This window comes from Acomys minous (assembly GCF_964271855.1).
Source record: "Acomys minous genome assembly, chromosome: 12".
NCBI classification, from domain to species: Eukaryota; Metazoa; Chordata; class Mammalia; order Rodentia; family Muridae; genus Acomys; species Acomys minous.
In genome coordinates, this window is record NC_140493.1 from 26040765 (window position 1) to 26147875 (window position 107111).

Here is a 107111-nt window from a genome sequence, read left to right on the forward strand (position 1 = left end):
AAAACACTTATACAAATAGAATAAAGATAAATAAGTGAATATCATCATCATCATCATCACCATTGGCTTTTCAAGACAGGGTTTCTCTTCGTAACCTTGGCTGTTCTGGACTCACTTTGTAGACCAGGCTGGCCTCAAATTCACAGTCATCTTCCTGCCTCTGCCTCCCAAGTGCTGGGATTAAAGGTGCGCGCCACCATGCTGGGCTATGAAAAAAATTTTTTTAAAAGAATGCAGCATTCCTCCTGGCCAGCAGCTTCAAGGTTGGCGGGTCCGTTGCGTATATTCTACTGTTGACTGAAAATATTAAGTGGAAAATCCCAGAAATAATTTTTTTTTAAAAACCCATAGATTTTTTTTTTAAAGTTGCACAGTATTCTGAACGACAGGTTGAAGTCTCACACCATCATAGCCCGTCCTGCCTAGGTCATAAATTATCCACAAATATCCTCACCCACTGTGAGACTCAGGTCTCACTTTGTGCACTGGAGATGCAAAGAAGTGAAACTGAGGCAGCCAGTTTGCTTTATAAGCTTGCGAAGCCAGGCATCAGCCTAGAACAGCAGGTTTGTTGAATGCCTCAGAGCCCTGAGCACACGACCCTTCCTCTTTTTCTTTCTTTCTTTCTTTTTTCTTTTTTTTTTTTTGGGGGGGGATAGTCAGGAGGGTTTAGCCTTACATTGCCACCTGTCTGGTATCTTCCCCATTGCTATGTTCGCCTTTTTTCTCAACAAAACCCATGCGTGGATTTATCTCTGTGTGTTTTAATTTTATGTGTATGAGCATTCTGCCTGCGTGTATGTCTGTGCACCACTTGTGTGCCTGGTGCCCATAGAGGCCAGAAGAGGGTGCTGCATCCTCTGTGACTGGAGTTGCAGGCAATTATAAGCCACCAACGGGGTGCTAGGAATCAAACCCGGGCCCTTTTCAAGAGAAGCCAGTGCGTTTAACCTCTAATTCATCCCTGTAGGCCCCTCCATTTTCTTAAAAAAAAAAAAATTTCTGTGTGTGTGTGTGTGTGTGTGTGTGTGTGTGTGTGTGTGCGTGCTTATAGGTGTGTACAGATGACAGCAGGTGGATGCAGAGGCCAGATGGGTTGGTTCCCCTGGATCTAGAGTTATAAATAGTTGTGAGTTTCCTCGTGTGGAAGAGCTCAGGTCCTCTGCAAGAGCAGTATGTGCCTTTAACCGCTGAGCCATCTCCCCGGCCCATCATCTCTGTGTTCCACACGCTATTTATTTTAAAGCTTATCAGACTCACGACCTGGCAGGAAGTCTTGGTTGTACTAAACTTTTAGTTTGGGTGTTAGGGGGTGACTTAGCAGAGAGAGCGAGGCAGAGAGGCAATGTGTTGGTGGACGTGTGTGGGCGTGTGTGGAAGTTGACTTTGCTCTGTCTTTCTCAATTGCTATTTACCTTGGTTTTTGAAACAGGCCCTCCCACACTTTCACCACAAAACCCTTGTAGCATTTCCTTTTTAAATGATCTGAGCCTGAAGTCTTTAGGGAGGGAAATGCTTTATTGATTGTTTTAAACCCTCTGGTTCTTTTTTTTTTTTTTTTTTTAAATTTGGGGTTTTGCTTTTTGTATTTTGTTTTGTTTTGTTTTGTTTTTGTTTTGTTTTGTTTTTGTTTTTTTGTTTTTTTTTTTTTTTTGGTTTTGTGAGACAGGGTTTCTCTGTGTAGCCTTGGCTGTCCTGGACTCTCTTTGTAGACCAGGCTGGCCTCGAACTCACAGCGATCCGCCTGCCTCTGCCTCCCGAGTGCGGGGATTAAAGGCGTGCGCCACCACGCCCGGCTTTGTTTTGTTTTTTTTAAGTCTCAAGGAATGTGTCCATTGAATCTTGATGCTTGAGTGTCTTATGTAACAACATCTTACCCACACTTGCTCCCCAATTTTATTGTTTTTTAGTTTTGATTTACACATTTTCTCTCTAATTTTTAAAATGTATTTATATTATTATGTGCATTGGTGTTTGGTCTGTATGTGTGTCTGTGTGAGATACAGATCCCCTGGAACTGGAGTTTTAGACAGTTGTAAGCTGCCATATAGGCACTGGGAGTTGAACCCGGGTCCTCTGGAAAAGCAGCCAGTACTCTTAACCGTTGAACCATCTCTCCAGCCCCTCGAATTTTAATAATTCTTCTTGCTAACCATTTTTTTCTGATTAATCTCTAAAGAATTAGCTTTTGGTTTAGTCATTCACTTTGGTTCTGAGGCCATGTTTCTCTGGTTTCCTCTTCCTGTTTCATGTCTCCTCTTCCCCACCACCAAGACAGGCTCTCTCTGTGTAGCCTTGGCTGTCCTAGACTTGCCTTGTAGACCGGGCTGTCCTCGAACTCACGGAGATCGGCCTGCCTCTGCCTCCCGAGTGCTAGGATTAAAGGTGTGCGCCACACCACCTGGCTCTGAGTGCTGGCATTTAAGGCATCTCTGATGGCGTCTAGTGTGTGATATGCCGAGTGGGATCTGGGCTGGGCTGATGCTACAAACAACCCCCGAGTGTAGCTTAACTAGAAGAAAATCCGTTCCTCTGTCATGAAGCCTCCTAAGCAGGTGTGCAGGGAAGTGGGGCTCCCCTGGGGGTGCTTCAGAAGCCCAGCCTCTGTCCTGTTACTCCTTCCCTCACTGAATGGCTGTCCCCCTGCCTCAGTCAAAGCATTGGCCACTGCTGGGCCAGTGTCTTAACTCAAAGACCGGTCGTCAGTGATGAGGAGGAGTCTGAGGGCAGTGGGTGGCAAGCAGCTCTGACTCACACCCAGGTTACCATGGGAAGTGTGTGCCCACACACGGGCTGGCATCCCTGCTAATGAGGGCACAAAGGAGACGTGAATGCAGTTGCAGCCATTGTTCGATGGGTGTCCTTGTTAGAGATTAGTAATATTAACTAATATAACTCAGCTGTTGCTTTTCTGCCGAGGTCAGTCAGTGGTATTGACACACCTGTATGTGTGTATGGGGGTGGGATGTGTGTGTGTGTGTGTGTGTGTGTGTGTGTGTGTGTGTGTGTGTGTACGTGATTTTCAATACGTGGAACTGTGCTGTGTAGAGCAAGCTGGTCTCAAACTCGCAGACATCTGCCTGAGTGCTGGGATTAAACGTGTGCCCCATCCGTCCTAGCTGGTGTTGACCAGTTGTGGCTGGATTGTCCTTGTGGCCTGGCACATGCATCCGCAGAGGCAGCAGACTGTGTGCTGTGTCTGTGGCGTGTCGCCTTGGTCCATCAGCATCTGGGAGACCGTAGCTCAGGCCATCAGTGTGGTTCTGCTCTTACATCCTGAGTCGTGTGCCGTTTGCTTTTCCTTGGGGAGTGGGACGGAGAGCGCGGGGCTGAGTGCTGTGCTTACGGCAGCAGGTTGACACCTCTCCTTTCCTATAAGAAACCCTGTTTGTAGATCATCAAGTCGCAGTAAGACTAGGCACATCTTCTGCTATTGAGGCTGGACAAGGCAGCCCAGTCAGGGGAGAGGGATCCAGAGGCAGGCAGTGTAGCCAGAGACAGCCCCTGCTCCTGCTTTAGGAGTTCCACATGAAGATCCAGCTGTACAACGGTTACGCATGTGCAAAGGGCCTAGGTCTGTCCCATGCGTGCTCTGGTTGACAGTTTAGTCTCTGTGAGCACCCATGGGCCTGGGTTAGTTGATTCTGTAGATTTTCTTGTGGCATCCTTGAGCCATCTGGCTCCTATAATCCTTCCTCCCCCTCTTCCTCAGGATCCCTCAAGCTCCACCTAATGTTTGGCTGTGGGTCTGTGCGTCAGTTTCCACCAGTTGCTGGGAGAAGCCTCTCTGATGCCTGTTATGCTGGGCTCCTGTCTGCAGGTGTATCAGAATATTATTAATAGATACGCATGGAAGATCTCCCCTTTTCTGAGGAGAAGGGGAGAAGGGGTGTGTGGGGAGGGGAGGGGAGGGGAGGGGAGGGGAGGGGAGGGACTGGGAGAAGAGGAAGGAGGGGAAGCTGTGACAGGGATGTAAAGTAAAACTGACGACGATGATGATCAGGGACCCCTGTTTGTAATTTTGTACCAACTACAGAACAGATTCCCTGACAAAATGAGGCTGGTTGGGAGGGCAGTCCCCGCACAGCCAGGAGGAGCACCGTGATAGACGGCCGAACATAGGCGGAGGCTGAGCAAGGAGAAACTTTTAAAGCCAGAAAGGAGATGTTTGTGCACAGCTTTGAAACAAAGCTCCTCAGTTCACCGCAGGACCCCGTGGCCACTCATCAGTGATGCCGCCTGTTGCTGGGAGCTGTCTCCAGGGAGCCTCCCGGCTGGAATTTCTTATGTTTTCAGTCTGTGTAGTAGTTCTCAGCAGAGCACAGACACATCAGGACCAGGGAGTCTGTGACAGCCTTTCTCGTCAGCAGTCAAAAGTTATGAGCCTCTCTTCTTGGTCTCCTCGATTCATTCATTCTGTCTCTGTCTGTCTGTCTTACGTGTGTGGAGATGTGTGCATGTCTGCGGGTGAGCAGACCTGTACGTATACTAGTGAAAACTGGAGGTCAACTTCGGGTGTCGTTGGATAGCTGTTGTCTGTTTCTCTCTCTGGCTGCCCAGCAAGCCTGCTCCCCCTTTTGAGGATCACCTTATCCATGCCTCCCAGAGCTGGGATTACAGGTACATACTGACCTTCGCTATGGGTGCTGGGGTCCAAAACTCACGCTTACACTGTAGGCAGTTTGTTGGCTGAGCCATCTCACCATCTCTCCATTCCTATTATTTTAGTTTACCTTTTTTTTTTTTTTTGAGTCAGGGTCTCACTGTATAGTTCTGGCTAATCTAGAACTCGTTATATAGTCCAGGCTAGCCCAGAACTCATGGAGATCCATCTGCCTCTGCCTCTGCCTCTTGAGTGCTGTGATTAAATGCCCAAGCCACCACACCAAGTAAGCCCTATTATTTTAAAATTTGATTCCAACAACTCTCTAACCTAGTTGATCAGAATTAACTAGACAGGCACAGTGGGAGGCAGAGGCAGATCTCTGTGAGTTTGAGGCCAGCCTGGTCTACAAAGCAAGTGTAGGACAGCCAGGGCTAACACAGAGAAACCCTGTCTCTAAAAACCAAACAATAAAACAGAAGGGGGCTGGAGAGATGGCCGAGTGCTTAGGAGCACCTGTTGCTCTTTGTTCCCAGCACCCCCATGGTGGTTCACAAGTATTCATAATTCCGCAGACCCTCATATAAGGTCCTCTTCTGACCTCATGGGCACCAAGCATGCACATGGTACACATTGTGAGTAAAACACTCATACATACAACATAATTAAATCTTGAAATCACATTTTAAAATAAGAAGTAAGGTTATTTTCTTTCTGTCTCTGTATCCTTTTTTTTATTTAAACGTGTTCTTGGGGCTGGAGATGTGGCTCAGTTGATAGAGTGGTTCTCACTGTGCACAGGCCCTGAGCTTGATCCCTAGTGCCACAGAAACCCAGCACAGGGCTATGGAGATGGTACGGGGGTAAAGCTCTTGCCACACACACCTGAGGACCTGAGGTCACATCCCCTAGCACCAACACAAAGCAGACCGCAGTGGCATCTCTCTGTGACCCTGGTGGTCCTCCAGCAGGAGGGGAAGTAGTGACTGATGACGGGTTTGGTGCCAGCTAGCTTTGTGTATGCGTCGTCAAAACAGCCAAGTGCCACGGACCACCTCAGCCGGGTGTGAGGGTCCCTGGGATGAGGGTCCCGAAGGGTTAGGTGGGTAAGGATTCGGCGATGAAAAACAGAAACAAACACAGAGGCAGGCTGAATCTGAGTGTATTTTGTAGCTCTTTTTTTGTTTGTTTGTTTTGCTTTTGTTTTTGAGACAGGGTTTCTCTGTGTAGCCTTGGCTGTCCTGGACTTGCTTTGTAGACCAGATTGGCCTCGAACTCACAGTGATCCACCTGCCTCTGCCTCCCGCGTGCTGGGATTAAAGGCGTGTGCCACCGCGCCCGGCTATTTTGTAGCCCTTAAACAAGTATTACAACTCTTAGAAGATGTGTTTAGTGAAGCGATCATGAATAGAACATAGAGGATGTGTGCAGCAAAGCAATCATAAATAGAACAAAAAAATATCATTATTATTTTGCACAGGAAGGTACAGTACAAAATTATCCAAGGCAACTGGCATAATTTCAAGAGCAGGTTAAAAATTCTTATGGCCAATAATATCTAACCTATATTACTATGAATCTTTAATGATTTTAAACTATTTTAAGTCTTTTTAAGGTTCCCTTAACCATATACCAAAGCTCACTTCCGTTACACACGTACAGCCATATGAAATTTTATTGTTGGGAAAACTTTCAATCATAACACTATTTTGTAAACAATTTGTAAAGTGCTGATTCTCACAGAAATAAGGTCATGGCTATTGACTCCATCTCAAGGGATGGTTTTATTTTTATCCAATTTCTCAGCCTAGGTTATCAGGAGCATCTTGTAACTAGGAAGAGGGAACAGAGTTAATGAATTGCCATGGGAATTACGGCTCAATATCTTTTTCTCCATCAAAGAGTTCCGCAACCGGTTCCAGGAGACTTTTCTTCCTTTGAAGTTACCGCCTCGGTCTGTGGAACTCATGGTGTGGCAGCCAAGGACGCCACATCAGCTAAGGTAGAAGGTGAGGACAGACACTTGAGGCTCTCCTCTGACCTTCACATGTGTGCTGTTTGCTTCATGTACCTACCTGCATGTCTGCACACACACACACACACACACACACACACACACACACACACACGCACGCACACGCGTAAATAAACCATCACTTGGGAAGGAAGGAGAATAAAAATAAGGTCATCCTTGAAGCCAGCCTCAGCTACAAGTGACGGTGTTTCAAAAGAAATAATAAACAAACAAACAAATAAATAGAAGTAGGTAACATGTTGGTGAATCTTATTGAAAGTCATTTTCTGGGCTGGAGGGATGGCTTGCGGGTTAAGAGCGCTGGTTTCTTTTCCAAGGACCCAGGTTCAATTCCTAGCACCCACATGGTAGCACACAACTGCCCGTAACTCCACTTCTAGGGGACCCAACACCCCCCCACACAGACATATATCCAGTCAAAATTCCAATGCACATACAATAAAAATAAATACTTTTTTAACAAGTCATTTTCTGCAAGATGGTGGTGGCGCACGCCTTTAATTCTAGTACTCGGGAGGCAGAGGCAGGTGGATTTCTGAGTTCAAGGCCAGCCTGGTCTACAGAGCGCATTCCAGGACAGCCCAGGCTACACAGAGAGACCCTGTCTCTAACCTCTTCTCTGCCCCAAAAGAGCCACTGTCCTTGCATGAGCTTCATCCACTGCACCTGTGTGTCTGTGCTGGCACTCGACTCTACAGCCTGGCTGTGCGATTTTACTCCTCCCCGCGTTGCTTTCCTGTGGGTTTGTCAGATTTTGCTCTTTCTGACTGAGCAATGCATAGCCTTCTGGTTGTAGCTTGGCTGCCTCTAAGGTTCATGCGCCTGCTTATTTATCCATCTTCACATTTCGCCTGTGTCAACAAGAGGAAGACGGCCACCAAACCCAAGGCTTCCAAGGCCAGTCTGTGTGAACAGTCGTCTCTGCCTTTCCATTTCTTTTTCTTTTACTGTCTTTTTTTTTTTTTTTGTCTCTTTTCCCTCCAGTCCTATGGGGCACCACCCCCAGAATCTCTCATGTCTGCCTTTTTCGCCTCTTGTCACCTCCACAATGCTCTCACCCTGTGAAGTCTTGGCGTCCGAGGGTATTGTCAGTGTGCTGACCTTGCATTGACTGATGTCTGAATGGCTGTGTATAGACGGCTAAGGCTGGACTTCTTTCCTGTCAGTGCCCCAGAACAACGCTCTATTGTCTCTCCCGCTCTGCACTGCCGCTGTGAAACCCTGCACGGCGCCCGCCCCAGCTTTCTTCCTTTGCCATCAGTGCCCATACAATTCCCCTCTTGTCTCCAGTGCTTTTCAGCTTCACCGTGGGCCCGGGGTACAGCGCCATCTTCCCTGAGCCTCTGGAGCCTCTTGTCCTGTGAGCTCTCATTCCTCTGGTTCTGGGAAACAGGTCCCGTTCCCCTCTGCACGCCATGGGGCAGTGAATCCTTGGCTCGGCGATTCCTCTCACCTGGACACTGATTGGCTTCCTCCTCTTCCTCCTCCTCTTCTTCCTCCTCTTCCCCTTCCTCTCCTCCTCTTCCTCCTCCTCCTCCTCCTCCTTCTTCTTCTTTTTGTTGTTTTCGAGACAGGGTTTCTCTGTGTAGCCTTGGCTGTCCTGAACTAACTTTGTAGACCAGGCTGGCCTCAACCTCACAGCAATCCGCCTACCTCTACCTCCCAGGTGCTGGGATTAAAGATGTGCGCCACCATGCCTAGTTCTGGTCTTCTTTTTTTAAAACTTGTATTTATTTGTTTGTCTTTAATTTTGTGCTATTGTTATTGCTTGTGTGTGTGTGGGGGGGGGGTGCATGTGGGTACATGAGTCCTACAGCACAAATTGGCTTCAGGAATGGAACTTATGTCGTCAGACTTGCAGGAAAAATGGTTTTACCTGTTCTTTATGTTGTCTCCTGTACCTGGCCCGGTCCCCAGGCTCACTAGGTCCCTGCAGCCCTCACGCTCTGCCTCTGTACATCTCATGCACCAATCCTTTCTCTTTTATTGCATTCTTTGAAGCTCTCCATTTTCTCTAAGCACGCTTATTCCATTACTGTGTGTGTCAGCGTCTTGGCTTTCGCTTTGTGTCACTCACAGTAGTAAGTTCATCTCTCTCTGTGGTGCCTCTCCACCCCGTGTCTGGCGGAGCATGGAACACTGCCAGCCGTGCCTGAGGGTGCCTGAGTCAAAGAGGTGAGCACAAATTTCCAGGGCTCCTAGCTCCCCTTACGGATATACTCAAGCACAAATGAAGGGCCGCCCTGGAATTTAGAGTAGGGGCTGAGGGTGGGTCAGTCAGCCCACACCTGTTGTTACAGTTGGGCACCCCCGTGAGTGTTTCTAGGCTCGTGATCTTCCTCAAAGTCACCACAGACTATGGCAGCAGCCATATCCCAAGGGGAGATCAAGGACAGTCGTCAGGCCAGGCAAGAGGGCATCAAGCATGGAGCAGCTTTGGGGCTGTCTATCTCCTTAACCACTTACTTCCCCGATACTGCTTGCCTGGATCTCATTAGGTAGTCACTGGCTCCACGGGCCCCTCTGGCTAGCTGGTAGAGCCTTGGTGGGGTGGTCATGCCAGCTCAGGTGTGTGATGGAGGATGGAGCGCTCAGGATGAGTACTCTGGGGGACCACCTGATGCCAGACCTGGAAGCACGGACAGCTTTCTCCGGCTTCAGCTTCGCAAAGCAGACGCCCTGGGTTACAAAGCGGAGGGAGGAGAAAGCCCATCAGGCAACGGGAACTCCCTGTAGGCTCTGGGGCACAGCCACCTTAGCTGAGGGATCTCAGTGGGAGACTCCATCCACAGGGCTCTCTGGCTGCAGGCTGAATGATAGAAACCTGTACAATAGCAGTGACCACCGGGAGAGGGGGCGTTGTCAGGGACATCGGTACCCACCGGTCCCTGTGGTCAGCAGCCACCGCAGCCAAAACAGGTGAGCATCCCCCGGGGGCCTGAGTGGATTTTCCCAAGAGCTGAGGATTTTTTAGGGACGGCGTCAGACACAGGCCAGGCTCTGTGTTGAGGGATGAGCGCTGAGGAGGAAGTGCCATGCACACCCTCTGCTGTTTTCTTTGTTCATCTTGCCACCCTCTGGAGAGTCCCACCCAAACTCAGGTGACAGCTGCTCTCCTCGGGCTGAGCACATGGTGTGGCCACCTGTCAGGGACTAGAGCTGGTGGTGCAGTCAAGCCCGGAGATAGGAGGTCAACCCAAAGCGAGGAGGTTTCACACAGCGGAAACGTGTTCTCACACCGCCCCCCCCCCCCGGGCCACATCTAGATGGATGTCAGGCATGGCTGGCCCTGGTGAGGCTGAGGGGAATCTGTCACCAGCTTCTCTGGCTTCCGGTGGTGCTGTGGTCCTGAGCGGCTCTTAGCTTCAGATATATCACCCACTCTGCTCACTGTCGCGTGATGTCTTCACCTCTGTGTCACCACCTGCACACACCAGTCATGTTGGATTAGGGACATATCCTTCATGAGTGTGACCTCATGTCAACTAGTGACAACCACCAAGTTTTCTACATGGCATCTAATGACTGTTTCCACCTGCATCACTTAGGCATTGACCTGACCGCAGCGATGGAGGGTGAAAGAGCCCTTTGGCCCTGTGGCAGCTGCCTAGAGTTTGGCTGCAAAGCTGCGCCATGGTTTCTAAAGAGTCCGAACAGAGTTCTTATAGGTTGCTTTTGCTCTGTCTTTCCTAGCCAGGCTACCCTGAATAAGTCACACAGGACCTTTGCTAACAATGTAGCGGTCTGTGGTCGTCTAGTGTCTGTCACCCTCCCCCCACCCCCACCCCGCCAGTTCCATCTGAATGCTGCCTGCTGAAACCACTCTGAGTTTTCATCTGCCCTGTGGGGTCTCCCCGCCTCATGCAGCTGGAAGGAAGCCTCTCTTCTTCCTGTCTGGTGTGTAGACAAGCAAGCAGTCCTCAGGAGCTTTCTTTTGATGGATAGGACTGAAGCTAAACTAAGAATGGCAGATGAGAAACACAGACAGGGGAAATGCATAAGTGCGCGCGCATACACACACACACACACACACACACACACACACACGCAGACGCGCACGCACACACAACCTGCGTGCATGTGCTTACTCTAAAGATAGAGAATAAACCTTGTATGGGGCCCTTCAGTCATGCAAGGGGAGTGTCTTCAGAGGTATCACTGCTCAGTAAGCTCTCCCAGGCTGGGGCCTCTGAGCAGAGTCCAGGATGCCAGCTCCTATAATGTTCCAGTATCCTACAAAAAGGGGTAGAGCCCTGATCACCTGTCAGATAGGAGGCCTCGCACACCTTTCTCCTGCCCTTGGACCTTGGTAGACACCTAGATCAGACATCTGCAAAGCTGGGTCTGGCCTCTCAAGCCACCTGTCATAAACTGCTGGGTTTATAAAGCTGGGTGGGGCCAGGCAACGGAACTCCGGTATATAGAGAAATCAGCACCACAGGCGCCAGCAGGTCCCAGGGAGCTTGCCCATTTTCCTGAGTGGCGGCCACTTCCTTGACCACCTGCTTATGCTATCTTTTCTGGACCTCACCTGGAGCCTCGGGGCATTAGACACACCACCAAGTGGTGGAGATGACAATTCAAGGTGTGTCAGCTCAACATGTCACACACACACACGCATCCCCCAGCTGGAAGGATACTGTCCCCATTGTCCCCACAGAGGCCACCAAGGCACACTCACCCAACCAGCAGCATTTGAAGCTGTGTGTCTGAGCGGCAGCCTGTGCTCAGGAAGATGGTTAGGGCACAGAGAGGATGGCACAAGTACGCAGGGGTTGGGAGAGCAAGAGGCTTGTACTAATGAACACATCAGTGGATACAGGTGTGAGGAAGACCCCCTGGGGGACATCTTTCCACAGCGAGCTGTCACCGAGGGGTTGCTTATGAGATCAGGAAAGTGATAGCTGTGGTGGCAAGGATCCAGGCCCTGCTGGATCTGGCACAGGGACCCTAAGCGCAGGAACCTGTCATAAAGTCTGGCTGAGCCCACTTCTGAGTGCCCTGGCAGAAACTGAAAATCGGCCCGAGACAGCAGCCTGCCAAGGCCCAAGCAGCGCCCTCTCAAGCCATGTAGGAAGGAGGCCCCGTAGAGAGGCTTTAGGCCCAAGAACCGCCTGTCTGCTGTAGTGACTTTGTGAAGGCTCAGGAGCCTGTGGTGGTTTCATCAGCCCTCACTGTGTGACCTGTATCTGCAGTAGAGTTGGGGCTGGGGTAGATCTACATCCAGGCCTATGAAATCCTCATACTGTAAACCCTAGTACAGAGTTCCAAGTCCCTAGGCTCATGGTGGTAGAAGCAGGCAGCGAGACTCAGAGCTTGGCCTTGCTGCTTCAGGCACTTTAACCTTAGTCCTCACGCCATGCAAGTCTCCTCAGATTCACCTGGAAATGGAGCAGGTGTGGAAGAGCGTCGGGCTCCCTCCCGGGCCTGGGCTCTGGCCCTCAGAGGGCAGCTATGGGAACAGAGCAAAAGGCAAGAGAAAATCCTTGGCCCTGTGGGCAGCTCAGATCTCCTCATTGCTTGCTGGTCTGGGAAGGACACGGGAATGGCAGTGTAAGCGTGTCCCCTGCTCTCTGGGTGTTTGCTTCCTGGAGTAAGCTGATGGTCACTGCTCACAAGGTCAAGCTCATCATGAGATTGGCTTTTCTTCTGATTTTTCTGAACTCTCAGTGTTGGCCCTAGGCGAGGGTTTGGAGATGTGGAGCCTGGTGCACATTGGAGCTTTGTCGTCCCAGGGTAGATACTCCCTGCCTTTGAGTTCCTCACCTTGGGGAAGAGGCTTACTGGGTAATGTGGGAAGGTGGGGGGTGCTGCAGCAACTCCATGTTTACTGGGCAGCCTCAGAGAGGCAGAAGCCACAGCTTAGCAGACAGGAAACCGAAGCTTTGACGGGCACCTGCCCAGAGCCTAGATCTTGGTGGTATGTTTGTTTGTTTAAAGATAGTGTCCTGCCGGCAGCGCAAGCCTTTCATCCCAGCACCTGGGAGGCAGAGGCAGTCGAATTGCTGTGAGTTTGAGGCCAGCCTGGTCTACAAAGCGAGTCCAGGACAGTCAAGACTACACAGAGAAACCCTGTTTTGAAAAACAAAAACAAAAAAAAGATGGTGTCCCAAAAAAACACTGTCTTGGGAACTAGCCTGAAACTTGCTTTGTCACACAGACTAGCTTTAACCTGGTTATCTTCCTGCCTTAGCGTCCCAGTCAGTGGGGTTACAAGCACACACCCCGAGTGAAGGCTGTGGGAAGATCTGGACCGGAGCTGGAATCTCAGTGAAAGCTCCTAGGAAGTGAAACCAGAAAAGCAGTGTCAGGGTGGGGGCAAGGGCAGGCAGGGCTGGGAAGGCTAGGAAGGGCAAACCTGAAGCACCTGTTGGTTGAATCAGCCGCGGTCCAGGGCTGGGCAGGGCTGGTAAAGCTCTCACTAATTAGCTCTTCACCGACCGCCCCAGGGGACTTTCTTTTCTTCTAATTAATTAAATAATTTTTTATTTTTAATTACTATCTTTACTATTTTCGTGTGTGTCAGAGTTTTCCCCCTGCCTGTATGTCTGTGTACCACGTCCATGGCTGGTGCCCACAGAGACTGGAAGATGCATCAGATCTTCTGGAACTGGTGTTGTAGATGCCTGTGAGGCACCATGTGGGTGCTAGGGCCTCGGAAAGAGCGCCCAGTGCTTTCAGCCACTGAGCCATCTCTCCAATTGAAAAAAAGGTTGTTGGGTTTTTGTTTTGTTTTGTTTTGTTTTTGTTGTTTTTAAAACAGGGTCTCACTACATAGCCCTATATAGACAGGCTGCCTGCAAACTCATAGAAATCCCCCTGCCTCTGCCTCCTAGAGTGCTCACATTAAAGGCACATGCCACCACGTCTGTCCTTTTTTTCTGTTTAATTTTTAAAAAGCATTTGTGTGTGTGCAGTGTTTGTACATTTGTGTGGGTGATGTATGTGCACATGCCTGCGAAGGCCAGAGGTTGACATCAAGTGTCCCTTCTGATTCATGTCCACCTTAGTTTTTTAGACAAGGCTTCTTACAAAACCTGAGGCTCCTCAACCCCCTTGATTGGCTAGCCAGGGGGAGACCTGGGGATGCTCTTGGCTCAGCCTCCCCAGTGTTGAGATTGAACCCAAGGCCTGTAGTTGTTAGGAAAACCTTCTGCCATTACTCTGTATCCCCCTGGGGACTTAAGCTTACACACACACACTTTTTTATATTTCCAGGGCCCCGGGCTGCAGCGCTGTCCTGCAATATTTGCAGGAGTTGATGCAGGACTCTCAGATCTGCCTACTCTTCTCAGTTGGTCCATTTGATTGATTCTTCAGAACCGTGGCTACGGTGATTTCTAGAAAAATAAAATCAACTTGTAAGTAGGGGTGGGGGAACGGGTGGATGTGGGCTTTAGAGACAATGTTACAGCCACAGAGCTACAGGGGGTCCAGGCATTGCTACCACACTCGCCTTCCAACTCTCCTTACAGTTGGAAGCTTGTGTGCTGGTCCTGAAGTCCTGACTGGAGCCTTGAACCCTGGCCTGTCCCTGAGTATACTGTCTTTACTTGGCCTTCTCTGGGGGGCCCCTCCCCCCTCCCTGCAGACCAGCTGTATCAGTGGCAGAGGAGGCACACCAGCTCCAAAGATGGCCTAGCATGGACTAAGCCAACGGGATGTCACCCACCTGGTCATCATGACTGGCTCACAACTAGGCAAGCAGGTTGTCTTGAGGCCATCGTAACAAAGGACCACTCAAAGCAAACAGAAATGCTCTTTTCCCTCAGTCCTGGGGTCAGCAGCGTCTGATCCCTCTGAACTTTACTCTACCTCTGGTGGTCACTTCCAAACCTAAGGCACCTTGCTGGAGGTTCCAGGCTTCCCGATCCTTCCTCCTCCTCCCCCTCCTCCCCCTGGAGTCATCGCTCACCAGTATGCCTCATCTTTACACAGCATTTTTCTCACACGGTCACATTCATGTTGGATGACAGCCCATTCTAATGACCTCAACTTGATGACACATGCAAAAACTCTATTTCCAAATAAGGCCTCACTCTCAGGTTTGGATTTAGGAGGTGAACATAGCTTTTGGGACAGAGTTCAACAGCACAACAGCAGGTAGCCCAGCCAAAGCCGCTGAGATGCTGCAAGATTTTTCCAGAACTTTTGAGTAAAAGGTTGATGGGTGGCCTGTATCTTGATCAGCCTGGTCCTGTGGGTCACTCCGTTTTTCGATCAGCGGAGTGGAGGCTGGCCCAAGGCCCCTGGGTACTCATGTCTCCCTTCCCCTTAGGGCTGAACATTCCAAACTTTTCCTTCTTTTCTTTCTTTCTTTCTTTCTTTCTTTCTTTCCTTCCTTCCTTCCTTCCTTCCTTCCTTTCTTTTTTGTCTTTTAGCCTTGTTTTTTTCCATGACCAATCAAAATCCATGTTCTGTGTACTCTTCCTGGGACCACAGAACTTCAGACTCATCACATGGCCAGTCATTTGTCCCCAACTTGAAGAGCCTCTACCGGGACTCAGCTCCCCGACACAGTCCAGGCTTTCCTATCACAAAACATGTGCGCTGCTAATTATACAAACTTTGCTCTTTGTCTTCGTCACTGTCCAGTCGCTGTCAAGAGACACCGTGGCCGCAGCAACTCCTATGAAGGAAAGCACTTAATTAGGGCTGTCTTACGGGTCCAGAGGTTTAGTCCACCACCACCACCACCATCATCATCATCATGGTGGGGAGCATGGCGGCTCTTATTGTGCCGGAACAGTAGCTAAGAGCTACATGCTGCCAGACAGTGGCGCACGCCTTTAATCCCAGTACTTGGGAGGCAGAGGCAGGCGGATCTTTGTCATTTCAAGGCCAGCCTGGTCTACAGAGTGAGTTCCAGGACAGCCAAGGCTACAAATCCTGTCTCGAAAAAACAAAACAAACAAACAAACAAACAAAAACCAACCACAGACAACAACAAAAAGAATTACATGCTGACCCACAGGCCAAGCCTGGCGTGGGTTTTTGAAACCTCAAAGCCCACCCTCAGTGACACACTTCCTTCAACAAGGCCACTCCTCCTAATCCTTCTAATTCTTTCAAACAATTCCACTCCCTGGTGACCAAGCATTCGAATATATGAGCCTAATGGGGTCTTCTCACTCAAACCTCCACATTCCTTTTGCATGCTTCCTTTCCTAGAAAGCTTTGTATCTTGCAAAGAAAAAAACCATTCCAGCCGAGACTTCTGAGTTAGCTCTGCTAGGGACCCCCTCCCCCCGCCCCATGCTGTTTCCTTCCTCCAGGGGCTCAGACACCCTGACAGCCCCTACACCATCCACCCCTGGACCACAATCCTAGGCAACTCCCCTGGCTACCTCAGTCTTCTTGCCTAGCAGAGATCCCAGGCCCATAATTGTTTCCTGGATCCATGGTCCCATAAATGTGACCGCTGGCCACTATTAGAGGGATCGTGAGTGTCCACTCATGGGAATTCCTCTGACCGGGACCGGTTTGGGCTGTGTTGCAGACCTGCTGCAGCCTGTGTTCCTCTGTGAAATTTGGAGCTATCTGAACTTTACCCCAGGTTCAGCAAGCCGGGAAGTCCTATGTGTGTCCCCGTGCTTCCTGCGTGTGGCTACTTGCCCTAATGACAGGGCTGTGGCCCCCCGGAGGGCTGGAACCAGCAGGGCAAGGGGCACTATTCAGGGGCCCCCTGGGTGAGGTACCGTGACGTCAGTGTGAATGTACAAGGAAGGGGCCTGTATGAGGGCCTGGGGCAGTGCCAAGGAAAGGCTTCAAGTCACAAGGCTGGGGACTCTTGTGAGCCAGCTGTCCAAGCTTGGATGGCTAGGAGTGTGATCCGAACTGCTCCTTCCTGGTCACCCACTTAACACACCTACCATAATTCAGGAATGTCATATACAAAGGAGGTCATGTGGCCACTAAACTGCCAGGGTCTGTGGAGTATGTCTATTAGAGCCTTTGAATCAGGGTAGGGGTGACAAGGCTGGAGGAATCCTGCTGGGGAGGCTGTCCACTCTTGTCCAAAAAGTGCAAGCTCAACATAGGACGGTGACCTGGGGCAGGTGAGAAAGCTGGAGGCTCCACCGAATAAACCTTAGCGCCTTCCCAGACTTGGGCCTCCACTAGCCCAGCCACGGGCAGCTACAGAAGGGCTGGTACGTGGGGCTGGAGAGATGGCTCAGTGGTTAAGAGCACTGTCTATCCTTCCAAAGGACCCCAGTTCAATTCCCAGAACCCACATGGCAGCTCACAAACTGTAACTACAGTTCCAGGGGATCCGATACCTTCACACTAATGCACACAAAATAACACTAAAGAAATTATTATTATTATTATTATTATTATATTATTATTATTATTATTATTATTATTATTATTATTATTATTATTATTATTATTATTATTATTATTATTATTATTATTTAAAAGGCTCGTACAGAAATTTGACCTGGTTCTGCTTTGGGCATCAAAACAAACCAGAGGTGAGGTATCAGCTGCAGGGGCCCCTTGTCCCTCTTAGCTACAGAGGCCCAAGGATGAGTGCAGAGAAAGGGAGATAGGCATATCAGAAAACACCCTATTTGAGATAAGACCTAAAGACCACGTGGGGTGGCTGCTCCTAGGAACTTCATGGTCCCTTATAGCAGCAGGGGAGGAAGGACGTGTGCATGCCAGGTGTGGGCAGGATTTGCTGGGACACACCTTTCCAGCCCACTAAAGCTTACCCCAGGAATGCAGATGCTTGGTGCTTGGCCTGGGGTGGGAGCTGAAAAAAGAGAGCAGGCAGGACAGGGTGGGCCGTCCTAGGGTGTGAGCCCTCCTGGGGTGTGAGCCCTCCTGGGAGAGGCGTCCACCAGCATCCACCCACAGTGCGTCTGTGGCCTGCCCTGGCCTGTCAGCCTGCCCATCTCACCCAGCATTTTCCACGGAAAGTTCCCAAGGTAACAGCAACACAAACTCATGACAAAAGTGAACCCAGGAAGGGGCAGGCCTCAGGGTGGGGTGGGGGTGGGGGTGGGGGTGGTCACAAGGTAGGTGGATGGGGGCAGGGCTAGCTTTAGGCCCCAGGGACTCCCAAGTCACCTCTGTCAGCAGTGAAGGAGGGCCTGAGACCAGTATGGCCATAGGCAGGGGAGGATTTCCGGCTTGTCTGTTGAGCGTGAATTTCACTCCTTGGTGGAGAATCAGTGATGGTTGGGTAGAGAGTGAGTGGATGGATTCCTAGCTGAGTCCATGGTCCATGAAGTAACAACCATGCCCCTGGGGGCCCCCCACCCCAAGCATCCACATCTCCCTGCCCTAGAGGAGAGTCTAGGTTAGAGGAAGGGCTAGCTTATTCCAGGCTCAAGTGGGGGACTGTGTGGCAAGTGTGAGGTTCCTAAAACCAGAGCAGATCAGTCTGAGGTGCCGGGAGGTCTTGGGTTGGGGGGGTTGTCTGAGTCCTGTGAACTGGGAGAGGGTGTAGCCCAGGACTCCCTGCGGGGGCTACATGGCTATGGGAAAGTCCCTTCCTGAAGTGTGTGTTGATGACCCCCATTTTCTATCATTCCTAGTCATTGAGGTGCAGACCTGGCACCCTTTATAGCAGCCCCCCCACTTCTTTGGCCTCCAAACCCAAAGGAGCCTATGGCTATGTGAGTGGCCTCTTTGGGGCTTGGGTGGGAGGTGAGCTTCCTGAACCCCTCTCGCCCCAGGCTCAGGAACTGAGGGGGAGGGGCCATAAACTCCAGCTAGAAGCCCCTTCCCCTTTGCAGCCCTTCCCCCACCCACATGACTGAGGATGGGCACTGGGTTTCCCTGGTAACTGTAGGAAGAAAAGTGCTGGGGCCAGACTGTCTGGGGCTGGTGGAGCAGTGGCTTGAGGGAAGGTAAGGTGCGGGGAGCTAAGCAGAGGTGAGGGTTGTTCTCTCTAGTCTCTTAAGCCAGGGCAGTCTACCCAGTCCCAGGAGGTGTCCCCAGAACCAGCCTGTGCCAGGGTGGGGGCAGGTGGCCCTGTCAATCCCCTGGTCCTGACTTGGGTCCTCCTGTCCTTGTAGGGCTGTCCTTGCTGTCCTGGAAACCCTGCCACCTGCTCGGCATCTGCCATGGGAAACCCCGCGTCAAGGCTTGGCTGCCTGGGGGAGAGGAGGAGCCGCTCACGCACCAGCCCCAGGACCCGAGGGGATCTCTCGCCATCCACAGTTCCTCAGGGCCCACTTCCACCAGGGATCCCCCGGGCCTGGTGGGGCTCCCGTGCTGTCCAGGTGACAGAAGTCACAGAGACGGTGGTGACAGAGACAGTAGTGACAGAGGCCGTGGAGATGGGGCCCTGCGGGCAAAGAGGGCAGCCATTCCAGGTGAGGCAGGACAACCCCGGAGTGTGGAAAGTCCAAGTGGAGGCCAGATGTGGTGAGTACGTCTGTCTTTCAGATACCCCTAGCGCCCCTGGACACACTGTGCAGCTGGCTGGATGGCATGGAGGAACTGCAGGCCTCACAAGGACCCCTGGCTGCAGATGCCACTTTGGCTGCTTCCCAGCTTCGGGAACAGGAGGTACAGGGACAGAGGACAGGGACAGGTCTGAACACTTTGTTCTCTGAGCCCCCGGCCAAGCCACTAGCAAATAAAAGTGGCCATCATGTGATTGAACCCACCCTGGTCACCCAGAGTGGGCTGAATGAAAACACCTGTTAGTGTTCCCATAGCCAGTGGTTCCCCATCATTAAAAAAGAGGACCAGTGGTGGGAGGATAAGCAGGGACCCCCCCAGAACCCTGCATAAGCCCCCCTCCCCAACCTCATGTGCGGCAGCTGCTCCTGCGGCTGCTGAGGGAGCGTGCACCACACATGGAACCGAGATTGCAGGAGCCCTGGAGCCCTTCAGAGCTGTGCACACAGTGGCACCGCCTGGTACAACAGGCAGAAACCAGGTGAAGATGCAGTGGGGGGCGGGGGCGGCGGTGGCTAGGAGGGTTCTAGCACAGGAAGGGTACCACTAACAGCTTCTCCATCTTTACCCCCAAGGTGGAGGCTCCTGGGGCAGCTTGTCCCAGCAGCACAGAGCTTTGAAACAGCCTGCAAGGCTCTGCTGGTGAAGCTGAGCCCCAGTGAACAGCTACTGGCTGAGCTGCAGCTGGGACCCAAGTGCCTTGAGGAATCTTCTCAGTGCCTCCAGGTACGGCCCAGGCTTGGGATGGGAGCCTGGCCTGCCAACAGGCTCAGTGTGTCTTGTGTTTGTTGACAGGAGGTGTGTGATGGGGTTGTGGCACGTGCCAAAGACCTGGAAAGGGTTTTGGAGACTGGCAGGAGGCTAGCAGAGCTTCTCAGTAGTAAGTGGACCTCAGCCCTCAGCCACTCAGTTGGCCTGTCACTCAAGCCAAGATGTGCTCAGGGCTCATGTTCTGGAGTCCACTGAAAAGCCTACCCTTAGCCCAGGCCAGACATCTGGGTCATTTTCCAGGTACAGGGCCCAGACCCTGAGTCCGTTAATGTCTCTGTTCTCGTTGATTCGCAAGGACCCTTCTAATGTCTCATCCCTGCTCCTGGTTTCCGAGTTCTCTTTCAACGTCAGTGCTTCCTCCCTGGCCTCTTGCCTCTGGCTGCAGGTGACCAAGCTCAGCTGGTGCGACAGCAACTGGATGGACTCCAGGAGCGTGTAAGGCAGACTGAGTCACGGATTGCCTGTGCCCAACAGAAGCTGCTGCGTGCTCAAAGGACAGCATCCTCCAAGCCCTCACCAGCAGCAGCCCTGGAGGCCCAGCCGGAACTAGAGGGGTCTGCCTCAGCACAGCCAGAGCTCCAGGATCCAAAGCAGGTGTTTGTACGCTTTTGACGCCACGTAGAAGAAAGACCTCCAGTCTACCTCATGACCCCTGAGGAGACTGCAGCCCACTGTAACCAGGGAGCTAGGGTTGCTGGGAGTACATACTTTCTGTTCCTGGCTAGGGCTGTCTAGAACAATGCTGGTTCCCTGCTGGTTCCCTCCCATAGCTGAGTGTCCAGCTGGCCCAGCTAGCAGAGCGGCTTGAACAGCTGGCACAGTGGGCAGAGACTTCTAGCCAGGCGGCAGCACCCACAGTGACCATCTGGAAACAGAGCCTGTCATCAGGTACACCAGGGTTCTAAGGGGGTACCTGGGAACATTTGGGAGGTCACTGCCAGCCTTGGGGGTAGGATCAGGCTCAGGTGCTCAAGAAGCCAAGGTGGGGTGAGTGTGAAGGTCTTGCCAAGGCCAGGCTCTCAGGAGGGGGCCATATCTCTCCCTAGCCATGCTTCGGACAGATACGTACCCCCCGGAGGGGCACTGGTTAGAGGCTCGAGAGCAAGATCCGGGGCTGAAGGCCATATGGGAGCCAGCGGTGCAGATCTTGTGTGGCCTGGCAGAGCAGGCTGCCATGAAGGAGCTGAGGCCTGCCCGTGACTGGAACCCAGCCTTGCAGGTGCCTTGAAAAACTAAGGGGAAGAAAGTTTTGTAGATGAGGTTGACCTCGAAGTCACAGAGTGCGGGGATTACAGGCGTGCGCCACCACAACCGCCTAGCTAGAGGGATTTCTAGCGATGACTTCATGGCTCAGTTCCCAGCTTTGCACAGCCTTAAATCTCCACTTAAGGCCACAGATCTCTCAGTGGGGTCAGGGCTTGAGATCAGCCCGCCCCTGACTGCTAGATAAGGATTTTTTTTTTGGACAGTACTGTCGAGCCCCCAGGCTGTATGGATAAGGAGAGAGACTGATGTATCTACATGCCTTTTCTAGTAAATAGAGAGGCCTTAATGAAGGCCAAAACATTGCTATGAATGAGTCACATTTATGCAACAGCTTGAGAAAATATGTTAGGAGCAAGCAAGAAAGAAATTTAGTTACTTCTGGTGCATAGTCTGGGACTGCCCAGCACTTATTGCAGTAATGAGACAAGAGTGAGTTCTTCCTCCACTGGGCCCCCTTTCCTTTTCTCTGTGTGTAAGGTTGTCCTGGAACTCTCTTTGTAGACCAGGCTGGCCTCGAACTCACAGATATCCACCTGTCTCTGCCTCCTGAGTACTGGGAATGAAAGGTGTGTGCCAGCTTTGGCTCCCCTTTTCTATAACACAGGAGTGGATGGGGTACATGAGGTTTGCTGTCTGCCCGGAAGTTCCGGGTTCCTTCACTGGTTCTCAGATTCCTTTCTCATTCTTGGGACTCTGGTAGTATCCCAGGCCACTGGAACCAGCTGTCACCAACAGGAAAGTTGGAACTGGTTACACCCTAACTCGAAGTTGTGAGGGATGAAAGTTTGAAATAGACGGAGCTGGCTCCCGAGGTCTGTAAGGAAGGGTTTGACCTGCCTCGTTCCTTGCCATATTGTACATAGTTCCTGGCTTCAATTCATTCTGTGCTTTTTTGGGTGCAAATTCCACTCCCTTTTGTATATGTAGGTATTTATGTGTGTGCTGTGTGGAGGCCAGACGTTGACATCTAGAGTCTTCCTCAAGCACTCTCTACCTTATCATTTTTTGAAGATTTATTTTGTTTTTAAGTGTGTGTGTGTGTGTGTGTGTGTGTGTGTGTGTGTGTGTGTTACCGATGGAGACCAGCAGGAGGCGCCAGATCGACTGGAGCTGCAGTTATAGGCAGCCGTGAGTTGCCTGACCTAAGTACTGGAAACTGAAGTAGGTCCTCTGTAAGAGGAGCAAGTGCTTTTAACTGCTGAGCCATCTCTCTGGTCCTCTGCCTTGTTTTATGAGTCACAGTCTCTCTCTTCCTGAACCTGAAGTCCTTATTTGTCTAGACTGGGCCGGCCACCCAGTCCCAGAAATCTCACCTGTGCCTCTCTAGTGCTGGGATTACCAGTGTGCCGCCATACTGATCTGTTATGTTTGTTTTTCACGTAGATGGTCGGGACCACACTTCATGCTTTTCAGTAAATGCTTCACTGGCTGAGCTATTGTCCCAGTCCCCAGCCATTGTCCCCACTCCTGTTTTTAAGGGCAGCAATCACATTGGTGCCCACATTCTACTGTGATTTCACCCTACAGTTATTTATACATGCAATTGCTTCTTCCTTCCTTTCTTTCTTTTTTTGGTGTGTGTGTGTGTGTGTGTGTGTGTGTGTGTGTGTGTGTGTGTGTGTGTGTTTCGAGACAGGTTTTCTCCGTATAGCCTTGGCCGTCTCTTCTGGACGTGCTTTGTAGACCAGGCTGATCTCCAACTCACAGGGATCCACCTGCCTCTGCCTCCCGAGTGCTGGGATTAAAGGTGTGCGCCTCCACGCCCTGCTCAGCTCTTCTCAGTAGAGGCTGCACTTCAGCATGGGGATGGGTGGGTGGTGGTGGTGACTCCAGTTCACCCACAGGGAGCATCTTGCTGGCTCTCGTCACCTTACCCTGAGCATCAGCACAATGCTGGATGCAGCTCCCCTCCCTGCACTGAAGGGGCCCAGGGGTAGGAGGGCTGGGCCGGTATGTGCAGTCGGTCCTCTTGCTAATGTGGTGGACGATATGAGGCATAGGGTGGATGGAGTGGGGAAGAGGGCTCAAAATGTGAAGTGCATGGAGGAAAAAAGATTTCGCCCCTCAGCTTTTCCCGCCCAGAGAGCCAACACGAGGTACTCTGATGGCAGGAGTTCCTGTGGGGACAGCAAACCCTGGCCGTGTCATGGTTAAGGAGGAAAGGAGACACTGCCTATGGGAGCACCTGCCACTTGGGCCCACTGATGGACCTGCTGGGCTACCAGGCTGTCATGTCTAGCCCCTCCTGTGAGAGGTGAGCCTGCTTGCCATCTGTCCCCCACCCCACTCATCCTGGCCCTCTATCCTGCTCATGTCTGCTTATCTCTTCTCCAGGGTACACACTCTGGAAAAGATGCTGCTGCTCATGAGCCACCTAATAGAGAAGTTGGTCCTGTGCCCCCATAGGCCGAGCCAGGCTGAACTTTTGGGGACCAAGGTGGGACTAGTGGCCAGAGGCTCTGGCCTGTGCTGTAACTGTGGATCAACCCAGTGTTAGCCTAATGACACTGGCTGTGGTGCCCTGGACCCTCTGTCCTGGAGCCACCCCCTCTGTAAGATGGACCATGTAACCTCTATGAGGTGCTGGAAAGCCTAAAGTGCTGCTGAGGGACTCTGGAGGATGGGGGTGCTGGCTTAGGAGAAGTGGTGGACAGTTTGGGGCATGGGGTACCCCAGTTCCCTAACATTGCTCCCTAATACGTAGGTCGTACCAGCCCAAAGCGGGGTGCTAAAGAGGCTTCCTGCGGCCCTGAGCCTAAAGCACTGGACTCAAGCCTCAAGGGAGATAACCACTCTGAGGAGTCTTAACCAGAGGCCGCCTGGGGATCTGGGGAATAGAGCTAAGGCTTGCCTCCTGGAGAAGATTCCGGAAGAACTGAACTGGAGGCTGTGGTGGGCAAAGGCCATCCGGGATAACTGGAGTCATAGGAAACCAGAGCGTAGCAAGAGGAACCAGGAGGAAAGGGACCAGTGGGTACAACTGGAACAGGGCCACCAGGTACAGGTAAGGGTAGACGGATACATAATCTGTTCACTCCTGAGTGCATGAAAGGGACTTGGCTTCACCTCACAGCAAGGGGACAATATACACCTGGGTCTTGCGGGGACACTACCTATATTGCCTTGGTCACAGAATAAAGTGGTCTGGGCTGTGTGTCACACATACCCCAAGCCACAGGCAGCACTGAAACATTTCCCAGTAGGACCTTGTGGACAGCTTCCTGGCAGCTGGGGAGCAGGACGGAGGTGGACAAGGCTGGCCTCGCTATCCCTGGGGGAAATGTGGGCCTCACTACAAGCTCTCCACTATGACGGTGCCAGGGCTCCCCAGTGGCCAGAAACAGCCACACGGCGTGGTCAAAGCAAGAAACATGGAAGGGACAAATATACCAGTGGCCAGAGGCAGGCCCAAGGTCCAGGGAGCCTTGGTGAGCAGATGTGAATGTGTACCTGTGACCGCAGGAAGGAGAGAGCCTCGGGAACTGCCCTGAACCCTTACACAGAAGGCTTGACACCCCACCCCCACCCCATGCTCTGCAGGCAGCACGAGGAGCCCTGATGGTTCGTGTTGGAGGTGGTTGGGCAGCTCTGGATGAGTTTCTGGTAAAAAATGACCCAGTCAGAGGTGAGAGCTCGGATAGGGAAAGGACATGCAAGTCTCCAAGGCCTGGTGGTGGGTGGGTGGCAGAGGTTTGGTATCCACTTTGGCCCAGCAACCTGGGATCTCTGAGCAGCAAAGGGGAGGACGAGCCAGAAGATCCATGAAAGGTTCCTGTGCTGGACTCCTAGTGTGACAGCCCCTCAGGTCATCAGCCTGAGGCTCTGGGCCTCCATCCGACTGGGCTCTAGCAGACCCACGTCTCAGAAGGTGAGAGCTGGGCTGGGCTTCAGAGCCAGGGGCCAGGTCCTCCAGCTAGACGAGGACCTTATTTGAGCTCCCGGAGTGGAGACGCAGAATGGTAAGATGAAGGCTGACCACCCCTTACAGACAGGGCTGCCAGCTGGCAAAGGACAGAGAGACCCTAGCTCCGACCAGGTCAAAAACCCAGAGCAGCCCACTGAGGAGAAACTGTGAAGACTCCAAGAAGAGAGACAGGCTACAGCGGCAGAGCATGCTCAGGCACTGAGCAGGAGCTGGCACACAGAGTGGGTTGTGGCTCTCAACTCTCAGCAATAAAGAGGAGTTTGGGGAACCGAAACTCTGTCTGGTGGGTCTTCATTTCCCTTGCAAACTCCATTCAAAAGCCACAGGGCCGAAGCCGATTGCTCTCCACCCCCACCCAGTACCTGTCCCGCATTCTTTCTCAGTGACTCGTGGAAGGGAGGGCGGGAGGGAGGAAGGGAGGGACTCTGCAACTCTGCAGCCTCTCCCAGCTCGAGTTGCTCAGAGATAGCCCTGCCCCGTGCCACGGTTTGCGCTCACCTGCCCACCCCACCTGTCTAGTGCGAGCGGGGACCTAGTTTCAGCCCCGCCTACCGCCCTCATTGGGGAAGGGACTTGGGTCGCCATAGGGAGGGGCCACGTAGATTTAAATGCCTGTGGCGCGGGGCTCCCTTGTGGAGGGAGCAGAGACGGAGGACGAAGGCCACGCAGCGCCAGCCTTGTCGCAACAGGTGGGGAAAGAAGGGCAGGTTGGAAAAATGAAACTGAAATACCCGTGGGAGCCAGAGGCCAGTGGCCCCAAGAGGACTTAGTGAGGGACCTGGGGGCCCGGTGTTCTGGGGCCCGTTCACTACCCTGGGCAGTCTGAGCTCAGGGATGGAGGTGGGAAGCCCCCTACCTCGGAGCCTTGAGATGGGTGGGGAAACTGAGGCCCCTGCGAGGCTGCTGTGCTAATGCACACGTGGGTGGTGTCTAGTGGTTTTCAGCAGGTTATGTGGTGTGATGTTTGGCCCTGCATATGGGATATTCCTTGTCCTCCTCCTCACAAGAAATGGTGAGAAATCTTAATGACAAGCATTTGGGCTGACAGTCCTGATTAGGCTAGGGAGGCATTGCTGATCCAAGGAGGAGCTACCAGCTGTCCGGGGTGAGCAGCCACGGGGATAGCCCCTTGAGTGGCAGGCATCAGGACCCTTGGGAAGAAGAGGAAAGGGAGGGGGATTGCGTCTCTACTCCCCACTTGCTTAGCAAGCCAACCTCGCACAGGGTCCTTGACTTGTGTCTTTCGGGGCAAGGTGCAGTTGATAATCTGCTCATGGTGGGGGAGAAGCCAAGTTTTCGCTCTAAACGTGCTCTGGGCTGTCTGCCTGGCCTCCTGGTTCTGGTCTGCCCTATCGCAGTACAGCAGCATTAACAGTGAGCCCTGTGCCTCTCCTTGTCCAGCTTGGGGTGAAGGGCCCACCCTTCAGTGTGGTGACAGATGGTGTCGATACCCAGGGGATGCTGACCCTCTTTCCTTTTGGCCTGTGGTGGCCTCTAGGGTGGCAAGGGGGACATCCTTTCTCATAGATCTCCTTGCCAGGGCAGTGTGAGCTGCCCACTTTTCTCAGCTCCTTCAGGCCTTAACTTATGCTGCTGTCTCACACCTGGGACCTTTATCGATGCTACCTGTGTTCCTGCCTTCCTTAATGGAACTCTATATACCCCTCAGGCACCCTGAATTATTATTATTATTATTATTATTATTATTATTATTATTATTATTATTATTAGTTTTTTGAGATAGAGTTTCTCTGTATAGTCTTAGCTGTCCTGGACTCACTTTTGTAGTCTAGGCTGGCCTCAAATTCACAGAGATCCACCTGCCTCTGTCTCCCGAATGCTGAGATTAAAGGCGTGCGCCACCATGCCCGGTGCAACACCCTGAATTTTTGACCCATGTGTCTGGTCGTCTTCCCAGGCAACCGCTGCAGAAGGCGAATGTCTGCTCCTCTACCCTCCAGGGAAGAGGCAGGGCCCGGGGAGAGTCTTCCCAGGCCCAAGGTCACCCACAAGCCAACAGGGAGTGGCTGCCTCTCACACACCAGAACCCAGTCCTCACCCCACCCCTTCCCCAGAGTCTCCTGCTCTCTGGATCTTTGTCAGTGGCTTTCCACCCTCAATCTCCTCTTTGTTCAGGGAACCTGAGCGGCTTGCTTAAGTTTATGTTGACTTCTCACTCAGGTCTTGCCTTTCTGTACAAAGCATGCTTGTCAGGGCTGGCTGTCCGTGTCCACATCAGGTGTTACTCAAGATCATGCCCTTATGGTGTGGTCCCAGCGATAGTCCCAAGGCTATGTTCCACCTCTTCCGGGCAGTGAACTGCTTGTCCTGGATTCCCCACCCTCATCCAGCCCACGTCAAGGGACACCAACCTCTCCCACCGTAGGGTCTCTCTCCTGTGTTCTGCTCTGTCCTGGACAACACCGTGCGTGCTCGTCCCCCTACCCCCACCCCGCCCCCCGAGCTTAGAGCTTTGTAGGTGGGCACCAAAGCAATGTTGGGAGCAGAGTCTGGAATGAGTCATTAGGGGTGGTCTTGGGATATTGTCATGGAGAAGGCAGTTGGTGGAAAAGGCTGGTCTGCCATGCTGTCTAACTTGTCCCTGAAAATGGACAAGTCTGGGCAGCCCTGGGTCTACCAGAGTCATACTGTGCCACCTCAAAACCAGAGTCTCTAAAATGCCACTGGGTGCCTACTTGAGGAAGTGCAAGAGAAGGACTGAGGGATGGACCTGGTCCTGTGACAGTGGCTCCCAGGTTGTACTAAGCATGTGTTACCTCTTCCCGTCATCTAGAGAAATTACCATTGACTCACTACACACTGTGGGCTGGGTCACTGGGCCAGAAGCAGCTCCACCGCCCACAGTCTCCTCTTTAGCCAGAGGAGCTGTATGCTCTCATTTGCTGTCAGCATGGGATAGAGGCGCCTCTCCCCCTGCCAGGCAGGTCTGCCCTCACAAGTGTTGCTCTTTCTATGGACCCTGGAACTCACTCTCCCAGTGTGCAGGCTACTGCTCCCAGGCCTCGGTTCCTGGGCCTGAGTTGCTCTCCTGGGACCCAGCACTATGGGAAATCAATGTTTTAGAATAGAAACATTGTGTCCTATAGATAGTGTCCAGATTGCAGGGTGTCCGTCACCTAGGAGCAGAAGCCTAGGTTGTGCCTTTAAGCAGTTGTCACTACACTTCCTCTGCCAGCCGCTTCTGTTAGGCAGCAAGAGGGGCCCTGGCCAGTTTCACTGACCTCTTGGCCTTCCTGCAGTGGACACCTCATCCTCCGTGGCCATGGAACTCCTTAGTTTGTGCTTCCTAATGACATGAGTCAACCATAAAACAGCCCTGTGGCCCCACCAAGCTGATACAGGACCCCAGTAACCCTCAGGCTCTAGGAACAGTTGAGTGTTCCTAGGGTCTGTGTCACTGTCAAAGCATGGGCAGTGAGTGGCTGACCAGAGCTCTCTTCCAGAAGGGCTGGTCTTCTTTGCTCTCTTCTTTGTACTTGTTTCATTTGAGGTCCGTTCTTGCCCAGGAGTTGGAGGCTGGGTTAAAACCATATGGACTGTCTATGCCCGCCTCAGTTCTGAATAATGACATGGAGTTTTTTTATTTATTTATTTATAATAGCTTTAGGCCTTAGCTTACACTTGTTCTCAACTAGCTGTTATTACCTGTGTTGACCCACTTATATTAACCTATGTTCTGCCACGTGGCTTGTTACCTCTTCTCGGTTTCACGTGTCTAACTTCCTCGGTGCCTCGCTTTCCTAGAGTTCCTATCTCTGCCGGAAGTCCTGCCTCCCTTTCCTGCCTTTGCTATAGGCAGGCCAGCTCTTTAATTGACCAATCAGAAGGTGATGGAGAACAGTGTTTAGGAGATACTTAATAAAAATGACAATACCAAAGTCCGGTCCATACTCAACTAACTCTGGGTACAGAAATCAGCATCTGAGTAATAAAAGGGCAATCTTTAACACAGTGCATAAAGGGATCACCCCAACACTGGGTGGCACCTGCACCCCAGGCACTGGATTTGGGCTCTTGTTCACACATGTGCCTGTCAACAGCCCCTTCAGCTGTTCCAGGGATACCTGCTCTACGACTTCTTTTTCGAACTCTGTGTGGCTGGACCCATTTGGCTGCCCCACCCTGGGTTTTTCAGACAGACAGTCATCAGCACCTGGACTCTGCTGTTGCATTTTGGGGGCCCCTACCACTTCCTTCCTAATAGATAAGCCCAGCTGGGGAGCCCCGGGATCAGTTCGTGCCACTAGCAAACTACTCTTCCTTAGAGAGTCACAGGCTGGTAGTGGTTTATACTTCCCAGAGTCCTTGTCAGTGTGTTCTGTCTGTCCCTCTTGTTCTGGGAAATCCCTTCCCTGGCCAACTTGGTCCAGCCCCTATCACCCAACCTCTTGGGTTGATTCCTGACCTCCTTTTGGTCCCCTAGGTTGAGTTGTAGGAGACAAGAGGCATTGGTCCCTGCAGGGAGGCAGGCTGACTGAGGAGGAACATCCACAGGAAAAGGGCATCTATGGCTTTGAGTTTGGGCGTATTACCACCAAGTCATTCATCCTAAGTCAGAGCCCTCACACCCTGACTTGGGACTCATCCTTGGCAAAGGGTTTTGCTTCATGTTGAGGTTCACTATTTTGCTTTGGGAGCCCCTAACAATGGAGCTGCCTCCCCTCACAGCTGCCCAACTGGGCACTCCCAGTGTTTAGTGATCTTATCCCAGCCATCTTGTGTCTTTGGTGGCCCTGATGCTGGCACCTTGGGCTCTGCCTGTTCTGCTGCAGGTTGGTGGTGGACTCTTCCAGCCCTGTCCAGGTGCCTGCCTGGTTGTAGGCCTGAGGCCTGAGACTCTGAGCAGCAGGATGGCGGTAGGGTACCCCAGAAGGCTCAGGACCAGCCTGAGGGAGGGAATGAAGAATGACATTTTGCCAAAGCTATGGCTGGAATGCCATCTCAATGGTATCCCCGAGAGCCATGACTTAATAGCTTGCAGACTGTCCCCAAATCATGTCAAGGGGCTGAACCTGTCATGGGCCCTTAGGTAGGGCAATTCTCAAAGAGTTTGGTGAGACCATCTGTTCAGAACCCTCTCTAAGCTGAACAGTGTAGGCTCTAGCAAATCGTGATCTCAAAGCCCGGCTTACCATCCACAATATAGGCTATGCCCCTGCCTTGGCCATGCTGCCCAGCAAGCCAGCCTCGCTCCCAGTTATCTGCCCTCCACATTCTACATGTGGTGTGGATATTGGCGAGGAGCCTTAAAGGTGCCTGGTGATGGCATGGAGGGCTCCTGCATACATGGTACAGAAGCTAGGGTTATAGGAGCAGGAGGTCTGGCTGAGAAGTGACAGGACGAGCTTTTGAGGTGCCATAGCAAAACCATGAGGACTTTGGTGGGTGTGAGGTGGACCAGTGGACAGCCAGCATGCAGCTGTACCGACTGAGGTACCTTTAAGAAAACCCTGGCCGGGTGCAATGCCTTTAACCCGAACACTCGGGAGGCAGAGGCAGATGACTGGGCTACAGAATGAATTCCAGGAGACCCAGAACTACACAGAAAAGCCCTGTCTCAAAACAAAACAAAACAAACAAACGAACAAACAAACACAACAAAACAAGCAAGAGGAGGGAGGGAAAGAAAGAAAGAAAGGAATGTGAGGGTGAGTTTGATGTCTAAGGGCACTAAGGGCACTAGGTGATCTGTATACAGGACACAGAACAGGATGTGACTTCAGGACTGGCTGGCTCAGGCTGCAGGTTGAGAGATCTGGGGGCAGGCCAAGAATCTCTTGATTCATTGGGCACACAGACTCAAAGTCTGTCTGCTAAGTTCCACAGTACAAATGTGTGTTGTGGAGGGGTAGGGCGACACCTCCCAGCGTGCATGCAGGGAGCAGCCTGGATGAACTCCTGAGCAGAGAGAAACACTCTAGCAATGCTGAGGCTGTGGACTAAGAGAAGACACAGTATGCAGGCTCAGTTTACAGGGTGGTTTCCTTCTCCCTGAGCAAGCCTGCCTCCCATCTTCTAGAGATACCAGGTGCACTGGATCCCGGCCAGCAGGCCTCAGGATGATCTCATCTTAGTTATATTCCCTGAGATCCTGTTTCCAAATAAGGTCACAGTCATGGCCTGCATGTTATGAATCTGAGTTGCCTTTCTGGGCAATGGATTCAGCTCAGCTAAAAAGTCCCAAGCCTTGGCAGAGGCTTAGAGGCCTGGATCCAGGTGACCCAGGACACAGGCAGGCAAGAAGGCCCAACATACACCTTCTAAGACTAAGGCAGGACTGGGGGAGAGCGGGGCTCGGGAGGGCCCCAAGCTCTATGCACTGGAATCCTGGAGGCCAGGAGTAGAGGGCAGATATACTCCACAAGGAGTCCTAAGAGACCTCAGGACCTTGTGTGTTATAATAATACTATGTCAGAAATGTGGACAGACATGTCCGTGTCTCTCCACACTGTCAGACTATATCAAATGACAGCAAGTTCCCAAGGTTCCGTAGCTTCAAAATTTAAGAGTTTACATCTACTCCCACCTACTCTGGTAATCCAGCCCAAGGTGAAGGCAAATTCATTCGTCCCACTCAATCTTAATTACTAAAGCAACTTTTATCACCTACCCCACGCAGCGCACAGTATATCTCTTTGTGTGCTTCTCTGTCTGTAGGTGGTTTAGAGACTGAATACAAGTTAAAGAGGCTGCAGTGGGATTCAGAGAACATCCTCAGAGCTCGAGAGGCTGCACTGTTAGGACAACAAGTGAGACCAGTGGCGGGAGGGAGCTTCTGTAGTCAGGGTGTTAGAACAAAGCTGTAGGGGCCCAAGAAAAGGACATGGTGAGTCCAGGTCCAGGTCCAGAGGGACAAAAAGATGAAGGGATGCGGGGTCAGGACCAACCCCAGAGGATAGAGTCAAGCTAAGGGTGCAACAACAGTTGGGAAATCCTTCGCTTGCTTGCTTGTCGTTGATGCACACAGCAGGTATAAGGTGATGTAAGGCCAGGTCATCGAAGTGTTAGGTGTCCCTCACTTTGATGGGACCCAGATGAGGGACCCTTTTCTCAGACTGGTGTGTCTGGTTAAGTTCTTGGGTCTGGTTTCCCTGAGATGGCTTTAACACACCCACCTATAGTCTCAGTTCACCCTGGTAAGTGTATAAGGTGGCTTCCTTTCGACTCCCTGGAATAAGTCATTTCAGTCAGTGTTGTGGCTGCTGCCTGACAGGTGGTGCTGTTTGCAGATCCACCCAGGGCCTGCAGTATACTTCCCTCAAAATGGCAAAAGCCAAGTTGTCAAATGGAGTCTTCTCATTTTCTAGGCATAGCCTGAAAAACAAAACACTGTTTTGTACAATATAGTGTAACTTAAAGTAGAGCACAGTAGGCTGGGCGTGGTGGCACACACCTTTAATCCCAGCACTTAGGAGGCAGAGGCAAGTGGATTGCTGTGAGTTCGAGGCCAGCCTGGTCTACAAAAGGGAGTTCAGAAAAGCCAAAGCTGCACAGAGAAACCCTGTCTCAAAAAAACCCAAAAATAAATAAATAAATAAATAAATAAAATTAAGTAGAGCACAGCCTGCTCTCAAAGCCGTGCCCATAGTGTAGGGAGTAGTGACACACACCTTTAATCCCAGCACTCTGGAGGCAGAGGCAGGTGGATCGCTGTGAGTTTGAGGCCAGCCTGGTCTACAAAGAGAGTTCCAGGACAGCCAGAACTATTACACAGACAAATCTTGTCTTGAAAAAAAAATCAAACAACAACAAAATACCCAACAACTGTGCCTATGCTGTCTCTTGCATTGTCTAAGTTTTGGGGGGCCAGCCTGCCTTTAGAGGGGTATCTTTAAATTATTAATTATACAGTAGTCTTCCCCCATGTGTGCCTGCCCGCCAGAAGAGGGCACCAGATCTCATTATAGATGGTTGTGAGCCACCGTGTGGTTGCTGGGAATTGAACTCAGGACCTTTATAAGAACAGACAGTGCTCTTAGCCTCTGAGGGGGTAATTTTGAGCAGGGTTTCTCTGTGTAACAGACATGGCCGTCCTGGAACTCCATCTGTAGACCAGGCTGGCCTTGAACTCACAGAGATCCACCTGCCTCTGCCTCCTGAGTGCTGGGATTAAAAGCATGTGCCACTAGGGCAACCTGTCTTAATCCATCTTGAAGGGACTTGCAGGACAGGGCTTTCTCCCCCAACAATGAGGTCCATTCATGCCTTTGGAGGGCCCTTGGCTACCATGAACCTCTGTGGCAGCTCAGGGGACCTCCTGTTATCACATCTGGATATGGATTCAGGACTCACTCAGCTTAGGACTTGTGTTTGACCCCTCCCCCACCCACCCAACCCCCGTGATCTTATCTTTCTCACCTGCCCAGCCACTCAGGGTCCCTGACTGAATCTTTCTGTTCCCTGCAGGACACAAGTGGACCTTAAGCCAGTTCTGTGCTTCCAGTTGTCCACGATGAACGGACAGGCCCCTCCTCGTGACGCCGTGATTGCCAATGGCACTGAGCAGTCAATTGTGCCTAAAGTCAGGAAGCACCAGTTGGGAGCCAGCACTCTTTCCAGGCCCCAAGCCGAGGCTGCCCCGCCTACCACAGCCAGAAGTATTGCTGGGGTGTATGTGGAGGCATCAGGGCAGACCCAGAGTTTCTTTGCTGCTATGAAGCAGGGCCTACTGCCCACCGGGCTCGGGTTGGCTTTGCTTGAGGCCCAGGCAGCCACTGGGGGCCTTGTGGACCTTGACCAGGGCGAGCTGCTTCCTGTGTCTGAAGCCCTAAGGCGGGGTCTCGTGGGACTGGAGCTAAAGGAGAAATTGTTGGCCGCTGAGCGTGCAGTTACTGGCTATCCTGACCCCTATGGGGATGGAAAGCTAGCCCTTTTCCAGGCCATCAGGAAAGAAGTTGTAGACAGGACCCTGGGGAAGAGATGGCTAGAGGTCCAGCTAGCTACTGGGGGGCTGGTGGATCCAACCCAGGGTGTGCGAGTGGCTCCAGAGCTAGCCTGCCAGCAGGGCCTTCTGGATAAGGAGACGTGGCTCAGCCTGGTGGAGTCCGAGCCCAGCATGGGTGTCCCAGGTTTTGTTGACCCCAACACGCTGGAGCAGCTGCCGTACGGCACGCTGTTGGGTAGGTGTGTGCAAGACCCCAGCTCAGGGCTGCCTTTATTGCCCTTGAAGACCACCTTCCACACCCTGGGTGGAGCAGCCAGTGCAAGTATGCTGCTGGAGGCTGGAGTCCTGGATGAGGAGACAGTCCGAGGCCTGCGGGAGGGCACGCTGGTGGTGTCGGATGTGGGCACACGTCCCGAGGTGCAACGCTATCTGGAGGGTGTTGGAGGGTTGGCGGGGGTTGTCTTGTTGCCCAGGGGTCACAAGAAGAGCTTTTACCAGGCTACAGTGGAACACTTGCTCTCAAAGGGCATTGCACTACAACTCTTAGAGGCCCAGGCTGCCACCCGCACCCTCGTGCACCCAGTCACAGGCCAGCGTCTCTGGGTGGAAGAGGCAGTCAAGGCAGGGCTGGTTGGCCCAGAACTTCATGAGCAGCTCCTGGTTGCAGAACAGGCAGTGACTGGGTATTATGACCCCTTCAGCAGCTCCCGCGTCCCCCTTTTTCAGGCTATGAAGAAGGAGCTTGTGGACCAGCCGCTGGCTCTGCGCCTCCTGGATGCCCAGCTGGCCACAGGTGGCCTCATATGCCCAGCCCGTAAATTCCGGCTGCCCTTGGAGGCTGCCCTGCGCTTTGGCTGCCTGGACGAAGAGACTCAGCAACATCTCTCTCAGGCAACGGGCTTTTTAGATCCCACCACACATGACAGTCTTCGCTATGAACAGCTGCTAGCCAGCTCTGTCACTGACCCAGAGACAGGGCTCGCTTTCCTGCCTCTCCCTGGGATATCCCACGCAAATGAACCTCAGGGACCCACATTTATTGATCACTGTACTCGGCAGGTCTTGAGCAAGGCCACAACCTCCATCTCTGTAGGGAAGTACCAGGGCCGGCCTGTATCCCTCTGGGAACTGCTCTTTTCTGAAGCAGTGCCCGTTAAGCAGAGGGCAGTGCTTGCCCAGCAGCACCAGAAAGGGGCCCTGTCGGTAGAGGAGCTGGCAGCTGAGCTGAAGACCATTGTAGAGCAGGCTGCAACCACTGCCAAAGTCACTTTTGCTGGGTTGAGGGACACTGTGACACCAGGAGAATTGTTGAAAGCCGAGATAATTAACCAGGACCTGTTTGAGCAGCTGGAACGTGGTCAGACCTCAGCCCAAGATGTGGGCAGCCTGGACTCGGTGCAGAGGTATCTTCAGGGCACAGGTTGCATTGCAGGCCTACTGCTGCCTGACTCCCAGGAACGCCTCAGCATCTATGAGGCCCGCAGCAAGGGGCTCCTCAGGCCCGGTACTGCCCTGATCTTGCTTGAGGCCCAGGCTGCCACAGGCTTTATCATTGACCCAAAAGAGAACAAGAGATACTCTGTGGAGGAAGCACTGAGGGCTGGTGTCATTGGACTTGATGTATACGAAAAACTGCTTTCTGCAGAACGTGCAGTGACTGGCTACATGGACCCTTACTCTGGGGAGCAGATCTCACTCTTCCAGGCCATGCAGAGGGACCTCATTGTCAGGGACCATGGCATCCGCCTGCTGGAGGCCCAGATTGCCACGGGTGGTGTCATTGACCCTGTACACAGCCACCGTGTGCCCGTGGACGTGGCCTACCAACGTGGCTACTTTGACCAGATGCTGAACTCCATCCTGTTGGACCCATCTGATGACACCAAGGGCTTCTTTGACCCCAACACACATGAAAATCTTACCTACCTGCAGCTTCTGGAGCGCTGTATACATGACTCTGAGACAGGCCTGCACCTCCTGCCTCTTAGCGGTACACGACCCCAGCTGGTAGATAGCTCCACTCGGCAGGCTTTCCAGAATCTACTGCTCTCCGTGAAATATGGACGGTTCCGGGGGCAGAGAGTTTCTGCGTGGGAGCTGATTAACTCGGAATACTTCAAAGAGGACTGGAGGAGGCAGCTACTGCAGCGTTACCGGCAGCGCAAGGTCACACTGGAGCAGGTCACTCAGCTGCTGGAGAAAGAGATGTGGAGGTGGGCAGACATCACATTGCCCGCACTACAGGGCCGCGTCACTGCCTACCAGCTCCTAGAGGCCCGCATCATCAACCAGGAGCTTCTGGACCAGGTGCTGACAGGGACCGTCAGCCCAGATGCCCTCCTTCACCTGGATGATGTTCACAGGTACCTTCAGGGCTCAGGCACTGTAGGCGGCGTGCTGTTACAGCCCTCCAAACAGCGAATCAGCCTCTACCAGGCCATGAAGCAGAAGCTGCTGGCACCTAGTGTGGCCCTGGCTTTGCTGGAGGCCCAGGCAGCCACTGGAGCCATCACAGACCCCTGTAGTATGGAGACCCTGTCAGTAGATGAGGCTGTGTGCAGGGGACTAGTGGGAGCAGAAGTATATGGCAAGCTGAAACGAGCAGAGCATTCTATCACTGGCTACAGAGACCCTTTTACTGGAGAAAAAGTGTCCCTGTTCAGGGCCATGAAGAAGGGCCTTGTCCCTATGGAGCAGGCAACCCGCCTACTGGAGGCCCAGGTGTCCACAGGAGGGGTCATTGATCCCACAACTCACATCCACCTCCCCATGCCTGTGGCAGTCCAGCGTGGCTGCATTGATCAAGAGATGGAAGTGGCCTTGTCCAGCTCTCCTGAGACCTTTCCCACACCCGATGGCCGGGGACACACCAGCTATGCTCAGCTTCTAGGGCAGTGTCTCCAGGACAAAGCCTCTGGCCTTCACCTCCTGCCCCTGACAGAAGATGCTCCTGCTCTCCCTACCGACACACAGGTCCAGGAGACCCTGCAAGCATCAGCTGGCACCGAAGATGGTTTGTCCCTCTGGGACTTGCTCACCTCCTGCTACTTTACTGAGGAGCAGCGCAGGGGCTTCCTTGAGGACGTGAGGGTTGGGAAGACGTCTGTGCCACAGCTACAGGACACTGTGCGCAGCTGGGTGAACGCAGCGAAGCTCCTGGCCCGGGCCCGCATCACCGTGCCAGGCCCACGGGGTGAGGTCCCTGCCATTTGGCTAAGAAATGCTGGTATTATCACCCAAGAGACACTGGAAGCCCTGACACAGGGCGTGCAGTCACCTACTGAGGTAGCCGAACAGCCTGCTCTAAAAGCCTGCCTCTGGGGTACGGGCTGTGTGGCCGGCGTGCTGCTGCAGCCTTCAGGGACCAAGATGACCATTGCCCAGGCTGTTAGAGATGGCCTCCTACCCACAGGCCTGGGTCAGCAGCTGCTAGAGGCCCAGGTGGCTTCTGGCTTCCTTGTCAATCCACTAACCAACCAGAGACTGTCAGTGGAGGGTGCAGTGAAGGCCGGCCTGGTGGGCAGGAAGCTGAGCGAACAGCTTAGGCAAGTGGAAAGGGCCGTGACAGGATATTCAGACCCTTACTCGGGAGGCTCCCTTTCTCTATGGCAGGCCATGGAAAAGGGGCTTGTACCCCAGAGTGAGGCCTTTCCTCTCCTGCAAGTCCAGCTGGCCACAGGGGGCATTGTGGACCCTGCCCATGGAGTGCACCTGCCCCAGGCAGTAGCCTGCAAGCTTGGTCTCCTGGATGAGCGGACAAGCCAGCTGCTGACTGCCACTGAGAAGGAAAACAAGCTCTTTTTTGACCCCAACTCCCGTGAGAAAGTGACATACCAGCAGCTCAAGGAACTCTGTGTGCTGGATGCTGCCACTGGCCTGTGGCTGCTGCCCCTGCCTCAGAACACCGTGCTCGAGGTGGATGACCACACTGCAGTGGCACTGAGGGCTATGAAGGTGCCCATCAGTATGGGGAGGTTCCAAGGGCACAGCGTGTCACTCTGGGACCTGCTACACTCTGAGTATGTAGGAACTGAAAAGCGGAGGGAGCTGGTGGCACTTTGTTGCTCCGGGAGGGCTGCTGCTCTGCGGCAGGTCATCAGTATGGTCACCACCCTGGTGGAGGCTGCAGAGAAGCAGCCCCCACAGGCTACCTTCAGAGGGCTGCGGAAGCAGGTGTCAGCTGGGGACTTGTTTAGGTCCCAGCTGATTAATAAGCAGACACTGGACGAGCTAAATGAGGGAAAGAGGACAGTCCAGGAAGTGACAGAGATGGACAGCGTGAAGAGGTCCCTGGAAGGAGGCAACTTCATCGCTGGGGTCCTTATTCAGGGTACGAAAGAGAAGATGAGTATCCCAGAGGCCTTGAGGAGACACATTCTGAGGCCAGGCACAGCCCTGGTGCTGCTGGAGGCTCAGGCAGCCACCGGGTTCATCATCGACCCTGTGGAGAACCGGAAGCTAACGGTAGAGCAGGCATTCCAGGCAGGGATGTTTGGCAAAGAAACCTACATGAAGCTGCTATCAGCCGAGCGGGCTGTCACCGGCTACACGGACCCCTACACTGGAGAACAGATCTCGCTCTTTCAGGCCATGCAGAGGGACCTCATCGTCAGGGACCATGGCATCCGCCTGCTGGAAGCCCAGATTGCCACAGGTGGCATCATTGACCCTGTACACAGCCATCGTGTGCCTGTGGACGTGGCCTACCAGCGTGGCTACTTCAATGAGGAGATGAACCGAATCTTGGCTGACCCGAACGACGACACTAAAGGCTTCTTCGACCCCAACACTCACGAGAACCTCACGTACCTGCAGCTGCTGGAGCGCTGCGTCGAGGACCCCGAGACAGGCCTGTACATGTTGGAAATTGTAAAGCAGGGAGAGACCTGCACGTACATTGATGAGGCCACGAGGCAAGCGCTGAGATCCAGAACTAGGAAAATGCACGTAGGGAAGTTTGCAGGCCAGACTGTGTCTGTGTGGGACCTGCTGTCTTCCCAGTATTTCACAGAAGGAAGGAAAAGAAAGCTTTTGCAGGACTACAGAGCCCAGAACATAGGCCTAGAGAAACTTCTGGAGGTTATCACCACCACCGTGGAAGAAACAGAGAAGCGAAACCAAAAATTCAAGGTGGCTGGCATCCACGGTGAAGTGACGGCTGCAGAACTGTTCAACTCTGGGGTCCTCGATAAGAAGATGCTGGACGCGCTCCACAGTGGGGAGAAGGACCTCTGCCAGCTGGACCACATAAAAAGCTACCTGAGAGGCAGCCGTTGCATTGCTGGGGTGACCACACCCCTAACCCAGGAGGTACTGAGTCTCTATGAGGCCAGCATGGAAGAACTGATCCCCGCAGGGTTTGCAGCTCAGCTGCTGGAGGCACAGGCTGCCACTGGGTACCTATTGGATCCCCGCACCCACCAGAGCCTGGGTGTGGATGAGGCCATAGCAGCTGGCCTGGTGGGCGAAGACCTGAGAGAAAGACTTGTGAACGCAGAGAAGGCAGCAAAAGGCTACAAAGACCCCGCCACGGGGGAGACTATCCCACTGTTCCAAGCCATGGAGAGGAAGTTAATAAGAAAAGAGGAGGCACTGAGGCTGCTGGAGGTGCAGGTGGCCACAGGCGGGGTCATTGACCCGCTGCACCACCACAGGCTCCCCATGGAGGTAGCCTGCGGGCGTGGCTGTCTGTGTGACGACGTGCTTGTGCTCATCGCTGACCAGAAACACATGAGGAAAAGATTTGTGGATCCCAACACACAAGAAAAGGTCACATACCAGGAGCTGCAGGACAGGTGCCAGAAGGAGGAGGAGTCAGGCTGGGCTCTGTTCCCGGTGGTCAAGGACAAAAAGGACATGGAGTATGTTGATGAGGCCACTAGACAAGCCCTGGAGGCGGAACAGGTGGAAGTGACAGTGGGGAGGTACAGAGGCCAGAGGAGATCTGTGTGGGAGCTGCTGAACTCAGAGTACGTGTCACAGGAGAAGAAGATGGAGCTAGTTAGAATATACAAAGGTGAAACAGACCGGGCATTGCAGAAAGTGGTCAAACGTATACTAGAAATGATTGCAGACAAGGAAGGGAAAAGCAAGCAACTTTGGTTCCGGGGACTGCGGACACAAGTCACAGCACAGGAACTGCTCAGCTCAGCTGTCATCACAAAACAGACACTGGAGGACCTGGAAAAAGGCTGGACCACAGTAGATCAGATTGAAAGAAATGAGGACGTGAAGAGATACCTCAAGGGCACGAGCTGCATAGCGGGCGTCCTGGTGCCTGTCCAGGGAGAGCCTGGCCGTCAGGAGAAGATGAGCATCTACCAGGCCATGTGGAAGGGCGTGCTGAGGCCTGGCACGGCCCTGGTGCTGCTGGAGGCTCAGGCGGCCACGGGCTTCATCATCGACCCAGTGCACAACCGCAGGCTGTCTGTGGAGGAGGCCGTGGCCGCAGGCGTGGTGGGTGGCGAGATCCAGGAGAAGCTGCTGTCGGCCGAGCGTGCTGTCACTGGCTACACGGACCCCTACACCGGGGAGCAGATCTCTCTCTTCCAGGCCATGCAGAGGGACCTCATCGTCAAGGACCACGGCATCCGCCTTCTGGAGGCCCAGATTGCCACGGGTGGCGTCATCGATCCCGTGCACAGCCACCGTGTGCCCGTGGACGTGGCCTACCAACGTGGCTACTTTGACGAGGAGATGAACAGCATCCTGGCCGACCCCAGCGACGACACCAAGGGCTTCTTTGACCCCAACACGCACGAGAACCTCACTTACCTTCAGCTGCTGCGTCGCTGTGTGAGGGACCCAGAGACGGGGTGCTACATGCTGCAGCTGGCAGAAAAGGGCTCCACGGTGTACCACCTGAGTGACGAATTGAGACGTGCCCTTTGGGAAACCCGTGTGACCCCGGGCACAGGAGACTTCCAGGGCCAGAGCATCTCCGTGTGGGAGCTTCTCTTCTACCGCGAGGTGCCCGAGAGCATGCGCCAGGATCTGCTGTGTAGGTACCAGGCCGGTGGTCTGACCGTCCAGGAGGTGAGCACCACCCTCATCTCGCTGCTGTCCCGGGACAAGCCCGGGAGCCCAGGTGTAGAGCCCCAAGCAGCCCTGGGTAAGGCCACCATGGAGGTGAAACTGGGTCACCTCCGGGGCCACAAGGTCCCAGTGTGGGACGTCCTGACATCTAACTATGTGAGCGGGGACACGCGGAAGGAGCTGCTGGCGCAGTTCAGCTCTGGGGCACTGCCTCTGCCCATGCTGACCCGCAGACTGACCACCATCATCGAGGAGGCCGAGGAGAGGCAGGAGTCCACGGCAAAGCTGAGTGTCTCCTCGCTTACCCAGCAGGAGCCTGGGGCCAGGAGCTCAGGGACCTCCCCAGACAAGGTTGAGGACAACAGTGACGCTGCCAGGCGGCGTCAAGAGCAGGCTCTGCGTGCTGCCACCATGCAGGTACACCGCGGGCAGTTCCGGGACCAGCCAGTTTCCGTGTGGAAAGTCCTGTTCTCCTCCTACCTGAGCGAGGGCCGCCGAGATGAGCTCCTTGCCCAGCACTTGGCCGGCACCCTGAGTCTAAAAGAGCTAATCTCCATCCTCACCCAAGTCATCGAGGAGACAGAAGAACGTCTCAGCAAGGTGTCTTTCCGGGGCCTGAGGCGCCAGGTGACTGCCTCTGAGCTGCAGACCTCTGGCATCATAGACCCCGGGACCCTGCGGGAACTGGCCCAAGGGACCAAGACCCTGCAGCAGGTGACCGAGATGGACTCTGTCAGGCGCTACCTGGAGGGCACCAGCTGCATAGCGGGCGTCCTGGTGCCTGTCCAGGGAGAGCCTGGCCGTCAGGAGAAGATGAGCATCTACCAGGCCATGTGGAAGGGCGTGCTGAGGCCTGGCACGGCCCTGGTGCTGCTGGAGGCTCAGGCGGCCACGGGCTTCATCATCGACCCAGTGCACAACCGCAGGCTGTCTGTGGAGGAGGCCGTGGCCGCAGGCGTGGTGGGTGGCGAGATCCAGGAGAAGCTGCTGTCGGCCGAGCGTGCTGTCACTGGCTACACGGACCCCTACACCGGGGAGCAGATCTCTCTCTTCCAGGCCATGCAGAGGGACCTCATCGTCAAGGACCACGGCATCCGCCTTCTGGAGGCCCAGATTGCCACGGGTGGCGTCATCGATCCCATGCACAGCCACCGTGTGCCCGTGGACGTGGCCTACCAACGTGGCTACTTTGACGAGGAGATGAACAGCATCCTGGCCGACCCCAGCGACGACACCAAGGGCTTCTTTGACCCCAACACGCACGAGAACCTCACTTACCTTCAGCTGCTGCGTCGCTGTGTGAGGGACCCAGAGACGGGGTGCTACATGCTGCAGCTGGCAGAAAAGGGCTCCACGGTGTACCACCTGAGTGACGAATTGAGACGTGCCCTTCGGGAAACCCGTGTGACCCCGGGCACAGGAGACTTCCAGGGCCAGAGCATCTCCGTGTGGGAGCTTCTCTTCTACCGCGAGGTGCCCGAGAGCATGCGCCAGGATCTGCTGCGTAGGTACCAGGCCGGTGGTCTGACCGTCCAGGAGGTGAGCACCACCCTCATCTCGCTGCTGTCCCGGGACAAGCCCGGGAGCCCAGGTGTAGAGCCCCAAGCAGCCCTGGGTAAGGCCACCATGGAGGTGAAACTGGGTCACCTCCGGGGCCACAAGGTCCCAGTGTGGGACGTCCTGACATCTAACTATGTGAGCGGGGACACGCGGAAGGAGCTGCTGGCGCAGTTCAGCTCTGGGGCACTGCCTCTGCCCATGCTGACCCGCAGACTGACCACCATCATCGAGGAGGCCGAGGAGAGGCAGGAGTCCACGGCAAAGCTGAGTGTCTCCTCGCTTACCCAGCAGGAGCCTGGGGCCAGGAGCTCAGGGACCTCCCCAGACAAGGTTGAGGACAACAGTGACGCTGCCAGGCGGCGTCAAGAGCAGGCTCTGCGTGCTGCCACCATGCAGGTACACCGCGGGCAGTTCCGGGACCAGCCAGTTTCCGTGTGGAAAGTCCTGTTCTCCTCCTACCTGAGCGAGGGCCGCCGAGATGAGCTCCTTGCCCAGCACTTGGCCGGCACCCTGAGTCTAAAAGAGCTAATCTCCATCCTCACCCAAGTCATCGAGGAGACAGAAGAACGTCTCAGCAAGGTGTCTTTCCGGGGCCTGAGGCGCCAGGTGACTGCCTCTGAGCTGCAGACCTCTGGCATCATAGACCCCGGGACCCTGCGGGAACTGGCCCAAGGGACCAAGACCCTGCAGCAGGTGACCGAGATGGACTCTGTCAGGCGCTACCTGGAGGGCACCAGCTGCATAGCGGGCGTCCTGGTGCCTGTCCAGGGAGAGCCTGGCCGTCAGGAGAAGATGAGCATCTACCAGGCCATGTGGAAGGGCGTGCTGAGGCCTGGCACGGCCCTGGTGCTGCTGGAGGCTCAGGCGGCCACGGGCTTCATCATCGACCCAGTGCACAACCGCAGGCTGTCTGTGGAGGAGGCCGTGGCCGCAGGCGTGGTGGGTGGCGAGATCCAGGAGAAGCTGCTGTCGGCCGAGCGTGCTGTCACTGGCTACACGGACCCCTACACCGGGGAGCAGATCTCTCTCTTCCAGGCCATGCAGAGGGACCTCATCGTCAAGGACCACGGCATCCGCCTTCTGGAGGCCCAGATTGCCACGGGTGGCGTCATCGATCCCATGCACAGCCACCGTGTGCCCGTGGACGTGGCCTACCAACGTGGCTACTTTGACGAGGAGATGAACAGCATCCTGGCCGACCCCAGCGACGACACCAAGGGCTTCTTTGACCCCAACACGCACGAGAACCTCACTTACCTTCAGCTGCTGCGTCGCTGTGTGAGGGACCCAGAGACGGGGTGCTACATGCTGCAGCTGGCAGAAAAGGGCTCCACGGTGTACCACCTGAGTGACGAATTGAGACGTGCCCTTCGGGAAACCCGTGTGACCCCGGGCACAGGAGACTTCCAGGGCCAGAGCATCTCCGTGTGGGAGCTTCTCTTCTACCGCGAGGTGCCCGAGAGCATGCGCCAGGATCTGCTGCGTAGGTACCAGGCCGGTGGTCTGACCGTCCAGGAGGTGAGCACCACCCTCATCTCGCTGCTGTCCCGGGACAAGCCCGGGAGCCCAGGTGTAGAGCCCCAAGCGGCCCTGGGTAAGGCCACCATGGAGGTGAAACTGGGTCACCTCCGGGGCCACAAGGTCCCAGTGTGGGACGTCCTGACATCTAACTATGTGAGCGGGGACACGCGGAAGGAGCTGCTGGCGCAGTTCAGCTCTGGGGCACTGCCTCTGCCCATGCTGACCCGCAGACTGACCACCATCATCGAGGAGGCCGAGGAGAGGCAGGAGTCCACGGCAAAGCTGAGTGTCTCCTCGCTTACCCAGCAGGAGCCTGGGGCCAGGAGCTCAGGGACCTCCCCAGACAAGGTTGAGGACAACAGTGACGCTGCCAGGCGGCGTCAAGAGCAGGCTCTGCGTGCTGCCACCATGCAGGTACACCGCGGGCAGTTCCGGGACCAGCCAGTTTCCGTGTGGAAAGTCCTGTTCTCCTCCTACCTGAGCGAGGGCCGCCGAGATGAGCTCCTTGCCCAGCACTTGGCCGGCACCCTGAGTCTAAAAGAGCTAATCTCCATCCTCACCCAAGTCATCGAGGAGACAGAAGAACGTCTCAGCAAGGTGTCTTTCCGGGGCCTGAGGCGCCAGGTGACTGCTTCTGAGCTGCAGACCTCTGGCATCATAGACCCCGGGACCCTGCGGGAACTGGCCCAAGGGACCAAGACCCTGCAGCAGGTGACCGAGATGGACTCTGTCAGGCGCTACCTGGAGGGCACCAGCTGCATAGCGGGCGTCCTGGTGCCTGTCCAGGGAGAGCCTGGCCGTCAGGAGAAGATGAGCATCTACCAGGCCATGTGGAAGGGCGTGCTGAGGCCTGGCACGGCCCTGGTGCTGCTGGAGGCTCAGGCGGCCACGGGCTTCATCATCGACCCAGTGCACAACCGCAGGCTGTCTGTGGAGGAGGCCGTGGCCGCAGGCGTGGTGGGTGGCGAGATCCAGGAGAAGCTGCTGTCGGCCGAGCGTGCTGTCACTGGCTACACGGACCCCTACACCGGGGAGCAGATCTCTCTCTTCCAGGCCATGCAGAGGGACCTCATCGTCAAGGACCACGGCATCCGCCTTCTGGAGGCCCAGATTGCCACGGGTGGCGTCATCGATCCCGTGCACAGCCACCGTGTGCCCGTGGACGTGGCCTACCAACGTGGCTACTTTGACGAGGAGATGAACAGCATCCTGGCCGACCCCAGCGATGACACCAAGGGCTTCTTTGACCCCAACACCCATGAGAATCTTACTTATCTACAGCTGTTGCAGAGAGCTACTGTTGACCCAGAGACTGGGTTGTTGTTTCTCTCTCTTTCTAAGTCTTGAATTGTTTTTTGTTATGTTCCCAAATTTCATGGTAGGTCCCTCAGCATTTTTATCATATATGACTTTTGGATAGCTATAATCTCTTTTGTCTTCAGCATTTATTTTATTTTTTTTAATAATCAGGCTTTGGTATTTAGGTTATGATCTTTTCTCCCTACTGTGCCCATTTTTGTTTGTGCTTTTCATGTGCTCGTATGTTCTCTTTGTTGTTTATCCTCTGTAAATGTTTTACTTCTTATGACTATTTTCTGTTGTTTTAATGGGAACTCGGGCTGGGAGGGCCTGATCTTTTAGTACACGCTCTCATTGTAATCCAGAGAACACCACAATCACTAAGTGTGTCATCCACACTGGTCCCAAACCCACTAGCAATTTATTTTTGGTTTTCTAAGCACTGGATTGCATGTATGAGCCGTCATGTTTGGCAAAAAGATCTTCAGCATTCGGGCTGGAAAGGTGGCTCCACAGTTAAGAGTTCTGGCTGCTCTTCCGGAGGACCTGGGGTCCATTTCCACACGGCAGCTCACAACTGTCTGTAGCTCCAGTCCAGGGCATTCTAGCCCCTTCACAGACACGCGTGTAGGTAAAACCACAATGCACATAAAATAAAAATAAATAATCCTTTTTTAAAAAATCTTCATTTTAAATCTATGGGCACTTTGCACCTGATACCTTGATTCCCCCCCTGTACTTTAGTAAGATGTTGCTCGTTCTCACTCTCTATTCCACTGAGACCTCCCAGCTGTTTGTTGTATTACGATTTTTAGTGGGTACATGGCTTTTGATAATAAATGGATTTTCTGCTTTCGTAGAGACTCGTTCTTACTCCTGCCGCCTGTATTACATGCCTCCTTACTGTGTGCTGAGCATTGATCATCTGTGTGCTGTGCTCTTTGTGCTGTGCAGTCTTGTGGGTCACCCCCCCCCAAGTAGGGACTAGCAACTGCCCTGGGAGATAATATGCCAGGGCACATATGACCGACATTCCTGTTATCTTGCATGCTTTGAGGCTCTTCTTTTGTTTTATGGAGAAAATCATTTCTTTTGACTCAGTGTTTGGAAGATTCAAGGGCACGGCTTTTCAGCTGGCGGAGTCCCTGAGTGGTGTAGGATACCCCACAAAAACTACAAGGACAAAACAACAGGATCTGGAGAGATATTTCAAAGGTTAAGAGCACTTGGCTGTTCTTTCAGAGGACCTGGGTTTGGTCAAACACATGGTGACTCACAACCGTGTGAGTCCATCCATAACTCCCGTTCAAATGGGTTCAACATCCTCTTCCGGCTTCCAAGGGCACTAGAGACTCAGGTGGTGTACACACACACACACACACACACACACACACACACACACACACACACACACACACACACACACAGATACATGTAGGCAAAACATTCATAGACATAAAATGAAATAAATCTGAAAAAACCCCACCGAAGTTCTTATTTTTTTATTTTAACTTTGTTTATGATTATCATTTTTGGATTTTATATCTTTACTTGCCTTTATTGTATGAATGTTTTGCCTTGCATGTATGTCTATTTGCCACATATGTTCCTGGTTCCTGTGGAGATCAGAAGAGGGTGTCAGATCACCTGGACCAGGAGGTACAGGCGGCTGTGAGCCATTGTGTAGGTGCCGGGAATCAAACCTGGGCTCTCCAATGCTCTTAACTGTAGTGGAGATAAACTTGCTTCTGTTTTGATCCCATGTGTAGGATGGGGAGCAGACTTGTGAGATAGCAGGTGATGTTTACCCACTAGAAAATGAACCACTTCATTGGGGTGGGGGAGAGGGCGCTTGGTTTTTGCCAGCTGAAAAACATCCTGGTACAGACTCTGAGAGGAGAGATATATATGAGCCCAAAACAGGAGGCTGGGCTTTTTGGGTCTTGGTATTGTTTGGCTGTTCATTGCTCTACTTTGAGACGTTCCTAGAGAGAACTTGTCCAGGGAAGGATTCAAGGCTTTGGGCTCCAGGTGAGGCTCTGGGTTCCGGTTTGCTCCAGGTTCCAGCAGCAACTTTGGTGGAATTGCTGGTCTTCTGAAATCCTGCCAACTATGCCAGGGGTATCGTTCCCAGGAACTGACACCCAGAAGGGTTCGTTCTTGTTCTCCTTAATCTCCTTTCCCTCCTGTTTAGGGTAGTTGGGTTGTAAGGGAGGTACGTTTACTTAATAAGTTCAGAATAAAGTATTGTTAAGGAAACTGAGCCAACTGGGTCCCCTAACTTAGTCTGTAGTGTGGGTACCCACAGTGGCCTTGGCTGCCTCCTGCTGTTTAGAAGAACCTGCCCAGACTACCTGCGATGTCTCTGAACATAGTTTTCTCTGAGCTGATCCTATCTGTGCTGAACTTCCAAAATCCGGGACCTGTTCAGCATTATTGTTTCAAACTGCTCTACTATAGGCCCCTGTTTCTTTCCTCCTTTCACAACTTCAAAGGCAGTGGTTTTAGCTTTTTTAGTTTGGTTTTGTTTTTCGAGACAGGGTTTCTCTGTGTAGCCTTGGCTGTCTTGGACTCACTTTGTAGACCAGGCTGGCCTTGGACCGACAGAGATCTGCCTGCCTCTGCCTCCTGAGTGCTGGGATTACAGGTGTGAGACACCACACCCGGCATGTGATTTTAGCTCTTGCTTGTCTCTTTGAAGTTCTTCTCCACGTCTCAAATTGGAGAATTCTTTTTCTGTGTGTGATCTATAAATAATATACATTTATATACTCCTATAAATATAACAGCACGTCTGGCTGACTGGCTCGCTGTTTTCGGTGGCACTGAGCAATAAACCTAACATGTTATTTTAGACTTTTTCCTGATACTTCTTTTTTTTAATTTAATTTTATTAATTTATTCATATTACATCTCAATTGTTATCCCCTCCCTTTTATCCTCCTATTCCTCCCTCCCTCCCATTTTCCCCTTACTCCCCTCCCCTATGACTGTGACTGAGGGTGACCTCCTCCCCCTGTATATGCTCATAGGGTATAAAGTCTCTTCTTGGTCGCTTGCTGTCCTTCTTCTGAGTGCCACCAGGTCTCCCCATTCAGGGGACATGGTCAAATATGGGGCACCAGAGTACATGTGAAAGTCAGACTTGGACAGAGGGGAGGACATCCTATTGGGACTCTAGATGAGAGAAACATGGGAGAATAGCAAAGTAGAAGGATCCAGAGGGTCCTAGAAACCTACAAGTAGAACATTATGATGGGCAGATTTGGGCCCAGGGGTCCTGCTCAAACTATGGCACCAGCCAAGGACAATACAGGCCGTAAACTTCAAACCCCTTTCCTGATACTTCTAACCCTTAGGCCATCATCACTGCCATTTGTCAACCATGCTCTCTCTCCACACTCACTCATTCCAGCAGTCAGAATGTGGAGCCTTTTTACTCTTATTTATCTTGTATTGTTTTCATGACCTGAGCCTAAGCCTTGGGTGAACGGTGTGAAGTGTGGAGGATCTCTCCTCTAGCTAGGCTGCCTGGATACTGCGCTTCCTCCCCCCCACCCCAATACTCTGGGATCCAGAGGCACTCTTTTTTAAAAATTTTATTTATTTATTTATTATTAGGTATACAGTGCTCTGCCTGCATGTACACCTGCAAGCCAGAAGAGGGCATCAGATCACATTATAGATGGCTATGAGCCACTGTGTGGTTGCTGGGAATTGAACTCAGGACCTTTGGAAGAGCAGGCAGCGCTCTTCATCACGGAGCCATCTCTCCAGCCCCCCCCCCGACCCCCCAGAGGCACTCTTGTGATCAGCCATTTAGATACCAGGACCTCTCCCCACCTTTTAATTTTCTATGCTGCCAGGAAATTCCATATTACTGTGCTCAGAGTAAAGCAGTCAGAGAGAAGAGGAGAGAGGGTACTTGCCATAGTGCTGTGGCCCTACCAGGACCTGGTGCCTGAACCCTGTGTCCACAAAGGTAAAGGCTCTGGAGGCTCTTAGGTCCTTAGAATGGCACCCCATCTGACATCACAGGGTTGGGGAAGACAAGAGAAATGGGACTCGTATTATATTCTAGATACAGTGGTTCTTAGCCTTCATGCTGTGGTGACCCTCAACCACAGCATCCTTCCATTGCTGCTTCATGATGTAACTTTGATACTGTTATGAATTGTACTGTGGATATCTGATTGTGACCCTCAAAGGGGTCACAACCCAGAGGTTGAGAACTTGCAGAGGGATGAGTACATTTCTCTCAGGACTTGAACTCAACCGCTGCAGTGCTCAGACTCCACTATCCTCTGACCAAGGCCATAGACACAGCAGAAGGGGTAGCCAGGCAGACCTGCCACCTTCCCAATTGCTCTTTGATCTGATGCTCCCATCCTGCTACCGCTGTGAGCATCCCAGTTCCGATCCAGAGGGATTAGCTGTGGGAGACCTGGGCTGAGGCACATTCCTTTATCTTGGCCAGCCATGGAGGGCTCAGGGATTATTACTGTGACTTGAAAAGCACACGCCAGGTTCCAGTGACTGGCTGGAAACTTGCAAGCACCAACCACGAGCTGCATTCTCACCCAGCAAGCTCTTGTCTGCTGCTGAAAGGATGTCGCTGGCTATATACTGTTCTAAGAAATTCAGGATCCTCAGACACAATCAAGGTTTGGACAATGCTGATGAGCAGGCATGAAGCATTCTGGGATAGTCAGTAGGCAGCATCCTGTGTGTCTGAAAAGGAGGAAGGTGAGTAGGTTCAGCATGTCAGAGGGGCAGTAGCCCAGTCCTGTGGCTGTTAGTCTCTGCATTTGCTGTTCCCCAAAGCAAGTCTTCTCATTCTGAGATCCCTTGAGAAAATGTCTCCCAGCCTTACACTGCTACACTCACAATCTGACCATGGCTTTTGTTTTGTTTTTGTATTTCAAGACAGGGTTCCTCTGTGTAGCCTTGGCTGTTCTGGAACTCTCTTTGTAGACCAGGCTACCCTTTGCCTCCCGAATGCTGGGATTAAAGGAATGCGTCACCGCACCCGGCTCTGACCGTGGCTTCTGAAGAGATTGAATCTAGTAATATTTCCCTTTTATTACTTTTTTTAAAAAAAGATTTATTTATTATTTATACAGTATTCTGCCCACATAAGGAGGAACCATATTTCATTACAGATGGTTGTGAGCCACCATGTGGTTGCTGGGAATTGAACTTGGGACCTTTGGAAGACCAGACGGTGCTCGTAACCTCTGAGCCATCTCTCCAGCCCTTTTATTACTTTACTTGGGGGCAGGGGAGAAGAGTGAATCTAGGCTCCCAGCTTCGGCTACTGCTTTCAACTCCCAGTACCACCATTGACCACTGTCTACCTACTCTTTGGCCAGTGATTGATGTCTCAACATTCTTGTTTCCTCTTTTTTTTTTTTCTTCCCAATCTAAGGGGCATAATAACAGCACCTGACTCAGAGGTGGTCATGTGTACAAGTCAAATATCTCCTAGAAATGATCCAAAAATGTCTGCAGTGACGGTGCCATGGGACAGCTTTTGTTTTTGTTTTTGTTTGTTTTGTTTTGTTGAGACAGGGTTTCTCCATGTTAGCTTTGGCTGTCCTGGACTTGCTTTGTAGGCCAGGCTGCCCTCGAACTCACAGCAATCCGCCTGCCTCTGCCTCCGGAGTGCTAGGATTAAAGGCGTGCGCCACCACGCCCGACTCGGGGACAGCTTTTAACCTGCTTGTAGTTTTTCTCTTCTTATCTAAATAGAAGACTCCTCCCCTACCCCCCAACAAATCAGGCCAAGGCGTGCTTCTAGCTAAAAGGAAATTAGGGTTGCTATAGAAACAATCGAAAAGCACAAATGAGTTAATAGCTTGTGTTCAAAACTGACTTTATACTGGGCATAGAGGCCTGTGCCTGTAATCTCAGCACTCAGAGGTTGAGGCAGAGAGCAGAGAGATCATGAGTTTGCAGAACTCGGCCTTGAACAAACCTCAAAACAGCAACAAAGCAACACACACACACACACACACACACACACACAGAGAGAGAGAGAGAGAGAGAGAGAGAGAGAGAGAGAGAGAGAGAGAGAGAGAGGCGGGGGAGAGGTTGTGGGGGACGTCACAGAAGGCTGAAGCCTGAATGCCAGGTATTAACTTACTTCTGGCAGCTTTCTTCTCTGCTGGTCAGACATGACTTCTTGTCCAGCTGCCAACTTCCTGTTTGTTCCTTTTTCCTGGTGACATGAAGGACAGATTGGGGGGTAGTCCAGTGCTTGCCTCTTTCCCTCACTCAGTTTGCCTAGTCTTCCCTGACCACTCCAGGCCCAGGAGGAGTTGTTTGACAAACCCAACAGGGCAGGGAACCACCCAGACAGGAGCAGAGCCGTGGCAACAAGGGAGGAAGAGGAGTATGTCATCTGCCTGTGAGAGGCCCTCCAGGCTCTCCTGTGTAGAGGCTGAGGTAGGAGCTGACTCATCTGATGCAGGGCCCACAGTGGGGACAGATGGCTTCACAGCAAAACACATGAACGACCTTCATCCCACACCAGGGCTGAGACTGGAGGGTCAGGAAGCACCTAATTCCTATGTGGCCCAGAGACCTGCCACAAGTCACATTTGCAGCTTTTTTTTTGACTGAAGAAGACACGGAAGAATCTGGCACTTCTTCCATCGCGGATCACCTTGGGATCAGGAAAGATGGAAAATTGGAGATCTTTCAAACATCTTTTTTTTTTCTTTTTTCTTTAAATTTTTATTTTATTTGTTTGTTTGTTTGGTTGGTTGGTTTTTGAGACAGGGTTTCTCTGTGTAGCCTTGGCTGTCCTGGACTCACTTTGTAGGCCAGGCTGGCCTCAAACTCACAGCGATCCGCCTACCTCTGCCTCCTGAGTGCTGGGATTAAAGGCGTTCGTCACCATGCCTATCTTCAAACATTTTTTTTAAAAGATTCTGAGGGGCAGGATTTGGTGGCTCACCCTAATAATCTAAGGAACCTAGAAATAGCAATAGGCATACCGACCCCCAATGTGGACGTACACCCACTGGATGGTCTTGAACTCAGGTAACATGGCTCCCGACCACTGATATTCGAAGTCACAATCAAATTTCTCTGGAAGAAGCTGTGCCTTGTGGAGTGTACTCCACTTTTCAAAGCAGTGTCAGCAAGGCACAGTGGTACAAAAAAAAATTTTTTTTTTCTGGTTTTCCCTCGTCTCAGTATCTGGGAGTCTAAAATGAAAGGATCCCTTTGAGCTGTTTACAAGCATCCTGAACAATATATCAAGGTTCCCATCTCAAAACACATAAAATGAAACAGTGCTCACCACATCATCAAAGACCAGGGCACACCAAGAGTGATGGCAGCTGCAGAAAGGAGAACTCCTAGAAACAATGGAGAAGCAACAGACACAGGCCCTGGTCACCAAGATGGCGAGGCAAGCTCGGGAGATGTCACCAGGAAACCGGCATTTTACTAAATGAAACTGCCACACTAGCAACCACAGTAAGCAGAATGAAATGGGTTTAACAACTGACAGATCTAGGCAGCATGTCAGAAAACTTGCCCGCAGAGGTGGGTGAACTGCAAGGCAGGGCAGCAGCCACTGTGGAAGCCGTTGTGCACACGGTGAGGGGGGTCACGGAGCACAGAGAGAAACTGGGAAGCAAGGCACGTGGCAAGATCTCCTAATGAACCCCAACCAATTTCTGAAGGGATAGGGCTGGGAAATGAGCAGAGGGAGTATTGGGAGGCGGGAGGAGGATGAAATGGAGTTTGCCAGATCTGACCAGACGTTGATGTCTACTTGAATGTGTCTATTTGAAGTTTCCCAAAAGTTGGGTGTGATGGCACACGGCTTTAAGTGCCTCCAGCACACAGGAGGCAGACACACACAGGCAGATCTCTGTGAATTAATTCAAGGCCAGCCTGGTCTACATAGTGAGTTCCTGGACAGCCAGGGCTACCAAAAGTGAGACAAAACAAACCAACCAACCAAAACAAAACAAGTTCCCAAGGCTGGGGGTGTACCTCACCGGTAGAAGACCTGCTTAGTGTGTGCAAGAGACTAGGCTTAGTCCCCAAAGCTCTAGAGCGAGCTAAGGATCCACACATAGACATAGACCCTTAGTAAGGGAATGTGTATACAGTGCCACCCTCAGTCTGGTGACTTTGAGCATCACCTACGGGGGTCTGCTTGAATTATTTTGAGGATCATTACCAGGTCCAGCCTCTGCATTAATGGTCTATAGCAAAGTTTGTGAGTCAAGCCAGGTTGATTACAAAAGTCTATAGTAGGAAGCCCTCCACACAGTGAATCCAGACCCCACCCACACACCGAGCTCGTAAGATGCGCTTGCCTAGGACCCCACTCTTTGATTCTTCAGGGTTTGTTCCTATTCTGCGCACAGTCTCAAAGTATTTCCCGTGTTATTCTGGGGATTCTGGAGTGCATGCGTGTTGTACGGTAGTCTTTCCTTGCAGCTGAGACTCTGGCTGGAGTGATGCCCACAGCTACGCTGTAATCCTTGACACAGGCAAGGTGTTCTTTACTTTCAGGCCATACCTGGTCAAGGGTCCTTACCACATTCCCGGGAGTATTTTTCTAGCCTCCTTTCTTCCTACCTGGATTGCCTGGCCTTGGGGGACATCTGCCTAAGCCCTGAGAGCCACATGATAGAGGGAATCAAATTCAGAAATTGGATCGCCTACTTACTCTTCAGCAGGGACAGGCTCAGAGAGACCCTGATGGGTCACCTAAGGAGCCATGATAGATCCACAAGAGGTATAAGAAAGATGCTGGGTGCTAAAATGCAAGGCAGGATGTCAAGGGTGGAGATGATTTCTGAGAAGGGGTATGATCAGAGGACATCTGATAAATGGTAAGGGCCTGGCCGAATGTGGCATTGCATAGGAGCGGAGGCAGAGACTTGGGTGGTGGTGGCAGGAGGGGGCAACTGGATCTGGCACAGTGGCTGAGGAAGGTGACTTAGAGCAGACCTCAGTCTTAGATCCCATGCCAAATGTTGGATTCCAGAATCCTCCCAAGATCCAACAAGAGTTTGTCTCAAAATAAAGGCATTTTCCAAGCTCTAGGGGTTAGGATGCACACATCTCTGTGACCTGTGACTGCTTATAGGGCAGAAAGAGGAGGAAAATGCATCAAGGTCTGGCTCAAATGTTGCTGCCTCAGGAAGCTCTTTGAACCGCCTACTTAAGCCAGTGTATCCTTGCCCATACATCCATCGCACCATTGATGGGGCCCTGGTGTGTGCTGAATACTGTCCTTGGTACCAAGAGCAGACACCCTGCCCTTACAGACCCACGTTCAAGCGTGGACAGACAAAGCAGATCAACAAAGGCAGGTCAGGTGCCCAGTGCCATGGAAACAGTTGTGAGGCTAGGGAGCATGCAAGGATGGAGCCCAGGAGGTTCATCTGAGAAATGCCACGTGGAGGAAGTAGACCCAACGGATGACAGGAAGTACAGTCTATACAAAAGACAGTCAGAGCAACAACGTAGAGGCCTGTCAAATGCAGTAAACAGCCAGAGCCCAGCATAGGTTTGACTTCCACAAAGGCTGCTTATGGAAACCAGTGGTGGCAAAGGTCTTGTTGAATGGAGCCTAGGGGTCCTCTGTGGCCCTCAGAAAGCATGTGGTCCAGCCAGCAGTGATGTGTGCACGCATGCCGCTAGCCTAGGCGTTATGGATTGGTTTTAAGATTTATTTTATTTGTATGTAATAATGAGTGCCTACATGTATGTACATGTGCCACCATGTGTGTGCTTGAAACTCATGGGGAGCAGAAGAGGGCATCAGGTCCCCTGAAACTGGAGTAACAGGTTGTTGTGAACTGTCATGCGGTTGCTGAGAATTGAATGTGGGGCCTCTGCAAGAGTCCTCAATGTCACAACTTTTTTTTTTTTTTTTTTTTTTTTTGGAAATAGGGTTTCTCTGTGTATCTCTGGTTGTCCTGGAACTCGTTCTGTAGGCCAGGGTGACCTTGAACTCACGGAAATCTGCCTGCCTCTGCCTCCCAGGTGCTAGGATTAAAAGTGTGCACCATCACTGACCGGCTACAATATCCCTAGTGCCTGCCCCGCCCCCAAGATGCTTTGCTAACAGGGTGGTACCAATCCTCCTCTCATCACTCACAGTTTTAGTGCAGACACTCCAGTGTGACCAAGGTCCCAGTTAAACAGACACAAATAGGTGGATCCAGGGACTCGGGAAGTGTCTTCCAAGCATTGGCCCTGTTCTGGCTTCTGTGGCCAGTGGAAGGTTAACCCATCTTGGTCTACTAAACTGCCTAGCTCTTTTCAGGTTAGGACGGGTAGAAGACCAGGGCAAGCTGCTGCGTTCTGAGCAGGCTATGACACAAGCCAGGAGCAGAAGGAGCCGAGCTGGTCAGGGGCCAGCTGTTGTTTATATCAGAGAGCAGGCAGGGTCACTATATAGCAAGGGGAGGTGAAGGTGATGGGAGGGCAGGTGTGAGAGTGAGGGCAGTTAAGGGGTGGGTAAAGGGGAATTCTGCTGTTTCAAGGGGGCCCATAGTGGAAAGGGGGCTTGCAAGCTGAAAGAGAAGCACGGAATTCTGGGCCAGGGAAAGCCAGGTGGTGAGGGTTTAAAGGGCATCTTGTCTGGTGGTGTGTTGGTGCATTCATCCGCCACCTTTAGTGATGTTTTCCTTTCCTGATGGCCCCATTTCTGAGATCATATGGCCTCCTGCCACTGAAGTGCCTGCCCCCAGATGCCCTTGACCCTTGCTGCCCCCTCCAGACTCTCGGACGCTCTACGTCAGGCCGAACTCAGGGCATATGTAATAGGAGCAGGATCCGAATGTGGTGCAGGAAGAACTGGCTCCAAGCGTTGCGCAGCAGTGGTCCCCCAGGTCTGATACAGTCCCCTAGGAGAGCCACAGCTGCCTGGGAAGCCTTGGAGAGGCCCCCGCAGGAATGGGTGGTGCCTTTGAGGGGCGCGTCTCTTCTGGGCGGAGCTTTTGGGGGAGCAGGAGTGGTCTGGATGACGGGGCGTGCCTAGGGCGGGGCTCTTTCGCCCTCGGTAGAGCTACACTTCAGCACCAGCCCGCAGAGGCGGCTCTAGAGGGGCGGGTCGACTCCTCCCTCGGGTCCGCTGCGAGCCCGCGCCTCCCAATTCCCGGAGCCGAAGAGGGCTCGCGGCGGCCGCTCCGTTGGGCTCCAGGTTGGGCTGCCGGGCGCTGGGCCAGGGCGGGCGGGAGCGGGGAGAGGGCTTGCGCGGAGGGCGGCGGCCTGGGCTCGCCGAGCCATGGCGGCCCCGGAGCCGGCGCCCAGGCGAGGCCGGGAGCGCGAGCGGGAGGACGAGAGCGAGGACGAGAGCGACATTCTGGAGGAGAGCCCGTGTGGCCGCTGGCAGAAGCGGCGGGAGCAGGTGGGCACGGGTGCGGGTGACGCCGCCGTCCCGTAGCCTAAGGCTGGAGGCCACTGGGCGGTGGGGCCCGGGCAGCCTGACGGTGTCCCCTGACGCCCTGGCCTCTGTAGGTTCTCGGACCCCTTTGCCCCCTTCCCCGCACCCTGGTGAGAAACCCCCATTCCTTGAATATCAATGTCATCCTGGGACCACCTCCACGTGCCTCTTGGATCCCTCTCTACCCCTCTGGGGATCGTCCCCAACCTCTAAAACCTGCTTTCCCTTCTGGCCCAGCCCCTGGACACCACCCCTCTGCTCCTGGGGCCAGATTCCCCAGCCTCACCACCCCCAGCTCTCCTACTGAGCTGGGCAGGAGTGGCCGCACATTCATGCCTGGGGAAAGGCTGTAACAGAGACCACGTCCACACCCTGGGTCTGTTCGTATCAGGAAATACAATCTTCCCACCTAGGTGAACCAAGGGAACATGCCGGGGATCCAGAGCACCTTTCTGGCCATGGACACGGAGGAGGGGGTAGAAGTGGTGTGGAATGAACTCCACTTCGGGGATAGGAAGGCCTTTTCGGCCCATGAGGTGAGGCCCGTCCATACCCCCTTTGGCCCATACTGTCGAGCTCCCCCCCCACGACCAACCTCCTTCCCCAGGAGAAGATCCAGACCATGTTTGAGCAGCTGGCGCTGGTGGACCACCCCAACATCGTCAAGCTGCACAAGTATTGGCTGGACGCCTCTGAGGCCCGTGCTAGGGTGAGCTAGGGGCGGGTGAAGGGGCGGAGTGAAGCCACAGGCTGGGTGGGGCAGCATGGAGACCCACCCGCAACGGCGGAGCCCGCCTGCCCGCAGGTCATCTTCATCACAGAATACGTGTCGTCTGGCAGCCTCAAGCAGTTCCTCAAAAAGACCAAGAAGAATCACAAAGCCATGAACGCCCGGGTATGGGGAGTGTGGGCTGGGGACTGGAGGGAAATCCAGGAGAACTTAGGGACAGTAGTGGGGTGGGGTGGGGGGGACTCCGAGTGGCCTCGGGTCAGGAGCGGGGTAGCGGGCGGGCTCCGCAGGCTCAACAGCCTCTTGGTGCCCACCCGACGGAGTCGTGCGTCCGCTGCCAGGCCTGGAAGCGCTGGTGTACGCAGATCCTGTCTGCACTCAGGTGAGGGCCCGGCCTTGCCCACGAGCTTGCTCCTTGCTTTGCACCTTTCCGGTGCCCTCTGACCCGGTTCTTCCTGCCTCCCTACCTCTGTGCTTCCAGTTTTTTGCACGCCTGCAGTCCCCCCATCATCCACGGGAACCTGACCAGCGACACCATCTTCATTCAGCACAATGGCCTCATCAAGATCGGCTCTGGTGCTGGCGAGGCGGGGCAGGGGGCAGGGTTTGGGAACCTGCGGGAGCCCAGGGCAGAGACTGCCCCAGTGTACCAGCCCGCTGACTGACACCCTCTCTTTTCTCTCCGCGTTGGCCATTGCAGTGTGGTACCGCATCTTCTCCAATGGTGTGTGGGGCCTTCTGGGGTGTGGGGGCTGTGGAGAAACTGGTCTGCTCAGCCCCATGCTCGTCCTCAGCACTTCCTGATGATCTCCGGAGCCCCATTCGAGCTGAGCGGGAAGAACTCCGAAACCTGCACTTTTTCCCACCGGAGTATGGCGGTGAGTGCTTAAGAGGCTCTAGGGCATCTGGCCTGCTGGCGCATCAGACTGACCAACCCTGCCTTGTTGTCCCCATTTCAGAAGTCAATGACGGGACTGCTGTGGACATATTCTCCTTTGGGATGTGTGCACTGGAGGTACTGTCCACTCGCCTCATAGCCTCTTCTCCTCTGGGCTCTACTCCATCTCACCATGTCCAATTTGTCCCCGCACCCAGATGGCTGTCCTGGAGATCCAAGCCAACGGGGATACCCGGGTCACAGAAGAGGCCATTGCTCGAGCCAGGCACTCACTGAGTGACCCCAACATGCGGGTGAGCAGCTTCCCTTGGCCCTCTGGGGCTGGCAGCAGGTGCCTCAAGTGCTCTAGGCAGGCTAGAGGTGCGGCCTGGTCACCAGTGTAGCAGGGAGTGCACTAAGGCCCACCCCGAGACTCTCCTATAGCTCTCTCATGTGCTACAAGGGTGACTAGGAGCAGAGCATGGGGTGTTTGGAGCTCAAGGCCTGCCTATCCTCAAGTTTACAGAATCAGATCCCGAGCTGCTAATGGGATGCCTCCTTCACTGTGCATCCACACGGGAAGGCTCCTGCAGCGTCACTGAGGCGGGAGGAAGTGGTGATTGGACCCATGGGGTCTAGGGTCTTCAGGGATCTCCTCTAGAGCAAAGATTTTTTTTTCCACCCACCACCTGCCTTTCTTCTCCACAACCTAGGAGTTCATCCTCTCCTGCCTGGCCCGGGACCCTGCCCGCCGACCCTCTGCCCACAACCTTCTCTTCCACCGCGTGCTCTTTGAAGTGCACTCGCTGAAGCTGCTGGCGGCTCACTGCTTCATCCAGCACCAGTGTGAGCGGCAGAAGTACTGGGGTGGGGCCAAGATCCTAGGGTCAGAACATGGGAGGGCCTTTTTTTTTTTTTTTTGGTAGGACCCTTAACTTGGGGCCATCTCCCTGAGCGTCTTTGTGGTTCATAGACCTTATGCCTGAAAATGTAGTAGAAGAAAAGACCAAGGCAACAGACCCACATGCAGTCTTGGCTGAGATGCCCCAGCTCCACGGACCCCCAGTGCAGTGGCGGTGAGCAGCGGCCAAATGAGGCCTCCCCTACTAGCTGCCTGGCTAGCCTTTGGCCTGACACCCCTTATGTACCTCTCACCCCATTCTAGGTACTCAGAGGTCTCCTTCTTGGAGCTGGACAAATTCCTGGAGGATGTCAGGTAAGAGCTGGCAAGAGACTGAGTGAGGAAAAGTACTGTTAGGCCTGAGCCCCCAGTTACCCCCTCGTATCTCTGCCCCCTTGTCTATCTCCAGGAATGGGATCTATCCACTGATGAATTTTGCCGCTGCTCGGCCCCTGGGACTTCCTCGTGTGTTAGCCCCACCCCCGGAGGAAGCCCAAAAGGCCAAAACCCCAACACCAGAACCCTTTGACTCGGAGACCAGGAAGGTGAGTCCCAACGCCTGCTGCACTGTGCTGTCTCTCTGAATTGTCCACAACCAGATACTGGGTGCCTTTCTCTGGGGAATCTGTCTCTCCCCCATCCCAGTTCTCCTCCAGGATGCCAGAGACCAAATCCAAGCTGACCCCTTTGTGGAAACTGTGATCCAAGGGAGGCACCCATTTTCCCCAGAGGCTTCTCGCTTTTGCAGTCCCTTCCCCCCCATCCTGTTGCCCCCGGGGGGGGGGGGCTTTGGCCACCTACCTCCATTCCTCCGTCTGGATCCCCGTCCTTCAGGCTTCCTTCCTTCCACGGTGCACCCTAAATTCTAATGCCAGGAGTCAAAGTGTCCTGGATCCTGGCAGCCCAGAGAGCTGGTGGAAGTCAGCCTGAGCCTGAGCCTCCTGGCTTGCCCCTGCTGGCACCTAGCTTTTCTAAGCAGTCAACTCCTGGGACACAACGTTCCCTTACTTCCCACAGTTCATCCCGTCTCTTTCTCTGTCTCTATCTCCTCCCCGCACCCCCAAGGCATTGCAGTCATCATTTTGTACCCAAACTGAAGGCCAGCTCTTGGAATCCTTCTCTAAATACCTCAGGGCTGGCAGTGAGATGTGCTTTCTGGACTTCCCTTGGAGATGTTTACCGTTTTGGGGGGTCTCTGCGGATCCTTCTGGGCTCCTTTGCTAAGTAGCACTCTGTGCCTAACACAGCTTCCCTGCCCTCAGGTGGTCCAGATGCAATGTAACATGGAGAGAAGTGAGGACAAGGCTCGCTGGCATGTGAGCAAGGGCCCTGGGTGGGGCTAGGGAAGATGGGAAGGGAAGGAATCAACTCTAGCGCCCGCCCCCCGACCACGCCCTTCCATCCCCAGCTCACTCTGCTTTTGGTGCTTGAGGACCGGCTACACAGGCAGCTGACTTATGATCTACTCCCAAGTAGGCTGGTAGGGGATCAGGAGGTGGGCTGGGGCTCGGGCACTGGCTGGTACCACAACTCACTTGTCCTATGTCCTCTCTTAAGCTGACAGTGCCCAGGACCTCGCTGCTGAGCTAGTGCACTATGGCTTCCTGCACGAGGTGGGTAGACAGGGGGTGGGTGAAGGGTGGGAGGTAGGAGTTAGGGGTTTGGAAAGGTGCAGGGTCTGCCGAGCTGTCTAATGCTACCATAGTAACCAACTCATCCACTGCAGGATGACCGGACAAAGCTAGCAGCCTTCCTGGAGACCACGTTTCTCAAGTACCGTGGGACACAAGCTTGACCCTCCCAGTCCTGGCATCCCAGGAGCGGGTACCAGGGCTCAGGGTTGTACACTTGGCAAAGAGCCCCACGCTGCTCAGAGCTGCTTTCTGCTTGTGTTCCCTGGAACGGAACACGGGCCCTGCTAGTGAAGACCAGCCCCGCAGCTTTCTGCAGCAAGTGTGGGACCCCAGGGTGGTGATGGAGCCCTGAGCCCGGATGGCAGTGGAGGATACAGGTCAGTTAGGGCAACCGCACCATCTGGTACTGGGCAACAACCATGCCTCAGGTGGCATAGGAACCTAGGGAGGGAGCCTGGACTCCAAAGTGATAGAGTTCAGGTGTCAAACAAAATGCTGGGCATCATCAGGCAGACCAGACCTGGTTGGAGAATCAGGTTAGAGAAGCTTGGGGTTGGACCCATGGCCAGCAACCCGCTGGGCCCACTCAGAGCAGTTCCTGTCCCTTGCAGACCTGTCTTGGTCCCCTCTCTCTCTGATCTCGCACACCCTTGAGACCAGGACCTGTGCCCTCCCCGAAAGCCCTCCGGCAGGATCTTTCTAGTCCTTCATCTGCTGTCCTAGGGGCTCGGAGCTCAGGCATCCTTTGCACCTCCTCCTGAGGAGCTCTGTGTTTGAGCTCTGAGGATGTGGGCTCCCCGCTCCCTCTTTCTTCCCAACCCAACTTGCCTCCTCAGTCTTACTGGTTTTAAAGACCTGGTAGATTTCTCCCCTCACAACCACCGACTTCTTGGTTCTTGAACTGCCTCTCTCGTAACTTCAAACTTAAAGTCCTAAAACATTTTTACGTGCGTATTTAAAATTAATACATTCGGATTCCGTTTTAAACACTTCATATGTGAAACCAGGAAAGCTCACTATTGTGTTATTAATAGCTCCATATTGCTGCTGTGACACTTATCAAAAAGCCCAGTGGTATGAGACAGCACAAGTGCAGTGCTCAATACAGGCTGTCACTAGATTAAAATCCAGGCTTCAGTGGCTAAGTTTACCTTCTGGAAGCTGGAGTTGTTGGGGCGGGGCTCACCTCCTGCTCCTTCAAGCTATTGGCAGAATTCACTTCCCTGTCATGGTAAGGCGGAAATTCCTGCTTTCTTTCTGGTGCCAACTAAGAGCCCTTCTCAGCTTCTAGAGAAGCTCTCTTTTCTCCACCTTCAAGACCAGCAGCGTCAAGTTGCATCTTTGTCATGGACTGGTTGTCTGGTTTTCCACTGCCAGGAAGGTGGGGGCCTTTGGTGACTGGGTTGGACCCACCAAGATAACCTAGGATGATATTCTTCTCAGGGTCTGTAGGTTAGCCACACCTGCAGAGTACCTTTTGCTATGGAGACTGATCGTCCTGGGTTTCGGTGCCTAGAGGATGGACAGGGCCGATGGGTGTTGTTTTCGTGTTGCCTGCCATACCACCTTAACCGAAACCAAAACTTAAAAAATTAAAGCAAATTTGTCAAGGGACATCTAATAAATTAAATGAACTCTGATTATGCATGGCCTGATGTAGTTTATTTTAAAAGTCCATAGTAGACTGTACAAGTGATTAAACTGAACTTGAAAGCATCAGTGCTGTACTTTATCTTGCCTCTTTTTGTTTGTTTTGTTTTTCATAACAGGGTTTCTCTGGGTAGCTCTGATTGTCCTGGAATTGCTTTGTAGACCAGGCTAGCCTTGAACTCAGAGATCTGCCTGCCCCTGCCTCCCAAGTGCTAGGACTAAGGTATTTGCCACCACCGCCTGGCTGTTCAGTTTATCTTTAGAGATATAGTCTTTCCTTTTTGTTTTTGTTTTTGCAGACAGGATTTCTCTGTGTGGTTTTGGCTTTGTAGACCAGGCTGGCTTCGATCCACCTGCCTCTGCCTGCTGAGAGCTGGGATCACAGGTGAGTGTCGCTCATGCAAGATATGATTCTTGCCTAGAACTCAGTATCCAGACCAGGCTGGTGCTGTGGTCATCAAAGATGTGAGCCATCATGCCTTATTGCTTAATGTTTTAAAATTAGAGTTGTTGGGGACAGGATCGACAGTAAACCAGAAATGCAGTCCTTCTTCCATGATTCTACACAAATTCGAGTCTCTTAGCCTCAGCCCGGAACAGAGATCTGCCTGCCTCAGCTTTCCCAATGCTAGGAGTAAAGGCATGTTCCACCATGCCCTGCCACAAGCATACTTTTAGTCCTGTTTATTGGTTTTGACATGGTAGGTGTCCTCACATGGAAACCTTTGGGCTAGTCACCTGCCCACCCTCTGACTCATTATCCCAGTTTGATGGGCATCACTGCTGTATTAGTTTCATTAGTGTAGGCCTTAGCAAAAAAAAAAAAAGCTGCCCTAGGTTCTATTTTCTTTCTTGCACAATTTTTTGTTTTCTCTGAAGTTAATAATTTTCTTCTCTATTTAAAAAAAAAAAAACCCCATCTGGGCTGTGTGTATGTGTGATAGCACATGAGGGCAGCCTGTGGGAGTTAGCTTCCTTTCCACCATGTGGGCCCAGGGCATTGAGCCCAGATTGTCAGGCTTGTGGCAAGCCCCCTTACCTTCTGAGCCACGCACCAGCCCTTCTCTGTAGTTTCCTCTATGTGTTTGCCACCGGTTCCTCTTTGGGCTCCTCTCAATATTTAGGGCCAAGCACAACTGACCACGTTTCTTTTACTGGGATCGCCACCAAGTGAACCCGGTGCTGCTTGCTGTTGTGTTGGGGTTCAGTTTGTCAGTTGCCCCGCACCAGGGGTCTACTGCATGCCTTTCTCATCCGCCCCCCCCACGCATTCTCTCCCTTCATTTACCACCCCCCTTGGGAAGGAACATCCGTCAAGTTGCCTGAGGAATAGAAATGTATGGGAAGTTTTGGATTCTTCACCCGTTTGTCCTCATTCTAATCATATACATGCTTGAAAATGTACTGAGGTACAAGAGGTTTGTTTAGCTGAAAACCCTTTCTCCTCAGGACTTAAGGGTGTCAATGTTACATTCTACTGGTTCCAGGAATGGCCAGGCTTCTGGATTCTGACCTTTTGTGTAAGCGCTCTTCTGTTTCTCCTGAGCTTTTCTTTGCCCAGTGTTTTGGAAATTATCAGTGACTCTCCACTGTAAAAGAAGAATGGGCGGGGGAGAAAAATGACATTTTCTTGAATCATTTGATTTCTCTCCTATTTTACTGGATAAATTGAGATGTTGGATTTGTATTTTCTATTGTCTTACGTGTATTTATCAGGTGTTCATGTATGTTTACCTGCATGCATGAGCTGCTTGTGAAAGGGCTCAAGGGCAGAGTGAAGACTTTCTTTTTTTGGAATTTAATTTTGTTGTTGTGGCTGTTGTTGTAAGTACATTCTGACTGCAGTTTCCTCTCGCTTTTCCACTCCTTCCTGCTCCTCTCCCACCAGAGCCACTCTTCCCGTTTCCCTTCAGGAAAGAGCAGGCCTCCCAGGGATGCCAGCCCAACACAGCAAAACTAGATGCAAGAGGCACAAACCCTCATATCAGGCCTGGGTGAGGCAACACAGTAGGTGAAAAAGGGTCTCAAGAGCAGGTGAAAGAGTCAGAGACACCCCTAGTCCTACTGTTAGGAGTCCCACAAAAACACCAAGATAACAACCACAGCCTATATGCAGAGGACCTAGCACAGACTCTGTGAGTCCCAGTGAGCCCTGCTTGGCTGATTCTGTGGGTGCAAATCTCCAGTTTGGGCTCACTCTCTGCCTAATGTTTGGCTGTGAGTCTGTGCATCTGCTCCATCAGCTGCTGCCTGAGGCTGGCCTGACGACAACTGGGCGAGGCACCGATCTGGACTTCCATCCACCAGAGCGGCTTCTAGTGGAACAGGGACAAAACGTCTTTTATTTTGTAATTTTTTTTTTTCTTTTTGGAGACAGGGTTTCTCTGTGTAGCCTTGGCTGTCCTGGATTCGATTTGTAGACTAGGCTGACCTCAAATTCACAGAGATCCACCTGCCTCTGCCTCCCCAAGTGCTGGGATTACGGGTGTGCACCACGGTGCCCAGATGACAAAACTTATTTGCAGAAGCAACTTTGTGAGATCTTGGGGTTCTGGTGTCTTCCATGAACAGGACTCCAAGAACCTGGTCCAAGCTGGGCAGTGCTGGTGTGCACCTTTATTCCTAACACTCTGGAGGCAGAGAAAGGAGATCTCTGAGTTCAAGACCACCCTGGTCTGTTTTTTTTTTTGTTTTTGTTTTTTCTCTAGACAAAATCTATGTAGTCATGGCTATCTTGGAACTACTTGGAAAGGTAGACCAGGCTGGCATCCAACTCAGAGATTCACCTTGCCCCTGCCTCTTGAGTGCTGGGATAAAAGGTGTGTGCCACCATACCATACACGGCTAAACTTTGTTTCTCAATCTATTGAATTGCTCATTTTCAGATTTTGTTTTGTTTTGCTGCTTTTGTTTTTTGAGTTTGGGGATATCGAGGGCTATACAGAGAAACCTTGTCTAGAAAAAACAAACAAACAAACAACAACAACCAAAACCCTTGGTCTACCTAACACTGGAACAATGGTGTTTATAGACGTTAGGAGTGGACACAGGTCCTCTGGGCTGACAGTACGGTGATGACAGAAAAATCAGGAGGCACCCATGTTCTGGGCCATGCTTGTGACAGGCACTCAGAACTGATTTTTGCTAAAAAATGTTGACTCTTCATTTGGAGTCCCAAGGCAGTTAAAGCAGTCAAATGCTGTCACCTCGCAGTCTGGCCTCTGGCTATTTCCAGAGAAAACAGATTCACCATCTCAATGAGTTTTAAAGTTTTTAGTGGCTTGCCAAATATTTTTCTGAAAGGTGATGTAAGTCACTATCAGTAGAAGCCGCCACAAGAGGGTGGTGCCTGGGGCTCCCTCTGGTGGTGGTTGGTGAGACAGCCAACTCAATATCCTCAGGCCCCCCCTCCATTGTCAGAGGTTTCTGGTGGGCCATCTTGTTCTAAATATTGGAGGATATTGATCAATGTAATAATTACAGTTTCTGTTTCCTGGGAACTTTCAACTCTATTTTATTTTTGTTTTTTGAGACAAAAAAATAAATAAAAGGTAGTCTTGGCTGTTGGCATACCTGTCCCCAAACTGCCTAGCAATCTGTGATGTTATCACCTGCTTGCCACTAGGTGTGCCAGCTGCCCAGGATATAAAAAGGGCAAACCTCTGGGGACTGAACTCAGGCTGACAGACTTGGTGGCAAGCCCCCACTGAGCCATCTCTGAGCTCCGAGTTTGCACCCAGTGGGTACATGTTTTCATTAGTTCATTTAATCCTGACAGCAGTGGCGGGCTGTGATCTCCCCCATTTTGCAAAGACTTGCCTAATTCCTGAGTCTTAAGTTTCTGGACAGGGTGGGTTTGAACTTGAGATTGTTTAAAAATTGGGGCCAGGGAAGGAGCATGGTGGGTTTCAGGCTCTGGTTCAGCCCAGGATGCTTTTGTCGCCACAGCAGCCTCTCTAGGTTTGGAGGTCTAGATCTTAAGGGAGAGAGGAAAAAAAAAAAAAAAGAAAGAAAGAAAGAAAAGAAATTTAAATTACATAATGGTAAGTTTTTATTAACAGCAATTTTTAACATTTAAACAAGTTTTAATGTTTGTTTGGGAAGGTTAATTAATAAAAATTTCTATGAAAAGTAAAGGCAAATCCTCCTCATCTCTCTTCCTCTTCCCCTCTCATGTCTCTGTTTCCTTTTCTCTCTCTCTCTCTCCCTCCCCCCCCTCCCTTTGGGGCACCCCTCTCCTTTCCTGCTCTCCCTACACTTCTACCACAAACTTCTCCAGATCTGTTGCCTGGCATCGTATTTCTCATATTTAATATTGGTGGCCTGTACGGGGATCGGTGTAGATTTAAAGTTTGTGGGGGAGAGAGAGAGGGGTCCCAGGGTACAAGACGATCGGATTACCCTCCCCATACAGGCCACCAATGTAAATATAAAAAAGAAGAGGCCAGACAACAGCTATGATATGGAGAAGTTTATTATAGAAGTGTGGGGGAGAGCAGGGACGTGCCCCAAGGGGGAGAGACAGAGACAGGGAGACAGAGCAAGAGAGAGGAAGAGGATAAGAGAGGAAGAGGTGGGTTTTCCCTTTTATATCCTGGGCAGGTGATGACGTCATAGGTTGCTAGGCAGCCTGGGGGGCAGGTATGAGAACATTCCTTCCTTTTCTTATAATTAAAAAATGAGGATGTTAGATTGCTTTTGATTTAAGGTAAGTTAAACCATAGAAATGTAGGTTCACTGGAAGCAGCTCTTGGCTGCCATGTAAGGGGGAAAAGAGAGACAGAAAAAAGCAAGAGCAACAAAATGTCGGAATTATATGGGGAAGGGGAAAGAAAAGCCCTGGCCCTGAAGTTCAGGGTAGAGATCAGGGTATGCCAGCCATGTCCTGCAGCAGATAGGTACCGAGAAGCTCTGGGAGAACCTGGAGCTGTTTGTCCCAGGTCTGAGTGGCTGTCTTGGAACTACTTGGCAAGGTTGGCTGGGTGGCCTTTAACTCAGACATCAGTCTAGTTCCTGCCTCTTGGGCGTTGGGATCAAAGGTGAGTGCCATCAAATACAGCTGGATCTTATTTTCCTTTCTCTCCACTGCCCCCCCCCCCCGCCCCCAGACAAGGTTTCTCTGTGTAACAGCCCTGGCTGTCCTGGAACTCTTTGTAGACCAGGCTAGCCTTGAACTCACAGAGATCTGTCTGCCTCTACCTCCTGAGTACTGGAATTAAAGGAGTGTGCCACCACCTAGCTGTTTTCAATCTACCCCTCACCACCAGAGACAGGGTCTCTCTGTGTAGCTCTGGCTGTCCTTAAACTCACTCTGTAGACCAGGCTGGCCTTTAAATTCAGAGATCCTGCTGCCTCTGCCTCCTTTGAGTTGGGATTAAAGATGTACACCACCACTGCCCTGCCTTCAGATTTATTTGGAGGAAATCTTACTTGATGCTTTTGACGTTTTCTTTTGGAGATTCAGCATCTTTTGGGTATCCCTGATGATACTGTTGTGGTTCTTTCTGTGTCTTATTTCCTCATGCTGTTGTGCTTAAGTGTGAGGTACTGCCGGGCATGGCACACGCCTTTAATCCCAGCACTTGAGAGGCAGAGGCAGGTGGGTCTCTGTGAGTTCGAGACAACCTGGTCTACAAAGTGAGTCCAGAACAGCCAGAGCTACACAGAGAAATCCTGTTTTAAAAAAAAAATGCCGGGTGTGGTAGTGCACTCCTTTAATCCTTGTACTTGGGAGGATGAGGCAGGTGGATTGCTGTGAGTTTGAGGCCAGCCTGGTCTCCCGACTGCTGGGATTAAAGGCGTGCACCACCACGCCCGGCTCCAGACCTATAATTATTGCAGCAGTATAACCCACTAGCAATCAATCAAGACACAGACACTTGAGGCAGAGGCAGATGGATCGCTGTGAGTTCGAGGCCAGCCTGGTCTACAAAGTGAGTCCAGGACAGCCAAAGCTACACAGAGAAACCTGTCTCGAAAAACAAAACGAACAACAACAACAAAAAAAAGACACAGACACCTGTTATATTTTGAAATAGCTTTAGTTAACTTGGGGCAGGGCAGATATTAATCCCCTAAACTACTTCCCACAGTGGGGCAGGTATGGGATCCCTGTCCCCATCCCATGCCATCTGCTTCTGATAATTTCTATCAAGCTACCTCCCATCCATAATCCCAAATACTTGCTAATGTTCTTCATCTGGGCCAAATCTCCCTCCACGCCGGCCATGTGCTTCTCCTCCACCTAACCCACGGCGGCCTTCCTCTCTTCTCTTCAGTCTTTCTTCCTCCCAAGATTCTCTGTCTCTCCAAGACCGGGAACCTTAGCCACACCTATCTCATTTGCCCTGCCCAGGTGATGGCTTTTTATTAGTTAGCACCAAAATACATCAGGCCAACCCCAACATCCTGTTTTGAAAAACAACAGCAAAGTGAGATGCTAAGCTGAAAGAGCCAGACCTACTAGCACCATGTAGCAGGGAGAGAAGTCTAGAGAAGGCCTACACCCCCTACCCCCATCTGTATTTTTCAGAGAATTCAAGACACAACCATCACAAACCAGTCGGCTAAAGCAGCCCCACTGCTACCCTCCCCTAACTTCCCAGCATTTTTCACTTCTCTGTCCACTTAGGCTTTGCTTTCAATATAGCTCCTTTCCTGTGGTATTAAAAGGACTTCAGAAAGGGAGGAAAATATTCTGCCATATTTTGCCAGAGATCTCTATATTAAATTTTGAAATTTTCAGGTGTGGGAAACAGACTGGCTGTGGGTGCCTGAGCTTACAGATGTGGTGTACTGCAGGCAGCCTTAGGGTTTTGGAATTGAATATCGCTCACGGCAAAATCAGGGCAGCTCCTCACACAGAATACAGATTTAAACATACAGATTTTTTTGTTTTGTTTTGTTTCGAGACAGGGTTTCTCTGTGTAGCCTTGACTGTCCTGGACTCGCTTTGTAGACCAGGCTGGGCTCAAACTCAGCGATCCACCTGCCTCTGCCTCCCGAGTGACCCGACCGGCTGAACATACAGATTTAAACACAGCTCAGGACCAGCGTGCACATCTATGCCCACAGGACTGGCTGGGGAACCATCTCTTGGGTCCATCTTGCAGGCCATCTGTTCAAAAAAAGCTACTCTCTCACTAGGAAAGAGAGCATGTTTCCAAATAATAAAAGAGGACTCATGACTTTAGATGAACACTGCAAAGACGATGCATCATCAGTCTTTTTGTCTCTAGTCTCAGCTGTCTACGAACAGAGATGAGAAGGGATCGGTTGCTCTTTTCCACTTTTAGCGAGTGGACGCAAGTGAAATAGAGTGCTGATAAAATAGAGAGACGGAACTGATTCAAGAACGTTGCCCCCCATCCCACAAGGATGCAGGCTTCTCCGGGGACCCACACCCTTACTCCGGCCCGCTCCGCCCCGCCCTGCTCCGTCCTCGCTGGTTACGCTAACTGCCTGCTCCGCCCCGGAAATGCGTTCCGGTCTCCGTCCACGTAGTTAGGGAAAAGGTCTTCTATCGCGAGAATTCCGCGCCCGGCGCCCAGATCGCGCGAGACTGCGGAGGGAGCTGGGGCTTGTGGCGCGCGCGGCGGCCGCGACGGACGCAAGATGGCGACGGCGACTATAGCTCTCGTAAGTGAGTCCCTCGCAGTCGGGGGCGGCCGTCAGCTGGTAGGAGTGGGTCGGGGGCCGGGCCGGGGTGTGGAGAGGTCCCTGGGTGCGCAGTGGCTTGACCGGGCCTCACACGGACCTTCCTGTGGCCCCCGGCACGCGGGGCGGAGGCGGAGCGGGAGCGCGCGGCTCCGGCCGCGGCTGTGCCTGCAGCTTCCGGCTCCAGGACTCCAGTTTCCGGCGGCTGGGCGGGGTGGGCCGGCAGTGGGCTGCCCAGCAGCATCCCAGCGGGGCGGTACTCGCTTTGCTGAGGTTGGGCGACTGTTGTCTAGGCGGCTGGCGGCGACAGGGAGCCTCAGCGCCTCCTTGGGGTCTGCGCGACTACACCCGTGTAGGGGACGCGGAAGGGGCGTACGCATTGGCATTTGCTGTACGCCGTGGTGCCCAAGATGGCTCTGTTGGAGAACCGGACAGTCAGTGCCTGTTTAGGCCCCTGGTCTTCTGGGCATCATAAGACTTTGCTAACCCCTTGCCTTGTGCTGGACGCCCCAAGGGGTGAGCTTCGCTCTGCTCTACTCAGCAGTTTCCCTGGTCAGTCAGGAATGTTTTGGGAGTGACGGCCACAGGTGTTCCTCCCCACTTACTTTAGGAACGACATATCTCGTGGACCTAACTCCCCTGCGAAACAGCCTTATATTAACTGTTAGCTTCACCCAGAGTGATGGGGCAGGGTCTGAGGAAACTCAAGCAGCTGTCTGGAGGCAGAGACTGGTAGGGTCTAGTATACACAAGCTGCCATTGCTCAGTCCTAGCTGGGAACTGCACCCTCATAATGGGAGAGGGGCACCTGCCCCAGCTCTAACCCAGCGAGGGGTAGAAACAGTGTGTGCCACTCAAGTCATGGCTAACTTGGTTGTTGGTGGTGGTTTTTTTGTTTTTGTTTTGGCTGTCTTGGATTTGCTTCGTAAACTAGGCTGACCTCCAATACACAGAGATCCGCCTGCCTCTGCCTCCCCAAGTGCTGGGATTACAGGCGTGCCGCACCAAGCCCCACTTAGGCTAACTTTTTTAACAACTCATGCTCTGCTGCTTGAAGCTACGGGAGCAGATGGTCTTTGTGTAAAGACAGGCAGAGAGTTGAGGACTTGGTGACTGTCCTTAGGTGGCTTTCAGTTGATAGAAGAAAGGGGGACAAAGTATAAGATAGAAAGTTGACCAGGCCCTGGAGGAGAGCAGACGCCTCATTTCTGAGTAACCCCTGGTGTTCATGCAGAAAGGTTAGCTGGGGGTCAGCTGTACCATAGCTCAGTGCCAAACAGGCAGTGTCATTGTTGAGATGGGCACAGGCAGTAAGTCACACCACTGAAGCAGTCGCGATAGTCTTTGCCAGCAAGTTGATCATGAAGCCCCAAGAACTGTCTTTCTCTCTTCTCTGTTTTGCTGCATCCACAGTGCTCAGTACAAGCAGGCTACCCAGGAAGTAGCACTGCTGCCTGTGAAGGGACCTGGACAGATGGAAGACAGCGTCCTGCAGCCAGCCCTACTGTAGGGGTCTGGTGCTGCTATCGATGGTACTGATAACAGCTAGAACATGTGGCTTGCTTTCCATGTGCAGAGACTAAGGGACTTCATGGGAGATGATTCCGTAAATCTTCACTGCTGCGTGAGAGCCAGGCCATGCCCCTGCACAAGAGGAGCTTGAGGCCTAGATTTTAGGTGATTTGCTCAGGTTATTTAATGTGTCTGGTAATGGAAATGACTCCTGTTTTGAGTTGGTAAAGGGCAGAGCTTGGCTTGTGCACCCAAGACACTCGGCAGCACTGTCTTTCAAGGGGGCTTTCCCCCTCTTGATACACCCCTGCCTGGTGTTGGGAAACATTGCGACCTCAAGGCCTGCCATTTCCATTGCATGTGACTGTTAGGTCTTAACCCTGGGACAAATGAGCTCAGCAGTGGTGATGCACACCTTTGATCCCAGCACTTGGGAGGCAGAGACAGGTGAATCTCTGAGTTCGTGGCTAGCCTGGTCTGCAGAGGGAGTTCCAGGACCGCCAGAGCTACATAGTCTCAAAAACAAAAAATGTGGAACAGATGGCTCAGATGCATAGTATTAGTTACCAGATGTGATAACAGAGGATGGTTTTCTCTAGGCTCTCCCAGTGACTGGTTAGAACAGTGTTCTAGACTCTGAATTGGAGAACTCTTTCCTGTAGTGAATGGGCTAAATTGGGTGGTTTGTCCTATGTAGTGAGTGAGCTTTCCCTGGAATTGCTCAGATGCATTAGCTGCTGCTTTCAGCACTGTCCCTCGGTGACTGGTCATTTGTAGAGGCAGGAAGTGACACGTGTCCCAGGTTCAGCATTCTTGATGACTGGCTAGTGCCTGAAGCATGCTTTCACTGTGGGTGTTGAGAAGCAGCCTCTGTTCTGTGGATGCCTGTGCCACAGGCGTCACCATGAAGTCCCAGTGGATAGTAGTACACACTCAACATTGGTAGTACCAGGAATAGCTCAAGGTACAGGCTGCGTCAGCCATCGCTTCCAGTCCCATCACCTGGTCTTTGCGGTGTATTAGGTTGTGCTGCCATCCCTCCTTCAGTAGCCTGCTTAGCCAAAAGACATAATTTGTCCAAGTTGGCCAGCCTCTGCCTTTGTCTCAAAGAATGGGCACAACCATCTCTGTCTTTTGATGCTTGCGGATCATGTACTTGAGCTGATAGTAGGGTAAACACATTCCGCCTTCTGTTCACTTCCATTTCTGAAAAGTTGGGGTGGGTTTTAGGGCCCTTCTATCATGTCATCCCACTCCTTACCACATCGCCCACCTTTACCTGAGCTCTATCAGGTGGCAGGGCCACACCACTGGGCCATGGTAAGAGCTCTACCTCTCGAGGGCTGCCTTTGGAAAACAGTGTTCTCTGTGTCCCCTCTGGTGGTGAGAGCTAAGCTCTCAGCTGTCGTCTTAGGACAGCTTTGCACTTTGTCTTGGCGGTGTTGTGTCTAGAGCCAGAAGTATGGATTTCCATCTTAGCTCTCTGTCTTCGTGTGAATAAAACAACAAAAGGGACGCCTAGGTCTGAGCAGAGCTTAGAGAATTACCAGAATAAGTGCTAGCGAAGAGGCCAGCCCAAGTGATGGAAGCAGTGCTCCCCCTTCCTGGGAAGGGTGGGACGACACAGCCAGCTCGCCACCTTGTCACTTCATCTGGCTCAATCTGTCAACAAAAAAGGGTGGTTTTCCATGGCCTTGTGCTAGAACAGTGCTTGCTCTCTGTCCTTTTCTTCTTGTCCCTTCCTGGGAGACTGTCAGCTGGAGCCTGCCCTAGCCGCTGCTCTGCTTGAGGCTGTGTATGTGCTGAGAGGCTAGAAGGTATAAGGGCAGTACACGGTGGGAGTGGTGCAGGGAGAAATACTCACTTGACCTTCTGAAACCCTTGCCTAGCTTCCCTTGTTCTAGAAGAGGAAGGCAGCCTTCAGCTTTGGAAGAGGAGAGGGTCTGGATGATAGGTTTGTATGATTATTTGTTACATTTCCTTCCTGCCTGCAGCAGGTCAACGGCCAACAAGGAGGGGGATCCGAGCCAGCAGCAGCAGCTGCAGCGGCGGCGGCGGCAGTGGTGGCAGCAGGAGACAAATGGAAACCTCCACAGGTATTAACCTTAACCGCCTTTTTCCTCAGGCCTGCCTGCCTGCCTGCTCATGTGTCCCTGGGCCTAGAGAGACCTGACTAGGGCAAGTTGGAAATACGGGTGGGGAAAGTGTAGTGACCAGACACTGGGGCCTAACCCTGCCTCCTCCTCAGCCTTCTTCTGTTTGCCCTCTTTTCTGTGAGAGTTCATCTAGCCTAAGCCTGGCAGGGCCTGACAGTTGGCTAGCCAAGCAGCAGGGGGAGGAGATGGGGGCGATGGTAATAACCACGGCTACCCTTCAGTGCTGCTGGCTCTGAGCCATTAGCATTGTGCAGAAGGATGGGCCCTCTGTTTCAGAATGGCAGTGTTGTGTCTAGAGCCAGAAATGTGGATTTCCATCTTAGCTCTTTGTTTTCATGTGAATAAAACAACAAAATAACATGAGTTAGGAGACCCTCTCCCCATACTTCTCTGGGCTTATGGGTGGGTATGGATGGATTTTGTTCTCTAGTCACTGGCCCATGGGAGTAAGTCTTTTGGGACATGAAGCTGGCCTCTGTTGTTGCTAGGTGATAGGTTCTTTATTCCTGCCTCCAGAGTCCCATGAGGTTTCAACAAGATAGTGTGGTAGCCTCTGAGTAGGCCCTCCCGCCACTGGTGTGTGTGTGTGTGGGAGGGTGCATACAGAGCTGTTGGTATGCAGCCTGGATCTTGGGAAGTTGTGGGGGCCGAAGCTCTCTGTCCTGACTGGCTGGCCAGTGTGCCATTGGTTGGTGGGAGAAGGGCCTTTTGTTCACCAAGACAAAGAAGAGATTGAAAAGTTTCTAGGGGGCTAAGAAGAACTGGCATTGATTTCCATGGTGACAGCCTACTCTAGTGTCACAGTCTCATAGGCCTGGGGCCAGCTCAGAGGGCAGAGGACAGATGTAGTCTGAGCCAGACTGCAGCCCTTGGTCTCATCCATAGGGTCTTCCTGAGACTGCCCCAGAGGGGCTTTATAAGCTTCCTGCCTTTTGACCCTTGACCAGAAACTCAGCACTCTGGCATCTACAAAGGGGTTCAGGGAGTTTTCAGTCAGCCAGACCTGGCCTGCCTCCTTTGTAATTCAGTCCTTGCCTGTTGTTACTTCTAGGCTGAGGGCTTTCCTTTCTGCTGTTACTCTCAAAGGTTGTGTCTGAAAGCCTAGAAGAGTCACCAGAGGTATTTTGAACTGGTTCTTACATAGTCTGGCTCTGCCCATTACTCTCAGGGTCTGTTGGCTCTGCTGCTGGGCTTTGCCTGTTGACATGATGTGTCCCTCCCCTACAGACAACTTGGAAATGGCTTTGGTAGGAACCTAAACACAGTTCTGGTAGCATTTGGTTATGTCTGCAGTAAGAGTCAAGCCCTCCTAGCCGGTACTACCTGTTTTACATTCATTTGGCTAGGATGCTGCACGTAGTGTGCTACAGGAGCATTAATGGAAGTGGGCTGTAGCCCTTCTCAGGTGTCAGGAACCTACTGTCTGGGAGGTGTGTAAAAAGAATGTCTTCAGGGCTAAAAAGGCGTTGGAGGGAGGCTCCTTGCCTTTACTTGTTCTGGGATGGACTAAGGGTCTGGCAAGGGCTGTTGAGAAAACCAAGAGGCAGGTAACCTGTGAGTAATGAGTCTTTGGTCCTGCCTCTACTCTTTGGGCCCTGGAGGACAATAGAGGCTGGCAGTTGTACAAGGTGTGGGACAGACTCGGGTCAAACTGTCTTCAAGGGTAGATAGGCTGCTCTCCTATAATAGTTGCATGAGGAGGCCGTTGTGATGTTGACCCTACAGAGTACCTGCCTGCTTGGTTTAATATGTCCTACCCATGAGTCACGGCTGTGACAGAGGCCGGAGTGGAGATAGCAGGGTCTAAAGGGAAGATCTGCATCCTAACCAGGCAGATGGTAGTTTGTGCTGGAGCTTATCTCTTTGGTTCAGGAATCTCTTGGGATAAAGGGCCTGTGTCTTGGGACCACATGAGAAATCTTGAGTTTGCTGTTGAATAACTCCCCTATTTTCTACTCTAGGGCACAGATTCCATCAAGATGGAAAATGGGCAAAGCACAGGCACCAAGCTGGGGCTGCCTCCTCTGACGCCCGAGCAGCAGGAGGCCCTCCAGAAGGTGAGAGTGCACCTCCTGGGTACAACTGCTCAGCCTGGGTTGGTGAGGCAGGCCATCCCCCTGCTGGCTGGGCCCCCCAGTGCTCCTCACTGCCGTCTTTTGCAGGCCAAGAAATATGCAATGGAGCAGAGCATCAAGAGTGTGCTGGTGAAACAGACCATCGCGCACCAGCAGCAGCAGCTCACCAACCTGCAGGTGAGCTCCACCACCCTCCTGCACGCCACTGCCACTGTCTTGGGGCTGGCTCTGCTGGAGGCCCTCCTGCCCAGCCTGGGCCAGGAAGCCTTCACTGCCCCTCCCCACTACCTCCACCATCTCCTCCTCTTCTCTGCCTCCTCCTGTGCCTGTGGCCGACTGCCCCCAGAAGGTGTTATCACTCTCAGACTCTCAAGATTCATTCTCTGGACCGCCAGGGTCCTCTCTGAGGCATGAGTGGCCTGGCCTTTCCTCCTGTTGCTTGATAAGGCCCCTTCTCCGCCCCCTTCCCACTCCTTTTCTATAGCTCTGCCCAGCTCTCCTTCTTGGTCTTCCCACTGGTGCCTCTGGGTCTCTACCACACCCTTGTCACCCAGGCTGTGCACAGCCAAGGTGGCTGCATGTAGATTGTGATCCTCCCTGCCCCTATGGTCAGGCCTTTATCCCTGGGGCCCTCGACTTGAAGGGGCAGACTAGGGGTGTGCACCACGGGCCCTCCTCTAGGCTGCAGGCTGTGATACCTGTGGGAAGAAGCCTTTGTGAAGCTGACAGGTTCCTGGGCCTTGAGCCTTCCCCACCCCCAGGTCCATACTAGTTGTTCACTGTGCTCTGTCCATCCCTCTCCTCCCTCCCTTCCTTCTGCCCTCACCGGTCCTGCTGCAAAGGCTGTGGGGCGGGGCACCTGGGGCTCTGAAGCCCCCCTGGGCAGGTGCCAGTGGCCAGCAGAGTGGGAAGGCAGGCGGGCCTCCCTGGCAGGGCGGGGACTCCGCGCCTTGCTGCTGTCTGCGTGAGGTGTTGACAAGAGCGGGAGACTGCTCGGCTCCAACAGACTGAACTCTGTCTTTACTGTCTTTCAGATGGCAGCAGTGACAATGGGCTTTGGAGATCCTCTCTCACCTTTGCAATCGGTCAATAGAAATGCTCACTTCTTCTGGGGCTCATGTCCTTAGTCAGGGCTAGAGGGGGGCAGTGCAGCCCACTGCTGGGGACGTTGCTCCCCTGGCCGGCCCTGCCCGCCAGCTCTGGAAGAGCACAGCAGAGCGCCAGGCATGGTGGGGCCAGTGGTGTGGGCACTCACCCCGGGACCGCCCCTGGGGAGGCCTCCATCTGCTCTGAGGGCCCACCTTAAAACTAACCGGCCAGGTAACTGCGGAGGGCAGCCGCGGCAGCCAGCCAGGGAGGGTAGCTGCCAATGCCAGGCTCATCTGTGCCTTGCCACCCCATGTGGGGGGTGTACCTGTGGACCTCCAGCTCCGACAGTCTCCAGGCTGCCCGGGCTCTTGGGTTGGGGTCAGGCCCCTTGATAAGAGAGGGGTCCTAACTGTGGCCCCATCATACTCTGGAGGGAGGATGGATGGATGGATGGGATGGGGGGTGGGGGCCTGAGTGAGCAAGAGAGGGAAGGGCAAACAATAACGGGTCACAGACCTAGCTCTCAGCAGGGGGTAGAGGTCGTGTGGCTATGGCTGCAGCAAGCAGAGGAGTCTGGGAAGGATATGGCTCTTCCTTGCCCAGAGGCAAGTTGAAGTGGCCAGGCCCTATCCTGGGGAGATCCTGTGGGAAAGATATGGCCCTTTCTCTGGGGTGTCCACTTGGAGGGCCACCCCTGGACGAGTTGCCCTTACATTTGAGACATACTCTGTCTACTACTATGTCTGAAAGGGAGCTGTTGACTCTCCGAGGAGGCCTGGGAGATGTGGTCAGAAAGACCTGTAGTTAGGTAGTCTCACCTTAAAGGGGAGACTTGGCACTCTCTTGTTAAACTGGGACCCGAAGAACAGATGTGGCTTCATGTCTGTGTGGGGCTTAGAGAAAAGGTGGCTCTACCGTTGGGGCCCTTCATCTGGGCAGGAGCTTGAGGCTTGTCAGGAGCCAAGTTTGAGGGAATGGCCCCAAATTCAGGGAGCTCCTGATTGGAGGAAAGATAGGCCCCACCTGGATGAGTTGTGTTGGTGGACCTTTTAGTCCTCTTCTCTAAGGAAGACTGGGCTATACTAGGCCTGCTAATGTCTGAAGAAGTAAACTGGTCTCTTGCCACTGGGACCTTTGTTAGGGTGAGAGGAGCCCATGTTTGTGTTAAGGAGTAAGGCCCTGGCCCATGGGGCGCAACCCATTATGTGTGGCTCTAGAACCCCCTGTCTGCCACATCTATAAAGTGTTGAAAGGAGCCTTTCCCAGGGCATGAGGAGGTCCTCATTACACTGCCCAGCTCACTGCCAGTCCTGCCAGCTTCCCAGCCCCAAGGATCCCTGAGGCTTCTTCATTGGGTTCTCTGCTGCCTCGTGATGCTCTTACCTGGCCAGCTCTTGTGGCTACAGTCATGTGCTCCCAGCAGCTCTTTTTTTTTTTTTTTTTTTTTTTTTTTTGCGGGAGGTGTTGGGATGGAGAGAGTGTAGAGCACACTGAGTCCTCTCCTGTGTCTCCCTGCATGAGCAGCTTGCTCCTTGTTCTCTCCAGAGAGCCCCTGTCTGGGCTCCCAAATTCCTTCCCTGGGATCTCTTCTGGGCAAAGGCTGCCCCGTCTTCTGCCACCCTCTCTTTTGGCCTCCATGCCAGTAGACTTGGACAGCTAGTTCCTCCTTCCCTCTTCTGTCCCAGAACTTGGCTGGGCTAGTTGGGAGGATCTCCCAGCCTAGCCCAGGTACCTGGCCCCCAGACTGGAGAAGTGGGCTGAATTATAGGGCATTCAGCCTTGCCTTCTGCTACCACAGTCTGTCTGGAACCTGGGTGGGCTGGGTACTTCCATGTCCTGCTGTTGGGCCTGGCCTTCCTTGGGGTGGGGTCCTGTTGACCCCTAAACCCTGGCTGCAAGTGCCCAGCGTGCATTTCACTGCTGTGTGGGAAGCCCTTCCCACAGCAGAGTTGGGTGGGTGGGCCAGGACGGGAGAGGGCTGCTGAGTCTCCTGCCTTCCTGACAAGCCAGTGGCTCTCTCCTTCTGTCCTGCTGCAGATGGCAGCTCAGCGGCAGCGGGCACTGGCTATCATGTGCCGGGTCTATGTGGGTTCCATCTACTACGAGCTGGGAGAAGATACCATTCGCCAGGCCTTTGCTCCCTTTGGCCCCATCAAGAGCATTGATATGTCTTGGGATTCTGTTACTATGAAACACAAGGTAAGCAGATCATAGCTACTCCAGTGCCCTAGCTTGCCCTTTTATCCGCCTTCCTGGCCTGATAGCCCCTTCCTGTGTTTAGGGCTTTGCCTTCGTGGAGTATGAGGTCCCAGAAGCTGCACAGCTAGCTTTAGAGCAGATGAACTCAGTAATGCTTGGAGGCAGGAACATCAAGGTGAGGACAAGAGCAGTTGTGGAGTGCTTTGTGAAGTTACTCACATACACAAAAGCAGTCAGCACAGGCCTAGGCTGATGGTAAAAAGGCTTTGTTCTTGACCACTTTCTTCAGGTGGGCAGACCCAGCAACATAGGACAGGCCCAACCCATCATAGACCAGCTGGCTGAGGAAGCTCGGGCTTTCAATCGCATCTATGTGGCCTCTGTACATCAGGACCTATCTGATGATGACATCAAGAGTGTGTTTGAAGCCTTTGGCAAGATCAAGTCTTGTACGCTGGCCCGGGACCCCACAACTGGCAAGCACAAAGGCTATGGTTTTATTGGTGAGTTTGGGAGGGCCAAGAAGAGGAAGTCCACCTGGTACTGGGGCTGGCCTTTCTCACTGCTCATCCTGCCCCGCAGAATATGAGAAGGCCCAGTCGTCCCAGGATGCTGTGTCCTCCATGAACCTCTTTGATCTGGGTGGCCAGTACTTGAGGGTGGGCAAGGCCGTCACACCCCCCATGCCCCTGCTAACACCTGCCACGCCTGGAGGTCTCCCGCCTGCTGCTGCTGTGGCCGCAGCCGCAGCCACAGCCAAGATTACAGCTCAGGTGAGAGCTGGTGCAGTGATGTGGGTTTGCCAGTGGGTGGACAGGTCCACTGATCCTTAGGGAACTGGACCTTCAGATTGGTTTTGGGTGGATGTAGCCAGTCTAGAGACTGACTGTGGTTGCATTTTGGTTTCAGGAAGCAGTGGCTGGAGCAGCGGTGCTGGGTACGTTAGCCACACCTGGGCTAGTGTCCCCAGCACTGACACTGGCCCAGCCCTTAGGGGCTCTACCCCAGGCTGTCATGGCTGCCCAGGCCCCTGGAGTCATCACAGGTCAGTCTGGGTGGGGCAGGTTCTCTACCATTCTTTACCTCCTACCTCAAGGCTCTGCCTTCAGCTTCCCAGCCCATGCTTGCTTCAATGTAATCCTTCACGCCAGGGCAGGTTAGCTATAGCCAACCAGCTTTCCATTTGTGACTGTTAAACTTGGTTGGTTTTGCTGCAGGTGTGACCCCAGCTCGCCCTCCCATTCCGGTCACCATCCCCTCTGTGGGAGTGGTAAACCCCATCCTAGCCAGCCCACCAACACTGGGTCTCTTGGAGCCCAAGAAGGAGAAGGAGGAGGAGGAGCTGTTTACTGAGTCAGAGCGGCCAGAGATGTTGAGTGAGCAGGAGCACATGAGCATCTCTGGCAGCAGTGCTCGCCACATGGTCATGCAGAAGCTACTCAGAAAACAGGAGGTAGGTGGGCCGGTGCCAGCGCCTCTCAGGGCAGAGTGGGTGTGCTGGCTGATAGGCCACAGCACTCCGTTTCCTTTCCCACAGTCCACAGTGATGGTTCTGCGCAACATGGTGGACCCCAAGGACATCGACGATGACCTGGAGGGAGAGGTGACAGAGGAGTGTGGCAAATTTGGTGCTGTGAACCGGGTCATTATCTACCAAGAAAAGCAGGGCGAAGAGGAGGATGCAGAAATCATCGTCAAGATTTTTGTGGAATTTTCCATGGCCTCAGAGACTCATAAGGCCATCCAGGCCCTCAATGGGCGCTGGTTTGCTGGTCGCAAGGTGGTGGCTGAAGTGTATGACCAGGAGCGTTTTGATAATAGCGACCTCTCTGCGTGACTTTGGCCTCCTTTCCTGGACTTGCACTTGCCCCTTATTTCCTCTGGGTTTTGTAGAGTGTTGACAGTGGTGTCCCTGAGACGAGGCACTCTGCCCAGCCCACCCTGTAGTGTACATAAAGGTGCAGATACTGCTGGCCCTGAAATCACTGTGTCTGACTTAAGTTGGCCCCTTGACCCAGCCAAGTTTGCCCTGTGGGGGATGTGTTCTCTGTGTTGTCAAGGTACCTGTGACCCAGGAGGGGATGAGGTATAGGGGTGGGCGTTGCTTTATCTCTGTTTGTGGGCAGTGCTGGTTTGCAGCCCTAGCTCGTGTAAATAGTGCTGAAAGAAGTTCAGACCTGAGATCTGTTGGATCCGGGACGAAAAGCGCACCGGATGCGCTCTAGGTCGTGAAACCTACATAGTGCTGTAATGGGGGGGGGGGGGGGTCTAGCCAGAGTGGATCAGGAAGTTCCGGCATGCTCTGCGTGAGAACGCTACGGGTCGTCAGAAGGGCCATGCCGCGGGGCCCTTTGGGAACTGTAGTTTTGAACAGTGAGGGCGGGCCTAGGCTTCCCGGCGGGCTACGCGGCTGGGCGGTTGTCGCGGGCAGCGGCGGCGGCGGTTCCGGCTGCGGTGCTGCGGGCATACAAGCTGCTAGGTGAGCAGGCCAGGAGGGATGCGGAGCCGCCGCCGCGCCCCCAGCGCCTGAGAAAGCGCTGCCGGGTCAAGCCGCCCTGCTAGCTAGGCTTTGCCCTCCGAGCTTACAGCTCGTACTGAACGCGGGCCGAGCCAAGCGCCGACCCCGGCCGCAGTCCCGGTCCCGGCTGCCCGCCCCACCCCCGCGCGCGCCGCTCCGCCCGCGCCCGGCGCTCATGCGGGCCGAGCCCCGCCCCCCGGCCCAAGCCCGCCGAGCGCCTCCCGAGCCCGCGCTCACTGTCCGCCCGCATCATGCTGAAGTGCATCCCGCTCTGGCGTTGCAACCGGCACGTGGAGTCGGTGGATAAGCGGCACTGCTCGCTGCAGGCTGTGCCGGAGGAGATTTACCGCTACAGCCGTAGCCTCGAGGAGCTGTTGCTCGACGCCAACCAGCTGCGCGAGCTACCAAAGGTGAGCGGCCGCCGCACCTGCTGCCCCGTCCGCGGGCCAGCGCTCAGTTCTCTGGGCAGTGTGTGACTTCTGGGGCGGCCGGCTGGAGCGAGATCTCAGCCGGCGCTGCCTAGGCTTGGCACCGCAACCTCCAGCCGGCCCTGCTGGTTCCTACTGGCCGGAGCCCCGCCCCGGCCGGCCCCACCCTCCCCCAGCCGCCTGTGTTGGCACCTGGTGGCAGCCTGTCTGGGGACTTGGGTGGATACTGTGCCTAAAAGGGGAGCCAACAGAGAAACCCGTGAGAGCACAGGAGGTGGATGGGACCAAGGTGCGAGGCCGACCTGAGCTAGCAACTGTTACAGTTTGCTGGGCTGCTTTAAAGGTAGGGGCCTTTTTTTTTTTTTTTAAATTTTTTTGCACCCTTTTTTCCCCCCCTTGGGTGCAGTGCTGAATGGGACCCTCCTAAGACACTGGCAGTGTCAGATCTATTTTGTCATCTCTCAGTGGAGGGCCCACCTCTCACTGCCTGTGTTCCTTCCTGTCAGTGTGTTGTTGATTTTGTTGTTGTTCTGAGGCCACACTAGAAAGAAGACCAGAGGAAGCAGATTGTGAAAGGTTTACTTTTCTGAGATGGGCTCGGCAGCGTGGTCTGATTTTCTTGAGGGCTGGTTAAGTGTAGCCCCACTTTGGGCCTGTCTGTGACAGCTCTGTTCATTATGGATCCTTATGTCTATGTGTGAACCCTGGAAGTTTTGCACTTGTGTTTCTCTGGTGCTTTTTTGTTGTTGCTTTTTTTGTTTTGCTTGTATTTTAAAACAGGGTTTCTTTGTGTCGCCTTGGCTGTCCCGGATGTCCCTCCGTAGACCAGGCTGGCCTTGAGCTCAGAGATCCACCTGCCTCTGCTTCCTGAGAGCTGGGATTAAAGTCAAGTGTCTCTCCCTGGCTGTCTCTAGAGCCTTTGTTGTTGTAGTTTTCATGGTCTTTGTCAAGCTTTTGCTGTTCATTGCTGTGGTCCTCGTGGGTAGAATGCTGAGAGTGACTCATAGGGCACAGGGCAGGGACTATCCAGTTGGGAGCTGATGGCATCTCACCTGGAGCATGTTATCTGGGATGTAGATCAGTGGTAGTGCGTATGACACAAGGAAGACCAGGCATCAGGTGGGCAGGGATGGGTTTTTGCATGTTTTTGTTTTTTTGTTTTTGGCTCGGTTTCCAGCATACTGGGTGTCATGGGTAGGCCCCCAGAACCTTGTGTGAATCAGGAGGTCCAGGGACCTGCGGCCATGATGCTCCTGGTCTAGAGACTCCTCTTTTTCCTGAGGGCTTTGGTTGTAGAGCCTGTTCACCTGGTCATTTCCTCTACCCACAGCCTTTCTTCCGGCTACTGAACTTACGAAAGCTGGGCCTGAGTGACAACGAGATCCAGCGGCTGCCTCCTGAAGTGGCTAACTTCATGCAGCTGGTGGAGCTGGATGTGTCCCGGAACGGTGGGCAGGCAGACCAGGGTGGCACTGTGACAGGGGGAGGGCTCCTGGGAACTCCTGAGCCTGCAGCGTCCTCATGGCAAACCCCTCTCCACACGCAGATATCCCTGAGATACCTGAGAGCATAAAGTTCTGTAAGGCTCTGGAGATTGCAGACTTCAGCGGGAACCCCCTGTCCAGGTAAGTGTCGGCCCAAAGTGGAGGGTGGCTCTGGGCCATGGGAGGCTCTGCAGCTCTTCTGTGGGTGCCTGAGGTCGGCTGCTCCCTTTCCCCAGGCTTCCGGATGGCTTCACACAGCTGCGCAGCCTGGCTCACCTGGCTCTGAACGACGTGTCGCTGCAGGCACTACCTGGAGACGTGGGCAAGTGAGTGTGTCCCTTGGTGAACGGGCCTGTGGACAGGGAACGCTTGTCGCGGGCCTGCCTTCCTCAGATTTCACCCTTGGACTCTTTCAGCCTGGCCAACCTGGTGACGCTGGAACTCCGGGAGAACCTGCTTAAGTCTCTCCCTGCGTAAGTTTGGGGCCTCCACCCAGGCTGTGGTAGAGCTGTGCTGGGGTTCAGACTGGGTGGCCACACCAAGACTTTGTTCTGCAGGTCCCTGTCTTTCCTGGTCAAGCTGGAACAGCTGGATCTGGGAGGCAACGATCTGGAAGTGCTGGTGCAGTGAGGGCTGCCCGGGCAAGGGCAGATGCGGTGTGGGGTGGCTGCTACTGGAGGATGTCACACTGGCTCTCCTGTCCTTGTCCCTTCTTGCAGCCTGACACTCTGGGGGCTCTGCCTAACCTACGGGAGCTGTGGCTAGACCGAAACCAATTGTCAGCACTGCCCCCGGTAAGTGAGGGTGGGACTAGCTTCATGCCCCTACCTGCTGCCCTTTGACCTCTTGCCTGCCTGCAGGAGCTAGGGAATCTGCGGCGGCTGGTATGCTTGGATGTGTCAGAGAACCGACTGGAGGAGCTGCCTGTGGAGTTGGGTGGGCTGGCACTGCTCACAGACCTGCTACTGTCCCAGAACTTGCTCCAGCGGCTGCCGGAGGGCATTGGTCAGTGTGCCCAGAGGGCCCAGGGTACCGTGCACTCTCATCAGTGCCCTCGGGAGGTTCCAAAGGGGGTCTTAGGCTAGAACCTGACTGTACCCAGACTAGAGGTGTCCAAAGAGGGAAGGTGAAGAGAAGACTGGGATTGGCCACCTCATCATCAGTTAACACTTAAGGGTGAGGGTAGCTTGTGGTGACAAGAGTTGAGAGTGTGGCTTTATAAGGGCCAGTCGATGGGGGAGAGCCTCGGAAGCTGAGCAAGTCTGCAGGACAAAGGGTGGGGGCGTGGTGAGCATAAGGAATCTTGGAGAAATAGGCTATCACTGCCACATGGGGCCAGGCTGTGGCTGTCCTGAGGACCCATGTCCTCAAGTGCCCTTGACCTGATTCAATCTAGTTACCGTGTCCCCTTGATGCCAGGTCAGCTGAAGCAGCTGTCCATCCTGAAGGTGGACCAGAACCGGCTCTGTGAGGTGACTGAAGCCATAGGGGACTGTGAGAACCTCTCTGAACTGATCCTCACAGAGAACCTGCTAACGGTAGGACAGCCCTGAGGCAGCAAGCCTTTGGGGGTGTGCTGAGTGCAGTCAGTGCTAATACATAGCAGGAACACAAGCACCTGATGGCAGTGGCATGTGCTGTTGGTGGCTTATCCCGAGGGAAGTGCTTGCTAGGGCATCCTCAGGGTCAGGGGAAGGAGCTCACTGGCATATGAGATGGTCTAGGACCTATGGGGCCCTATAGGACTCTGCCAACTGAAGAGCCCAGGCTGTGCTTTTTTATATGTGTGCGGTGGGGCCAGGGAGGACTGGAAAGAAAACAAGGGCAAATTGAACAGAAAGAGGCTGCCCTTCAGTGTGTGTGTGTGCTCTGTTGTAACAAGGGAGAACAGAAACTGTAGGGTCCAAACCAGAGGGGTCTGTGGTGATATTAGTCTCTGGCTGAGAGACAGGCCGGCCTGTGGCTAGGGTGGAACTTTTCCTATATGTGGGGAACCCCCAGTCACGGTAGTGGGAGAAGACAGTGCCTTGGAAATGACAGCAGTACGAGTAGTGGAGAGGTCACAGAGACATGGCCTTGATAGATTGAGCTGGGTGGCTGTAGGAGACAGCCAGAGATGACAGTCTGGGATTTCAAGTGGCCTGGCAGGGTGTTTGCTTAAGGAGGAAAAAAGAGTGTGTCTACTGACGGGTTCCACCTTCAGGTCCCCTGGCCGTAGTTCCTCAGGGCTGTGGGGAACCCTGATGAACCAGCCAGTTTACCTGAAGGGAGACCTTTACTTTCCCAAGGCCTCTCTTTTGCCTCCTACCCCAGGCGTTTCTGTCAGCTTCAGAACCTTCCTTTTCCCGGCCAGGCCTTACCTCGCTCTCTGGGCAAGCTGACCAAACTGACTAACCTTAATGTGGACCGGAATCATCTTGAGGTGCTGCCACCTGAAATTGGAGGCTGTGTAGCCCTCAGTGTCCTCTCTTTGAGAGACAATCGCCTGGCTGTCCTTCCCCCTGAGCTTGCCCATACAGCTGAGCTGCATGTGCTTGATGTAGCTGGGAACCGGTGAGTGTCTGTGTGGCCCCTGGGGACCAGCCTCCATCCCCTGTGTGTGCTGACTATACCTGCCTGGCCTCCAGGTTGCGGAGTCTGCCGTTTGCACTCACCCACCTCAACCTCAAGGCACTGTGGCTGGCTGAGAACCAGGCACAACCCATGCTCCGCTTCCAGACCGAGGATGATGCCCAGACTGGTGAAAAGGTGCTCACCTGCTACTTGCTGCCCCAGCAGCCCTTGCCAAGCCTCGGTAGGTTGCTGATGGCTGGGTCTTGAATGGTGGGTGGTTGAGGTAGGGAGACCAACACAGGTCCCTGACTCTTGCCTCCCACAGAAGAGCCTGGACAGCAGAGCAGTCCCTCAGAGAGCTGCAGTGATCCCCCTCTGAGCCGTGTCAGTGTCATCCAGTTTGTGGAGACCCTTGAAGGTGATGAGGATGCTGAGGAAGCTGCAGCTGAGAAGCGGGTATGGAGGGGTGGGGACTCTGGGCGGTGCACTTCCATCCCACCCCTGCCTGACCCCTTCCCGGCCTCTGTTCCTCATCCCTGTCCCCATGGCAGGGCCTACAGCGTAGGGCCACCCCTCACCCAAGTGAGCTGAAGGTGATGAAGAGGGTCATCGAAGAGCGCCGGAGTGAGGCCTTAGTCTGCAAGCCTGACCCTGGCACGCCTTCACCTTCCGAGGAGGTAGGCGTGAAGGGAAGGGGAGCCCGGGATGTCCGTCCATCCTGGTGGTGGGAGCTGTGAGGACAGTGGCTCCATGGTGGGGGAGGTGGAGGAGGCTGGAGATAAGCTGGTGAATGGGCTGGAACCACACAGGCAGGCAACAGCCGAGGGTTGTGCCAGGCAAAGGATGCAGGTGGGTGGGTCTCATGTAGTCCCTGCCTTTGGAGTCAGAATAAGACAGAGCCAGGGTTGGTGTTTCCCAGGGCCAAGTGCTGGGCATGCCATGGTGGCACAGGACGGAGGTTGCCTGGGGGTCAGGCTGAAGGAAGGCTGTGTTATCTTCATTTTCCCACCTGTACCTAGGAAGGAGTTCAGTGCTAGAGCAGGGCAAGTCATCTCCTTACTATGAAGCTGCTGTTGTCAGGGCTGTGGGCACAGTGGCTAAGTTGACAGTACATGTACTGCTCGTGAATGGCTACTTCCCACCTTGGGGAGGAATAGCGCTCATTTGAGGCTGATGTTCTCCTGGGGTCTTGTGTCTGTTCTCCTGAATCTAGGAGAAAACATTGCTAAGGTCTGGGCCATAGAAAAATGACCTTGCTGACTCTGGATGTGGACTGGGAGGGATTACAGGAAGTGAGCCTGGTGGGGATGTTATGACCAGGGCAGTGGGAAGAGATCTGCCACACGGGTCTCTCCTCTGGGTGACAAACTTGTGTGCAGCCTGACACAACCACTTGCTGCAGGAGAAGAGGCTGAGTGCAGAGTCTGCCGTGAGCGGAGGCTCTGCCCCTTCAGCAAGCACAGCCTCCGAAGGAGAGCCTGAGGCCCTCCTGGATGAGGTACAAGGGCCAGGCCAGCAAGAGGCTGTTCTAGCACAGGAGGAAGACCCAGAGGACGACTATGATGAGGTAAGGGCAGGCAGGCTGGGAGCCTGTAGGCCAGAAGAAGGGGCGACCTGGGCTCGATGCTGCCTATCCTGTATGTCTTCCTGAGCCAGCTGTGTGACTGTCTGAGCAACAGTGGCCAGCAAAGGGCTTCCTCTGGCACTTTGTGCAAAGTGTGGTATAGGGTGGTGGTCCTGAGGGTTCCTGGGAAAGGTGCCAGGGTAGGTAGAGTTCACATCTCATCTGACTTTAGTACTGTCAGTTTAGCACCTGTATGCTTTCCCTAGATGGTGTCTCCACTTTCCTGGCCCCAGTATATGCTTCCACCTGCTAAGCTTTTCCACTTGCATTACCATGTGTGTCTGCAGAGAGCAGTGTCTCTGGTCTTAGCCCCTGAATTTTCTTTGTACTTCTACATGCACGGCAGGGACTGGTCAACCTCAGCCTGTTACCTGCAGGGCTCAGCCTGTCAGCCCCGTAGCTGGGCCCTGGGAGGAGTGAGCCAGGGCCAGGCTGCCACCCTCATCTTTCTGCCCACTTAGCCCACAGTGCACTTCGCAGAGGACACACTGATACCCAGGGAAGATGGTGAAAGTGAAGAGGGGCAGCCTGAGGCTCCCTGGCAACTTCCCAGTGGCCGGCAGAGGCTCATCCGGAAAGACACTCCCCACTACAAGAAGCACTTCAAGATCTCCAAACTCCCACAGCCCGAAGCTGTTGTGGCCCTGCTGCAGGGGGTGCAGACAGACAGGGAGGGTCCCACTGGAGGTTGGCACAATGGGCCACACACACCTTGGGCTCCTCAAGCCCAGGAGGAGGAAGAGGAGGAAGAGGAGAACAGGGTTGAAGATGACGACGACGACGACGACGAGGCCACCATGGACGAAGAAGAAGAAGACAAAGAGGAGGCTGTGGCTTCTGCTCCCTCTGTCAAGGTGCGACGTTCATATCCTATCTGGCCCAGGCTCCACTGGCTTAGTAGGCTGCTTTGGACCCTTGCGGGTCATAGCATGGAGGACATCCAGCCCTAATCTGACAAGCACACAGGTCAGGCCCTGGCCCACTGACTCCTTGGCTGTCAGGAGAAGAGTAATGAATGTGTCTGCTGTGATTGGCATCATTGTCACCATGTGCTCCTCGCTTAGTCCTAGGGTCTCCCTGACGTCGATCTTATTTGAAATTCTTGGCAGCTCCCTGGGTCTGCCTGGTGAGGTGGGAGGCCAAGGGCACTTGGAAGTTGAGTGCCCCTCTATGTCCTGTGTGTTCTGGAAACTTGGACAGGGTCCTCCCTCAGGAGCTACTGGCTTTCCCAGGATCCCTCTTGCCTCAGGCAGTGACCAGCCATAAGGCCTTGCTACTGGTCTGTAGCTCATCCTGTGGGTCTGGTGGAAGCTCTTGTGCCTTCTCAGATCTTTCTAGGGTCCAGGTAGAGCTATAGGGCAGTGGCCCCTCTTACTTATTCGCAAGTTTGATTTTGGTGGCTCAGAAAGAACCTTCCCACTTACTGGGGACGCCTTGAGGCCAGAGAAAGCCCCAGCTACCAAAAGTCCAATGCTTTTTGCCCCTGCAGTGCTCCTACCCTGAAAGTATAGGCTGAGGATACATGGTATCTGGGGCAATTTGGGGCTTAGGTCAGGGACAGCCAGGAATAGATCTGCCCCTCTGGAGCCATTACCCCAGCTAGCCAAGCCACACCATATAAGTGGTCTGCAGAGCAGCTCATGATTTTACAGATGTGAGGGGTGTCGGGGCGGTGGGGGGGAGGGGGAACCCAAGTGGGAAGGGGCTAACTCAGATCACGGGAGCTTGATGGGATCTTCCTTCTGTCCTGTCTACTTGTGGTGAGGACTGGGTAAGGTGGTGGCAATTCCCAGCGGTGGCTAACCTGCATGCCTCGCTGCTCCTGTCCTAACAGGGGGTGTCGTTTGACCAGGCCAATAACCTGCTGATAGAGCCTGCTCGCATTGAGGAGGAAGAGGTCTGTACTGCTCGCTGCTGCTCTCTGCTCTGGGCCCAGGGCTACTGCTGACTTGCTTCCTGGGCTGCGGGCTCTCACTTCTTTCCACCTCCATGGCTCCGACTCAGGCCCTCTCCCAGAGGCTTTCCTGAGAGCTGCCACATATTTGGGGTTCTGGTTCTACTTCCCCAGGGCCTCCTGGTCCCCTGGCAGGGCAAGATGTTACCACACATGGACAGCCTGCCTTGTAGGGGATGGGTAGAGGTATGGGCCATTTCTTATATCCTGCTGTGCACCTTAAGGCATCCTTATGTACAGGAGCAAGTCCAGGCTTCACTTCCTGAAGGACAGCTAGCTCTGTACTACATGGACTAGCCCACAGAAGTTGTGCCTGCCTTGGGATTGCAGGAGCCTCCCTCCTTCTCTTTGCTGCCCACATGGGCACAGATACCCAGGGATGAGCTGAATGCAGTTGGCTGCAGCCAGTTCTTCCTGCTGCTGCAAGCACCCGGACATCTCAGGTCTTCTCAGGCATCTGTGTCCACTCTGTTTCCAGTTAACACTCACCATCGTGCGGCAGACAGGGGGCCTGGGCATCAGTATCGCAGGGGGCAAAGGCTCTACCCCCTACAAAGGAGATGATGAGGTGAGCAGCTGCCTTGTCAATTACCAGGCCCCACTCTCCATGAGCTCTCGTCCCCACACCTGCTACTCCTGTCTCAAGAGACTTCCTCTTTCTCTAAGGGGTGTCAGTGGTCACTCCAGTTGTCCTGCCCATCCTTTCCGAATGTGTGATACGTGGGTCACTTCAGGGCACCGAACAGATCCAGGCGGGTGGTCAAGTTAAGGAGTGTGAGAACAGCTCTATGGACAGGTTTTCCTTCCCCATTTTTTCAGGCCGGCTCTGGGGTTGAAAGCCTTCCAGGCTTGATTTGACTATTCCAGCTTGTTGGGCTGGAGCCTCCCCAGTAGCTGAGGACAGCCCCTCTGGCCTCGAGGCCTGGTGTTCCCCGTGCCCCCTCTCCAGGGTGCAGGCCAGGCCTGTGTTCCTAGGAAATCGCTCTCACTGTCGAGTGGCCACTGCACCTACACCCCATAAGGAGACGGTGCTTGCCTCTGTTTGTGCTCTTGTGGACCAGTCCCCACTTGTCCTCTAGGGCATTTTCATCTCTCGAGTGTCTGAGGAGGGTCCTGCAGCCCGTGCAGGAGTCCGAGTGGGTGACAAACTTCTTGAGGTAAGTAGTGACCCCCTTGCAAGGGATAGCTGTGCCCTCCAAGGTCCACATAGTCCTGATTATTGAGACACTTGGTAGTTGTTTCCAGTGGGAAGTGGGGCTCTCTCTCTCTCTTCCTCATCCAGAAGCCCAGGCCCCAAAGCTAACTGGGTAAGAGCATCCAGCCCCGAAACAATAAGTTATCCAAGCCAAGCACTCTCCACCTGGGTCTAAGGATGGAGCTTGGCAGTGACTCGCTAACCTACCATGGGTGATGCTTTGAGTTTAATCCCCAGTACTACAGGCGGTGGGCTGTAAAAAAGAAGTAGCCCTCAGCCTAGACAAGAGGCACCGGGCAGATCATAAATAGCCTGGTGGGGTCAGACCTCAGCAGCCCTGGTGGGAACTTGGTCCCTTTGTGGAAGCCCTGGAGGTTTCTGCCTGACTGCTCGGCCATTTGCAAACTCACAGTAAAGCTTTGCTCTTCCTTTGGGGGCAAGGAGAGGCAGGAGAGGGCTGTGGGGTTCTAGATCAAGAGGGCTTGAGGATGGGGTGCTTCCCTGCTCAGCTCTAGTCCTGCTCTTCCTAGGAACATGTGCGGTTGGCAACATAATACCTTACTGTTCTCGGCTAAGCAGGTGATAGTTTCGAGAGCGAGGGCATTAGTGTACAATGGCCACAGGCATCTGTCTGTGCCTCATGGCTAGCTTGGATCCGGGCATGGAGGCAGACTGAGTCAGGCTGGCTAGGCCTGGATGCTGCCTTGTGCCATGGCCGTTGTCCTCTATCCCCCACAGGTGAATGGGGTGGCCTTGCAAGACGCAGAGCACCATGAGGCTGTGGAAGCACTCCGGGGAGCAGGTGCTGCTGTGCAGATGAGAGTGTGGAGGGAGAGAATGGTGGAGCCTGAGAACGCGGTCACCATCACCCCCCTACGCCCTGAGGATGACTATAGTCCCCGGGAGTGGCGGGGCGGTGGCCTGCGCCTGCCCCTGCTTCAGCCTGAGACTCCTATACCCCTCCGCCAGCGCCATGCTGCCTGTCTTGTGCGCAGTGAGAAGGGGCTGGGCTTCAGCATCGCTGGTGGAAAGGGCTCCACACCTTACCGAGCTGGTGATGGGGTGAGGCAGTAGCTTGGGGTCTGAAGGGGGCTATCCCTGGGGAGCAGAGGCGTGTCAGGTCTCCAGTACCAGTGTGGCTTCTCTATTCCTGCAGGGCATTTTCATATCCCGCATTGCAGAGGGAGGGGCTGCCCACAGAGCTGGAACTCTACAGGTTGGCGACCGAGTCCTCTCGGTGAGTGGGGCCAGGTATGGCCTGACAGGGGCCTTCTGTTCTGCTTACCCTCTCTGACATGAGTGTCCCTGCAGATCAACGGAGTGGACATGACTGAGGCGAGGCACGACCATGCCGTCTCCCTGCTGACTGCTGCTTCCCCTACCATCTCCCTGCTCCTGGAGAGGGAGACTGGAGGGGCTTACCCCCCGAGCCCCGCACCACATTCCTCCTCAACCCCTACTGCTGCTGTTGCTGCTACCATGACCACTGCCGTCCCCGGGGAACCTGTGCTACCTAGGCTGTCCCCCAGCCTGTTGGCCACTGCCTTGGAAGGACCATACCCTGTGGAGGTGAGATACTACCCATATCCTGCTCGACATCCACTTGGCTCCAGGCATAGAGTAAAAGCCTCCCACGATTCTTTGCGCATAACTGGGGTAGCCATTCTAGAGAGAAAGTGCACAACCTGCCTTTTCCTTGCCCTCCTCCCCATTTGTTATTTGCAGTTCTTTCTTTATTCTCTTGTCTATTACATCCCAACTGCAGTTTCTCTTTCCTCCTCCCTGGGAGAGAGAGTCCCTCTCTCCCAGATTCACTTCTCCTTTTCCCTTCAGGAAAGGGCAGGCCTCCCAGGGACATCAACCACACATGCATGGTATATCAAGTTGCAATCAGATCAAGCCCAATCTCTCCTGTTAGGCTGGAGGAGGCAGCGGAGTAGGAGGAAAGGAGTCCCCAAAGCAGGCCAAAGTCAAGACAGCTCCCATTCCCACTGTGAGCAGTTCCATAAGCACACTCGCTTCACTGCCATTGCATTTGTGGAAGGCCCAGCTCAGATCCCTCCAGGCCTCTGGTTGCTGCTTCAGTCTCTGAGCCCCTATGAGCCCTGCTTAGTTGGTTGTGGGTGTGTGGTGTCCTTGACCCCTCAGCATCACAGCCTTTGTATGTGTGCCCAAGAAGCTAAGGTACCATAGTCAGCCTCCGTGGTGTTTCCTGTCTGCCCTAGCATACTCTGCCAGTGGCTGCTCTGTTACATGCTGCAGTCAGTAAGCTGTGCAGAGGTCAGACTGCATGCATATCTGGGTAGCCGACTGCCCCATGGGTAGATAGATGGGGCAGAATGGGCCGTCCATGCTTCCTGCTCTCCTTGCAGCGCCCAGTTCTGACTGAGGCTCACCCTATGTCCCCAGGAAATATGCCTACCCAGGGCTGGTGGCCCACTGGGGCTTAGCATCGTGGGAGGTTCTGACCACTCCAGCCATCCGTTTGGTGTCCAGGACCCTGGTGTATTCATCTCCAAGGTAAGTAGGCCTGGTAGGCAACTCTGTACAAGCAGCAGCTACCCTGGCACTCGGGGCAGCCGTCAGTGCAGCCCGGCCTACTGGGTTATCCTCCTATCCTATAGGTGCTTCCTCGGGGCCTAGCTGCTCGCTGTGGCCTTCGGGTCGGGGACCGAATCCTAGCAGTGAATGGGCAGGATGTTCGGGAGGCCACGCATCAAGAGGCGGTCAATGCCCTGCTCAGACCCTGCCTGGAGCTGTGTCTTCTTGTGCGGAGGGACCCACCACCCCCAGGCATGCGGGAACTGTGCATCCAGAAGGCCCCTGGGGAGAAGCTGGGTATCAGCATCCGAGGAGGCGCCAAGGGTCACGCAGGGAACCCCTGTGACCCCACAGATGAGGGCATCTTTATCTCCAAGGTGAGCGCTCTTCCTTCCAGGGGTCATGGATAAGCACCTGGTGCCCGTCTCACGCTGTGCTCCCTACAGGTGAGCCCTACGGGAGCGGCCGGGCGTGACGGGCGGCTGCGTGTGGGACTGCGGCTGCTAGAGGTGAACCAGCAGAGCCTGCTGGGCCTCACACATGCTGAGGCGGTGCAGCTGCTGCGCAGCGTGGGTGACACCCTTACTGTGCTTGTCTGTGATGGCTTTGACACCAGCACCAGCGCAGCCCTGGAGGTGAGTTGCTTGTCCTGGGGACTAGGTGCTGTCCTAGCACACAGGACTCTGCTTCAGTCTGGAAAGTACTTAGCAATTGTGAGCCGGCTGCACGTGGGAATGGCACGCCTTGTTCTGTCCGCCCTTTTCTGAGCCCGTTTACTGTCTGCGGGCTGCGATCTGGGCGGGCGGGCGTGTAGAGGTGGCCATGTCTGCCCATGCACTCAGGTCCTGAGAGAAGGGCTGTGATAGGGCTCTAGGGAGGCAGGACCTGAGAGAGAGCATGTGAACAGGGAGCCCTACTCAGTCCCCCTGTACTCCACCTCCCTCAGCAGGAACGCAGCTTCCTGGCCCTGCTGGCCGTTAGGGTGCCACTCTGGCAGTCTCTTGGTGGAGCTTTCACTCACCTCCTGGTTCCTGGCTTCTCTCGGCATGTCACAGGCCAGAGCTAGGGCATGGGCACAGGGGAGAGCCTCTTCTGCTTTCTTGCTCCCTGGAACAGAGCAAGAATATCCAGCCATCAGGCCTAGGCCTAGGCCCAAGAGGCAGGTCTCTCTCTATCCTCGATGCTCCTCATGGGGCTCACGCTTTGTCACTGTCCTTCCTCCTATTTGTTGTTGGGGAACCCTCAACATCACCTGTAGGTCCAAGTGAGCCTTCAAGGGACCTTTGTGTGCACTGGCTGCCTGCTGTCCCCCGACATCCTTGCTAGCCATGCTGGTCTCCAGTGTGTTGGTGGCTGTTACTACCTCTCCTTGTAGCTTTTATTCCTTCAGCCGTCCTCAGTTAGTCTTCTTTTGCAGTGGTTCTTTGTGTTAGTGACTTCCTGTTAGGTACTGGCAAAAAGATTCCCTCTGGCCACAAACACTGTACCTTGTCCCAGACTAGCTGGTGAGCATCACTTGTTTGGGACACAAGTTAGTCTTTGTCTGGATGGATACATGTGAGGTGCTATCCCCTTGGGCTTAAGGTGGGTCCTTGTCCCAAGTCTCCCCCAAGAGAATCCTTTGTCCTGGGCTGGGGGGGGTGTGGCAGGCAGGGGAAGACAGACAGACAGACAGAGACTTTACCCTGGGTGATCTAGTCCCTAGAGAGGACTACTTTTTATTTACTCACATGAGCACATGTGTTTAAAAGTGTGTTGCTTCGTGCATGCTACATGTTTTTAGTTCTGAGCGAAGCTCTCTGGAAAGAGTGTGAACTTCCAGGACTGTAGGGCTGGTGTGGTCCTGGGTCCCCTTGACTACACATCTGGTCCCTGCTGCTGTAACCCAGGCTTGTTCCTACTGTACCTGGGTGGCTCATGAGTGTAGAGAAGCAGCTGTGTATCTGCATGGGCTGAGTCCGGCCAAAGCCTGTCTTGGCTGGATCTTCATCTGAATCCTGTCTGGGGAGCAAGGCAGGTTTCTATAAGCCTAGCTAGCTAGTGAGCAGCTCTGGGAAGTGGGCAGCTGACCGAGAGCCTTTGAGGGGCCCTTTCCTGCCCACAGCAGCTGTCTGCTGTGACCACATCCCCTCTGTCTGTCTCATCTCAAGATGCCTTGGCTGCTCTTACGTTGTAAGTGCACACCACCGTCACATCGTCTGCAGTCCACTCCCCCGACTCTATGATGGGGAGTTCATCCTGGGCCTTGGACAAACTCCAGCAGTAGCTCTAGGACCCTGTCTTCCACTGAGCTTTTTCTTTGTTGATGCTTCTAGCTCCAGAATTTGTTTGAAACGGGTCTCATTGTGTAGCCAAGGTTGACAATCCTCCAGCCTTTTGAAGTGGTAGGACTTTTGTGCCACCTCATTCCTCTTGTGCTTTTGTTTCCCTTTTAGAATGGGATCCTTTGGTTGTAAAAATTTACAAACTTTATGAATTAAGGCTTTTCCTTTGGGGCTGTGTGTAGGTTCTGGTTCTGGTTCTGTTTTTGTTTTTCATAAAGACTGGCTGTCTTGCAACTTATTGTGTAGACCAGACTGACCTTGAACTAACCAAGATCTACCTGCCTCTGCCTCTGCCTCCCAAGGGCTGAGATAACACGTTTGCCACCACACCCAACTGGTTTTTCTTAGGAAAACTTTCCTTTTGAAAGACTGTGAAAGCAGAATCCTGTATTTTCCAGTACATTGATTTTTCTCCCTCCCCTTTCAGTTTTTCAAGACAGAGTTTCTCTGTGGAGCCCTGACTGTCCTGGAGCTCTGTAAACCAGGCTGGCCTTGAACTCACAGAGATCCGCCTGCCTCTGCCTCCTGAGTGCAAGGATTAAAGTCGGGTGCTGCTGCTGCCACCTCACTCCACCCCACCACCAGACGTCTTCCCAGCTTTTCTCTCTAGGCTGTTGGTAGCTGACGATACATTAACAATGAACCTTGTAGTTTCATTTAGAATTACAATGTTTCTGAACTGACTATCTTCATCTCTTAGGCAGAAGAGATAAGTGTCTTGTGCCAGTCTTTTCAGGGACAGTTTGTAGGAGTTGGTTCTCCACCCTGTCAGTCCTGGGGAGTGAACTCAGGTCATCAGTCTTGGCAGCAGTTGCTTTTCAACCCCCTGAGCCATCTTTCTGGCCGGGCACCTCACTTTTCTCAAACTACCCACTTGAGTCATCTGGTCCTGTTTGACCTGTGAGATCAGTTTGCCAGCTGTTTAGTGGCTTGTTCCTGATCTTTCTTCCTCCCTCAGGCCTTTGGGTGTAGCGGGGGGTGCTGGCTCTGTCTTGCCTGCCCTGTGCTAAGGACTGGTGTTCTCAGGGCTCCTGCAGGGTTTACCTACATCTAGGCTCTCACTTGCTGTCAGACCTGCAACTGCTGGACTTCCAGTCTGGTCCCACAGCAGCTGGTGGGTCTGGAAAGGGGTGCCAGGCCAGCTCAGCTCACCCCACCTCACCTGAGTCATTGTGGTCTCTCAAAGGAAACTTTTTGTTTTCCTATGTGTTTGGTGTAAAGAGAGTATTTTCTGCTGTTTCTCTAGTTCCCCCACCCCCTGTGGGTCACATGTTTTATCTTCTGTCTGGTCATACTGGTTCATCTTGACAGTCCAAATGGTGCTTGCTTGCTGTGGGTGGACTCGGCTTTGTGACTTGACAGTGGTGCAGCAGTGATGTCCACAGTAGACACTGCTTCAGCACCCCTCCCCTCCCCTCCAGCCAGCGCTCCCTTGAAGAACATTGACTCTCCTGGCCCCCGCCCCCATCCACTCCTCAGTCTGAGTGCCTTTGCTGGTGCCTGAGTGAACCCTCATATCTTGCTATGGTGCTTGTCCCTGAGTGTCTCCTGCCCAGGCTGGCCCCTTCCTGGTGGTGTCTTCTTCCCATCCTCCTACCCGTCAGCACAGGCTTGTCTTTCCAAGGCGGTAGTATATATTAGCCACAGTTTTGCTTCGTTTAAGATTAACTTATTTTATGTGCATGAATGTTTTGTTTTGCTTACATGAGTGTATATTCACGGCATGCATGCAGGAGCCCATGAAATCAGAAGGCAGCATAGAATTCTCCTACAACTGGAGTTCTGGACAGGTGTGAGCCTCCATGTGGATGCTGGGAACTGAGCCCAGGTCCTCTGCATTGCTTTGACTGCTGAGCCATCTCTTTAGCCCAGTCACAGTTATTTTAACAGTCAGATTGTTTCAGTATTGTCTTATGGAAGGGGCTTCAGGCTGAGCCAGGATCGTTTTGATACCAACCATCTGCTCTGAGCACTTCCTGGCTTCTGGACTCCTCCCACACTTTCTGGCCCAGCTACGGGATTGGCCATTTCTCCTGGGAGTGCTGATCAGTGAATAGTGATGCTCAGAAGGCAAGGTCTGGTGCACTGTCTTAGGGTAATTATGCCAGAAATAGGGCAGTGTGTGACTAGTCACTGATCTGCTATTTCTGGAGTCATGGGAAGCCTCAGGTCACCTCGTGGCGTTGTCCAGCTTTCCAGTCAACACCACAGGTCAGCCCGTACTCGAGTGGCCTTTTCTGATGTGGGAAACCAGGCATCTTCATCCTTGCTGTTTTTACTTTCTGTTCAGTCTCTCTGTATGACAATCCTTCCTACCCCGCTAAACCTGCATCTCTTGGGCCTTCCCAGTGCCTTTCTGACTGTATTAGTCCAGAAAGTAAGAAGGATGCACCTGGTTTATTGTGTGACTAGTGTTGTCAGAGTCTGAAAGAGAGAAATTTGTCTACCATTGTGATGGGTTTTATCCAGCTTTCTTAATTTCTAGCGGTCCTTAGTTTTTGTGTTTAGCTACTCTGTTTAGTGTTTATAGTTTGTGGTCCTTGTACCTTTGTAAATTTACTCTCTGCTGTTCAGTGTCCCTGCCCCTGCCTGACACTCTCGACCTCAAGTTACATCTTCCCAGGTGGCAGCTGCTCCTGTGCCTTGTGTCTGTTCTCTTGGTCTCTCCTCATCTCAGTGGTCTCTGAATCGCTGGCTTTGTGTCGATGAGACCACACTGTGCATATAGCAAGAACCTGATGGCAACCACGCGGTGTCATCTCGCCTTCTGCTCTGTTAGCCCCTCCTCCTCCTGTGTTCCTCTGGAACTAGAGGAACTGAGCTAGTCCCTTGTGCTATGTGGGTTAGAAAGCAGCTAGTGCCACATTTCCATCACCTGTGTCTCCCTTCATCCAAGCACATTCAGGCCCAGTCCATGTGCTCTCACATGCCTGTGCCCTGCCCAGCACTGCACCTGCACACGCATACACACTCTTTTCTCCCTCCTGCCCTCCCCCCACCCCCAGACTTCCAGTCCTAGAGATAGTTGAATTTCCTTCCAGTGTTTCTGAGTCTTACTCAGCACTCAGCCTGTGCGTCTGGGAGTGTTACCCTGCTGCCAAGTTACTCCTGTCCCAGGCCCATCTTAATGGCCATTCCTCCTTTGTTCCCAGAGTGACCACACTCAACCTTTTTTCCCCATGCTAAGCAGTGGCTGAGCATGGCCACTTCCCATTCCTGCTATGTGCAGACATGACCTACACCCATAGTGACTCCATGAACCTAGGACCACAGCTACCCTTTGTCCCTGGAAGGCTGGGGACAGGTACACAAGGGTCATGGTGGACCAACAGGTTGTTCACAGAGCCTTAAGAGGCCAGCTTGTTAGAATATGGAGGGGGCCACAGCCTGCCCCAGAAGTGAGACCTTGCCAGCAAGTTTCCTCTCTCATCCCATTTCTTTCCTTTCAGGTGTCCCCAGGGGTCATTGCCAACCCATTTGCAGCAGGCCTTGGCCACAGGAACAGCCTGGAAAGCATTTCATCCATTGACAGGGAGCTGAGTCCTGAAGGCCCAGGCAAGGTCAGGATCAAAGTGGCCGAGGCCTGGGACTGGCCCTGAGCTATTAGTCCCTGACCGTAGCTGCTCTGTTTACAGGAGAAAGAGCTGGCCAGTCAAACCCTTCCCTGGGAGCCTGAGACTGCAGAGACTACAGTGAGTCCCACACGGGTCTAGCTCCGAGCCCCGGCTAGCCCCTCCTGTCAGGACATTGCAGTGAACACAGCCCAGGAGTAGACAGGCAGCCATATCCCTGGGGCATAGATTCCCCCTTGCACTGTGGTCCACTCTGTTCTCCAGGGTCGGAATCTGGAGCCCCTGAAGCTGGACTACCGGACCCTGGCTGCTGTGCCCAGTGCTGGGAGTTTGCAAAGAGTGAGTGGTGCATGCTGCATTTTACTCTCTGCGTCCTGTCTGCCCTAACCTATCATCTGCCTACCTTGTCATGGCTTTATTCCTCCGTCCCTGTGGGAATTGCTGCTGCCAGCTGGAGTGCCAAGGTCATCATGCAGAGAACTTTTGTCTTGGATCAGGCAGGGCTTGTAGATGTCTGAGCTGGCGCTTTGCCTCCTAGCTAAGCAACATTTAGGATTTTTTGTTCTTGTTTGGCAGTGCTGGGGATACAAGACACAGCCTCTTGAATACTGTAGTCAAGCACCCTACCATTGACCTACACGTCCATCCCTTGTCTAAGCCTTTTGACCTTACTTTGTGGCAGTTGCTATGATCTCCTCTCCTGGGTGCAAAGAGGATGGCCTTTGAAAGCCCCTGACCCCTCTCCACTAGTATCTACTCCCACATAGCTGAGTAGGGCAGCTCTTGACCTGCTGCAGGCAGACTGCTGGGAAGAGGCAGCAGCTGTCATCCTCTCAGCCATCCTGGAGGGGTTTCACATGCACAGCCGCTGTGGAGAGGAGGGTGGGCTGAAGCAGCTGCGCCATGCGGAAGCAGGCCTTGTGGGTGGGGAAGGTGCAGCACTAACAGCTGGTCTGGGAGTGGGCACTCAGGGGCCTAAGCGAGGGGTGTGGCCTTCAAGACGGTTGCGGGCCTAGGGACAGGCAGAAAGGACATTTGGTCCTCATTGTTCTCCAAGAGGTACTTAAAACTATCACTCCCAGGAGATGCTGGGACACCATTGCCAGACCGTGAGTACTTAAGGGGTGGGCTTGGCCAGGACATGGCCGAGCAGTGGGGAGACGGGAAAGGGTCAGAGGGGCCTGGAAGTAACACATTTGTATTTTGGGGTGCTGATTCTCTACTCCCCAGTAGCCCTAACAAAGAAGCCAGCATGTTTAAGAAAGGGAACAGGCCGGGATGCTTCTCTGGCTCATTGACGATTGGGAAAGCAGTACTGGTGTGGCAGGGCTTTTGGGTCCCAGCTATCTGGTTTCAATCTGTGCATCTTTTCCCAGCTCTTCTTGGACAGTTTAGTGCACCCTTGGCAGCAACCCACTGCTGTGAGCGGACACCTGACTGTCCAACCTTGGGGATCATGGAGCTCTCTCCTGGTTATTCAAGCCTAGCTGGTGGTATCCCCGGGCTGTGGTTAGGCTAGGGCACACAGGAGCTACCACAGTAAATGCTCAGACCAGTTCCTCCGCTGACCTTCCTTCCCAACCACTGCCCTCTTCCCCAAGGGATCATCAGCGACCGCCGGAGGGAAGATGACTGAGGCCCCCTCCTCCCCTGGCAGCCAGCAAGTGAGCATCCCAGTCACAGGTGCCCCGCTGGGCAGCAGATGGGTACTGGTGTGCAGGGCCCCCACCCCCCCAAGGCGGTGCTTTTGTCCAGGGACACCTTCCTGATTAACCCTGGCCTTAGAGACCTTGCTACAGGAGTTGAAGCTTCCCAAAACCCGGACATAAGCTCTTTTCTGTGCAGTTACCCTTCTTGACTGGGGGTCCCTCCTAGTCACTGCATGGAGAGAGCCCGACTTCCAGCATTCCTGACCGTGCAGTGTAGGGTGGGGGTGGGCACAGGGTCAGTCCTAGCTTAGCGCCTAGCCTCAGCCCTGCCAACAGGTGTTTGCATGAGTGTCCCCTTGTAGCCTGCTTTGTTTCCATCGCGCACTCTCTCTCTCTCTCTCTCTCCTATCTTTCCCTACTCCCACTCCTGAACCTCTGGTCCTGCTCTCCTCTGCCACTACCCCTTTCCCCCTTGCAGACAAAACCGGGGGTGATCCAGCCATTGGCTCAGGCCTGGCCAAGGGGCTCCCCGGCCCCCAGGGGCAGAGGTGGTCCCTGTTCTGTGAGTGTCGTGTTCCACAGTGGGTGAGGGTGGCAGAGCGTCCTCCCAGGAAAGGATGGTGGGTGTGGGTCAGAGGTAGTTGGAGGACACAGCTGCAGTTCTCTGGGCACTGACTGCCCTGGGCCGCTGTCCTGGTCTTATGTGTGCTCTTTCCCCAGCTGCCCTCCCCCGATGACCTGCCAGCCAACGTGAAGCAGGCCTACAGGGCTTTTGCAGCTGTGCCCACTGTGCATCCACCCGAGGACAGTGCTCTCCAGGTATGTGTAGTGGGGCCTTGCTGCTACTGTGTGCTCTGTAGGGGGGTGGCCAAGGTGAGGGCCGCCAAGAGAAACATCAGCCAAGTCTGAGGGCCTGCTCCCCCCTAGCCTCCAACACCTGGTCCCGCAGCCTCCCCAGAGCAGCTATCCTTCCGTGAACGGCAAAAGTACTTTGAGCTGGAGGTACGGATGCCTCAGGCAGAGGGTCCCCCCAAGCGTGTGTCCCTGGTGGGTGCTGATGACTTGCGGAAGATGCAGGAGGAAGAAGGTGAGGAGCCCAGACTTGAGAAGAGGCCTGGGCGGGATGATAACCTAGCCTTGTCTGATATGCCTGCCCGTCTGCCCACAGCTCGCAAGCTGCAGCAGAAGAGGGCACAGATGCTTCGGGAAGAAGCTGTCACTGCAGGGCCTGACATGGGGCTCACCTCAGACAGGGAGTCTCCAGATGATCAGCAGGAGGCTGAGCAGCCCTGGGCTATGCCAAGCCACGCAGGAGGGTGAGTAGAGAGGACTGAGCCCCACTACCTGGCTTGTCTGCTGCATGCCCTCTCCCTCAGTGTGCCCTGTCCTCTGCTTCTGCAGCTGCAGCCCATCATCACCCCCGCCCCTGGGAGGTAGTGCCCCAGTGAGGACAGCCAAGGCTGAGCGACGCCATCAGGAGCGGTTGCGCATGCAGAGCCCTGAGCTTCCTGCCGCGGAGCGGGCCCTGTCTCCTGCAGAACGTCGGGCTCTAGAGGCCGAGAAGCGGGCACTGTGGAGGGCAGCCAGGTGAGCACTCCCCACTCCCAGCAAGCTCCACCCACCACAGCGCAGGTCCACCCAGCATCATTGCCTCTGTGGTTCCATAGGATGAAGTCCCTGGAACAGGATGCTCTCCGTGCACAAATGGTCCTCAGCAAGTCTCAGGAAGGCCGCGGCAAGCGAGGACCCCTGGAGCGGCTGTCTGAGGCCCCTTCACCTGCACCCACACCATCACCCACACCGTTAGAAGGTATGTGTTTCCAGGGCCCAGTAGAGGGCTCCGCCTACTGTGAGAACTTCTCCCAACATTCTTTTCTTGTTCCCCAGACTTCAGCCTCCAGACCAGTACCTCCCCTGGACGCTTGGTAAGGGACCTACACCTTGGGCCCTTCCCTACACCCTGTGGCCTGAGCAGCACAGCTCTGGTCTCCCCAGCAGCCTTACCTCCCTTGCGCTCTCTGCCTTTCCCCCTCACGCTGTCCTTTCAAGCCCTTGTCTGGAAAGAAGTTTGACTACAGGGCCTTCGCAGCCCTGCCTTCTTCCAGACCTGTCTATGACATCCAGGTACTGGGGGCCACCTGGCCCATCTGCACGCTCCTACTACCCCTCCCATGCCTGTCACCTACCCTCCTCCACTCCTTTCTGTGTGTTTCCTACTCGTTTCCTGTATGTGGGGCCTGCCTACCCAGCTTGGTTTCAGCCCAGTGTGCTCTGACCCTGCCCCAGGCTCTGTGGGCCTAGCCTCCGATAGCCAAGCCTGCGTGGTAAGTTCAGGCAGGTCTGGGACCTGCCCTGACCAGCCTGTCTCCCCATCAGTCACCAGATTTTGTGGAGGAGCTGAGGACTTTGGAACCATCTCCCAGTCCTGGTGAGTTGACAGCTGTCGGGGTGAGTGCCAGGCACTCAGAATTCGGGTTGCCATTGGCTCACAGCTTTCTTACCCTTCTATCCCAGGCCCACAGGAAGAAGATGGAGAAGTGGCTCTGGTGCTTCTTGGCAGGCCCTCACCTGGCACTGTGGGCCCTGAAGACGTGACGATGTGTAGTAGCCGTCGGGCCGTGCGGCCAGGACGCCGGGGCCTGGGCCCTGTGCCCTCCTAGGGCCAGTTGCCTCCCCAGACTTAGGGTGGGGAGTCTGCCAGCTTATCACCTCCCTTACCCCAAGTCTTTTAGCCTTGGTGATAGCATTTTAAAGAGACCCTCAGGGGTATGGCTTCTGACTAACTGCCCCCGTAGCCGGGATCTCGTGGCAAGACTGTAACTAGTGATGTTTGTACAACCAAAGACTCTATTTTGTGGTTTAAGGAGAATAAAGTTAACTACATTTTACTCTGTTCTCCTTTTGTCCTTCCACCTCCTTGTACTGACCTCTCATGCCCTGTAAGGTGCCAGTGCTCTCTTCTGCCTTCCCTCCCCTCCCCTTCGCCCTCCCCTCCCCTCCCCTTCTCCCTCCCCTTCTCCCTCCCCTCCCCTTCTCCCTCCCCTCCCCTTCTCCCTCCCCTCCCCTTCTCCCTCCCCTCCCCTCCCCTTCTCCCTCCCCTCCCCTTCTCCCTCCCCTCCCCTTCTCCCTCCCCTCCCCTCCCCTTCTCCCTCCCCTCCCCTCCCCTTCTCCCTCCCCTCCCCTTCTCCCTCCCCTCCCCTCCCCCCTCCCCTCCCCTTCTCCCTCCCCTCCCCTCCCCTCCCCTTCTCCCTCCCCTCCCCTCCCCTCCCCTTCTCCCCTCCCCTCCCCTCCCCTTCCCTTCTCCCTTCCCTCCCCTTCCCTTCTCCCTCCCCTCCCCTCCCCTTCTCCCCTCCCCTTCCCTTCTCGCTTACCTTGGTTCCAGCTCCCTCGCGGGCTTTAAAAGCTGCTGTCCTTTAGCTTGGGTCCATGGCTGGGTGTATGGAATTGTGCACATAAGTGCCTGGGGCACGTGTGTAGGCTTCGACCTTTTCCTGAGGTTCTTTAATGCTTATACCTCCTTTCCAACCCACCTACCGTAGATAGGAGAGAAAAGAGGTTAATGGGAACAGGAGAAGTAGACCTTTTTGGACTCAGTTCCTGGAAGCGATTCCCCTGGTGTAATCGGCAGAATTTTAGCAGACCAGAAATTCAACCAAAGTTGCTGCTGGAACCTGGAACAGCAGCTGGAACCCGGAGCCCCAAAGCATTTTCTGGTGCTGTTTTCTCTAGGAGCGTCTCAATGTGGACCGCAGAACAGCCAAACAATACCAAGACCCAAAAAGCCCCGCCTCCTGTTTTGGGCTCATATATATCCTCTCAGAGTCTTTACTAAGATGTGTTTCAGCTGCAAAAACCAAGCCCCCACACAAGGCGGTTCATCTTCTAGTGGATAAACATCACCTGTTCTCTCACAAGTCTCTTCCCCATCCCACACTCGGGATCAAAACAAAGACATGTTTACATATACTACATATACCCCTTTCTATTAAAACAAAACTATATACAATAAAAATAATTAAGTAGGGATGGTGGCATATGCTTTAATCCCAGTACTTGGGTGGATCTCTATGAATCAAGGCTAGCCTGGTCTACAGAGTGAGAATTATTCAGTAAAAGCTACATTTACAAGGACCATTCCATTTTTATTTGACAGTCTTGGAGAAATTACTCCACTATTTATCATATCCTACTTTTACCATAGTGTCCAAAGTTTTCCTAGATCACTTTATTATAATTTACATTTATCAACCTCTAAACATGTTTTTAGCTTTTTTTACTAATTAAACTTTTTTATTTTTTTACATATACATTTATATTACATGTATATACAATAAACTACCTATAGTAAGAAGAACCATGACACAATCAGGAATTATATAAATGTTACATTCTTAGTGTTTTGGCTATTTATACTTGACAGCCTTGAAGAAAACATCTTTCCTATCTTGATGCATCTAAAATTCTGAATGTAAGTCTTTATCACATATTGTCATTATCAACTTAAAACATCTATCTAGTCCTGAAAACATCTTAACCCCTGTTTTTAGCTCTTAAACTAACACTTAGAGTAATTCTATGGCTATCTAGTCTTCAACCACATCAGAGACTTAAGAAGGAAATTTCTAATACGAAGGAAGTGCAGGCAAGCAACTTCCAAAAGTATAGACAGGACAGAGAGAGTTGGCTGCCTGGACAGTCACAATTTTTTCTCTATTGTTGAGGCATCCAGTCTTCAGCCTGTGAGCTCAAAATATCTGATGGACTGTTCTGTGAAGCAGGAATTTTGAGGGACTGGCCCACCTAGCCGCTACAAAGCTGGACGGCCAATTTCTCAGTGTCATGCTTGATCAGTTTGGTCAGTCAGTCAGTCTGTGATCAGCAGGAGAGATTAAGAACAGTTCCTCGGGCCAGTGGCTGTTCTGCCACGCTTGTTTCTTTGACGCTCATCATCTTCAGTGAAGTAGACTGGAGGTGCTGCCAGAGCAGATGGGTGTCTGTCAGAAAAGCCGTTTATTATTAACGGCCATATTCTGTAGACCTCTGAAGTGTTTGGAGACCATCTATCTACTACAGTGCATAATCCTCAGCAGTTTCAATATGTAAAACAACTCTGCATCCTGAGAGTCAGTAATTATATTAAGAGATAGATTCAGGAAAATCTAACAGCACCATAAGAATTGCATATAATTCTGATTTTTGAACTGAGGTAGACAGGCTTTTCATCACCTTAGTTATTTTGTCTCACTTACAAGCTGCCATTCCCATCCTGTTTGCATCAGGATAGAAGGTCGGTGCCTCTGGAATTGGTGTTCTCATTACAGTACGAGGAAGGATCCAATTAGTTCCTTTTACAAACTATATGCGTTTGCTTTTCCGGTATTTGTTATTAGTTTCTCCCAAGTAGCTACTACAAGCCCTTTGCCAATCTTCACTGATTACCCATAATGACATAACCTTAGCATGAAGCACTATAATTTCTGCTGGTCTGTTCCTGACAGTTGATATAGTCTTGTTCCACCTTCTATATTTAATTCAGACTTTTTTTCTATGTATGTCTTCAATTTTTTACTTTATGTGCTAAGAAAATCCATTCCATGACTTTATCTTCCCTTTACATAATGAGCCCCATAGGAGAATGAGTTGAAGGCAAAATAACCAAAGTACAACCAAGCTAAGGATCAGTTCTATCCACGTCTGCGTCTTGTGGTCTTTGTTCTGCCAGAATTAACTCTTTTTCTGCTTCAGCCGTTAAGACACCTTGGATAGTTTAAGTCTGAATCCCCTTGTAATTTCTGAAACAAGTAAATTCATAAGTAGATAATCCAGCTGTAGGCCTCAGCCAGTTAATATCTCCCATCAATTTTGAAAATCATTAAGAGTTTGCAACTGGTCTCTATGGATCTGTACCTTTTGTGGTCGAATCTTTTGTTGAGTTGTTTTATAGGCCAAGTAGGTAACTCAATCTCCTATTTGTATTTTTTTTCTGGAGCAATCTGTTACCCCCAGCATGGCAGAATTC

The 107111-nt window shown here is 53.3% G+C and overlaps 5 protein-coding genes across 12 annotated transcripts; all 5 read left to right on the top strand.

Annotated features, from left to right (window-relative positions):
• The first annotated feature begins 18253 nt into the window (after positions 1-18253).
• On the top strand, positions 18254-25239 carry LOC311578144 (uncharacterized protein). The gene is made up of 16 exons (XM_084747892.1): positions 18254-18268; positions 18671-18970; positions 19044-19166; positions 19424-19542; positions 19637-19787; positions 19857-19941; positions 20218-20426; positions 20603-20720; positions 20879-21051; positions 23210-23352; positions 23433-23535; positions 23803-24102; positions 24302-24526; positions 24639-24723; positions 24833-24966; positions 25087-25239. Exons 2-16 carry the CDS (start codon positions 18719-18721, stop codon positions 25171-25173), a joined length of 2307 nt encoding a protein of 768 aa, XP_084604018.1. The 5' UTR covers positions 18254-18268; positions 18671-18718; the 3' UTR covers positions 25174-25239.
• Positions 25240-25592: 353 nt separating this feature from the next.
• On the top strand, positions 25593-46198 carry EPPK1 (epiplakin 1). Its single transcript, XM_084747888.1, has 2 exons — positions 25593-25712; positions 33451-46198. The coding sequence occupies exon 2, from the start codon at positions 33497-33499 to the stop codon at positions 45389-45391; it is 11895 nt and encodes a 3964-aa protein (XP_084604014.1). The 5' UTR covers positions 25593-25712; positions 33451-33496; the 3' UTR covers positions 45392-46198.
• A 10212-nt stretch (positions 46199-56410) lies between these two features.
• On the top strand, positions 56411-62629 carry NRBP2 (nuclear receptor binding protein 2). 2 transcript variants are annotated; one of them, XM_084750379.1, is made up of 18 exons: positions 56411-56735; positions 57185-57307; positions 57379-57480; positions 57577-57666; positions 57843-57883; positions 57983-58077; positions 58202-58225; positions 58296-58379; positions 58461-58516; positions 58597-58692; positions 59092-59224; positions 59352-59454; positions 59544-59594; positions 59689-59824; positions 60542-60595; positions 60688-60759; positions 60837-60892; positions 61006-62629. In XM_084750379.1, the coding sequence occupies exons 1-17, from the start codon at positions 56613-56615 to the stop codon at positions 60867-60869; spliced, it is 1416 nt and encodes a 471-aa protein (XP_084606505.1). In that variant the 5' UTR covers positions 56411-56612; the 3' UTR covers positions 60870-60892; positions 61006-62629. The 2 variants fall into 2 exon arrangements, with proteins under 2 accessions (XP_084606505.1, XP_084606504.1); XM_084750378.1 differs by having other exon boundaries at positions 56412-56735; positions 60688-60751.
• Positions 62630-70053: 7424 nt separating this feature from the next.
• Positions 70054-81232, top strand: PUF60 (poly(U) binding splicing factor 60). 5 transcript variants are annotated; one of them, XM_084802989.1, is made up of 13 exons: positions 70183-70201; positions 71796-71896; positions 73726-73827; positions 75849-75944; positions 76050-76139; positions 76997-77047; positions 79089-79250; positions 79333-79425; positions 79540-79753; positions 79833-80023; positions 80160-80295; positions 80468-80703; positions 80788-81232. In XM_084802989.1, the coding sequence occupies exons 4-13, from the start codon at positions 75867-75869 to the stop codon at positions 81085-81087; spliced, it is 1551 nt and encodes a 516-aa protein (XP_084659115.1). In that variant the 5' UTR covers positions 70183-70201; positions 71796-71896; positions 73726-73827; positions 75849-75866; the 3' UTR covers positions 81088-81232. The 5 variants fall into 5 exon arrangements, with proteins under 5 accessions (XP_084659112.1, XP_084659114.1, XP_084659111.1 ...); XM_084802986.1 differs by lacking the exon at positions 71796-71896 and having other exon boundaries at positions 70054-70201; positions 73729-73827; XM_084802985.1 differs by lacking the exon at positions 71796-71896 and having other exon boundaries at positions 70056-70201.
• A 401-nt stretch (positions 81233-81633) lies between these two features.
• Positions 81634-103985, top strand: SCRIB (scribble planar cell polarity protein). Of its 3 annotated transcripts, XM_084802982.1 has the most exons (38): positions 81634-82178; positions 83527-83644; positions 83743-83821; positions 83917-84006; positions 84097-84153; positions 84238-84301; positions 84400-84474; positions 84541-84685; positions 85100-85218; positions 86034-86233; positions 86308-86474; positions 86559-86689; positions 86785-86910; positions 87636-87800; positions 88319-88711; positions 89692-89754; positions 90290-90379; positions 90891-90968; positions 91745-92068; positions 92163-92243; positions 92318-92575; positions 93416-93526; positions 93631-93924; positions 93994-94182; positions 99321-99431; positions 99507-99563; positions 99708-99782; positions 101045-101107; positions 101571-101654; positions 101813-101911; positions 102020-102179; positions 102261-102408; positions 102494-102679; positions 102760-102902; positions 102980-103017; positions 103142-103216; positions 103469-103520; positions 103607-103985. In XM_084802982.1, exons 1-38 carry the CDS (start codon positions 82020-82022, stop codon positions 103750-103752), a joined length of 5013 nt encoding a protein of 1670 aa, XP_084659108.1. In that variant the 5' UTR covers positions 81634-82019; the 3' UTR covers positions 103753-103985. The 3 variants fall into 3 exon arrangements, with proteins under 3 accessions (XP_084659108.1, XP_084659109.1, XP_084659110.1); XM_084802983.1 differs by lacking the exon at positions 101571-101654 and having other exon boundaries at positions 81636-82178; XM_084802984.1 differs by lacking the exons at positions 101571-101654; positions 103142-103216 and having other exon boundaries at positions 81638-82178.
• The last annotated feature ends 3126 nt before the right edge of the window (positions 103986-107111 follow it).

What these genes read in the sequence shown, in the direction of transcription:
- LOC311578144 (XM_084747892.1), top strand. Translation starts at nt 18,719, where the DNA reads ATGGGAAACCCCGCGTCAAGGCTTGGCTGCCTGGGGGAGAGGAGGAGC. An exon ending in AGCTCCAGGATCCAAAGCAG is followed by an intron (nt 20,427 to 20,602) that starts GTGTTTGTACGC and finishes TCCCTCCCATAG; the next exon opens with CTGAGTGTCCAGCTGGCCCA. An exon ending in CCAAGGTCCAGGGAGCCTTG is followed by an intron (nt 24,527 to 24,638) that starts GTGAGCAGATGT and finishes CATGCTCTGCAG; the next exon opens with GCAGCACGAGGAGCCCTGAT.
- EPPK1 (XM_084747888.1), top strand. Translation starts at nt 33,497, where the DNA reads ATGAACGGACAGGCCCCTCCTCGTGACGCCGTGATTGCCAATGGCACT.
- NRBP2 (XM_084750378.1), top strand. Translation starts at nt 56,613, where the DNA reads ATGGCGGCCCCGGAGCCGGCGCCCAGGCGAGGCCGGGAGCGCGAGCGG. An exon ending in AAATTCCTGGAGGATGTCAG is followed by an intron (nt 59,595 to 59,688) that starts GTAAGAGCTGGC and finishes GTCTATCTCCAG; the next exon opens with GAATGGGATCTATCCACTGA. An exon ending in TTGACTCGGAGACCAGGAAG is followed by an intron (nt 59,825 to 60,541) that starts GTGAGTCCCAAC and finishes CCCTGCCCTCAG; the next exon opens with GTGGTCCAGATGCAATGTAA.
- PUF60 (XM_084802985.1), top strand. Translation starts at nt 70,178, where the DNA reads ATGGCGACGGCGACTATAGCTCTC. An exon ending in AGCAGGAGGCCCTCCAGAAG is followed by an intron (nt 75,945 to 76,049) that starts GTGAGAGTGCAC and finishes CGTCTTTTGCAG; the next exon opens with GCCAAGAAATATGCAATGGA. An exon ending in CTGTTACTATGAAACACAAG is followed by an intron (nt 79,251 to 79,332) that starts GTAAGCAGATCA and finishes TCCTGTGTTTAG; the next exon opens with GGCTTTGCCTTCGTGGAGTA.
- SCRIB (XM_084802982.1), top strand. Translation starts at nt 82,020, where the DNA reads ATGCTGAAGTGCATCCCGCTCTGGCGTTGCAACCGGCACGTGGAGTCG. An exon ending in CTTGATGTAGCTGGGAACCG is followed by an intron (nt 86,234 to 86,307) that starts GTGAGTGTCTGT and finishes CCTGGCCTCCAG; the next exon opens with GTTGCGGAGTCTGCCGTTTG. An exon ending in CGCCTTCACCTTCCGAGGAG is followed by an intron (nt 86,911 to 87,635) that starts GTAGGCGTGAAG and finishes CACTTGCTGCAG; the next exon opens with GAGAAGAGGCTGAGTGCAGA.